The sequence below is a fragment of the Lepidochelys olivacea genome (assembly GCF_965140295.1).
Source record: "Lepidochelys olivacea isolate rLepOli2 genome assembly, chromosome: 2".
Classification (NCBI taxonomy): Eukaryota; Metazoa; Chordata; order Testudines; family Cheloniidae; genus Lepidochelys; species Lepidochelys olivacea.
Window position 1 is genome coordinate 263,623,024 of NC_140412.1, and position 144,179 is coordinate 263,767,202.

Consider the following 144,179-nt stretch of genomic DNA (forward strand, 5'->3'; position numbering starts at 1 on the left):
GCTCCTTCTAGAAGTGCATTAAGCGACAGGCCTAGCATCTGCCCATGTGTTTGCTGTCCCTGGATCATGAGCTTTTTTTTTTTTCCTTACCAAATCTTTTCCAGTTTGTTTGTTTTAAGGATTCCTTCCACTTAGACAAGATTCTCTAAAATGTCCAGCTGTTTCCCTTCCTTTTAAAGCTGGCGCACAAATATCCCTATCCTGGGCCATTTCCTTCTGCAATGGCTATGAGCCAGGATGGGCAGGGATGCAAAACCATGCCTAATTCTCTATTTATATGTTCTCTCCTTTTTCTAAAGCCCAGATGAAGACACTCTGGCATCAGTCAGCCTTTACACACAGAGTAGACAAAATTGACCCCGTCAATTCAGAGGGCTAGCTTGTGCCTCTGGGCGCAGCTCAATTTAGAAATAGTCCGGGAGGCGCTGGGACTCAGAGACATGCCTCTGGGGCACAACTCCCTCCCCGTGGAGATTAAGCTCTGTTCATTCCTTGTCTCGGCTGCATTCTCCCCACTCACCTGCTCGGGTTGCAGAGAGCAAGCCAGCATCTGGGGATCGAGGGGGTGCTTGTATTTCCCCACTCAGGTGTGCAGTCCCAACCTAGCCCAGAGGCGTGATCCAGCTCCCATGGCAGTCAGTCCTCATTTCCATTTCTGCAATGCTTGATGGCAAAAAAAAAAATAAAAAAATCAGTCCATTTCCCATTTCTCTAGATGGGACCCCCAGCGGGTGGGGAAAAGAGGGTGAGACATGAAGGAGGCAAAGGCTAAGTGTGCCATGACTCTGTGCTTCATTCACCTCTCACTTACCCCAGTATAAATCAGGAATAATGCAACCCAAGCCAATAGGGTTATACTGCTGTAAAAGCCAGTGTGAGGGAGTGGAGAGTCAGGCCTGAGAACCCACAACCGCAGGTGGAGCCCGGATTATCATGCAGCAAGTTACATTTGTTACTGTAAATTGGCAAGCCCAATCTAGGTCTCAGAGGTACGACAGCTTGCAACACAGGCAAAGGGATGGAGTCAAAGAGGCGAAACGGTTTAACAGCAGAGATAGGGCCGTGCTGCAGAGATGGGATTTGGATCTGGATCCAAACTTTCCCCAAGTCGAGGGTGGTTCAGACACCAGGGTTTTGATTTGGCCTGTTATAGAGACACTAGTTGCAGAGGTTGGATCTGGTTCCAAACTTGGCCAGAGTCCAAGGCTGTTCCAGTTCAGGGTTTGTCTAGCAACACATACCGTGCAGTCCTTCAGAACCGCTGTTCCCAACAGAGTTCGGTTCTGAGGGTTCTGCTGAGCCCCCCGAATTAGCCTGCATGAGCTGTACGGAGAGGATGAAATGAACTAAGTGCACTTTCCAATGTTACTTTGTTTCTTAACCAGAGGTGGGGAAACACCTTTCCTGCTCTCCTTTCCTTGCTGGCTTCTGGTGCAAAGAAACGATGTCCTCATCACCTTAATCACAGGTGGTTTGTGCCCTACCCCACTGCACGTCTCAACGGGCATCCTCCTTCTAATCGGCTGAGTCACACCCCTGCCTCCAGAGGTCACAGTTGGGTCAATGTCTGCTGGTGTGGCCATGCGTTTGCTGGGTCCCCTTCTGGGCACTGAGTTTTTACATAAGGCATGCACCATGTGTCTAGAGATCACAGCATCTACCACACCTTTTGCACTGGTGTCAGTGGGACCTTGGTAGTAATTCGTCAGCAGTCTCTTCCTCTGCAGAAGTGACTAAATGGGTTCCTGCATCCTATGTCAAATCTGGCAGAAACCACTATGTTAAAAAGTTCATGCTAAGAGCTCATCCATTCTACAGCACTAAGGAATGTTTGCAGAATTCCCCTGTTCCCGGAAGACATGGAAGAAGGGTTTGTTTGTTTGTTTTTTTAGTGAATTGAATATTTTACTTTATTTTAATTTTTTGCCATTCACGTTGCACACAGACTCTGGTTGCTGGGGCTTGGAAAGGATCTCAATACGTTGAGAGCTGTTGTCTGACATCACCTCTTCCGATTGGGTTGGGAACAGGAGGTGTTTAGGAAGTTGCAAGTCTTTCAAAGGACACTTAATAGCATGAGTCTCTTCAGGTTAGTAGAGAGAAGAGGAAAGAATCATGCTCCCGCTAACAATCATCTCTGCAGTTCTGTGCTGTTGGGTAGTTAAAGGAATCACAGTCTCCTAACCGGTGCATAATCATTTTGCATGGCATTCCATATTTGTAATGTTAGCCTCCAGATGCATCTTGGGACGACCAAGAAGTCATTAGATCTATTCTATCCAGCCAGTTTTAGCCTTTTTTATTTTTTCTTTTACTATAAAAAAAAGTAGATCTTTCCCATCTACACAACCTCAGAAGAAGCAGGCTCAAATCCGTTTCTCCACACGGAGCCTGTCCAGGGAATCCCTGCTTTACTTGCACGTGTGAACATCGTAGACTCGTATGCATTCTTGGCAGCTGACGTAGCAGCACCAGTGGAAGATACAGTGGCACTTCTCTTTCCGTTTCTCAGTCCTTGTGTTGTGCCCGCGGCCGCAGCACAGAAGGTCGCATCCGTCTATCCCGTGGGAGGTGACATTGCAGATCCGGTCGCGGGTCCCAAAGGAGCCCGTCTCGGGGTTTGGCTCACAAAAGTTTGGTGAGTTCTCGTAGTAAACCAGGTCTCTCTCAGTTGGGGCCTTGAAGAAGTTGTACTTGGGCCTGAGCGTCTCGACCCAGCCACGGGACTCCCGATGCTTCTCCACCACCATTTCAGAAGCGCTGTCGTACTTGTCCTTGAGATAGTCACCGATGACCCTGAAGTCTGGCTGGGACCACCAGCACGTCTTCACCTCACAGCTGCCTGACAGACCATGACATTTGCACTTCAGATGCATGTGATCAATAATGGACTAGAAAAGAGAGAAAAATGGAAAAGGGAAACTATTAGCCCATAATATGGATCAATAATACATTCTGTTATTTACCTAACACTTCTCATCCCAAAGAATCCTAGGCAGAGGTCTAGTTCCTCAGCTGGTGTAAACCAATTTAGTTTCATTAACTACACTGGTATACACCAGTCAGGGATTGGACGTGGTCTCCATAAAGTACTTTCAATGACAGGTGAAGTCATTCCTGTACCCATGTGTGTAAATATTTCTATAGCTATATTCACACTCAAGGATCACTTTGCTCAGGAGGGAAATGCAGACACCTCTGAGGTGGAATACAGCAGCTTCTGAATGGCACTTAGCCAAGCCAAATAATACTTTAGGACAGGGAGTGAAGAAGGATTCATAAGCCGATTTAAACTGCAGGGAGAATTCATGGGCGAAATGTGCTATGATTATCCAAACGACAATTTAGCCCGGTCATCAGAGCTCCCTTTTCTTGCAAAAGAGACTCAAGTCAAGGAGGAGAATGTCACCTGCTGAATCACCAGTGCCACTTCCTGCTGAACCCTAAGATTTTCTTCACAGGCCTCTCAACAGTGTGTTGAGCAGGTCACACCTTGACAGCTGAAAGCACAGCTCGCAGTGTTGCCAATTCTTGCAATTTTATCACGAGCCTCATGGTAGTTGGTGTTTTCCTTAAGGCCCCAGCTCCTGGAGGCATGTGAATAGGTGAGAATCTCAGCTTTCATTTGAAAAAACAAAAAGTAAGTTTCTAGCCTCCCCTGCCCCCCCAAGTTGCTAAAGGTATAGAAACCAGCAGGTAAATGAAAAGAACACAAAATGTATGATTATTTTTTAAGCCAGTCTCATGATTTGAGAAGCCTGACTCTTGAGTTTTTTGAATGCTTGGTGTTGGCAATGCTGCATCTATGGGTGGCATGGTTACCAGATGGAGCGGGTGAACGTCAGTCCTGGTCTAAATGGAAGAAATCACCATTGGCTTCAATGAGACTTATGTTTGCCTCACCCATGGCTGAAATTGATCCACATTTCCAAGGCACTGTTCACCACCATTTCTGAGGTGGAAGATAGCCTGATACAATTTACTCAATAAGCTGTGTTATTCAGAGATGATCAGCAAATTTATGAATGCATGAACAGACTAGTACCAAGCTAAATCCAAAAGATTTGCCATGAATCAGCAACTACAATGTGTGATCAACATTTTCTGGGTGGTTTTTTTTGTGCCAGTTAGGCAGCTTCATTCACTGCCAAGGAGATTGTAATTAGCAATGGGAGAACTGCAAAATGTTTGGTTCATATAATCATCCAAATCTCAGTCAAAGCTTTTGGTCTGGAGATTGGATTTGAATTCTTATGAAAACTGGTTCCGACTTCCCCTACTGCTTAGTTTTATTAGCTGGAAATACTTGAATCCAGAGGATTGGAACTTGTGCACCTAATGAGTGTTAACATGGTGTGAATGGAAAACATATGCTATTTCTGAAGCAACAGGATTTCAGTGTTAATGTTGTGCCATTTTCTATCTGATCTATGATATCTGTAAGGGGCCTAAAATGGGATCGGAGTCTTGAGGATGGACTGAAGATGAAGATAGCCCGAACAAGAGCCTAAATTGTCACTGTTGAACTTACAGCTAATATTGTATCTTTTTATTGATTCGCATTGTGAGACAAATCCCTCATTTCCATCCTACCCAACTGTGTGGTGGTACTCTTTATCCCTGTCTTTTACTGCCATCAGAAATGCTGAGTAACCCATGGTACCCAGGACCCGATGGACAACTTTATGTCAAATGACCACAGGGACATGTCTTGCTTCCTTCTTCTGCTATTTAGTTGCTGCATCCCTCATTTTGTGGTGGGACTTCATCTTGAATTTTAAAGGTCTGTGCTCCCCATCTTGGGCCAGATTCTCAGCTGGTGTAGACTGGAATAACTCCATTGGCTTCAATGGAGCTTCACCCATCTCCATCAGTTGATGATCTCGCTCTGAGGTTTTGGCCTGTTCCGGACTGTGGTTACATACGGTAGTGGAACTCCATATTGGAGGAGTGACTACTTTGTAGTCATATGTTTCTATGGAAGTGGATAGACCCCACTCCTTCCCCCATTGTCAATAACAACTTAATAAGGGAGTAGGATCAGGTTAGCTATTTTGATTTTATGATTTAATTAAGTTTGGTCCCTATATAGGATGAACCATGAGGTCTCTCTGTAGGAGGGAAAGAACACAAAGCAACTTTTGTGAGGCATATAGTGGGGTGAGGGTTGGAGAAGTTAGCTCCAAGCCAAGAAAGTTTCCTGGTGGTGCTAGGAAGCAGGTGCGCAGGATGGACAGACTGAAGCCTTGTCCTGAAATTGCCCAGTTGCCAGCAAGCCCTTTCCCCCATGGCAGGTTGGTGCTAACCCCAGGCACTGAGAGTAAATATGGGGCTATTTTAGGCACCTGCTAGGTGTGAAGAGGCACAGAAACCAGGCTCTGAGCACAGGGAAGTCTGTATGTGATGACCATCCTCTTAGTTTTCATTTGGACTGAACCTAAGATCTTCAGAACTGAGCACATGAGCTTCCGTGGCTTGAACTAACAGGCTAAGGCCCAGATCCTCAAAGGCATGCCCTCAATGGGAGTTAGGCACCTAAAAGCCTTTGAGGATCTAGGCCTAAGACCCATAGCTGGCAGCTATAGCAGACTCATATCCTCTGCAGATCAGGCACAGAGGAGAATCTATAACACGCACTGGGCAGTAGGGGGCTACAGTGTTGAACCCAGTTCACCTGAGCTTCTTTTCGCCGTTCACCTAGGATTTTCGGGGGTGGGGGTGGAAGGAAATGTTTTTAGGGACTCAATAAAATGAAACCGGACGGCCTTACTGTCCTCCCAGCTTCGTTGTTATGCCTGTTCATGGCTGACCGAGCATCCGGCCTGTTCTCCCGGGCGTCTGCGAACTCTCGAGACACCATGGTCCCAAACTCCACGTCCTCACTGCAGCCTCCCCATTTCCAGCCTTCCCCGGGGGGCCCCTTGTGGCGGGTATCGCAGCCGCAGATGGTGGCCGAGCCCTCGGCACAGGATCTGGTCACCGCAAAAGCAACGCCCGCAGAGGCGATGGCGTGGACGAAGGCCGACTCCCGGGTAGCTGTGGAAGAGGGAAGGATGCAGGGATCTGTTACTGAGTGGCGAACATGAGTGACCCTTCCCAACGGACTGACATGAGCGCCTCCTCTGAAGAACACAGCAGCAGGCTAGGAAACCTGCCTCCTGGCTTAAGAATCCCATTTCCAGGCCGGGCCATTCCCAGCACTGGAAGACACAATGAGTCAGGGCTGGCCCTGACTCAACACCCACTGAAGTCAGTGGAAAGTCTCCACACAATGGACTTTGGGTCAGGCTCTAGTAAGCAAATGGCCAAATGGGGCTCTCTGCGTTCCAGCATCCAGCACTGGTTCAGGTACATATAGACTGGACCCCAGTCACCCCCGTGGAAGGGGAGACATCTCTTTGCTGCCAGACTCCACTCTCTGGCAGTGGGGCCAAGGCCAGCTAAACCACACACTTTTCAGAGCCCTGTGACTAGCCCAGCCAGCCTTTTCAGGGCTCTGCAAATGGCATGGCTGGTTCCATATCATGTTGGGGACTGCTGATGGTTGGCAGTTGGGAAAACACCAGGACGGCCTGCTATTCCAGCAGTCTGCTTCCCGCACCATGCACACCAAGTGTCAGCCTCCTCATCTTTCCTCGAAACATGCTCTTTCCGCTACCTGACCAGCTCACCCGGATGCTGCATCCAATACACTGCATCTTATAGAATCATAGAAATGCTGGGCTGGAAGGGATCTCAAGAAGTCATCCAGTCCAGCCCCTGCTGCTGAGGCCAGGCCGAGTATTTCTAGACCATCCCTGACAGATGTTTGTCCAGCCTGTTCTTAAAAACCTCCCATGACGGGGATTCCACAACCTCCCTTAGAAGCCTATTTCAGAGCTTAACTACCCTTATAGTTAGAAAGTTTTTCCTAGTATCTAACCTAAATGTTCCTTGTTGCAGATTAAGCCCATCACTTCTTGTCCCACCTTCAGTGGACACGGAGAACAATTGATCAGAGTCCTCTTTATAACAGCTCTTACTATAGCTGAAGACTGTTATCAGGTTCCCCCTGTCTTCTTTTCTCAAGACTAAACATGTCCAATTTTTTAAACTTCTCTAAACCTTTGATCATTTTGATTGCTCTCCTCTGGACTCTCACCAATTTCACTGCATCTTCCCTAAAGTGTGGCACCCAGAACTGGACACAGTGCTCCAGCTGAAGCCTCACCAGTGCTGAGTACAACTGGACAATTACCTCCCCTGTCTTATGTACAACACTCTTGTTAATACACCCCTGAATGATATTAGCCTTTTTTTTTTTGCAGATGCATCACATTCTTCACTCTCATTCAATCTGTGATCCACTATAACCCCCAGATCTTTTTTCAGCGGTACTACCAACTACCCATTTATTCCTCAATCTGTAGTTGTGCATTTGAGTTTTCCTTCCTAAGTGAAGGACTTTTCATTTGTCTTTATTGAATTTCATCTGTTGAATTCAGACCAATTCTCTGCATTGTCAAGGTCATTTTAAATTCTAATCCTGTCCTTCAACTTGAATCTATCTAACTTATCTAAATATTCTTTAACCTGTTCTTTCCCTGGTTTGGCTTGCATTCCTTCCCCTTTGCTGTTAATTCTAATTGTGTTGCATATCTGAACATCATGAACATTTTTCATGAAAATTGTAGCAAAATAGGCATTCAACTCATTAGCCTTCTTAATGTCATCCATAATAACTCTTCTTCTCTGCTAAGTAGAGGACCTACATTTTCTTAGTTTTTCTCTTGCTCCTAATATATTTAAATAACCTCTTCTTTTTGCCTTTTATGTCCCTTGCTAGGTGTAACTCATTTTGTGTCACTGCATGGTTGTCCCATTCTTTTGTACTCATCCTTAGCAATTCATCCATATTTCCACTTTCTGTAGTATTCCTTTTTGATTTTGAGGTCATTAAAGAGTTCCAGGTGGAGCCATATTGCCCTCTTACTGTGCTTCCTATCTTACTATAGCATCAGAATCGTTTGCAGTTGTACCTTCAAAATTGCCTCCTTGAGAAACTGACAGCTTTCCTGAACTCCTTTCTCCCTTAGATTTTCCTACCATGGGACCTTACCTACCAGTTCTCTGCATTTGTTGAGATCTGCTTTTTTGAAGTCCATTGTCCTTATTCTGCTGCTCTTACTCCCGCCTCTCCTTAGCATCATGAAATCTATCATTTAATGGTCACTTTCACCCAAATTGCCTTCCACCTTCAGATTTGCTACCAATTCCTCCCTATTGATCAGAATCAAGTCTAAAATGACTGTCGCTCTTGTTACATCCTCCCTTTTCTGAAACATACGTTTTTCCTTAATACATTCTAAGAATATACTGGACATTTTGTGTTTTGCCATATTACTTTTCTAACAGATGACTGGGTAGCTCAAGTCATCCATTATTACCAGGTCTTGTGTTTTGGATATTTCTGTGATGTGTTCTAGAAATGCCTCATCCACCTCCTCTTCCTGATTGGTGGTTGCTAGTAGATCCCTACCATGACATCACCCCTATTCTTTATCCCTTTTATCTTTACCCAGAGAATTTCAACTGGTCTGCCCCTCACCTCCTTCTGGACCTCAGCACAAGTGTACATATTCTTGATATACAATGCAACACCTCATCACTTTTTATCCTGCTTGTCCTTCCTGAACAAGCGATACTCCTGTATACCAAAATCCAGTCATGAGACTTATCCCACCATGTCTGTGATGCCAAGTAAACCATAATTGAGCATATGTATTAATACTTCCAGTACTTCCTGTTTATTCCTCATACTTATGTGTGCTTGAAGGTTTGTCTATTTGCCCAATTCGGTGCCAGGTCCCTGAGCTACCTAAAAGGATTGTTGTCATGTCTGGCTCTTCACCTGGGAATGTTGGCGACAATCTTTTTAGCCTTTGGCTGGGTCAACTGAAAGGGGTTCTCATCATGAGGTTGAGTAGCTAAGTCTCTGGGAAGACCTTCCTTTATGCACTTCAGTGGTAGCAGATGACAGAACAAGGAGTAATGGTCTCAAGTTGCAGTGGGGGAGGTTTAGGTTGGATATTAGGGAAAACTTTTTCACTAGGAGGGTGATGAAGCACTGGAATGTGTTACCTAGGGAGGTAGTGGAATCTCCTTCCTTAGAGGTTTTTAAGGTCAGGCTTGACAAAGCCTTGGCTGGGATGATTTAGTTGGGGATTGGTCCTGCTTTGAGCAGGAGGTTGGACTATATGACCTCCTGAGGTTCCTTCCAACCCTGATATTCTATGATTCTATGATTCACTTGAGCCATAACTAGAGTGGCCGGAGAACAATTCCATTACATGACAGCTTTCACATTTTGCTTTCATTCCACAGTGGAAGGATACAAAATTTTTCAAATGTCTTTGTGAAAATGGAATAGTGTTGAAATATCTAGCTTTGGATCTGTAAGTTCAGCTTTCCAATTTGGGTCTTTCTCTCTCTTTGGAAGTGACCAGAGAGCCCGCCCTAGACCTCAGAAACCTTCCCGTCAAAATCGATACGTCTCCATGAAACCCAATGGAGCAGCATTTTTTGACAAAAAACATTTAATCTAAAAGGTTCCAACTGGCTCTGGTGTAGGGAAAACATGATGATCAATCATGATAATCCAGCCTCTTGGAGACCCTTTACAAATCTCCCTAACAAGCTAACTCCTTGTCTATGCAATTCCAGTTATCCAAACAAATTTGGTGTCACCCACGTTGTTTGGATAATCAGGATTGTTCTGTAATACAAATATAGCCATAGAGGCAGATTTTCAGCTAGTTTAAATTGGTGTAGATCCGTTGACTTCAACGGCTCTATGCCATATTTACACCAGTTGATGATCTGGCTCAATAACTTTACTCGTCGGGTTTTTTTTGTGGTTTTTTTTTTACCAGGTTTCGTGGACCTTAGTCCATTCTAATTGCTATGAATGGGAACATATGGCTTTAACTTCTGGCTGCTCAATCAGTTATTTGCACTTAGTAATATGGAGAGTATTTAACAAGCCAAGTCAAAACCCTAACGTGTTCTCAGGATTGAAACCAATATTGCGTGTTAACAGAGAGGTCCTGACTAGCTTGAATACTTGAGCCAGAACCCGTGCATTGGCTCTTCCCTCTGGGATACTACCAAATTCAACAATATGCAAATAAAATAGCATGCAGGAAATTACAAGCAAAAGGCATGAGCAATGTCCTGGAACACAGCTTCAGCATGCTTATAAAGGTTAGAAAGTCACTGAGTGCATACAAGTAAGGGAGAAGATACTTTTAGTCAAGCATGTGTAACACCGACAGACCCCGGTTGCTGGCGGGCAGGATCGAACCTGGGACCCCTGGAGCTAAGTGCATGAGCTAAAAGCCACATGGCCCTTAGCTAAAGCTGTAGAGCAGACTCATTAATCTGTAAGTGGTCTTGGTGGCACAGCACCATTCCCACATGTGTGTAGGTTACACATGTACAGAAACTCTTCAGCTCTGGAGGTATTTTTTATTCTTTTCCTTAACAATAACTTCAGGTTTTATATAGCACTTCTCATGTGGAAAGATCCCAGAGCACTTTACAGACTATACATGTAGGGGTTGCTCAACGGCCAGTGAAATGCAGCTGCCTCTAGGGTGGAACACAGCAGCTGTTTAACAGCATGCAACAGGAAGTGAACAGCACTGTAACCAATTGTAACTACATGAGGAATTGAGTCAGGCAGAGTGTAGCTGAAATCTGGCCCAGAGCACTGAGGTTAACAATCCTACCCTTGAGATAATGCGAGGGGATCTTTTAATGACCACGTGGGACTGAGACATTGGATTTGCATCTCATCTCTCACCTCTAACTTTAGGCTGGGACAGTGGGCTCAGTATTGATGCACATAGAAGAGTGCCATCTAGTGAATCACTTCCTGCAACATATTCGGTCTGAGGACCTTCATCCAATTACTAAGCAGACTTGACCCTGTTAAGCTTTGGAGAGCTCACCAGGTCATAGCCCCAGGCGGTGTGGCTGCAGGAATGGAGAAGGAGTGCATAGAGATACAGATAAGCAGAAGGAAAGCATGCACTTGTAATGGAAATGAGGGGTTATTAAGGTGCCATATAAAAATGCAAGAAACTTAGTAAAGATAAGAGGAGAGTGCAATGCATTTGTCAGCGAGCCTCATTCCTCTCTGGGTGGTTCTGGTAGCAGGAGACAGGCAGCTCGTTACAACTTGAAGAGGGCTTCTGGAAAGTCAGCTGGTAGGAGAAGGTTAATGGGGATGTAGGCTTAAGAGCATTTTAACTACTGTTTACCCCTGCAGCAGAAGGTCACTGAGTCTCTGGCTTCGGCACATTAAAATCTCATATTGCTCACAATGGTGGCTGAGATTTTCAAAAGTGACTTAGTAATTTTGTCTGCTGCAATCTTTTAAGTGCCTAATTTTAGACAATTTAAAGGGGGCTGAGTCTCAGAAGGTGGGCTCTTGGCACTTTCTGAAAGTCAGGGCCCTCGAAGATGTCTGAAACTGGGCCCCTAAGATATAGGCACTCAAAATCACTAGCCACTTTTCAGAGGGGTAGTTGTGTTAGTCTGTATCCACAAAAATAATGAGGAGTCTGGTGGCACTTTAAAGACTAACATTTATTTGGGCATAAGCTTTCATGGGTAAAAACCCACTTCTTTAGATGCATGGCATCTCCATGCATCTGAAGAAGTGGGTTTTTACCCATGAAAGCTTATGCCCAAATAAATCTGCTAGTCTTTAAGGTGCTACCAGACTCGTTTTTCTAGCCATTTTTGAAATTCTTGCCCATAGTATCTTGAGGTTCTATCCCCCAGAACTTCCCAACTGCATGCTCCATGCAGGACATTCCTGATCCAGCCAGAGACATGTGGGCAGAGGGGGAAAGTGATATTATCAGCAAGGAGAAGTAAGGAAGACCAGGAGTCAGGAGACCTGAGGTTTTATTTCCAGTTCTTATGCAGGCTTCCTCTGTGACCTTGAGCAAAAGTCACCTAATCTCTCTCTGTCCCTCAGCTTCCTTATCAGGAACACAGCGGACAATCAAACTTATCTCCCAGGGAGTTTGCAAGGCTAAATTTGTTGATGTTTATAGAGTGTCTTGGATGGAAGATGCAAAGTATCATTACAGCTCAGTGTTGACTGGTGCGATGGTAAAAACGGAGGAATGTCTCTTTCAAAAGAAAGAGATGAGGGGTAACCTGATGTGAACATGAGATCTGAATAACCCTTGAAAAAGGGAAGGTAAGAGAAACTGACAGAAGGATAGGATACCTCTGGGCTAAGGTTGGTGATCTTCCTGAGAGTAAGTTAATGAGAACTATATTGTAGTGGCCGACTAGGAATTTCAAATGGTCACTGTGCTTTGTGCTGTAGATGCTCTGAACATCACAGCAGTGGTGAGGACAGAAAGCAGATTATCCTGCCTTAAACTCTTTCAGCTTTCACAGTAAAAGGCCTATGACACACAGTAGGATTCCACTCAGCAGAGGGCAGTGGAATAGTGTCTCTCTTACATATACGTGTAAGTAGCCAGTTGGCTACAGCCCATATTATATTCCATTGAAAAGCGACCTATGGAGAGGTCAAGGGTCTCATTAAAAGGAGATTTATAATATTTAATATCCTTCATATATTTTTAATAGCCTAAGTGACTTGGGCACCTTACTCTCCTTGACTTCCAATGGCTGTGAATTCGACTGGTGGCAGGGCACCTAGGAGTTAGCTGTTGCAGCACCTAAGCACCCTTTGTGATTCTAGTCCTTGGTAGCTTAGCTTGAGTGATAGAGGTCACTGCTGGAGGTTGGAGGCTCAAATCCTGCTGTTTAGTGCATCTCAAATGCTGCACATGCTTAGGGGATTTTAGGCGGGAAAAGTCACTGAGAAATGGACAGACACAAAATGAAACAGAATTCTTGGTGCACCATGCACCAGTCCCTCCTGTTCTCTGGCTGTGGCATACCATCGGTGAGTCTCCGGAGGGCTGTAATACGTTGGTATAATTCTGGCTGTTGGGCTTGGGACGGGGGTGGCTGGGTAGTACTCAATGGCCTGTGATATAGACGAGGTTAGACTAGATAGTTTGGCCTTCATCTCTATGACTCTAAATGGTAGGCCTCAGAGGGTGAAAAAATCTCAACTATGTCCTCCAGTCCATTGTTTCCTGCCCATGAAATGTATTTAGACACAACAAATCCTGCATCTTGGCAGGGGGTTAGACTAGATGACCCTTGAGGTCTCTTCTGACGCCATGGTTCCATGGTTCTATGACTACCCTACAACATAGTGCCTGAATTTAGTTTAAAATGACCCAAGTGATGGGGCTTTCAACTCCTCCTTTGGAAAACTATTTCACTGTATAAAAGGAAGCCCTCTTCTTTTAAAAAAAACATAGTCCCCTGCCATCAAAATAACTCCGTGCACCAGTTCAAATCAATAGGCTCCATGAATGCTGTTTCAAATGAAGGGTCCTTTGAATGTATTCACATTGTTGTTATTTATCTGTAACATCAAACAAGATTGGTCCTTCATTGTGCTAGGCATGGGTGGCGGGTGAATGCGCCGTTGGGGGAGGTTAGTCCCTGGCCCTTTCCCCTCTGCCCAAGGCCCCGCCCCATCTCTTCCAGTCCCCCTCCCGCGCCAGAGCTTGGAGCACACCGCCCCCTCCCCTCCATGGCCACTGGCTCCCCTGTGTGCCCTCAGCCTCAGTGTGCTGGGGTGGGTGGCATGGCCGGAGCGCCCCCGGCCCCAGAGCACTGGGTGGGCAGCGTGGTCCCAGTGTCCCCAGCATTGGACGGATGGGTGGTGCTGGGCCTTGTGCTCACCAGCCCTAGCCTGCCTACCTCAGACTCTTGGCTGGACACCGAAGAGTGGGAAGGGAACTGGAAGCAGGCAGGAGAGGTCCTGGGAGTGGAGCATGGGCAGGGTCACGCCAAACTATTTGGGGAGGCACAGCCTTCCCATGCCTATGCTATCCGCCTAGGGCTGCCAACCCTCCAGGATTGGCCTGGAGTCTCCAGGAATTAAAGATTAATCTTGAATTAAAGATTATGTCATGTGATTAAATCTCCACTAATACGTCCAACCAAAACTGGCAACCCTATACGCGCCGTCTATTGTGCTAGGCACTGTACAAACACATAGCGAGAGACAGTCCCTGACCCAGAGCTTGCAGTTAAAAAAGATGAGAAAAACAGGGCCGGGGGGCGGGGGAGAGAAGAGGGAGAAGCAGAGGCCCATGGAGTTGAGGTGATTTGCCAAAAGTCTCACAGTTGACGAGAGACAGAGATGAGTATAGAATCCTGAGTCCTAGCCCTTAAATAACAGAATTGCCAACAAATGATTGAAACCACTCTATCTGCAGTAAAAACAGCGAGGAGTCCTAGTGGCACTTTAGAGACTAACAAATTTAGTTGGGCATAAGCTTTCCTGGGCTAAAACCCACTTCCACTCCATGCATCTGATGAAGTGGGTTTTAGCCCACGAAAGCTTATTCCCAAATTAATTTGTTAGTCTCTAAAGTGCCACAAGGACTCCTTGTTGTTTTTGCTGATACAGACTAACACAGCTACCACTCTGAAATCTGTCTGCAGTGGGGTTCTTGATTTCCCGCTGGCAGGTTAACGCTCCTTGTGCCACTTTTCCTCTCACCCCAGCTCTACACATACTCTGAAAACCTTGCCAAGTTTGAGACTGACGTGAGGTTTTTTGGTTCAAGTGTCAGAAAAACTAGGGAACGTCAAACACAAATGCTGAGAGCTCATTTGGTTCCACTAATGGCCAATCAATTTGGAATTGATACAGGGAAACACAGGACTCCTTTAGGCAGGGTATAGACATGCTATGGAACTCTGCTGCAGGGAGTTACCAAGTGACTCATAGCAGCTAGATTTTTAGAAGGGCTTTGACTAGATGATTTCTTATGCACCAACAACATTCGTAGCCAGATGGACTTGTCCCATGATATGTGTAATGCTCAAGCATCCTGAAAATAGTAAATATTTTTGCTAGGAAATAGCCTGTAATTTGTAATTGTGCTGAACACAAATACAGACCATCTACCAGGGATGTAGAGGAGAATGTTTGGGTGGAAGGATCTACACAAGGGAGCAGGCTAAGGGATGCATGTGTGAGAATCTCTGCTAAGCAAAAGGCATAGCTGCTGTGGTCTATGAGCATAGCATAGTGTCCTGACCTGTGACATGGCCAGTTCGTCGCTGTTTGTAGTTATGCAAGCTGATAAGGATAATCAAAGCTCAAGCTCCGGGGTGTAAACTGATCGCTCTAGGGCTCTTAGAATGGAAATTCCCTCCTTCTTTCCCAAGTACAGGGTGGTATGACTAGCTAGGAACCCTGTGTGCTTCTTTTCTTCCTTTGAAGCATCTGGTGTTAGCCAGTGGTGACTTAGCTGCCGCGGCCGCGCTGTAACGTGGGCAGTGTACACATGCCCTTAGATGGACCAATGGTTTGGTGTGGTTATAGGGAGCATTGGTTGGGAATTTTCCAAGACAGCATTTTTGGTAGAAAAAGGCCAGTTCATCAAAAGTGAAACTGTCCACAGGAAACTGGCACATTCAGTGAAGTTCTTGACTTGAAAAACATGTGGTTAAAAATGTTTGTAACTAGTCAAAACATCCCAACATTTTAACCCTGTCTAAACCAACAGTTTCAGTTTTCCAGTTCCAAAGACTTTTGGTTTTGAATTTAAGTTAATTCTACTCCAAAATGTTCTTTTTTTTTTAAAGCTTCAAATTCAAAACAAACTGTTTCAATTGCCCTGAACCAAATTCTTTTTCTGGCTTTTCAGTTCATAACATCTTTTGAAATTTTGACTTCTCAGCTTGATGCAGGATGGCAAAAAATACTGAAATCTCAACGTTTTTCACAGGATGAGAAAAACATTTTCCTCCCAGCTCTCGTTATAGCAAACGTTATTCTACTAGATCTGTGGGGAATTTTTAAAATGTGCCATTATGTGCAAGGTCTGTGCAGTTTTATGAATGGAGAAACTGAGGCAGGGGAGGTAAGTGACTCGCCTGGGTTTCTCTTCTGTAGTTGCAGGCAACAGGATATTGCAGTTGTTGGGCTCTTATCCTTCTGTCACCCTCCAAATACATAGACTACAGGAGAATGTGTCGACTTGATTTTCTACTCACATTATTTTTTACACTAGTGCAACATTATTCGCTTCATGAATCATAGAAAGGTAGGACTGGAAGGGACCTCGAGAAATCAGCAAGTTCATACCCCAAGGATCAAGGAAACCTAGACCATCCCTGACAGGTGGTTGTCCAACCTGTTCTTAAAAACCTCCAATGACGGGGATGGCTACAACCTCCGTTGGAAGCCTATTTCAGAGCTTAAGTAACCTTACCGTTAGAAAGTTTTTCTTATATCTAACCTACATCTCCCATGCTGCAGATTAAGCCCATCACTTCATATCCCACCTTCAGTGGATATGGAGAACAGTTGATCACAGTCCTCTTTATAACAGCCCTTAAAATATTTGAAGACTGTTATCAGGTCTTCGCTCAGTCTTCTTTTCCCAAGACTAAACATGCCCAGGTTTTTCAGCCCTTCCTCATAGGTCAGGTTTTCTAAACCTTTGATCATTTTGTTATTCTCTTCTGAACTCTCTCCAACGTGTCCACATCCTTCCTAAAGTGTGGTGCCCAGTATTGGACATGGTACTCCAGCTGAGGCCTCACCAGTGCTGAGTAGAGCCAGACAATTACCGCCCAGATCTTATGTAAGACACTCTTGTTAACACACCTTGAAGATCAGCCTCTTTTTTAGCTGCATCATATTGTTGACTCATATTCGATTTGTGAGCCACTATAACCCCCAGATCCTCTTCAGCAATCTTACCCCCTAGACAGGGGTCCCCATTTTGTAGTTATTCACTTGATTTTTCCTTCCTAAATCAAGTACTTTGCACTTGTCTCTACTGAATTTCATCTTGTTGATTTCGGACCAATTGTCCAATTTGTCAAGGTCACTTTGAATTCTAATCCTGTCCTCTAAAGTGCTCGCAACCCCTCCCAGCCTGGTGACATGTGCAGATTGTATAAACATACTCTCCACTCCATTATCCAAGTCATTAATGAAAATATTGAATAGTACTGAACCCAGGACTGATCCCTGTGGGACCCCACTAGATATGCCCTCTCTTTTTCACAGTGAAACATTGATATCAACTCTTGAAGTACTCTCGTTCAACCAGTTTTGCACCTGCCACGTCGTGATTTCATCTAGACCACAATTCCCTGATTTGCTTGTGAGCATGCTATGTGGGATTGTGTCAAAGTCTTACTACAATCAATAGCTTCAGTGGTTTAATCCTGATTTACACCAGTGTGAGTGAGTAAGGAATTGGGGCCAGTGGATTCACTTACATTTTTTTAGTCTGAACGGGATCACAGGCAAACTATCTCAAGAGCTCTTCCCGGAGCAACCCCTTCCACAGCTTGGGAGAGCAATCAAAAGCTTGTTTTCTAAATACCAATGAATCATGTTCTTTTGATTTCAGGCACTTGAGCTAATCAGACTCAGCCAGGAACCCACAGACTTCATTGCCTTTATGGTAGCCCTTGGACCAAACACATCCCTGATGCAACTCTATTGACTTCAATTCCTCCTCCCAAACCGCAGGGAGGATGGAGGGAGGGGGGAAGTACTGTCCCTCTAAAAGTCAGCAGTGGAAAGTAAGTAGGAAGCGAAATAAGGAGTCTAATGCCTGGACTAGAGACAATGTCTGAATTACTTGCTCAGTCTTCTGCTATCTCTAGGTCTATGTTCAAAAAGGATGGTTGAAGTAATCTCTGCTGTAACTATGTGCCAGACAAAGCTCATACATATTATGGCGACGGGTGACCTATAATTACCCTAATAGATTGCTGGTCAGATAGATTTGGGAATGGGATGGATTGAGAGGGGGAGAAATGAACTGAGTGGAGTTACACCCAGCTCAGGGAAAATACTTTAGGTTGGTTTACCTGGAGGTGGACTCCTTTGTTGCTACAGTTAAATGGGACATGATGAAACAGACACTCATCTCAGAGGCTGCTAAAAGCCAATATTTGGTTTCCAACGTTTCCAATATTTTCCCCATCAGCAAAGTCAGGCTTACCACAGCTGTGACACCTTCTGGATCTTCCATCTTTAGGGTGGGAACAGCTTTTTACTACCCTTCAGCCTGTGGGCACACCTCCCGCACATGTGGAGCTGTCAGTAGATGCATGCCAAGGGCTTCCCTGTCTCTTTCAGCTTTCTGGGATGTTATCTCTCTGAGTTTGGTGCCTTGCCAATATTTAATCGCTCTGATTGCCAAGCTATCTGGTTTTGTATAATCATAATTCCTTTTAACATTTCTTCTCCCATCCTCCCTTCCCCCAGGGAAAATGTGTCCTAGTCTCTGAGATACATCCTTCAATTTGATCATTGTCAGACAAAGGGAGGTGTCTGGGCAAATGGTCAGAGCCTCTAACTTGGAGTCAAGGCTCCTGACTTCCATCAAGGGCTCTGCATTCCCTCCCCACTAAGCATCCATGGGCAGACTCAGCAGAGAGGCCCGTGACTGAACAGCCCATGGAGAGTGAGCTCTTTTCTCATGCCTAGAGGTCAGGGTGGAGGTGAGGAAGGCTGTACGCTGCAGTCTGAGCTTGGGTGGTTTGTGGATAAATGGAAAGACTGGAGCCTCTAGGGATATCAATGCCGATCTTCAAAAAAACCTACGTACAAAGCATGGGACACATCGGTTGCTCTCAGACAAGGCTCTGGCTCGATTATGTTTTCAGATCACTTAGTGCTCTCCATTTACCTCTGAAAGTCGAGATGTTCCTTACTCACCCGGATTTCCATTTCCTAACAGGAAATGATTTCCTATTAAACCTTTTTGCACCATCAAAACTTTTGCTCCTGTGTCAAGCTGTGACAGCATTTGCAGGCCTGAGTCACGTTTACACTAAGGCCACTTTACACCACTCTGCTCTTCCCTTTACCCTTCCCGAGTGATTGAAAAGTGGCCTTAGTGTAAATCAGAAGCAAGCCGTTACATGCCTAGCTCTTAGCATTGGGGCTATTACTAGCATATACACGGTGATAGACACAGCTATGCTCATACACAAGATGGGGAGGTGCCCCTTTTTTTAGATTCAATAAGAAAGCCAGCGGGTGCTAGTGAACAACCAAATCCTGTTGCCACCAAAATCAACTGGCAAACTCCAATTAGCTTCAGTTGGAGCAAAACTTGGCCTCAGATTCCCCAAAACCTCATTGACAACTTGCTGTATTTTAAAGCTGCGTCCTGATACCTTTACTCAAATTGCAGAGCACTGTCCTCCTGGAGTAGTCCCACTCGTTTCAATAGCAGCAGTACTGGAGTAAGCTACTACTGACCATAAGGGATGAGTATCTAGCCCTTAGTTACTAAGGGCCAGATCTGCAGAGATATTTAGGTGCCTATGTCCCACTGATGTCCCTAAATATCTAAAAAACCCACACTCTAAATTCTCAATCCTGAAAGTTCGAGCAGACACGTACACCCATCTGAAGTCCCATCAAAGCTAATGGGTCTCCATATGGGTGCAGGGATCCCTCCACAGAAATTGCACATTATGTTTCATGCCTACCCACTGGAATGCTCATTTGAGCCCCAGTGTTTGGCTTGTCTGGTGACTGCGTCTCTGAGGCACTAAATACTGCCTGGGATATGGATCAGCGGACTCACAAGTGTATTCATTGTGGGAGCTAAGGAAGGGGCTTGCCAGTCTGCAGGAAAGAGAAACAGCCCGAATGTCAAAAGGGCTGCACGTACTTGCACAGTTAAGCCCTGGTCTTGCAATCGTATGCTTGCATGGGGCTATGCATGGGTGAGATAGGTGCCCTGATTTGCAAACACAGAAGTGTCCACGGTGGGCCCAAATTCAGTAGCTCATTCCACACTATACATTTCCAGCACCCAGTTTAAGGATTTTTACCCTTTTAAAAACCAGGCCCCAAAGTGCAAAGGCTCATGGGAATAATAACAACAAGCGAACCAGGCTTTTTCATCTTTTAACAGAAAAGTTGGGTTTGGGTGCCACCTGAGAGTTGGATGAGGTTCTGCAAGAGTTCTTGTTCTTTCTGAACCAGCGTGCTAGTCCCAACACACCCCAGTGAAGGTGAAAGGGCATAAAAAGACATCTGAGCCGATAAACAGGTGATTGGAGCACACCTATGCAGTAAGCAATTCCCGCCAGGGAAGGCGAAGGCGATCCAGATAAGAGGGAGTATTGGATTGACAGCGGTTGGATTAAGGTGGCTTTATGAGACCCTTGTAGGCCAAGTTCTTCTAAAAGGTCGGTGGGTTGGTTTGTTTTATTGCATGCAGGAAATGTATTGTAAATTCTAGTCTGGCATTAGGGATTCAGAATGTTTGCTGCATTAAAGCAAGTACAACTTCATTTTTAGACACTCTGAGCGCTCACAAGTCTGGCTGCAATTGACAGGAGCAGTGGCTGATCAGCACCTCCAAAAAATCAAAACAATTTGCTCTCATGCGAAAATGATGGGTCAAGACCTGGAATGCTCTAGCTAATTACCTACTGTCAAAATAACCTGCGATAAACATAGGTAACCTGACCCACTGGATGGGGGCAGACCAGTAGAAGGGGGCTGGGTATATGTTACTATATTGTTCCAACAAAGGAAAAAAATCTATCTATCTACCTATCTGTCCCCACATACCCCTCCCCCATTTTGTATGAAAACTTTTTAATCTAACCCCTTAAATCTATTATTCCAAACTTCTTGAATCTTGTTTATATCGCCATGCACAATTTGCTTACCCCCAAACTCCACCAGTTATTTAACTCCTGCTTTACCCAATGATTCAGTGTCCCTGGAATGTTTTAGAGAAATTAGCAGAGATACAGTATGTCCATTGTGAGAAGACAAGAATCTTTAATTAAAGAGGGCTTGGAAGGCAAAAAAGGGCAGCAGGAATCATTGGGTGAAACTCTCTCTGGACCTGTGGGATGCAGGAGGTCAGACTAGATGATCATAATGGTCCCTTTTGCCCTTAAAAGCACTATGAACACAGGTTCTGCTGGTCAGTGGGATAGCTGGGGGAAAAAATTGTATTCTGTGATCAGGAGCAACCTCCTCTAACAAAAGGATCGCCCTAGCCCACCTGAGAATGGAATGTGAGGCTCCATCCAACTGGCCTGATCGCTTTTGACAGCCCCCCTCGACACTGCCTGGTTGGTATGGCAAATCGTCCTTATTACCTGCTGGGGTGAATGAATCCCCTTTTGTGCTGGCATTGTCACGCCGCATTAGACTGACAATGGCCCAAGATATTTTATATGAAATTCGCCCTCACTAGTGATTAGCTAGGACCAACTAAGTCATAGCAACCTAGAACTATGCATTGGCCGGGCCCCGTTGTCGGCCGAAAGGGAAATCCCTATTCAAATGGTTTAATAAAACAATCTAAAGGGCGTGTGAATCGTGAAAAGCATTTTCACTTTTCTCTTTAGCTTAATCTCATGGTCGCTGGGATATTGTGCTCAGAGCAGACCCCAGCAGGGTGCGGGCTAAGGTCCCCCATCAGCCCTTTTTACAGTCTCCTTTTCTGCGAGTTAATGATATACCGGTGTGATTGCCTCCCGCAGCAAGAAGCAACACGCATTTGATGAAAAGGATGGCCCTCCTAACACATCCTAAATGGTAACAATTTCTCATCCAGAGGTCGCAGGTCATAACCTGGATTTTGTGACACCGCCCAGCTCCTTTTCAAAGCCTGGTTAAAGCTGCAGGCTGCTCCGAGATCCTGATGCACGCACACAAAGTTAGCTGAAGGCTCCCCGCTCCACTTGAAGCACAATTTTAAGGTTCAGAAGAAATTGGATTGCTGTTTTTGGGACCCAACCTAGAGTTTGCTCCTCTTATTCTCCCCTGATTGGACCCACCCAGGTTGCAAGGCAGAGAAAGGGAAAGAGACCTTTGGCTGCTCGGAGGATAATCCCATGCTCCTTGTATATTTAGAGGGCTAGCTGCTACACCCCCTGCACCAGGCTGAGTAGCCCAGCTTGGCATGCAGTGTTCATTGGGAGCTCGGGTGGAAGGCAGACACTGTTCCAAGCTGTGGGCTGGCAACAGAGCTGGTGCTGTTACCACAGCTGAGGATTTTAGTCCCTGCTACTCCTGTGCCCGCATTCCATGGGGCAGCATAACCAACTCCCATTAGGAGCGCATCCAGCCAGCCCTGTCTCTGTTCCTTCCTATTACAGCTCCAAACGTCTGCTTTTGGCAGGGGACGGACTGGCCTTCACAACGTGCAGATGATGCAGGCCTCTGGCACAGGCTCCCCAGATCCTGACCCCCATGCAGAGTGGAGCTGCTGCATGCAGAGTGGACTTTCCATGGCTGTACCTGAGTGCAATTCATTTAAATGGCTGCAGATTTCCCCCCACCCCTTTTATTTAGGTCCTTTCTGTCATTCCCTAACCCCAGCCTCGGGAGTGGGGAAAGGGAGGTGCTGTGGGAGCATCAGAAGGTTTAGCTCAGGCTGGGTGCTTGTCCATCCTTTATCTAAACAGCTGAACCCTTTGTGTCTGCAAATTGAGACTGGAAATCCCCAGGGAACAAGCCCTCTCATGAAATCTCCCGCAGCCTGGCTCCCCCTCTTTCCCCCCCGGCCAGAGCTCAGAGGCACAGGAAAATGAATCAGAAGGGGAATGTAATAAATGAACTTTTTCCAACACCAGAAAAGTTTGGGCACCATGTCGAAGCGGGGAGGTTCCCATGGTGTTTAGTAGTTCAATATTCTTAGTGGATGCTCTTCTCATAGAGATGCTGTAGCTCCACCTGAAGTTAGGAGGAATGCAGGAACCACTGGGAGAAACTGGGGGACTTGTCATGGGGGAGCCCAGAGTAGATGAACATAATGACCCACCTTCTGGCCTTAAAAATCTATGAATCTGGGTTATCCAGTCTGGTTTATGTCTCCTTGAGGATGCTTTTGAAAAGCAGTTTCAACTAGCTTTTGTTCTGGACATGAGCAATGTCTTTCCATAAGTGTTCCAGTAGGAATTGTAAGCAATCTGGGGCCGAGACTGTTTATTTTATTATGTGAGTGTACAGAACCAAGCACAACAGGGCCGTGATCTGTGCTGGGAGCCTCTGGTGCTACTGTGGTACAAATAAAATAACAACGGTAGAGCTGGGCAAATATTGAAAGAAAGGTTGCATGACCATTCCTTTGAATAAAACAGAGAAATCACTTTTATGGTGTTCGTGGCCCATTTAAATTACTTTCTGCAAAATTAATGCTGGCAAAACCACTTTGGGAAAGAGTCACAAATGCTTGTGCAAATAGGCATTTGATGACTAGTCATGCTGGGACTGTTCCCAATCTTTGAAAGGTCTTTCGCATTCTTGAGTGTGCTTTGGTGGCCTTCAGAGTCATGGAGTCAGGGAGGGGAAAAGATACCATGTGACTTAGGTAACAAATCACAGCATGTAACAGCCAATGAGAGGAAGGATGGTTTTGTGGTTTAGGCACTGGAGAGGAACTTGAGAGATCTGGATTCAGTTCCAGGCATGACCACAGACTTTGTGCCAGTCACTTAAATCTATCTGTGCCTCAGGTCCCCACATCTGTGAAATGAATAATGCTGATATTTCTCTACCTCCTGGCCGTGGGGTGAGGACAAGTTCCTTGTTAGTGGGGTTCTCAGATACGAAAAAGATGGAGGCCACAGCGCCAGCCATCCCGAGACCCTGCAGCAGACCAGCCAATCCCAGCCCCAGCTCCAGCCCCAGCCAGCCTGGGCCAGGGCAGAGCACCTGGAACTGCAGGAAGGGATCTGGGGGTGGAGTGTGGGTGGGGCCATGCCAGGCTGTTTGGGGATGCACAGCCTCCCCCAGCCTATGATAAACGCCGCCCATTATCTGTGTTCTCATTGGTACATCCTGAAGTAAATTAACTACCATATTTTATATAACAAATTCCCACACAGTTTTAAAGCTTTGTCTGAATAGTCTATTAGGAAAATGCAATAAATACAATAATTAATAAATAAAATCCACCATTACGCAATTTCTCCCATGTACCCCCAGGAGTATGCACACCACGGTTTGGGAACCTCTGTTAGGTTGAATATGTTCTTTGAATGATGAACATATTAATAACAATCAAAGCATGTGCATAATTTGCAAACAGAGAAGGGGGCTAAATTAATTGAATAAGTTGCCAACAGTTTGCTCAGCTCTATTCTTAACCATCAGAGAGCAAATGCCAATGGGAGAGTACACTAAGAACTACATCTTCTGAATGCACCCAAGCCACCGAACCAATCAACTGAGCAATTGGTCTGAACCCAACCAAATCACCAATGAAAAGAAGTCAAATGGCTCCATCCTCTGCTGGAGAACATGACATGCATATGTCTATGCATATGGCTGCTGCTGGGGCTTTTCACAGATCCATAGCTTGGTCACACAGGCCCAGATCCCCAAAGGCATTTAGGTGTCTAATTCTCATTGAAATTAATGGGAGTTGGCCACAAATACCAGAGTTTCCAGAAAGCCTTCAACATACATTGTGACCCCAAAAACCAGCCTGTGATGTTCTGAGAGACATTCCCCCTAAAGCTACCAAACCTAGGGAGGCTTTTGCTCAGCATATTAACCACAGCAGCCGGGAAACCCATGGTGAGGTAGCTCACAAGTGGAAAGCCTGTGTTTACCCTAAGCCAAACAGGTGAAATACTAGATATGGAGCAGGCCACGGCTTGGAGTTAGACAGCCCCATACACAGGATGAGGAGAATTGGGCCTTAGCCATTGAGGTACTTGTAACACCTCAGAAAGAGCATCAGCCAACAATGGCGTTAAACCAGAACTGCCCTGCGTTGGGACAACACCTGCGTATCCAAGCGTAAGATTCATGCTAACTCCCCTTGTGTATAAAACCTCTAAACCAACTAATTGTGAAGCCCAATGTGTAACAAAAAGACACAAAATATTTAGGCATATAATTGTGTGGGACAATAAAGTACCAAACATCTGTTTCCTTCTCATCTATATACAACAACTATAGCACGCACAAAGCCAGTACATTCACCCGCAAACATTCTTAGGAATGGCCTCTGTTGAATCACAGAACAAATACTGCTGAGATAAAGGGTGGTGCAAGTTGGATTTTCCCTTCCCCATATGCTTCCTCTCAGCTCTGTTGCGAAAGGGCTACTTCTGTTTGGCATGACGGTAGTGCAATCTGCATGCCAAGCCAATCCTGGTCCTTTCTGCTTAGACTGCTAACATGGGTGCCATTTAATGCTGGTTCTATGATGCTGGCAAGTGCTCACAGGCATGTACTTCAGGACTGGCTTGCCTTGGGGCCTGCAACCTAGACTGAGGGGCCAGTTTGTGCCTGTTTAGGTCACCAAGGAGCTGCCTGATGTAACAACTTCTAATCGTTATTGAACAAGGCAGGATTTGAACCAGCAATCTAGAAACAAAGCCCTCAACAGACCATGATGGTCTCAGCCATCCACTCTTCCTTAGTAGGAAATTGCTGTACAAGCAAAGGATACCAAAAACAAAAGTATAAGATCTCCAGACAATCCTTCATCACTTTAAGGCCTTGTCTACACTATGCAGGGGAGATCAATCTAAGTTACGCAACTTCAGCTACATCAGCTGAACCCCCGGTAAGTGTAGACAAGGCCTTAGTCATAGTGAGCAGGTTTTACCAATCTTACTCGCAATCTGCCTTTACTTGAACTCTAAGTGGGAGCATCACCCATTCTACTTAACTACAGATGCAGAACTATCTTTCCAAGTCCCATAATGCATTTGGTTTCTCCCAGCCCTTGTGGTGGCCAATAGTGTGGTTGAAACTATGCTGCAGATGCTAAATGACTAACATGGAGAACACCCAGGAGTGGTTCCCAGTTCCAACCCTAGCTGATGACAGGTTTTGTTGTTTAATGCAGGAACAAAGCCATGCACCCAGATCTCCTTCAACAGACAGCTGGCGATTAAAGGCATTCTGAAGGGAGCTGCTCAGTTCGGGCCTTTTCCTAGGTGTGGGGCACTTGACACCAGGGTGCTGGTGGGATGGGAAGACAGAGAACAGGATGCTGTGGGTATTTATTTCGAAGAGGAAATTTAGGGTCTGGCAGCTGTGTCCTGATTTTCACAGCTTTCTTGCGTCCTGCCAGATTAACGTACCGGATGCCAAATAATAATAAAACATTGCTGTTATGCAGCCCCCTCCCCAGCAATCCGTGGATCCAAATGATATTAATTATTTAGCCTTGCACCATCCCTCCGAGGAAGGTATTATTATACTACTGGGTACGCTGAGAAACAGAAGGCTTGCCCTAGCTCACCCAACAGGTCGGCAAAGATAAGACAGTGAATTCCTGACTCCCAGTCCCTTTGTTTTTGGGGTCACTTTATTTTTGATCCCAAAGGACAAAATAGGAAAGGTCATAATAATAATACATAGTTCTTATGTAGCACTTTTCATGAGTAGATCTCAAAGCACTTTACAAAGCAGCTCAGTAGCATTAGCCCCCATCATAAAGGTGGTGAAACTCAGAAAGGAAGTGACTTGACCAAGGTCACTTAGGAGGCCAGTAGCCAAGCCAAGAATAGACCCCAGGTTGCCTGAGTCACAGTCCAGTGCTCTATCCACTAGTTCACACTGCGTCCCTCTTTGCTGCCCCTTGGAGAACAGCTGCCCAGACACCATATTTCAGCACCCAAACTTGTGTCTCCCATACTGCCTTGCCAGGTCACAGCTGACGAGGTCTTATGCCACAGAAGTGGGTGGCGCTAGGGGTTGTAGTGTTGAAGTGGGGAGGAATGATAGATACCAGACGACTGCTAACTACTATCACCACCAGCAATGCCACCCCAAGAATCCCCTTCTAAACGGGTTCCCTTCACCCCTGAGTATTCCTCCAGAAGTGCGATGGTTTATCACATATGCAGAGAGGTACCAGACACTTTTAAAAAACTCAGACTGTAACTCATTAGACTGAAACTGCTTCAGTCTATCCTATAAATCCAAGCGTACCCATTTAGGGAGTGATCTAATGCCCACTGAAATCGATGGAAAGACCCCCACTGACTGTAATGAGAACTGGCTCAGACCCTTTGTTCTCCATCGCTGTCACTGGACAGGGCATTATTCTTCCCTTCCTGTCCGAAATCCTTGTTTAGTGCTGTTGTGGGCTGTTAAACAGCTGCCACAACTCCCTACCAGAGGTGGTTGCATTTCAGTGGTGGCTGAAGTGATGCCTTGATTCCATATGCAACATGTACACATGTGTAATTTATCCAGGGCCAGATCCTGCAGGGAGCTGAGCGCCGTCAATTTTCACTGATTTCAACTCTCCTGCTGGTAATAGCTCATCTTAAGTGATCACTCTCCTTACAGTGTGCATGATAAACACCCATTTTTTCATGTTCTGTGTGTGTATATAAATCTCCTCACTGTATTTTCCACTGAATGCATCTGATGAAGTGAGCTGTAGCTCACAAAAGCTTATGCTCAAATAAATTGGTTAGTCTCTAAGGTGCCACAAGTCCTCCTTTTCTTTTAGTGGGAGGTGAAGGCACTTGCCAGCTTACAGGAAGTGTGCAGCACCGTGAGGCTTTATAATTGGTGTGCCTCACCTTGGCTGCCATACAGCAACAAAACCAAAGCAATGCATTCTGGGATTGCTTGGGACGAAAGTCGCTAGCAAAGCCGCCATTGATATTAAATGTGAGGAACCTTGGTGGTGATGCTGCTGTGATGTGTCTACTAATGAGCAGGGATCTATAACACGGACGTTTAAAAAAAAAAAAAACCCAGCGAAATTTCTTGGCAAATTCGTTACTGAGTAAATCCAGTAGAGCAACACTGGGCCTGGTTCACCTCTGTCTGGTGTAAATCAGGTGGAACTCTGTTCAGGTCAATAGAGTTAAGCCAGTGTAAATCAAAAAAGAACCAGGCACTAGTTGAGTCCATCATTATGGATACCACATCTTAGCTATACTTTATACAAACACTTTTGTTTATTTCAAGCATTGTTATTATTATTTTGTATTACACTGCTGCCCCACCCCACAGAGGTCAGGGCCCCAGTGTGCTAAGTGCTGTACAAACATAGAGTGAGAGACAGAGGCACAGCACAGAGACACACCCAAGGTCACACAGCAGCTCAGTGGCAGGCCTGGGGGTAGACTCCAGGCCTCATGACTCCCAGGTTAGTATCTTAGCCACTACAGCAGAGTTCTCATTTCAGTAATCCCCTTTAGGGTCTCTTCTCTCTCCATGGCTTTCCCTTCTTTTTCTATGCTCCCTCCTTTCATTTGTTTCCATCTCCCATGTTAATTCCCTTAATCCGTCAGGCATTCTGCATGTGCCCTCCGAGGGAATGAGTGTCACAACATATGCAGTCTTAACCCAACTTCTTTGCTTGCACAATCAGTGCTCATGCTACTATGTCTAACTATTTCTAATGCTGAATATTTAATATGAAAACTGTAATTAAAGTTTTATTCATTAAAGAATACCTGAGCCCATTTTTTTTAATACCCAAAGAAAATATCCCACTTAGGGGCTGAGTGCCAGAGAACTGTGGTGGGTTCCCCTCCCCTCGCCCCCAAATCAACGCAGCTGGGTTTGATATTATGAAGAACACGGGAAAGCCACCAAAATCACAATAATATTTACAGGTATTTGCTCTGCAGGTCAGAGACCAGCCCTGCAAGGTCACTGAAGTCAATGAGAGCTGAAGGCACTCTGCGCCTTGCTCGGTAACTCATAGGGTATACACCTAGAGCTCACCAGCTTATACACTTGGACCCAGATCCTCAGTCGGTGTAAGTTGACATAGCGGGTTTGATTTAAGTGGAGCTGTGTCAGGTGATGCCAGCTGAGGATCTGGCCTCTTCTTGGCTTGGTGGGACTGTTCACACAATCCTTCTAAACAGCTCAGTTCTGCGCCCCTTACTCATGCAAACAGCCCAGACCAATATGAGCAGTGCCAGGCTTTCAGGAGTCAGAGTTGCAGGAGTGAGGCTGGAGCCCCGGAGATAGGGATTTGGAATTGTCGGGGGAGAACCGCTAAGGTTCATAAAATCATGACTGGTGTAGAGAAAGTCGATAAGCAAGTGTTGTTTACTACTTCTCATAACACAAGAACTAGGGGTCACCAAATGAAATTAATAGGCAGCAAGTTTAAAACAAGTTCTTCACACAATGCACCGTTAACCTGTGGAACTCCTTGCCAGAGGATGTTGTGAAGGCCAAGGCCATAACAGGGTTCAAAAAAGAACTAGATAAATTCATGGAGGATAGGTCCTTCAATGGCTATTAGCCAGGATGGGCAGGGAAGGTGTCCCTAGCCTCTGTTGCCAGAAGCTGGGAATGAGCATCAGGGGATGGATCACTTTATGATTACCTGTTCTGTTCATTCCCTCTGGGGCACCTGGCACTGGCCACTGTCCGAAGAGAGGATACTGGGCTAGATGGACCTTTGGTCTGACCCAGTAGGGCCATTCTTATGTTCTTATGTTAAAAGTTTGTGGGGGTAGGGGGGAGCGGGCTGGAAAAACACCCAAAATTTGGATGCTTATCCAAGGTATATCTGAACTATCCAAAGCTCTTGGGCCTCCAAGTCTCATATGACCAGCTCACTTGTCAGATGTTTCAATATTCCAGTCTTCCAGCTGACTGGGAAGTATCGCAAGAAGAGCTTTTCTTGGGGCCTTTGCAGTTCAGGTCCAAGATGGAACAAAGAAGGGCAGAGGCAAGCGAAGTTATGAACAAGAAGAACAGTAGAAGGTTAGGTGGGCATTGTATTAATTTCTTAAAGCATTCAGCGGTGGCATGGTTTGAGACTTGGGAAAAGATTGAGATCAGTTCCCCCAGTCTCTCTAGTTCAGTGTGGGGTATGCATTCAGAGATGTCCAGCAGCAGCTGTTCTGGGTGCTGTAGCAAGTCCAGGCCAGAGGAGGAAGGATGGGCTTCCAGTTAAAGCTGTGTGGCCAGGGAATTTGGAAAGCTGGGATCATTTCTGAGCTCTACCATGAACATCTTTATGTTCAACACTTAGAGTCGCCAACCTTTAGAACAGAAATGATCACACTCCCCTATCTCATAGTGAAGCTAAATCCATCCATATGTGGGAGGGGTTCAGGTATTAGGAGGATGGGGGGGTATATAAATAGGTGGAGCGAAGAAGTGCAAAGATCTGAAAGCAGCTCTTATGGGGAATCTGGTTGGTACCAGAGGTTCATGCTTTTCCCCTTTCATGTGTGTTCAAACCCCACTCGGGTTGGACTAGATATTCTCCATTTAAGATTAATTTAAGACTAGAATAAGGATAGGGGATATCCCTTCACTCCCATGAGCACCACATTTACTCACAGTATATAGAAGACATAATAAAGGTTGTAAACCAGAAAAGACTTGGGAAGTCCGAGGGCAGTTGTATGGGCCAGGAGATTTAAGGAGCGGGCCAAACTGTCTGGGTAATGGAATAACCATGGTACTTCCATGCCTAGGGAGAGCTCATGTCTTATTTTATCTCACTTACCAGCATGGTCACAGAGTCTTGTTCATTGATGTCTTCAGGGAAAGAGACTAGGGTGACTGAGGTCTTGTGCTGGTCTGTGAAATACATCTGTGTGGCAACAGCACAGCTCTTCACACCCGGGGGCTGTTAGATATGCAAACACTGGTATGTTTCCAAAGCTCTGAGTGGGGGGGGGTTCAGCAGATCAGCCACCATTTGCTTTTTAAATGAGTGCAATAGAGATAAAGCCCACTGGCCCTTTGCGTCGGGCTGCAGGGTTGCATCGCCTAGTGTCTGTCACACTTGAGTATTCCTCGGGGAGGTGTTATTTATGAGGTGGGAGGGGCTAAGCTTCTGGCAGTGGGATACTGAGACTTTTCACTGGTTCACATCGGGCTCAAGCTGGTAACAACTGAAAGTTGCTCCCATGGGCTGAATGGTTAGTAGCCTATGTGAAATGAGGGGTCCAGTTCCTTGCGGGGGGGGCACCCGCATTGCAAACACACAGTTCCCACTAATTGTCAGCCGTAGTAGAAGCCAAGGATTGAGTGGAGCAGAAGGTAGGAGCCTGAACTTCCCTTTCACCCTGAGAGGTGCTCCCTCCAGGGCAGGGCTGAGGAATGTTGGTAGGGCTCTGTAAGGGAACCTTGAACTGCCAGGGCCTGCATTTCCCCTGTTCGGACGATAAACAGAGGACGCCAGTCTCTGCGGCACCATGCACCAGCACTCAATACACTTGACAGCAGAAAAACAAAATACCAGTTGATTGTAGATTCTTAAAGTCAAAATTGGAGGAGGTGGGGGCTGTCTAAGGGGTCAAGCAAGTAGGTCAGGATTTCCTGGCCCTTTAAACCTAAAACACAAAGTTTCCTATATCAATAGGCACAACCCTGATGAGAGAAGCCAAATATATTTACAGCCATTGGTTAGAACAAGTTAGTGGTCAACCCCATAAAAAGGGAATAACGCTCATTTAATAGCCCTGGAGTGCCTGACGCAGTGACCTCATGGAGTTGCAATGACGATGATTGCAGCCTCCTTGCAGAGAGCTGTAATGCTGATTATTTCAGTGGGATTTTTTTTTTATTATTGTATCCCTCCTTTTTAATAATTTTAATAAGACCCACGCTTGTTAAATTTTATACTGTTCCGCAGCAACAGAACAGCCATTTACATCAATGCAACTGTGACGTGTCGAGTTGTTACAGCAGAATATCACTGTTTTTTTTTTTTTAAAAATCAGGTTAAAGTTGGAGAATTATATGGCCTCTCTTATTAAAATTAATTTTCCACCGTAGAGGCTCTGGGTGGCTGATGGCCCTGATGCCAAGTGGGTCTGAAGATTTCAGGGGAGTCCTGGCAGCATAAAACTGGAGTGATACGGTAATGAATTGGGCCCAATAATGATTGACGGGAAAGTAATTTTCTGGCAGTTAATGACTGGTTTGGTTTGAAGGCCTGGGGCCTTGAGGAGAGGCCTTGACTCTTTCAGTTGGTTATTTGTTGCCAGGAAAGGTCCAGCCTACTTGCTGCTCCTTATTATTGTTGGAAATACCAAGCTGAAAACCAAGATGGGGCCAAGATTTGCTGAGCTATTTGAAAGCTTGTCTGGCATAGAGATGGGGTACAGCAACCCCATGAGAACAGGACTCCATTTTGTCTCCCACTCGATTTGGTAGACAGATTATGGTGAGATAACATGACGAAACATTTGTCCCCCTACAACTCTTGCCGGTGCAAAGTAATCCCTGGTGTAACTCCATTGAGATCAACGACATCACATCAGGAGTGCATTTGCTCCACGATTATTATTAATAGAGCACGGTAAATGTACAGAACTCTTTGCAACCCCCTTAAATACCAGCACCTCACTTGCAGGAGCTAATCTAGACAGTTATGACACAGTAAGTCCAGTTCAGACACAAAAGGATGTTCCCTTCTGATAGAGAAGATACAGGACTTGGGTGTACTAAACACAAATGGGGTTCTCTATTTGGGAGGCTGGGTTCAAACAGACTCTTTGTTGTTACTTGTATTAAAGTAGCTCTTAAAAACCAACGCCCTGTTGTGCTAGGCAATGACCCACACCTACAACAAAAAGTAGTCCATATCCCAAAGCACTTACACTCTAAATAGCTGTCTAGCTCACCAGCTGAGGAACATCTACATATTCATATTAGGTACTGGGAGATTCCATGCTTGAAAATGTAGCGAGTAGAGATGGTTGGAAAAAGCTGTACATGGTCCACAAAAAATGTGGAACAAATGTAAAAATTTCCATGTTTGAAATTTTTCATGGAATGTTTTGTTTTTCCGACGAAACACAAAGCAAAACCAAACAAAAAATGTGGGTTTTCAAAAATTAAAAAAGTTGGGGGGTTGGTTTTTGTTGTTGTTCTTTCCCGTCCTTTTTAATTCCTTTTCCTCCCTGAAAGTCAAAGGGAGTTGAGTGCCTAACTGCCCTTTGGGTTTCTGGAACTATCCCCAAAAATCCCAAGCAATACAACTTCTAATACTTCCTGACAGAGACACTCTCACAATCTAACCCTATCATGAGGCCTTGATACAATGCTCTGGCATGGACTTATTCATGCTGTTTGTCATATCCTTTAGTGTCATCTGCTATCATGTCTCTCTTGCTTCGACCATTTATCAGATCCGCATTGAAACATTTCTAAGCTATACTGTTGTCAATGACCCTGGATTTGGCAAACTTGTCCCTGTGATTAGAACAAGGTGTTTCTTTTGGGAGCAAGCTATGCCTCTTGTCTCTGAGAGCTGCTCAGAAAATGGAACTTCTGTTTTGACATTTTGAAAACAGAAAACAAAAAAATGTCCTGAATCAAAATGAAAAAGCTGACATTTCAAAATTTCCTGTGAAGCAAAAAATGCAGATTCAGGGATACTGAAACATTTTGTTTTGAAAATGTTGGCTCGTTTCATTTGGATCAGGTAAAATGTTTCATTTTGATTATTTCAAAAGATCACATAATATAAAATATGAAATATCATATATATTATGTAAATACATCATGTTAATATGATTTTTGTAGGCGGTGTTGTTACAGCTGTGTTGGTCCCAGGATATTAAGCGACAAGGTGGGTAGGGTAATATCTTTTATTGAACCAACTTCTGTTAGAGATTCAAGCTTTCAAGCCCCACAGAGCTCTTCTTCAAGTCTGGGAAAGGTACTCTGAGTGTCCCAGCTAAATGCCTAGCATTTCCCAGACCTAAAGAAGAGCTCTGTAGGGCTTGAAAACTTGTCTCTCTCACCAACAGAAGTTGGTCTAATAAAAGATATTACCCTACCCACCTTGTCTCGCTAAAATTTATTTTGTAATATACAAGTCAAAATGAAACATTTTTTCTTTAGTGATCTGAAATGCAACATTATCAAAACAAAACCAGAAAGTTGAAACAATTCATTTGAAAGTGAAACAATTCATTTAGACTTTTTTTCTGTAAAACATTTTGATGAAATTGACACATTCCCCCCCTAACATTTTGATTTGGATGAAACTGCATCTTCTGACAGAAAACTCTTCAGTCAGAAAAGTTTCAACCAGCTCTCATGCCTACTAAGTGGATCATCAAGTGTTGTAGATTAGGGTTCTCACCCCTCCTCTCCCATTCACAATGGATCGTACAACATCCTTGTGGCAATTATAGCAATGGACTTCCATGGAGAAGTACTATTATTAAGAAAAGATGTAGTATATTTTTCACTGTCTTTTAATGTGATTTAGTAGCTGGAAACAAGGAAGAGGATCCTGTGACATGTGCCCAGCCAGCAATCTGTGGCCCATCAGCAAATGTTTCATGAACCATTTGTGGACTGTGGACTATAGTTCGAGAAAGAATGTCCGAGGTAGACCAAAAAAACTGCTTAAATGAAGGTATCTCTGCTGCAGGACCCAACTCATGTTCTTTGACAGCCCCAAACCTCTGAGCTGTGTGAGGCCCACTGGATTTGCACTAGGAAGGCTTTCTTTTGCTCTATTTTTCTGAAGGATCAAGTTTACTTCTAACTAGAGTGAGTCAGAACATTTTCAGTGGAATGTATTTTTGGCGCACAATGGTGTTTGGTCAAAGCTGAAACATTTTGTGGAGACGTATTGAGTTTGAGGAAGTTTTCAAAGGCAAGGTTTCTGAGGTCCCAGAGAGAGAGATGAATTGAAAACCTGACCTTTCTGATCTGAAAATCTGTGCTGTTTCAACACAATTCCAGTTAGTGAAAATCTTCTAATTTTTTCCCCTGTAGTGGAATGGAAACAAATTTAGAAACCTCAGCAGTTGTTGTGAAACAGAATTGTCCTCCGGCTATCTCTTCTTCTGATGCCATGCAATACAGGTGTGACACACAGGAATGCTGGGAAGAGGCTGAGCTTCCGTCCCTGGCCCCCGTCACATGAACTGGACCAGGGTTCGAAATGTGAATTACCCCTGGGGCATGAGAGAGGTCGGTAGCCACTAACCCCCGTGGTTCCTGATCTAGAGATGACTGGTGGGCTGTGGGGGAAGGGAAAAAAAACTGACGCACAGCAGGGGAGATAAATGAAGGTGAGTTAGAGGGAGGGAGGAACAGACATATCCTAGAGCAGCATGTACCCCCCAACCCACGCTCTCCAGTGCCCTGTATCCCCAACCCTCCTGCTTCTCCAGTGCAAGATACACAGCTGCCACCCTTGCCCAGTGACATGGTCTCTGGTATCAACCCATCCAGGTTTTGGTATTAGCCCCGACCTGCCTTCCTCTGCTCACCCCAGGTGCCTCCACACCCCCCCTCCCCACACACACATGTCCTGAGCATTCTCTCACCATGCCTGTCTTAGGAGGATCCCCCTCACCTGCCCATCTGCCCCACCCCTCCCGGGAGCCCCACTCCTTCTCCAGTGGCAATCTTAAGAAAGGTGTTTATTGGTTTGAAAACATCTGGTTGCCAGGACTCCTTGATCTACAGCACGGCCAGCGCAATGCCCTGAGCAACTGCCTTTCGAAGCTCAGAGCAAAATTTCAGCTGACACAAGGCTGGTAAAGCTCGCGGGCTGATCAGCCGTTGTTCATGCCAAGTATTCTGTACTGCAAGGGGGTAGGTAGATGGATAAGCTGCTCATTTGGGGGGTTCTCAGGAATCCAAATACACCTACATAGCTCTTTATTAGGGTTTTTTCAAGTGTAGTTGGTTTTTTTTGGTGCACGATGCTATCTAAGGGACTGAAACAACCTGGGATTTGGTCTTTCCCCAACATTTCTAGTGTAATAATAGCACTTTTCATCTTCAAATCATGTGACCAGCATTACGACCCAAATTCCGCTCTCCTGCGCAACACCGGCTGAGTCAATGACATCATGCCATTGTCACTCTCAGTGGAATTTGCCCTTCCCAGATATGCATCCTCCAAGTACAGAAATACCATTCAAAGACTAGGTGCTGGGTCCTTTTCGCCTGCTAGATGGCTTGGAAATCTTGTGAGAAAGAGACACTAAAGCCAAGATGTTCCTGATGGAGATGATGTGCCCTCATTATTCCTGCCAGCAGTCTGTTCCAGAACCTCCCTCCTCTCCTGCTGGGAAACCACCTAATTTCCAGACTCAGTTGAGGCGATGGGACTGGAATCTGCTGGGCTGTGTCCCCTGTTTGTTCCACTCAATCCTCAGTGACTCGCTGTCACCTTGTCCTCCCCCATCAGTGTGTTGCAAACAGCTGCTTGTCTCTCAGCGTATACTTAGGTTGCCAGCTCTTTGGAACCAGGGCTGTCTCATCATTACTTACGTGTGCACAGCCCCTAGCACAAGAGGGCCCTGATCCTGACTCAGGCTTCCAGGTGCTACAGCCATACGGAGGAAGAAGAATACCGAGGGGATATGAACCCAGGCAGCATTAGAGCAGAAGCCAAGCCAGACAAAACAAGTCTCCGTGCCCCGAGATGGCTGGAGTGGAGGGGGACCAAATCGACAGCATTTCAGTCTCATGGACTCCGGGGTGACCAGGTGCAGCAAAACCGCTCCAGGACAGGCACAGTGCTGCAGGGGAGGACAGTGACATTAAGGGTGCGTCTACAGAGCCAAAAACAACAACAAAAAAATAACCCACGTCAGTGAGCCTTGGAGCACGAGACAACAGACGTGGGCTTGCGAGGCTCACGCCACTGGGCTACAAATAGCAGGGTAGATGTTTGAGCTCAGGCTGGAGTCCGGGCTCTGAGACCCTCTGCCCTCACCTGGTTTCAGAGCCCAGGTTCCAGCCCACGCCTGAACGTCTCCAATGCTCTTTTGAGCTCCAGGAGCCTGAATCAACTGACCCAGGCTCTGAGACTCGCTGCTGTGTCGGGTTTTTTTTTTTGGCCATGGAGACGTACCCTTGGAAGGAAAGGAGTGAATAATATAACTCCCTGTACATCCTCTCTGGTTGAGCTTCCTGTTGTCCCACTGCCCTCTGCTCCGCCTGTCTGACTAGACCTGTCTGAGTCATCCGCCATGTCTCCACGAGGCACCCCAGGCATGGCTTGGCCCGTCTGAAATCACCTAGGAGGCCCCTGCCCTCTCTGCCCTTGAAAACTCACTGCTGTGGTGCTGCTCACCGTGAAGCGTGTGGATCTGTGACCTTGGAAAGTCACGTCCCCTCTGAGCCTCTGCTTCCCTGCCTGCCCCTTGCCTGTCTTCTCTGCTTAGATTGTACAGTCTGTGGGGCAGGGGCTGTGTTTTTCCAGCACCTAGCACAATGGGGCCTCGATGCCTCACGGAAGCTCTTGGACACGACTACAGGACAAATAAATAATAACCATAGTTGCTTTGGTCATTCCCCTTTGTCTGTCCACCTGCTTATCTGTCTGACTGTCAGCTCCTGGGACTGGCCTGTACAATGAAATGCCACAGACGTCCCCCCAAGTGAAGGAGGTGCTGATCTCGGGAGCTGCGTATGGTAGGAGAGTTTCAGATGCTCCAGTTCTGCTCATGCTCTCCAGGACTCGCTGGCTGGAATTCTCTGGCCTGTGTTATACAGGAGGTCAGACGAATGGTCCCTTCTGGCCTGAAACTCTCTGAATGTATTCACAGTGGCCAGCGAGGAGCGCCTCTCGCGGGGAAGAAAAGCCACATTCAGGCATTTGCATCCCCTATGCACCTTCATCAAGGAGACTGTTGCTGTTTTTTGTGCGTTTTTTTTTCCAGACACAGGCAGAACCTCAGCTGGCGTAACTCAGCCTTGCCACACTGCGGATGCTAGGCCGATTTACACCCGCTGAGGATCTAGCCCTGGGTGGTTGGAGTTGGAGTGGTGCCTAACGACACACTCGTTACCCCCCCTTGGTTGTTGCTACAGATAAACATGACCGCAGAGCGTTGGGCTCTGGGATTCCTGCGTGCCCTTTTCTCTCGGGCTCCTTTCCATTTATGTGTGTGTGTGTGTGTTTGTGCGTGTCTGTTGTGTTTAGTGTGTCCATTTATAACTGTGATTCCCACAGGACAAAGGGATGCTAATTAGCTCCACCTACTGTTCCCTTTTGTTGAGGACTAGCTCCCACGCCAGCACTTGGCATTCCTGTATGCGGCAGAGGGAGCTCCTTGTTGCAGCGAGCGGTAGCCCAGTGGGGGAATGTAATGTACCCAGCAGAAAAAAAATTGGCAAGGGCTGCTCTCTGCCAGCCCCCGATGCTGCTGATGCACTGCGGCCAGCAGATGTTTCCAAAGCCTCTCATCGCCAGGAGAGACGCCACTGGTTCTCTACCCACCTCCATCCCACTCCCACCCCCTACCCCTTCTGGTCACTGAAAAATGGGGATGTCAGAAATGCCAGCTCAGGAAATCAGGGTGAAAAGAGAGGAACCAAGCTGAGCAACGGAGACGAAATGGATTCTGCAGCCACATCCTACCCTTGCTGCCTTTTTCTCTTTTGTGTCCATCACTTTGGGACGTTCATCCCACATCTGGGCTTTGGCAAGATCAAGAGCTATTTATAAAGGATGCCTGAAGTATCCCCTTGAAATACTGTTGTCATGCAGGGCCCTATTCAGCCCTGGGATAACTCCACTGGAGTTGCAAGAGATCTTATTGTACGTCCAAAACAAGTCGGCGTAGGATGCTAGGAATGTAGGATTTGCCACATCAGCTGATTTGTCTCCCCAGACTGGTGTCAGGCCTCTGGCACATAAGTACAGCCACTGGGGTAAAAGAGGGAGATTTGTCCGGCCTCAGCTTTTCGTTGTCTCATTGGCCTCCTCCTCATTTGCACTCCTGCACAACCCGCTTCCCTTTCATATCATTGCAACTGTGCTCCATGGGTGGCTCAAAGGAAGGTGCTAACAGCACACAGGGTAAGTTTACATGGCACTCTAAGCGCGGGCTCTGGCTCAGGTTTGAGCCCAAGCCTGCTTCTGTCCCCATACAAATCAGCCTAACTCAGATCAGCAAGCCCCTAGGACCCTGCTGGAGGAGAGAGATCAGAACTCATGGCCTGCTCTGACTTGGGTCCAAGCCCCATTATTTTTCAGGTTTAAAACAAACAAAAGAGAATGGTTTGGGAGAGTTATCAGAGGGAAGGGATCAGAAGGAGACCCCATCGACCAGAAGGTATGGGATGCATTGCCCAAGGTATGGGGGTTCCACGTCCACCAGTACCAAGAGGAGGAGACGGGTGGTGGTGGTCGGGGACTCCCTCCTAAGGGGGACGGAGTCATCCATCTGCTGTCCAGACCGGGAAATTCGAGAAGTTCAGAATGTGACAGAGTGCCTGCTGAGACTGATCAAGCCCTCGGACCACCGCCCCTTCCTACTTCTCCATGAGGGCACCAATGATACTGCCAAGAGTGACCTTGAGGAGGTCACTGCAGACTGTGGCTCTGGGAAGAAGGATAAAAGAGTTTGAGGTGCAAGTAATGTTCTTATCCATCCTCCCTGTTGAAGGAAAAGGCCCAGGTAAGGACCATTGAATTCGGTACGTAAATGCTTGGCTACACAGGTAGTGTCAGAGAGAGGGTTTTGGATTCTTTAACCACGGGATGTTGTTCCAGGAAGAAGGCTTGCTAGGAAGAGATGGGATCCACCTAACGAAGAGTGGGAAGAGCATCTTCGCAGGCAGGCTTGCTAACCTCGTGAGGAGGGCTTTAAACCAGGTTTGCTGGTGGACGGTGACCTAAGCCCTGAGGTAAGTGGGGAAGTGGGATACCAGGAGGGAACACAAGGAGGAGGGTGCAACAGGGGAGGCCTCCTGATTCATACTGAGAAAGTAGGGTAATCGGCTAGTTATCTTAGGTGCCTGTACATGAATGCAGGAAGCCTGGGAAACAAGCAGGAAGAATTGGAAGTCCTGGCACAGTCAAGGAACTATGGTGTGATTGGAATAACAGAGACCTGGTGGGGTAACTCACATGACTGGAGCTCTGTCGTGGATGGGTATAAACTGTTCAGGCATGGGAGAAAAGGTGGAGGAGTTGTCCTATATGTAAGGGAGCAGTATGATTGCTCAGCGCTCCGGTATGACACTGCAGAAAAGCCTGCTGAGAGTCTTTGGGTTAAGTTTAGAGGTGAGAGCAACAAGGGTGATGTCGTGGTGGGCATCTGCTATAGACCACCAGACCAGGAGGAGGAGGTAGACGAGACTTTCTTCGGACAACTAACTGAAGTTTCCAGATCACAGGCCCTGGTTTTAATGGGGGACTTCAATCACCCTGGCATCTGCTGGGAGAGCAATACAGCAGTGCACAGACAATCCAGGAAGTTTTTGGAGAGAGTTGGAGCCAACGTCCTGGTGCAAGTGCTGGAGGAACCAACTAGGGGCCGTGCTCCTCTTGATCTGCTGCTCACAAACAGATAGGGGAAGTAGAAGTGGGTGGCAACCCTGGCAGCAGTGACCATGAGATGGTTGAGTTCAGGATCCTGACAAAAGGAAGAAAGAAGAGTAGCAAAATCGGGACCCTGGATTTCAGAAAAGCAGACTTTGACTTTCTTAGGGAACTGATGGGCAGGATCACCTGGGAGCTAATATAAGGGGGAAAGGAGTCCAGGAGAGTGGGCTGTATTTTAAAGAAGCCTTGTTGAAGGCACAGGAACAAACCATCCCGATGTGCAGAAAGAATAGCAAATATGGCAGGCAACCAGCTTGGCTTAACAGAGAAATCTTTGGTGAACTTAAACACAAAAAGAAGCTTACAAGAAGTGGAAACTAGGGAGGAGTATAAAGATATTGCTTGAGCATGCAGGGGTGTAATCAGGAAAGCCAAAGCACAACAGGAGTTGCAGCTAGCAAGGCATGTGAAGGGCAACAAGAAGGGTTTCTACAGGTATGTTAGCAACAAAGAGAAGGTCAGGGAAAGTGTGGGACCCTTACTGAATAGGGGAGGCAACCTAGTGACAGATGATGTGGAGAAAGCTGAAGTACTCAATGTTTTTTTGCCTCGGTCTTCACAGACAAGGTCAGCTCCCAGACTGCTGCACTGGGCAGCACAGTATGGGGAGGAGGTGAGTAGCTCTCAGTGGTGAAAGAACAGGTTAAGGACTATTTAGAGAAGTTGGACATGCATAAGTCCATGGGTCCAGATCTAATGCATCCAAGGGTGCTGAGGGAGTTGGCTGATGTGATTGCAGAGCCATTGGCCATTATCTTTGAAAACTCATGGTGACTGGGGGAGGTCCAGGATGCTTGGAAAAAGGCAAAAATAGTGCCCATCTTTAAAAAAGGGAAGGAGAACCCAGGGAACTACAGACCGGTCAGCTTCACCTCAGTCCCTGGAAAAATCATGGAGCAGGTCCTCAAGGAATCCATTTTGAAGCACTTGGAGGAGAGGAAGGTGATCAGGAACAGTCAGCATGGATTTACCAAGGGCAAGTCATGCCTGACCAACCGGATTGCCTCCTATGATGAGATAACTGGCCCTGTGGATATGGGGAAAGTGGTGGATGTGATATACCTTGACTTTAGCAAAGCTTTTGATATGGTCTCCCATAGTATTCTTGCAAGCAAGTTAAAAAAGTATGGATTGGATGAATGGACTATAAGGTGGATAGAAAGCTGGCTAGATCGTCAGGCTCAACAGGTAGTGATCAATGCCTCGAGGTCTAGTTGGCAGCCGGTATCAAGCGGAGTGCCCCAGGGGTCAGTCCTGGGGCTGGGTTTGTTCAACATCTTCATTAATGATCTGGATGATGGGATGGATTGCACCTTCAGCAAGTTTGTGGATGACACTAAGCTGGGGGGAGAGGTAGATATGCTGGAGGTTAGGGATAGGGTCCAGAGTGACCTAGACAAATTGGAGGATTGGGCCAAAAAAAAAAATCTAATGAGGTTCTACAAGGACAAATGCAGAATGGATTTAGGATGGAAGAATCCCATGCATGGGGACCGGCTGGTTAAGCAGCAGCTCTGCAGAAAAGGACCTGGGGATTATAGTGGACAAGAAGCTGGACATGACTCAATAGTGTGCCCTTGTTGCCAAGAAGGCTAATGGCATATTGGGCTGCATTTGTAGGAGTACCATAGACAGATTGAGGGAAGTGATTATTCCCCTCTACTCGGCACTGGTGAGGCCACATCTGGAGTACTGCATCCAGTTTTGGGCCCCCCACTACGGAAAGGATGTGGACAAATTGCAGAAAGTCCAGTGGAGGGCAACAAAAATGATTAGGGGGCTGGAGTACATGACTTATGAGGAGAGGCTGAGGGAACTAGGCTTATTTAGTCTGCAGAAGAGAATAGTGAGGGGGGATATGATGGCAGTCTTTAACTACCTGAAGGGGTGTTCCAAAGAAGATGGAGCTAGGCTGTTCTCAGTGGTGGCAAATGACAGAACAAGGAGCAATGGTCTCAAGTTGCAGTGTGGGAGGTCTAGGTTGGATATTAGGAAACACTATTTCACTAGAAGGATGGTGAAGCACTGGAATGGGTTACACAGGGAGGTTGTGGAATCTCCATCCTTATTTGTTTTTAAGGCACAGCTTGACAAAATTGGGGTAGGTCCTTGACAAAGTTGGGGTTAGTTGGGGTTGGTCCTGCACTGAGCAGGGGGTTCGACTGCATGACCTCCTGAGGTCTCTTCCAACCCTAATCTTCTATGATTCTATGAAAAAGAAGTACATCTTCCCACAACGCACAGTCAACATGTGGAACTCATTGCCAGGGAATATTGTGAAGGCCAAAATTATAATTGGGTTAAAAAAAGAATTAGATAAGTTCACAGAGGTTAGGTCCATCAATGGCTATTAGCCAAAATGGTCAGGGATGCAAACCCCATGCTCTGGGTGTCCCTAAACTGCCAACGGCTAGAAGATGAGACTGGCCAACAAGGGATGGATCACTTGAAATTGCCCTGTTCTGTTCATTCCCTCTGAAGCATCTGGCACTGGCCATTGTCAGAGACAGGATACTGGGCTAGATGGACCATTGTATTGACCCAGTATTGCTGTTCTTATGTGAAGGCAGCTCAAGGCGCAGATCAAAGTCAGAAGGTCTGCACAGTGCAGAATGTACATGTTAGTGTGGCTGTGAAACCTAGGTCCAGCAACGATAAGTCCCAGTTTACCATGCAGTGTGGATGCTCAGGCATGGGCTTGGAAACATTGAGTCCACAAGTCCGGGTCCCACAGACCCGAGCTTAGTGTGCAGTGTAGACATACTCATAGTCACTTGTGCAATGCCTACACATGGAGATAGTCTTCCTTCCTTACCTCACCAGGATCAGCTTATCTCCTGAAACAGTTCCCCCAGCTCCTACCTCAACATACAATGCCGATTTGCTACTGTATAGAGCCGACACAGCTGCCCTGATTCCAAGAGCTGCCTCTGTCTGTTTTGTCTAGCATCAAGAAAGGAGACAGACAGATCAGGGGTAAGTGGCTGGTGGTCTGCATTTATTCACCTGCATGGCCAAGTGCAACTTGTACGGATAGATGTTCAATCCTGTTCCTTCCAGTTCTTTCCCCCATGGTTACCAGGTACAGTTTGTAGATCTTTGTTGTTGATACCTGGGCAGCTGCCCAAATTGCCATTAGCACAGAGGTGGAAGGGGTGTGGTGGGAAATCAGGTCCTCTGGGGAAAATTTGCATCAGAGAGAGACAGAGATTTTCATCCAACCTCCTACATGTAACATACCAACCTCCCGGAAAAATAAATGTCTCGTGGCTCTCTGCTGATGCCACACTTTATTGCAGAAGTGAAAAAGTCTGATCCAGGATGTGGGGGTAGAGGGTGGGGAGCGGGAGGGAAGGCGTTTGGCACAGAGACGAGCAAGATGTTGGCGCGCCATCAAGAAAATATTATTGAGATTGTCTAAATCCCTTAGTCTTAACACTGCAGCTTCTTGCAAGAGTGATCTCTTCAGTACGGGGCAGAGAGCAAGACTCTTCTGTCAGAGGTGAGAGACTTGGTCTCGCTGAGCAATATGTTACCTTACTGCAAGGGCTTGTGTCCCCTCTGATCTTTAGGGTGGGGAATTTGAGGCCCTGGTCTGTTGCTACTGAAGTCAAGGGCAACACTCCAACTGCTTTCAACAGTAGCAGGATGAAGCTCCTGGTAAGGAATGCCAGTTACTAAGGTATAGCCTGAGCCCGCAGAAACATCCACCCCTTCTGTCAACGTTCAGGAGCTTCTCTTGTAAGAGGAAGGATAGTTTTGTGGTTTAGATGCTAGACTAGACTACAAGAGAGCCTCCTGTCTTCCTGAGTAAACTTGGGCCAAATCATTTAATGTCTCCGTTCTCCCATCACATGGGCATAATGGTACTTCCTTTCTCCCACTCTCTGTCTGTGTCGAACGTAGCCCTTCAGGGTGTGTGTAGGTGTATCTAACCTGCTGATATAGATTTTATAGCTAAGGTGTCACGGATACTTTCTTTATTAAACAGAATTACCTGCCAATACTTAGTAACATAGCACCACCCCATATTCACTGTGAGAAGGCCTCTGTCATGCTACTGGCCCAGATCCGTGAGAACAGTGACCTGCCTTTGTACGCAGACCTCTTCAACCACCCACCAGCTCGCCTCTTTTCTAGATGCCCTTTATGGTCATTTATGCCACCACAGGACATGAGAGTGGAATCTGCTTGGCGCAACAAGTGGTCAGCAAGGACAATCATTAATCACTCTCTCGTCACAGACCCAACCGTCTGCCCACCAGGTTCTGAACTGCTAAGGCTCCTGTGTTCATCTCTGAACTGGTTTCGAACAGGACAGGGCAACTGCGTGACTAATCTCTTAAATGCGGTTTGTCTAATGACCCGCGAGGCAGCTGCAGTCAACTTCAGACTATGTCGCATATCCTTGCCCAGCGCCCACTGACGTATTTCGACAGCTGGCTACCGGCTCTCCACCTGGCTGATGATGATGCCATCAAATGGCTGGGTACATTTAGGATATGCTGAGACCTGGAGAGAAAACACCAGGTTCTAGAGAGCTCTTTGATCTAGCGGTGAAAGGCAGAACAAGATCCAATGGCTGGAAGTTAAAGGCAAACAAATTCAAATGAAAAATAAAGTACTTTTTTGTTAACCGAGGGTGATTAACCATTGAAACAAATAGCCAAGGGGCTTAGTGGATTCTTCATCGCTTGAAGTCTTCAGATCAAGACTGGAGGCCTTTTGGGAAAACTGGCTTTATTGGAGTCAATACGGGAATAACAAGATGAAATTCTATGGCCTGGGTAATACAGGAGGTCAGACTAGAGGATCTAATGGTTCCTTCTGGCCTTAAAATCTATGAACTGATTAAATGAAGAAATATAGGGTTTGGGATCCAGCGCTGTGATATCAGCATAAATGACATGACATTATTATCATTTATTATCACTGCCGGATGAAGCCCTCAAAAGATGGGTTGGCATAATTTCTCTGCCTGCTAAGAAATCTACTGTACCTGTCCAGCAATGCTTGCTGTGAAATCGAGGTCAAGCCAGGATCATCTTTTCACACTTGGGCTTTCAGAACAGGTTGGGGTCCCCAAGGCAGATCACAGTAACTCATTCATTCACATCCTTCCCCTTGCCTTGGCCACCCAAGCGCGGGTTCTTGCAACCTCTGGAAGTCCAAGTCCCTCCCCACTAATAAGGAGACCATCGTACGGCTTCGAAAGAGGCAAGTCTCATGCAGCATTAATCTTCTTGCTGGATATGGGTAATGTTTCCTGGGGTTAAAATCAGAGGAAACTGATCCAGAGGTCACACCATTGGCTTTGGGGCTTGGCTTCTGTCATTTGCACACTAGCAGGAGTGATGGCAAAGAATTCTTTCTGCAGCTCATGATGTTCCATTGGGGTACGGAATGAATTTATGTCTCCAAACCTCCAAGCCTGCCGTTAGGTTCCCATTTGTCCACTGTGAGTTTGATAAATGCTCCAAGAGGGCACATCTGGCCGGTGCAGATGCTTGCCGAGGCAACACACGCGCACACTCAGCAAACACGCACGCACCCAGGCAAACACACAGATGCACAAAAAGGGACACTGTGACTTTCAAAGGTTGCACGAGTGTTAAACTCTAATAAACAAGCTCCGTTCACGAAGGCTGAAAGAATCCAAGGCCTCCTCAACAAAGCATTTAATCCAGTTTGCCACGACCTTTGACATTATTAGGGGTCGCAGTGACCCTAATCCAATCAGATTGATTAACTAAAGCAGAGACCCCCATAAGCTGACCCCCCTCTGTCTTCTCCTATTTAGTCCTGACCAAACAGTGGGAGAGACGTGCCGTATTTACACCACAATGGGCCCGCATTGAGAACCTGTTTCATTACAGGGCGACTTAAACTCCCATTACTCCATCAATGTATCATTCTTCAATAGTTCATTAAAAGCTGCTCCTCCACAATAACTGTTAGCCATTTCTCAGTCCAGCTGGCAGGTTTAGAGCCCCGGCCAGTCTTTCGCAAGGAGGGGTAGGAGGGAGTGAAAGAAGTGGATGGACAAGGGCTCCCTTTTAAAATTTAAACGAACAGGGGGCTTAAATAGTTTGAGGTCATTTACTTTTATTGAAAGAGGGGGGAGGAAACTTTTATTCCGGCTTAATTATGTGCTGAGGTCTCTTAAAGAGACAGGGCCCTAATAAGATTTCTGGGTTTGCTTTTTTTTCTTTTGTCCTTTGTTTTTTTGTCTTTTGTTCATGTTGAATCATGTTTTTTTTGCCCCAAAGCATTTCAAATTGAATTCAAATTCACATTGCTTTGGGAGATTTAAATGAACAACATAGGCTAACACAATTCAGGGATAGTCACCTTATAAATGCATAGATAGACAGATACAATCCTTAATAGAACCATAGGAGTTAGAGATGGAAATTACCTATTAGATTAGTTAGTCCACCCTCTGTTGCCTAGGCAGAATTGTTACAATATATTATCCAGACTGTATCCAGTCTAGTGTTTGCTCCTTGTTAAATCAAAAGATACAACAGATTTCTGGTGGATGAGCCACGCTTCTTAGCTAAACCACTGGGTGTAACCTGTAAGAATAAAGCTGCTTTGATAACTTTAAAGCACATTTCTTGGGCAAATTCAACTTTCAGTTAAGCGATACCCATGTAACATCTAGAGCAATGAATGACCTAGAAACAAATGGATTTCCACAAGTGTCAGGAGTAGGATTTGGGCCCTAAAGATGGTTTTATGATGACAAACACTTTAATAAAGGATTCTCTTCCCACAAAAAATAGAATAAAAGGGTGTAGATGTTATAGTGATTGGTGTTGCACGAATAGGATCGATCTATAGGAGTGGATGGGTGAGTAATGGGGACCACATTAATTTTTCCCTTCCACGCACCAGGATTTGTTTCGCAGGGTAGCTCGCATGCCAAAGAGTTTGGGAGAATCTGGGATGCTTGTTTCCAGTGGTTTGCAGAGAAAGAACCATGCGTTCTACCCATGCTGTGATTCTTTCCCCTGAGCTGCCCATCCATTGGCACTAACAAAGAAAGCACAAGAGACATTAAGACCAGATGGAAGGGAAAACATAGTGTAACTAACAACTTTTTAGTAACACCAGATCTCCCTACCCCTGAGAAGCTTTCCCCAGCCCTGCAGCACGGTTCAGCTAGGCAAACACCACTGCAGGAGCCAGGGGAATGCCAAAAAGGTTCAGCATGAATAGGCATGTAACTGTTCTGATGCCAGGGATGGGCAAACTGAATAGTCCGTTTGTCCAATGGCATGAATGCTGGTGGCTCTTGGACTCTTGAACCCTGCCTGGTTATCACCTGGTGAAGTAGAGCAGAGCGAGAGGCTTCCTGGCCAGTAAATGAGACTCTGATATGTCCAAATGGGAGCAGAGCCCACATCTGAAATCGCCTAGACACCCGTGAACATCAGGCCTCGTTGAGGGTTAGACATGATCCTGAGTATCACTGATGATGTAACTTCCTATAGGCCTGTCTCTGCTACAGAAACAATCATGTTTAAATCATGTATGATTGTAGCTAAGCCATGTTATACCATAGAGGTGTCAAGGGGTGACTGGCCGTTTATGGGGAGATGGAGCCATCCACACCTGTGCCATAATTAATTAGCTGCTTCCCAGCCTGAGGGGGTGGGGCTAAGGAGGATCAGGTGGTAGCTTAATGGGCACCTTGGCCTTATAAAAGAGCTGCGAGAGATCAGTCTAGCACTCAGGCCCACAGGCAGTAAGGCTTGCTCCTGTGGAAGGCTCTGAGCCAGGCTCTGCAGGAGAAGGGTACTCCAGAGCTAGCCCAGAGCAGAGAAAGGTAGCCCAGAAAGGGGCTGGGAATAGGGCCCATAGGGTAGAGAGAAGCCCCACAGAGCAGAAGAAACTTTTTGTTTGTTTGGGACTTTTTATTTTGGAATTCTTGTTCTGTGACGTGGCCAGAGGGTTAAGACATCTCCAGAACAGACTGATGTGTGGCACGCCGAGGAGAGAAACTGAAGCAGGGAGTACCTGTAGTGCTACACTTAGCCAGTAGGGAGTGCTATGGGGCAGCCACACCCCATAACAAGGGTTTTTCCTTGCATGTGTGGACACAAGGAGCTTTTTACCTATCTAAAACGCAAAAGGAATACCTACAGGAAATGGAAGGAGGGGCATGTCACCAAGGAAGCGTACATGGGAATAGCACGAGCGTTTAGGGACAAAATCAGGAAAGCCAAGGCAAAGAATGAGTTACAGCTAGCAAGAAACATTAGAAACAACAGGAAGGGGTTCTTCAAATATGTCAGACAAAAAGGGAAAGATCAAGGAGGGTGTGGGTCCGCTGCTCAGTGGAGAAGGTGAGCTGGGAACGGAAGATAAGGAGGCAGAGCTGCTCAATGCCTACTTTGTTTCAGTCTTCTCACAAAAAATAAGATGTGACCGGATGATTACCGAAGTTACCATAGAGAATAAAGGGGGAGGGATGCAGATCGGGGTAAGTGAAGAACATGTCAGAGATCTTCTGACCAATCAGAATAAATTCAAATCAGCAGGGCTGGATGCTATTCACCTGTGGGAGCTGAAGGAATTAGCTGAAGAAATCTCAGAGCCCCCGGCAATAATATTTACAAACTCATGGATGACAGGAGAGGGGCTGCACAACTGGAGAAGGACTAAGGTGGTGCCCATCTTTAAAAAAGGGGAAAAGGAGGAGCCAGGAAACTAGAGACCAGTCAGCCTGGCTTTGATACCTGGGAAGCTGCTAAAGCAATGTATAAAACATTCAATTTGTGACTACCTGGAGATGAAGGGGTGATCACAGGGCCAGCCCTAGACCAAATGGTACCGCAAGCAAGGAGTGTCTTTGGTGCCCCCCGCCCCCTTTTGTTTCCCATCAGATTTGTTCCTTGCTGCAAACTAGATTGCAACTGAGCTTTTCGCTTCCTACAATGAGCTCCTGAAGGCTTCTTTTGGGGCATCTTTTATTGTCTATGGGGAAAACAAACAGTATGAGGGAGAACAAAAGTCTCTGTTCCGCGGTCTTAGAAAGTCATCCAACATTACATGTGAAGCATGGCAAAAGAAGAACCAGTATTTCTTTTATATTGTTGCACAGATAGAGGTTCAATAGATGTCTCTGGTGTCTCATTAAATATGTCCTTTATTCGTCGCTACTTACACTCTTCAAGTCTTAAAACACAAGTACGCTTTCATAATTACTCAATAAAACAAGGTTCACAATATCGCAGCTGGGCTCTCACTTCACTTCAGTTTGTTCTTATATCTCACTGACTGACTGGTGACACAACACCCCTTATATACCTGCGAGAGTACAGCGGACAACATTCTAGGAGGTTCAAGGAAAATGTAGTTCTCAGAAAGTCTGGAAGGTTCCACGAGATTCTACAAAGGTCCAGAACATTCTAGGAGGTTAGTGAAAAATGAATCCACATACGGAATACCTGAAACATGTTACTTCAAACATTCTATTTTCCCTTTTGTCGCCAACAACAAAAACAACCCCCCAAGCCCGGCACCCCCCAAGCCCGGCACGTCAGGCAGTCGCCTGGATCGCTTGCCCCTAAATCTGGCCCTGGGTAACCACTAACAGCCAGCATGGATTTACCAAGAACAAATCATGCCAAACCAGCTTGATTTCCTTCTTTGACGGGGTAACTGATTTGGCGGATGGGGGTATGTGGTGGACATAATTAAGGCTACGAGTCTGTCACGGAGGTCACGGATTCTGTGACTTTCCGGTGACTTCTGCAACGGCCACTCCGGCAGCTCCTGGGCCAACCACACCGGCGGCGGCTGCAGCAGACTCGGGCTACTGCCTGCCCCCCACCCCAACTCCAGCAGCAGCGGGAGTTTGGGTGCATGTGGGAGGGGGCTCAGAGCTGGGGGTTGGGGTGCAGGAGGAGGTGAGGGCTCTGGGCGGTGCTTACCTTGGAGGTCCCCCCAGAATGTCTCTCCATGGGCTCCTAGCTCTACATGTTGCCTCCAACCACAGGCACCACCCCCGCAGCTCCCATTGGCTGCAATTCCTGGCCAATGGGAGCTGGGGGAGGGACATGTCGCTGCTTCCAGGGAGACCCCCAAGGTAAGCGCCACCCAGAGCCCTCGAGGAGCCAGGTAGGGAGCCTGCCATTCCTGCCAACCTGCCCCCCGCAGCACCAGCGGGGGTCCCGGGCTGCTCCCTCTGAGCATCTGCAGCACCCCCTGGACCGTTCCCCCCGCCCCCCCGAGCACCCACAGCACCCCGGGCTGCCCTCCCCCCCTGCAGGATTTAGTTAGGGGTATATCCTGTCCATGACTTTTACTAAAAATACCCATGACTAAAACATAGCCTTCGACATAATACACCTGAACCTCAGCAAGGCTTTCAATTCAGTCCCACGTGACATTTTGATAAGTCAACTGGAGAAATGCAGGCTCCACAGAACTACCATTAAGGGGATACATACTTGGTTAAAGAACCACAAACAAAGAGTAACTATTAATGGAACGACGTTGGATTGGAGGGAGGTCTCAAGTGCTGTTCCACCAGGATCTGTTCTGGGTCCGGTGTGGTTTAACATCTGTATGAATGACCTGGATGTAGGACTAGAGAGCAGACTGATCACGTTTGCAGATGACACAAAGCAGGGGTGGGGCGGTTGCCAACACTTTCGAACATACAGCCAAAATTCAGCGGGGTCTTGATAGATTGGAGAACTGGGCTAGAGACGACCCAATGAAATTTAACAGACAAACTTAAGGGGCTACTCTCAGGGAAGACAAACCAAATGCACAAGTACAGAATGGGGGGGGAAGCTGGCTTGGCAGCAGCACTGCTGAGAAGGATCTGAGAGTTGTGGTGCATCACAGCCTCGACATGAGTCAGCAATGCGATGCAATGCTGTTGCAAAAAGAGCAAATGCAATTTGAGCTTGCATTACCAAAGGCATAGCCTGCAAGTCAAGGGAAGCGATAGTTCTACCCTACTCGGTGCTGGGTAGGCCTCAGCTGGAGGACTGTGTCCAGTTTTGGTCACCAATATATAGAAAGGTGGAGAGAAACTGGAAAGGAGCCGGAGATGAGTGACAAAGATGATGAAAGGGATGGAATGCAAGCCATACGAGCAAAGGCTGAAGGAACTGGGTCTGTTTAGTTTGGAAAAGAGGAGATTAAGGAGGGACAGGATACCAGTCTTCAGACACTTGAAAGGCTGCCATAAAAAAGATGGAGAAAAGTTCTCTTTTGCCACAGAGGGTAGGACAAGAGGCAGTAGGTTCAAACTACAGCGTAGCAACTTTAGATTAAATCTCAGGAAAAACCTCCTAACCATAAGAACAGCAGGACAATGGAACAGACGCCTCGTTAGGTCGTGGGAGCTCTTTCACTGGAGGCTTTCAAAGGGAGGCTGGAGCCATGTCTTGGGTGGTTTAGACACAACCAATCCTGCATGTTGGCAGCGGGTTAGATTAGATGACCCTTGTGGTCCATGATTCTAAAGCATCCCCCTCCTCACGTTCACCATGAGAGAGGCACCTGTTTTAGACTATGGTTCTATCAGTGTCAAAACATGGTGGCCTTACATGACCGCAGTCCAGCAAGATTTTGACATCACTGAGTCAGAGTCAGACCCTAGCCCTGAATTCGTAATGAGATACCAAAGTGGCAAGTGTGGCATGAATACTGAGCGAGTTTCAGTTAGATTCAGGCCTAGAAAGCGTTTCTTCAGGGAAAATCAAAACATAAAAACAACAACAAAATCCAACCAAAACAGCCCTTCTTCGTAAGAAAGACTGAGATCCAGACCCCCACTGGTGAAAGTGGGAATAGCTCCCATGACTTCAGTTTGGCTTCTGTGACTTCAGTGGAGCAGTGCTGATTTACACCATCCGAGGACCTGGCCCCACTGACCGCAATGGAGCAGTGCTCATTTACACCAGCCGAGGACCTGGCCCCACTGACCGCAATGGGACACTGAAGTTAGCTTCTCGGTTACTTGGCTTTTAAACTGTGAACTCCAGCACTTTTCTTTTCTTTTGGTAGTAGCTCAAGTATGTTCCTCCCCTCAGGGATCTGCACAAGAATGTGGCTGAGCTGTTCTCCTCCCCCCGCCCGCCCCCCCCCCCGCCTCCTGCAATAGGTGAAGCCAAACTGAAGGATGGTTAGATTCTCCCTCGAGGAACAACATTCTTCAGTTATGAAATCGTCCCAGCGTCCTTTTCCTAGCTGAGCCTGGCTACTGCACAACGGCAGGATCCGGGCCCCATCCTGGCACACACACGCCCAATGACTGCAGTGGGCGCTGCAGGTACAGGGCACGGGCTTCCTTCGCGCCAACATATAACCACAGGTATATCAGAAGGTGGCGTGGGGCAGTAGAGCAGCTATGCTGCCCTGTGTCTGGGGTATGTCTACACTGCAGTCAGAGGTGGGCCTGGATCTAGCTTGGATCTAGCTAGCTCCCATAACAATGGCAGCACATGCCTGCCTGGGACCCTGGGTGTTTACTCGGGTGGCTAGCCTATGCTGCCATGCAGGCCCTAGGAGGAAGTTTGGGGCCCTGGTATATCATGTTTCCTGGGGCCCCTCCAATTTCATCCCCATTTCACCCCTTTTTATTGATGTTTTGAGGAGGCCCCCCTGAGCTTGGGCCCTGGTACAATTGTTCCCCCTTTTCACCCTTCTCATGACCCCTGCTGCCATGGCTACGCTGGGATTTTTATTGGAGCTCGCTAGATGAAAGCTAGCTTGGGTTTGTCTACACAGGCTGCAATCACACACCTGACTGCAGTGTAGACATACCCTGAGAGCCGCAGGCATCCCATGTGCCGTTTATGACGGTATCAGGAATTAGGGCGGTCTGGTGTGATGAAGGTACTGGACTAGGATTTAGTAAACCTGAGTTCAGTTCCCAGACTCCTTGAGGGACCTTGGGCAAGTCACTTGGGTCTTGTCCTCACTAGAAAGTTCAACCCCCCGCAGCGTGACTGAAATTAGATCACTATAAAGGTGCTCTCTACCAGCATAGCAATTCCTGTAGGGGAAGGGGCATTACTATTCTGAAACGAGTCATCTTTATAAGTTCATCCACTCTCGGGATTTTGCCAGTATAACTAGTATAAACTAGTATAACTAGTATAACCAGTTTGATAAAAATCATGCCTCCAACCAACATAACTTTACTGGTAAAAAACCATATAGACGAGACCTTAATACATATGTGCCCCAGTTCTCCATCTGTAACCTGGGGATAATAGCACTTCCTTTCACTTTCTTTTCCATGTGGGTGTACAATGCCTACCGCAAGAGTGCCCTGATTTTGGTTGGTGTCTCTAGATAGTAATATATTAATGTAATGTGAGAAGAGCTCTGTGTAAGCTCGAAATCTTGTCTCTTTCACCAACAGAAGATGGCTCAGTATAAGATACTACCTTGTCTCTCTCCAATCAATAATGATACAGGCATTCCTTTCAGTATACTGCTGTGATGTAGTCCGGGAATTTTATAAAGTTCACCACAACAGGATCCAAAGCTCTTCTGAATTACACAGTAGGATAAAAACAATATCCCGCCCCGACACCTGATCGCAAGTGACAGTGGATCCTGGCCTGAGGTGAATTTATGATCTCAACCATATAAACAGACTTTAGAATGGTCTTCCTGAAATGTATCCTAGAGGCTGCCTTGCACTGCTGACACGAGGTCAGCTGACGTTGCTCTGGCTTTCAGACAAGCTAATTTCAGCAGGAGGAGCGTCAGTCCTTTTGGGAACCTGTAACAGTGCCTTTAATTGCACACTGAAAGGATTACTTCCAGGTCTGTGTTGCTGCTATCCTGAAGGCGCAGCCGGCTGTGTCGGATATTCCTAAACAGCACTGGGCAGGGAGTCCAGCTTCATTATCTCCGGGGAGGTCAAATGCAAAGCAAGTTTGCCTTACAGCTGAACTTATTCGTGCTAATCTAAAACTAAGGGCCTGATCGTGTTCCCACTGAAGTCAGTGGGAGCTGGACTGGGCCCTAAAAGCCAGGATGCAAAAGCAGAATAAAACAGTTGCTTTTGCTCCCAAAGAGGCATCTAACATATGGGACAAGGCCCTGATCCAGCTCCCTTTTGAAGTCAATGGAAAGACTTCCAGTGGGAGTTGGATCAGAATCTATTTAGTCAGGCAGGCCCCAGTATTTATCTATCTATCTTTCTATCTAGTGCCCAACACCAAAATCTAGAAACTAAAAGCGCAATTAGCTCTGAAAGGGGAACCCATTAATCCTGATTGCAGTGTATCATTTCCCCTTTACATACAGCCCTTCGGGGGGAGGAGGGGGGGCGGGGGTGTGTGCGTTCAGCCTGCTTGACAGCATGCCAGGCCAAGCCAGTCAGCAATCACTGACAGACCATCTGATGTGGCGTGAAATGACGTTTGGTTGGAATGGAATCCAGAGGTCCAGCTCTACCAATGAAAACAGCTGCTGCATTAACAATCTAAATCTATGGGAGGAGACTAGATGATTCAGGGCCCTGGCAATGCTAGCTCTCTAGGTCACCTGTTCAACACCAGCCCCAGGTGGGCAGTGAGTGAACACTGTTACCACTTGAGGAGTGTTTGGTAGCCTGTCTGAAGGAGTTGGGAGATCTCAGTCCTCTTCCCAGTGAGCCCACTGCTGTTGGCCATCTCATTGGCGAGGCCCAGGGCTGAACGGGTGTTGGGACTGAATTGTCCTCTCTGCTCTAATGATGGCCTCTCTGCATCAGGCCAGAAGCGTACAGGTGGGAGGCTAGGTGGAGAAAGCTTGCACTTTATATGCATGGCACTTTATACCAGCCCAAAAGAAAAGGTCACGACAAATGATACCAACTACTGCTTTGAGCAGGGGGGTGGGACTAGATGACCTCCTGAGGTCTCTTCCAACCCTGACATTCTGTGATTCTATACAAGATGGGTTTCAATGTATATTTGCTGCTAATAGTCCACATGTATCACCCTCGCTTGCCTTATCACTCAGCACTCACCTTTATCTAGCACAGGCCCAAATATGGCCAGGCTGTCATTGACGGTGGTGCAGTTCCATCTCCTCCCACGGAACTGATGTTGGCACTCCTGGATCCCGACCTTGACCCCTTCCGCCACGCTGGGCATGATCTCCACATAGTTCCGACAGAAGCGCAGCTGCTTGGGGACCAGCCCTGGGATGCTGCCGCAGAGGATGGGCTGAGTCCCCAGGGAGGAATACTGGTGACCGATGGCCAAGGACCTGGAAGAGAAAACATAGCAGTTTTCAGGCTGACTCTGCTCCTTGCACGGCTTGTTACCAGTCACAGCTAAGGGGACAGCAACACTTTCAGTTCCTCAGCCCTCTCTGCCCAACAATAAATGTCCCAGCTCCTGATCCCTCCCCACAGAGAATGGAGTCATCTACCTCTTTAAACCTTCCACAATCCCCAACAAAGAACCCCACCATAGCTCCTTCCCTGAACTAGGTCTTGTCTGTATGGCGACACACAGGAAAACTAATCTGAATTATCTTTTAAAGTGGATTAGTTAAATTGTATTAAAGTCCTATGTGGACAAATGTATTCAGAATTAAAGTGATCCAAATTAAGGCCTGGACTACACTAGAAAATAAGGGATGGTTTGCAGAATATCCAGATGTCATAATGACAGGTGCAATCAAAATAGATGGGCAGATAGAAGGATAGATAGACATACAGCTAGTTAAATAGATTTCAATATGCTCTTATGAGTGCTCCTAACAACCACCTAGATTATTACAACCGAAAGGATTTTTAAAGTCAAATTTCCTTTGTACCTTTGATTTAGTTTCTTGGTTTACTTTTTTGCCCTGAACGTGAAACTACGCTGGTCAGTTTCTCTTTCTGTTTAAACACATCTTTGCTACCCGGGTTTTCATTTAGCAGTAGCTTGTTGTGTTTGGGCTGCCTCTGTGGCAGAACAAGTTTGTCTGTTTTTAAAAAAAGGTTATTCGCACTGAAATTGTAAAAAAAAAAAATGACAACAATTATATCGATGCCGAGTGCTGCAAGAAGGCTAGCGTAGAGAGGAAGGAGGGGCCAGAGCTTTGTGCCCTAGTCTAAGAATTGGGAGCCAGAGGCTTCCTATATCCTGTGAGGCAAGTCTCAGTTCTCCATCTGTACAGTGGGGATAATTGCACTGCTCTACCTCCCAGAGGTGTTGTGAGGATAAATGCATTACAGAGTGTGAGGTGTTCAGAGACTGTGGTGATGGGGCCATGTTTCACCTAAGATCAATTCTTTTTTTTAACTAGCATAAAAGGTGAGTTAGAAGGTGTCACAGGCGGGCTGGCCTTTTAAAGGGACGCTTGGCCCAGCCTCACCAATGCCTCCTAGCTGAGGCCTAAGGAGCCCTGGGTCCTTAGAAACGTCACAAGAGCTCAGCAGAGCTGGTGAAGTGCAGGGATCGGGGAGGATTCTGTAGTAGGCCCTGAGTCAGGGCAAGGACCCGGAGGGGCTGAGAGAGGTGAGGAAAAGCTTCTGGGAATTTCAGCCTATGATGGGCATGAGAACTACTTTATTTTGACATTTTTCCCCCAAATTGCCATTTAACCAATAAATTGTGCGCTGAGGCAAGGCCCTGGGACTGATCCTTCCTGCGCTGGGGAGCGAGCCCGGCAATTGACAGAAGGCATTAGCTAACATGTGCTAAACCTTCCATCTGGCTCCAACTCAATCAGCTAGCACATGTTAAAGCCTACATGGCCCTGTGTTAGACTAGAGCATGTGAGCTAACATGTCCCAACAACACATCCCTAAATCCTAGTCAGGACAAACCCTTGGGGACTGATTCATAGCTTCCAAGGCCAGAAGAGACCACTGTGATCACCTCCTCTGGCCTGCTATATAACCACAGGCCACAGACCTCCCCACAAATTACTCCTAGACGGATCCTTTTGAAAACCATCTGATTAGGCTTTAAAAATGTTCAGTGATGGAGGCTCCACCATGACCAGGGATCCTCAGATGTATTTAGGCACCTAACTCCCACTGAAGTGGGCATCAAGTGCTTCAAGACCTTTGAGGTCCTGAAAACCCCCATCCATTATCCACTGAAGTCAATGCGAGCCCTTCCTTTGACTGCAAGGGGCACTGGCTTAGAGGCACTGACTTTCTATTTCCTCGTGGGTGCTTGGCCCCTGCTCCACCCCAGGCTCTGCCCCAGGTTCTGTCCCACCTCTTCCTGCCCCTGCTCCACCCCCACCCCGACTCTTCCCATCCCGTTCTGCCCACTCCCCCAAGCGAGTTCCACCCTCATTGCGCCTCTTCCTGCCCCCACTCCTCCCCCTTCCTCCCAGCACCTCCTGCACGCCACTGAAAAGCTGATCACTGGCCGGTGGGAAGGGCTGGGAGCAGGTGGGGGGGAGCTGATCATCAGGGCCCACTGGCGGGTGGGGGGAGCTGGGGGGTAGGGGGAGGAGCTGATCAGCGTGGCTGCCAGTAGGTGCTGAGCACTCACTATATAAGTCGGAGCTTATGGCTGAAGCCCTAAGGGTCTCATCCAGCTATTACTGAAATCAGTGGCAAAGTTCCCATTGACTTCAATGGTTCAGGGCCAACCCCCGAGGGGCTTTGTCTCATTCCTGTTGAAGTCTTTGGGAGGCTTTCCATGTATTTGAACAGGAGCTACATTAGGTCTGAAGAGCCCAATCCTATCTAGTTAGACTCATGATAATAATAATCCTAGCTAGCTCTTGCCAGCCCCCACATTTTGAACCCACTGGGACTAGTGAGAGTAAGGGACTCGCCATAGGAATAAGAGTTTGCCAGGTCATGCCTTTGATACTGCTGCTGGAAAATCACCTTAGGTACAAATCCTGGTAGAAATAATTCTAAATGAAAATATATTTGCGTTTCACACAGCTCCTTCCTTAATATGTAAAGAAACAGCCATGCCTTTCTCTGGCTATGAGACAGCCACAGAAGGCAGCTTTCTGCAGCTGTGAGCAGCATAACCATGTCCTCCCGGTGTCATTGGCTGCTAAGATGGTGTAATGTAAACTTGGCATTTCATTGGTGAACTGGGTGGTCACTTGACCTCCAGCTGGAGAATTGTGGGGTAGATTCTCTTAACTTTCTGTCCATCATGCACATTTCAGGAACGCTCTGTTAAACTCAGTTATCTTCCTAAATCACTTCAAGACTCCGAAGCACAATTGCTCCAATCACGGCACTTTCCATCGGCCTCTCTCTAGTGTGTCTAATATTTAAACAAAACCACTTGATCTCTGTCTACAAAGTTCACCGGCTTCTGCCATGGAGAAGCCCCAGATTCTTTGTTGTCTTTGGCCATCTGGAGTTAATGATGTGCCGAGCTCAGAAACAAACAAACCAACAAAAAAGTTGGGAAAAGTTTGGATAAACCCCTGAAGTTCAGAAACTTGCTTCAAGGTTACCCAAAGCTTTTGAGGTCTGCTAGCTCCCAACACCCATCCTTCTCATTTTTCCCAGCAACCAGCTCCCTTCTTCTTCCTCCTCAACTCCTTCTTCTTGTCCTGATCCCAAGCAGATCTTCTACATTTTGGCAATGTTGAGAATACAGTGGGTAGGGGAGACATTTTTCAAGTTTGGTGTTTTCTCTTGGTTAGGATGTGTGGCGTTCAGTAAATCCTTCGCTGCCCTCTGGGATCTAGCCAGCCATTTGTCTCCAAATCTCATGCATTTCAGGGCTTCCCAGAACATGTTGCCAACTCCCCTCTTCCCTCTTGTCACTAGAAAAGCACTAAAACTTGAGAGATTTGTAAATGTTGAGCCTCAGAACAGGTTCTGCTCAAATTTGGGGTGGGGAGAAGGGTCAGGTGATTTTTCTTCAAGCTAGTTTGCCCGTCCCCACCCTTAATTTAAGAGAAACCTGGAAAATCCATTCCTGTGAGCAGTCTAAACAAAGACAATACAATGCTATTCTGCATATTCACAACCAACGTTCTTGGTTTAATCTTTAACCTTTACCTACCCTAAAGTGTATAATTCAATCCATAGTTACCATTTTTCTTTGCAATGCACTACCCTCCTTACCCAAATCAACTGAACCTGCTCCTCCAATCAGTCAGTAGTTGACCTAAGTGCCTAATCCCCTTCTCTATCCACCACACCAGACACCATTTTCAGAGCTCTGCTTCTAGGATCAAATTGCTCCAGAAAAAGAGAGTTCTGTCTACGCTACAGAGCTTCTGAGCTGGTCGACACTATAAAGTTAAGTCAACATAGCTACGTTGCTCAGGGGTGTGAAAAAGTCACTCCCCTGAGAGATGTAAGGGCAATCTAAGCCTTGGTGTAGATACTGCTAGATCAATGGAAGAATTCTTCCGTCGACCTAGTTTCCGCCTCTCGGAGAAGTAGATTTACTTCTGCCCCTGGAGTTAGTGTCTACACGACAGCACTGAAGCTGTGCCACTGTAGCATTTCTAATGTAGACGTGCCCTACGCTGGTATAGCTCAACTCATCAGCGGGTCAATGCAGCAACTTTCACCAACTTCCTGCTAGAGCTTTCCAAAGTTCTTGCTACACCAATAACAGCTGGTAGAGGGGAATACATTCTATCACGGCCCGCTTAGCCCATATCGCTATGAACTCTTTGGCTTTTTGCATTGTCTATTTGCCATTCATGACCAAGAGCACCTTCACTGGCTCCAACCATTACTAAGACACCCTCACTGGAAGTCCTTGGAAGCCACCAGCCATTAGCAAAATAGCTGCCTTTATAAAACATTATACAGCCAGGATGAAATTCTCCCCTGTGCAGAAGGCCTATCACAAGGCCAATGCACAACTTACATCCAGCGTAAGCTTTGTTTTGAGAACTGAGCAACACAAGTGACACTAATAATTCTGATTCCTAGACTTAAGTCAATCCCAGTGTAAAGCAAGCACCTAAACTTGCTGGAGCGGCACCTGCTTACATCGGGTGTGAATTTAGCCAACTGTATCTTAATTTGCACTGTATCCTTCTCTTACAGGTACCTCTGTGCTTCTTCCCATGCTGCCATCTTTGCATGGGATCCCTGAAAGAGGTAACCTGCCTCTCCTCCTTCAGATCTCTCCTCATGACCCACTTACCTTCCCAAATGCAGACCCCCCTACTCCTCTCTCTTCCTAATGTTCTCTCTCCTTCTGCCATGTCTATCTTAGGGCCCAATCATATTCCCTTGATTCACACAAATACGGGATCCTCTTTGCTTGGGTCTGACCCCTCCTGTCTGGCAGAGGGCAGCTTAGGGGAGGAGTGGCCAGACTAAGAAGTTGCACATCATTCCTCTACCCCCAAAAGAGCCCTGTGAAAATCACGGCACAAAGGTAACACAAGGAGCATTTGGGGAGGAGGAGGGCCAGCTGTGAAAGTCCTGGTAGCGAGGATCCCAGCCTGAGAGGGAAAAGGGGAATGAGGAGCTGATGTGGAAGCTCACATGACCTCCTCTCAGATAGCCATAGCCTCCTATAGATGCCTCAGGACCTGTGGAGATCTCAGGGAAGCCATAGGGTTTGTGGGCCAGACCCAAGGTGAGAGAACCATTCAGGATGCACTTTGAGAGAAGAACTCTATGGAGATTTCCTCCTTTTCAGTTCTCTCCCCATTTCCCATGGAAAAGGGGACAACCAGGTCCTTATGTTGTAAGATCATCCAGGGCAAGGACTTTTCATGTCGCCTTAGTCAGTAAAGCACCATACACCGTGACAACTGTCAACACCTTTCCCTGGTACCAAAGCAGCAAACTACCAGTAGTTAACAGGGACACCTAATTCCATTATGCAGCATTTAAACAGCACCGTTTCCAGTGCCATACTCCTAGCAAAGGGGAGCCTCTAAAGGTTGGGAGGGTCAGCTGAGGCAAGCATCTCAGCACGCAGACATTCGAAGACTGAAACGGATATTTACCAGCATAAGGATGCTCTTGGGAAAAACAGAGCCATGGGAAAAGAACAGCCCTGTGAAGTCTCCATGGATGGAACCTCCATGAATGGAAGACAACAATGGCCGGTCTGTGTGCAGTGGACTCATGGGACTGAAGCCAGAGTTTGTCTCTTTCCTTGCCCCATTCCCTCCAATAAAAAAGTGTTGATTCCTAGTCTCCATGAAAGAATGTACCCACTGTTCTGGCTTCAGGAAACTCAAATGCCATGGTGATGGATCCCCCCACCCCCCTACAAAAACACACACAGGCAGATAGCTAGACAGACGGATGGAGCCATTTGGAAAATGCCAATTATTTTTACAGGAATTTTTGAATTTAAAAATATATATATACTTTCTGTGAATTTTTTTTCTCTTTTCTGACAAAAAATAAAAACCGATAAATGCTTGAAAACTGGTTTTGGGCAAAAAATAATTATCCCCCCATTTTTTTAAAATGGAAAATGCAGGTTGCTGAGGGGACGGGACAGATTTCTTTGCTATTTTTCCATTTTAAAAAAAGACAAATTGGGTCAAAATGAACATTTTCCATAGAAATTTTGGTTAAAAAGCGTTATTTTGGCCACCAAAAAAAAAAAAAAAGTTTTGATAAAAAAATAACAGCTCTTGGAGATCGTGTGGCTGCCAGATACATGTGAAATATTGAATATTCCATTAAGATCAATTTGGGTTTTTCAGTTCTACATCCTGTGCCCAATAAATCAAAATAAAATACAATCCTTGTTTTTCAAATCATCATAGAATCATGGAATCATAAAAATGCAGGCCTGGAAGGGACCTCAAGAGGTCACCGAGTGCATCTCCCCATGCTGAGGTAGGATTAATTAGACCTAGACCATCCTTGACAGGTGTTTGTCTGACATGTTTTTAAAAAACCTCCATTAATGGGGATTCCACAACCTCCCCAGGTAACCGGTTCCAGTGCTTAAATAGCCTTACAGTTAGAATTTTTTCCCTAATATCTAAGCTAAATCTCCCTTGCTGCAAAGTAAGCCAATTACGTCTTGTCCTATTCTGAGTGGACACAGAGAACAATTGATCGCTGTCCTCTTTATAGCAACCTTTTACATATTTGAAGTCAGTCATTATGTCCCCCCTCAGCCTTCTCCTCTCTAGACTAAATCTGCCCGATCCTTTCATCCTTACTTCATAGCTCAGGTTTTCTGAACCTCTTTTCATTTTTGCTGCGCACCTCTGGACCCATTTGAGTTTGTCCACACCTTTCTTAAGTTGTGGTGCCCAAAACAGGACACAGCACTGCAGCTTAGGCCTCCTCAGTGCCAAGCAGAGCAGGACAGTTACTTCCCAAGTCTTACATACGACTCTCCTGTTAATATGTCCCAGAATTGCATTTGCCTTTTGTGCAACTGCATCACTTTGCTGATACACCTCCTTCCACTCGAAGGGCGAGGTGTATTTCTTTGACTTGTACCTTTTTAAATAATTCAGACAAATGCAGGTCCTAGTTCTAATGCTCTCAGAAGTTCTGAGGAAATTCACAATAGACTAAGGCGATTTCCGATACCTGATCTTTACTCTCATAAAATAGCCCTGAGCATGGATGGCTGGTGAACTGGCCATTGGGGAAGGCTAGTCCCCAGCCCCTCCCCTTCTGCCCAAGACCCAATCCCTCCCCATCCTTCTGCCCCCCTCCCCTGCAGGCACCCAGGGAACCCCTACCGCAGCCACCGGCCCCCCAGCCCCAGAGCACCGGGTAGCTGGGCGTGTAGCTTGGCCCCAGTGCCCCCAGCCCCAGAGCACAGGTCGGCTGGGCGGTGTGGTCCCAGATCCCCCGGCACCAGGCAGGCAGTGGCGTTGCCCCGACCCCAGCCCTGGGCCTTGCAAGCACCAGTGCCAGAGGCCCCAGCCATCCCGAGTCCCGGCAGCAGGCTGGCCCACCCCAGCCCCAGCCACCTTGGGCCACAGAAGAGCGGGAACTGCAGGAAGTGGTCTGGGGACAGAGCATGGGCGAGGCCACACCAGGCTGTTTGGGGAGGCTCAGCCTCCCCCAGCCTATGATACCCACCACCCATGGGCCTGAAGTGATATGATTAAGTTACTGACTTATATATAGATAGGGCCCTACCAAATTCACCGCCATGAAAAACGCGTCGCAGGTTGTGAAATCTGGTCTCCCACTGTGAAATCTGGTCTTTTGTGTGCTTTTACCCTATACTATACAGGTTTCCCGGGGGAGACCGGCATTTCTCAAATTGGGGGTCCTGACCCAAAGGGTCGCAAGGTTATTTTAGAGGGGTCGCAGTATTGCCATCCTTACTTCTGCACTGCCTTCAGAGCTGGGCAGCCGAAGAACAGTGGCTGTTGGCCGGGCACCCAGCTCTGAAGGCAGCACCCCTTCAGCAGCGGCATAGAAATAGGGGTGGCAATACCAGACCATGGTGGTGGCGGCTGGCGGTGGCTCTGCCGTCAGAGCTGGGCTCCCGGCCACCAGCTGCTGCTCTCCAGCTTCCCAGCTCTGAAGGCAGCGCTGCTGCCAGCAGCATCGCAGAAGGAAGTGTAGCAGGGCCACGACCCCACCCTCCCCGCACACAATAGCCTTGTGACACCCGCACGTCTCCTTTTAGGGTCAGGACCCGCTACAATTACAACACCATAACATTTCAGGTTTAAATAGCTGAAATCATTAAATTTACGATTTTTAAACTCCTATGACCATGCAATTGACCAAAATGGACCCTGAGTTTGGTAGGGCCCTATATATAGACACATACAAGTACGTACCATGGGCGCTTTAACAGGTGGGGCCAGGGGGCCATCGCTCCATCACTTTCTACTGGCCATCAGGACGAGTGACAGGGGGAGGGGGCAGAGAGGAGTGAGCAAGGGGCAGAGTCGTGGGGCAAGAGGCGGTGTGGGGGCCCAGGGAAAGGGGCAGTGCATGGGCGGGGACTTGGGGAGAAGAGGCGGTGCAGGGGCAGAGGCGCGGGGGGGAAAGGGTGGTGAGGGGGCAGGGCACCGGTGGCCCCTCCACTTTTAGGAAGCTGCCACTGCTCCTGGTGTGTACATAGTACCATGTACGGGTCTGATTGTACAAAGACTTATACATGCAGGTAACTTCAGTTCCACAAGTACTTTCGTCACCCCTTCCCTGCTCCAACAACAACATGTATGTAGTGCCTTTCAACAGAGGATCCCTGCGTGCTTTCAGCAAAGGAGACATAGGAAACACTTCACTGACCACAGAAATACAGCTACCTCTGGTGTGGAATGCGGCAGCTATTTAACAGTGCACAACAACAGAACCCAACAGTTTGGATCCGGAAGTGGAGAATACCATACTCCGCAGAAAGTTCAGGTGGACTGGAAGGAGGTAGAATGAATGATCTAAACTGAGATTTGGCCAGGAGAATTCATTCCAACAGGAACTAAAGACCATCACAAAGCTCACCACCTCCCACTCCAAGTGCAAGGTGCATTGGACTGCACCTTCTCTAGTATAAACATATAGCAAATGTGTGTGTGTGCATTCTAAAAGAAATGTCCAAAACAAAACAATCCACTGCTCACAGTTTTCCCACGGGGAGAGGATGAGAAAACAAACGTGAGGAAAGTTAGTCGCATTGCTTAATGAATGACTGGAAGATGCTCAGATCCTATGGTGTTGAGCACAATGTAAGACCACAATAGAATAGGACACTAGAATTAACAGCCCAGCTTCTTGCAAAAAGTGCCCGGAGCTCTTTAATTACCATAGGCAATTAGGTCTTCTCTTTTACATATGAACTGAAAGACAGCCGCTTAGTGACCCCTCAAGCCACACCAAGGACAATTACAATGGCATCACCTGTACAACATTCTACCTTGTCCTGGTCTTCCCCCTCACTTCTGAGGCTGGGAACTTCTGCTTGTCTTGCGAGAGCTGCTAACCCCACAGCACAAGGCATTATAGCTGCATTCTCCTTAATGTTTCAATCTGCCACCTACCCCGCAGTTTATGAGAGCTGTAAATCTCATGGTTATAATGAACTCACATAATGACAGGTTTCAGAGTAGCAGCCGTGTTAGTCTGTATTGGCAAAAAGATCAGGAGGACTTGTGGCACCTTAGAGACGAACAAATTTCTTTGAGCATAAGCTTTCGTGAGCTACAGCTCACCTGCATCTGATGAAGTGGGTTTTAGCCCAGGAAAGCTTATGCTCAAATCAACTGGTTAGTCTCTAAGGTGCCACAAGTCCTCCTGTTCTTTTCACACAATGATATTGCTGATGAATACAGTTACCTGGGATGAATAAACTATGGGCACAACTGTTATCTGCAGCTGAAAGCAGTGTTCATGTGAACATTTTTGCTGCTGTGCTTCATGCCATTTCGTGACCGACAAATATCTTTTATTCGCGGTGTGTAGAAAATATGTCTTTCTGGGGGCTTGCAGTGAAAAGGCCACACCTGGCTCATTGGACAACACCCCCATCTATGCTCAGAAAATTCCCACGCCCTGGCACCATTTTGTATGTAAATGAGGCAGATTTTCTGATTCATTCGTGACAAAATGTGGGAACCCCCCCTCCCCAAAACAAACACATATTGGGTACAATTGAAAAACACTTAAGTGATTTAGGCACTTAGGGCCAGACCTTTAAAGGTATTTAGATGCCTATCACTGAAATCAATGGGAGTTAGGCATCTAAATGTCATTAAAAATTTGGCCTTTAGGAGCCTAAATCTCCTGGAAAGTCAGTGAGATTTAGACTCCTCAGAGCCAGATCCTCAAAGGTATTTAGGTGTCTAATTCTCATTGATTTAAACAAGAGTTAGGCATGTCAGACCTTTGAGGATTTGGGCCTTGCATTCCTGAGACACTTGAAAAATGTGTCTCCTAAATCAGCAAAATTTGGCTCCTAAATCACTTAGACAGTTTTACCCCTAAGGCAACTAAGTGGCTAAGTCACTGTTGAAATGAGATCTATAGATGAAACACACTATGTAAGACCTAGGCATTACAGTGATGATGATGACGATGAAAATTGTATCCAATTTCCTCATAGTTCTGCACTAAGCCATGTATATTTCACACTCACTCCATCGCAGATGGCTTTTTAAAGCTACGTTTTGCACACCCAGAACGCACACTCGCTAATGTCAGAAAGCTAATTCTTTGGAATTAACTGAGTCATCAGGCTTAGGAAATGTGTGAACTCACGCTACAGTGTTCTCCCAGAAAAATAACAAATTGATTTCATTCTTACAGGCTACGGCATGCTATATAATTGAAGACATTGCCTTGTCAACTCAGACCGGTCTGACCGACTTGAGACATTGCTTACAGCCATTTACAAAGCCATAAAATTTCCTCCTCTTTGTTTTCCCCCCATTTTGCGCTCTCTCTTTCCCGGATGAATCCCTACGAAAGACTTAAGTCATAAAATACTGCTATGGAAAACTAAGGGAGAGGCCTTGATTAAGGAAAGCATCCCAATTCTAGAGAGCAGTCAAGCACTTGCTTAATTTTAATATTTGAAAGGACTTAAGGACCCTCTTAAAACTGAGCCCATGTTTAATTGCTTTGCTGAATCAGGGCCTATATGAGGAACATAGTGTGTGTTAAGGGGTTGTGTGTTTTTCTAATTATTGATATTGAGCTAAAGAGTATAAATTGAAGCCCTGGAGGCTGGCTTCCTCTTTATATCTACAGAAGAGTATTGATGATTTCGCCCACCCCTGCACTGCTCCTGAACCATGACTTAGAAGGACCGCCACCACAGCTGGCATGAGAATGGGCTCTCCAGGGTCATTTAACCCTTGGCCTCTCTGCTGAGGCTGCCAGTCTACAAGTCAATTTGACTACTTTGCCCCAAACCATCTCTGTGCTTTTTTCCACACTACCCCTATATTTGGGCTCAGAGATGACCCGTGCCTGCCAATAGTGTGGGGGGCAGAGTGAGGGCAGCTGGCTTCAGCAGCTTTAGTGAGCATGCACAGTACAAGCCAAGCAGCAGATCTTGCGGGGGACGTGACCCCGTGTCGCCTCTACATGGACTTTGATAAGTTTATAGGCAACAATGCACCTGTCACTAATAACAGGTTCTTTACTCAGGAGGCTACATGTGAAATTTTTTACTGAATCTGAGACTGGTGGAGCACACATAGAGACTTTATAGGGTTATTTCCTACAGACACGCGTAATTAAAATAATAGACAAATGTAACAAAACAAGGAAAATACAACAATACGTCCCCTCTACATTGTGCATACGCACGACTCGACCCTTAGAAGTGAAGATGGAAAGAAAAGTAAGTGGAGACCATCATGAATGGAGATGACATTTGAGCTGCCAACCACTTGTGATCCCAGCTGAAGGTTGGCCATACACCCTTTTTTATACCTTCTTTTCCCCAACACCCACACATAGAATCATAGAATATCAGAGTTGGAAGGGACCTCTGGAGGTCATCTAGTCCAACCCCCTGCCCAGAGCAGGACCAATCACCAACTAAATCATCCCAGCCAGGGCTTTGTCAAGCCTGACCTTAAAAACTTCTAAGGAAGGGGATTCTACCACCTCCCTAGGTAACGCATTTGGTGACCATATTTACACCGGTTTCTAGCCACCAGTCCAGGCATAGCTGTCTGGGAAACCATGACTGGAGTTCCGATTGTTGCATCAATGCATGGGTCAATATTTGCAACAGGCTCACGTGGCTACCTCGTGATTTCACATACTAAAAATTCCCTCCCGCCCCCCCACAAAAATCCATTCTTTCGTGGTTCTACACTATATTTGTTTATCACAAGCTACATATGGACAGGTTTCAGTCTTATAACCCTAGGTCACTTACTTATGCTAACTTATGTGTTACTTCGTGCTAATTAACATATAACTACTAGGCTTCAGCTCATTGCCAAGCCCACCTTAACGTTACTGTGTATACTGGACATTGCATTGCAGCTCTGTTGGCTTCCCTCACAACTATTACAAGCAGTTTATCAAATAATATGTAAATTAAACTCATAGCGTCTCCAGAATCAGGACGTGAGTCATAGGTCAACAGGATCCTTTCCTAGCCCTGCTCTAACGAGTCATCACCCCTCTTTCCATTCAACCCACTGCTAAAGTCTCAGGCCCTGATTCTTGTTTACACAATATTGACACTGCAGTCCTGGGGGCAGAGGAGGGGGAAATGTTGCAACACAGACAGATGGACCTGAGCTAGCTTTAATCTAGCCAGCTCAGGCAGCAGTAGAAGTGAAGCTGTGGCAGCATGAGCTAGAGAAACCTACCTGGCACCTTGGGTAGTTATTCAAGCTGCCACAGCTTCACTGCTGTTGACACCCATGTTCGCGAGATGAAAGCTAGCTCAGGTGTGTCTACAGTAGCTGCAATCACACCTCCGATGGCAGCGTAGATGTATCCTAAGCCTACTTTACACAGCTCTGGCAGGATAAAGGGTCTATACGCATAAGTTAGATCGACATCCCTGAGCGGCAGAGCTGTACCAGCCAACCTCCCAGGGTCAATGCAGCTAGGACAGATGAATGCTTCTGTCACCCACAGCTACTGTTATTTGGGGAGGTGGTGTTCCTACAGCTATGAAAAACCCCCTTCTGCTGGTGTTGGCGGTGCCTACGCTACGGGGTTATGCAGCACAGCTGCAATGGTATAGCCATGCTGATAGAGTCACTCTACTATAGATGTACTCTGGATTCAAAGGGGGCAGATCAGAGGGCTTTGATTTGGGGGTTGCTCTGCTCTGGAGATTCTGGAGGCCAGCCAGCTAGGTGCTGCACAAACATAGTCAATGCCAGTTCTTGCCCCCCAAAACATCCAGTTCATGCGTTTGTCCCATATTCTTTTTGTCCTCCCTGCAAAGTAGGATGAGAGTGTTTTGGGTCTGCCTTTTGCCCACAGCCTGGGTTTGCTCTGGGGAAGAGCTGTGTTGGCTGTGATTTCACAGCTGCTCTGGCCAAGGAGAAGATGGGTCCTCTCATTTGTGTCACGGTGATGGCATATATCTCACAGACAAGGGTTCTTAAACTTTTCCACAGGGTGGGCTATGTCTTAATGGAGATATTTTCTGTGGACACTTCCCTTCCTACTCACAATAGCCCGGGCCACCTCTCTTACCCTTTGTGATCATATAACAGTCCTATGGCAATGGAATCACTTGCTAATGTGGGAAAGTTACATTACAGCTGGTCGGGGAATTGGGGATTTTCCTTGCAACCCCCCGCAAACCTGCCCAAAACAAATACAAAAATTAGTTTTCTGGGAGGTTTTATGATACTCAAAAATGTCTTTCACAAAAATGAAAATTTGAGGGGTAAAATTTCCATTATCCCAAGCAACTAGTTTCTGCTAGGAAAAAACCCTCAGTCATAGAATCATAGAAATATAGGCCTGGAAGGGACCTTCATAGGTCATCTAGTCCAGTTCCCGGCCTCATGGCAAGACTAAGTATTATCTAGACCACCCTTGACAGGTGTTTGTCTAACCTGCTCTTAAAAACCTCCAAAGATGAAGATTCCACAACCTCCCTAGATCATTTGGTCCAGTGCTTAACTACCCTGACAGTCAGGACATTTTTCCAAATGTCCAACCTAAACCTCTCCTGCTGCAATTTAAGCCCATTGCTTCTTGTCCTGTCCTCAGTGGATAAAGAGAAAAATGTATCACCCTTCCTCTTTATAATAACCTTAGGTACCTGAAGGCTGTTATGTCCCCCCTCAATCTTCTTTTCTCCATCTTAAACTATCCCAATTTTTCTAATCTTTCCTCAGAGGTCATGTTTTTTAGACCTTTCATCACTTTTGTCACTCTCCTCTGGACTTTCTCCAATTTGTCCTCATCTTTCTCAAAATGTGGTGTCCAGAACTGGACACAGTACTCCAGTTGAGGCCTGGGTGATTTGACAATGTTCAGCCAGCTTTGAGTAACATTAGGAAAGTATTGAATGTGTTTGCAGGCTGTCTATGAATGCAATTTAGTAGCTGGAAATAAGGAGGCAGTGCCATGTGACAAGCCAACTCTCCACAGGCCACTAGCAAATACTCTGCATATAACCAGGGCATCTATGGACCACAGGATGGATTAGTGGGCAGAGTGCAGAAAAAGTGGTCAAAACTGCATGATAAATACTATTTGTCACGTGGCTCTGCTGTGGTTATATAGCTATAGATAGGTGTAAAGCTACTTTGCGAGGGGTCCTTTGAGATGAAAGTTTTTATTCAATGGCATGTAGGAAGAAGAGGGGAAATTAAATTCACTTCCCAGAATGAGGCCACCGCTGTTGAGGGAAGCACGATAAATCTTAGTGGAACTGGCAACTCAGATGGAACATTGAGGCACCCAATGGCCTCTGATCAGGCAAGGAAATTTCAGGCACGGTCAGCTAACTGGCTACCTCCATTTAGGTTAAACGTCCCAACGTCCTATGTCCATTTAGTTGCAAACCCCTTCTCATGTTGCGGAATATACCAGCTACTGTTCCAACTGATCTCAGTGGAACATTGCTGGATGGTGTGAAGCGTGGCAGGGGACGAGCCGGCGAAGGGCTAAAGGGGGCTTTCATCAGTGTGTATACTGCAGGCTGATGTCTCTGGAGTGGTTGGAGATTGTCTCTTGCCCACCCGTAGCCCTGGCACAAATGACTTCACACCCAGTGACTCAGAAGCGCAGTTGCTTGGCATTCCTCAGCACGGCCTCACCCGATAGTTTTATGGGGATCTGGTAAACCCTAATCCCAATGACAATGACAGCCAGTGAGTCAGTCCTCACGCAGTCATTGGGTGCTGGTGAGACGGGGGAAGACGGCTGGCATAGAATCATAGAATATCAGGGTTGGAAGGGACCTCCAGAGGTCATCTAGTCCAACCCCCTGCTCAAAGCAGGACCAATCCCCAATTTCTGCCCCAGATCCCTAAATGGTCCCCTCAAGGATTGAGCTCACAACCCTGGGTTTAGCAGGCCAATGCTCAAACCACTGAGCTATCCCTCCTCCCCCCAAGGCATGAGAGAGGAAGAGTGTGGGAGGGAGCTGAGGAAGGCAAGAATTAGGAGAAAACAGGGGAGGGGATCGGGCACTGTGTGCAGGGACTGGGAGAACCAATCCAAATGTCTGAACTGGAAACAGGAGGGTGAACATGGAGACGGGGAGGGCAAAGGAAGTCATGTCTAATGGGGACAGGAAGCCGTTCGGAACAAGAAGCAGCCAGCAGAGGGGACTTGTATGGGGCTGCATCAAATCGGAGCCGCGCCCACAGAGCTTTTCCTACAGCATCTTAGAGTTAATGATTTCTTTCCTCAAGCAGCTGTGGGAAGGCAGGCAGCCTGCCAGATAGCAATCGATTAGCAGATGGCTGTTCACTATCAGGCAGCGATACCAGCTTGGACACGCAGAGGGGAAGCAGCCAAGAGATCTGTAAAGCAATCCCAGCCTTCTGCTGGGAGCTCCTGTGCCAAGGTATCTCTTGTGTTTACTTTAAAACCCTCCTCCTGCTAATACTAATAATAACAACAAAGCTCCAGGGTCAACGGGTTTGACAGATGGATTTTTCCTAGCGTGGGTTTCTTCTTGTCACCTGCAGAACTGATGTGCTTGCGGGATTATGCAAGGTTAATAATCATTCAGCTTCTCAGGAGGCCTGACCCATGACAACGGCCTATGGGAGGGCAGCGTCCCTGGGGGGAACTGAAGCATACTCCAGATCTCAGGTGGGGACACTGCTTGGCTGTGCATGCTAGCCCCACCCACTTCTGCTTGGGGCACGCCCCCCCACCCTGCCCCTGACGTGGAGGATTCCGCCTTGATGATGAAATCCACAGGTGCCCCTTTAAGGGGGAGTTAAGGATCAGGCTCCTAAACTTTGGGCTTGTTTACACGGTGGGATAATGCACTATGGGGTGTGATGTGGGACTCATTAATTAGTCCGTGTAGATGCTGTTGGTGCGCAGTGCTGTTTGAAACAGTACTCCACTAGGGAGTTTTTAGTGTGCACCATGAGTCCACATGAACCAGTTAGAAATCACACCCCTGTTGTCCCCCTTGCCACACTGTCTAGATGAGCTCTTTGAAAACACTCAAGCATTTGTAAAATAGCTTTTCCGGTAATGTACATGTGATACACAGAATACCTCGTGGTGGGGGGTGTAAAGCTATTCTTAGTGCTGGCTTGACTTGCCTTCCACAATTCACGGCTTTGTTACCCGTGAGTAACCTTTTCACACAAGGTGCAATTGGCCTGTGGAACTCATTGCCACAAGGTATTGTTGAGGCCAAGAGCTCAGCTGACCACATATTGCTACAGAGAACAAGAATGTCCAGAGTTATCACAGTAAATACTCAACAAACAAACATGAGATTTGGAAGGGCTATAAACTCTCCAGCTTCAGGCCTTAAGCCAACCTCCAACTATGAGAGTCAGGAGGAAACATTCCCTGTGGGCAGGTTATCTTGCAGCTGCCTACTGCAGAGTTTCTTGCACCTTCCTCTGAAGCAGCTCTGGTGCTGGCCACTGTCACTGATAAGATATGGGACCTGATGGACCACAGATTGGTTCTATGAGTAATGGCACCAACCCAAATACATGCTGATTAAACCTTTATAGTAGATCGCACCAGCATGCCTTCTCCTTCTACCTCTTGCATCCCCTCACCCTTGCTTTGTGCACACACACCCACCCCCACCCTACACACACCTTTATTCTAGACCACACCTGCATGCATTCTCCTTCTCCCTCTTCTGATCCCTCCCTTTTTCTCTCTGAGCACACATATACACCACACTATTGTCCCCTGTAAATTTCAGGTTAAGATGTTCCATTCTAGTGGAAGTGAAGCATCAGGCAGAGCCAGTGGCTTCTCTCTGGACAGTCCCTTAGGTCTCTTATCAGTATGACTGAGTAAACCTAGGAAAGTCTGGAGTTCGGAATTGGTTTGGCCAACTTTCCCAAAGCCTGGGTGAGTATCTGAAGACACGCAGCCCCTGAGTGCTCCTCAGAAGGTGGAAGGATAATTCAGAGCCTCGTACTTCTCTGCAGGCAACTCTTTGGCCAGGCAAAGGACCTGTTTTTTATGGGTGTCCAAGGGGAACTGCAAGCAACCCTGTTGCGTCAACAAAGGTCATTGCAATGCAAAGGGATAGAAGCCCTTTCCTGAGGAAACGCAACAAACCAACACAGAGATTCTTATTTTAACCAGAAACAGAGACAAATACTCAGGGAAATGTCACAGTGAGGCCAAATATTGAGGAGAGGACAGCGTCACGGGGACCCTGTGCCTGTTTGCTTCACTTAGCTACTTGCTAGCATGCCAAAAACCCTCCTCTCCCCTCAAACAGGAAATAACCAGGCAGGTGAAGGATCATCATGGAAGTTTGGGAACTCCTCTGAACTGTGGGAACACTAGGTTTGAAATCTTATGAAAAGAGTGAAATTCTGTTGGAAAGCTACACCATTTCAACCCCTCAGATTCCCAGAGTATGCGAAAGCCCGGGATTTGAACTCAGGCTCAGGCCTAAGTCCCCTCCTATCCACACACAAATCCCACTAACCCAGGGTCCCAGGGCCCCCTGGGGGTGGAGGGTCCAAGCCAGAGTCAACCTGGGACCCAGGATTCAAGCCCTATTGCTTTGCAGTGTAGACGCAGCCCTGCTGGATTTGTGCTCTGGGCAGCTGCCGAAAGTATCCCAGAATCCTACAGGTTGACTTTCTTTGTCCTCCGACAATCAAGTTTGCTGGAGAGTCAGTTTTTCTCACACTGCACCAGGAACAAAAGGCTAGAGCAGCCATATTTTGGGAGGGCGCTAGGAAGTTGGCATATGGGTGGCTGGACTCGGTCCCACATAATGCAATGTGGGCACTGGTGCCCCAGGCTGGGACTCAACAGTTCCTAACCGGGGGTTACAAATGAGTGTAGACGCTCGAGCCCTAGGTTAAGAAACCCAGGGTCGGCGAACTCAAGGTTTACTAACCTCCTGTATAACACAGGCCATTACATTTCACTCAGTTATCCCTGTCCTGAGTCCAATATCTCCCAGAAAGGCAGCCATCCTTGAGCTGAAGACATCAAGAGATAAAGAATCCACCACTTTCCTTGTTAATTTGTTCCAGTGATTAGACACCCCCACTGTTAAACATGTGTGCCTAATTTCCCATTTGAATTTGGCTGGCTTATGGATCCAGCCCTTCTGAAGCCATTCTGCTTCCGACCCGAGCCAGAATCATGAAGTGCAGTGCAGAGACATGTGGCAATCGAATGCAATGGGCCGGATATGTCTCCTTCCTGGGCCAGTGTAACCCCATGGAACAAATGGTGTCACTCCGGTGTTCTGGCACTGCGAACAAGATCAGAATACGGTCCAGCGTGAGAGGCAGGGAGGGGCATTTAATACAGTTTTGTTCAAGTCCTAACAAAGGTCCAATTTGGCTTTGACTGGAACCATTAAAAAAAAAAATCAGAGCCACTTCACTCACACCCTAAAAAGGCTCCGGGGTCATTTACTCCTGCTGTAGAAAATGACTGTGGAAAAGATCACACCAGCTTCCTATAGGAAGTGCTGTCTGTTGTGTGTTCCCTTCAATGAGCGCGATCCCACCAAGCAAAGAGGGAGTCGGTGCTTGGGAGGAGGAGAAGTGTAATGCTGTTTAAGGTGGCCCTTGGAAAAGGGATGGGGCAGCGATTTCCTCCCCTCCCCTGATTTGGCTTTCCCCCGAGCTGCTCCCCTAAGCTCTAACCTACTTTTACTTTCCAAGCAGAAAGCTGCTGCTGGTGGTGGGGTTGCTGATGCATATTTCAAACAAGCCCGTGCATGGGATCCGAGACACAGTACTTTGCACTGCCGCCCCGGGCCATAGATTCGCCTGCTTCCATCGACAGCACGTTTTGCTTCATAAAGAATGTGCAGGCCCTCACCTCGAGCTATTTATCTGGAGTGCTCGGGAGAAACGAGAGAGAGGGAGAAAGCACGACATGCCGTGCTGGCAGCGAGCCCCGTCCTGCATACCTGTAAGCGGCCAAACGCTGACCTCTGCAAAAGAGCCAGTCCGTCCCCGGCTGATGATCCAGGATTGCTCCCTACAGTCTGTTCCCATCCTGTGCAACCTGGGTATAAGTGATGCACTCATCTGGTGCTTCTACCCCTGCTCCTGGGAGGCTGTCTTACTGGGCCTCATCCTGAGAGGTGCTGGTGGTTGTCACGAACAGGAGCTGCAGAGGCTCGCCTCTTCTCAGGATCAGGCCCCTCTGAGTTCACAGCGAGCACCATTTTTCTGTAGAGTCAAACTTTCTTTGCTCCAGTTTCATAGATTCATACATATTAAGGTCAGAAGGAACCATGATGATCATCTAGTCTGACCTCCTGCACAACGCAGGCCACAGAATCGCACCCACCCACTCCTGCGAAAAACCTCTCACCTATGTCTGAGCTACTGAAGTCCTCAGATCATGGTTTAAAGACTTCCAGGAGCAGAGAATCCTCCAGCAAGTGACCCATGCCCCATGCTACAGAGGAAGGCAAAAAACCTCCAGGGCCTCTTCCAATCTGCCCTGGAGGAAAATTCCTTCCCGATCCCAAATATGGTGATCAGATAAATCCTGAGCATATGGGCAAGATTCACCAGCCAGATACCCAGGAAAAAATTCTCTGTAGTAACTCAGATCCCACCCCATCTAGCATCCCATCACAGGCCATTGGGCCTATTTATCATGAATATTTAAAGATCAATTAATTACCAAAATCATGTTATCCCATCATACCATCTCCTCCATAAACTTATCGAGTGTAATCTTAAAGCCAGAAAGGTCTTTTGCCCCCACTGCTTCCCTTGGAAGGCTATTCCAAAACTTCTGATGGTTAGAAACCTTCATCTAATTTCAAGTCTAAACTTCCCAATGACCAGTTTATATCCATTTGTTCTTGTGTCCACATTGGCATTAAACTTAAATAATTCTTCTCCCTCTCCGGTATTTATCCCTCTGATATATTTATAGAGAGCAATCCTATCTCCCCTCAGCCTTCTTTTGGTTAGGCTAAACAAGCCAAGCTCCTTGAGTCTCCTTTCATAAGGCAGGTTTTCCATTCCTCGGATCATCCTAGTAGCCCTTCTCTGTACCTGTTCCAGTTTGAATTCATCCTTCTTAAACATGGGAGACCAGAACTGCACACAGTATTCCAGGTGAGGTCTCACCAGTGCCTTGTATAACAGTACTAACACCTCCTTATCTCTACTGGAAATACCTCGCCTGATGCATCCCAAGACCACATTAGCTTTTTTCACAGCCATCGCTCTTACATGTGCCCTGCTGGTTCACTAATTATTACTATTATTTATGTTACAGCAGTGCCTAGGAGCCGCAGTTAAGGATCAGGTTCGCTTGTGCCAGGTGCCTTACGGAGAATTAACAACAAGACAATCCCAGCCCCGGAGAGCTCTATATGCCAGATAGGACACAGAGGGGTGAATGAAACAGACAAATAGGGAAGGGGTGGGCTGGGAGGACAAGGAACAGAGGTTAGCAGAAGAGCAGAAGTCACAGCTGGCCACTTGACTAACTCAAATTTCTCCCTCCTTTGTTTTAACGCTTCTCAAACAATGGTGAATAGAAGGGAAATCTCCCTGAATTTTCAAGCTGTACAAATGTGGATCCTTTAAAACAGGAGGGGAGGAATCTTTAACTAAGTCCATATTCATTGCAGCTGGTAGGAACATTAACCACAAAAGGCTTTTTCATGGAAAAACACTGTTTCACCGAAGCTGAAACATTTCACAAAGACGTATCAGTTTTGACGGGAATGTTTCTGAGGCCCACGGTGGACTCAGTTCCAGAGAGAGAGCCCTGAATCAAAACCCGGCACTTTTGGGTGCAATTCTGTTTCACAAAACTATTTTAAAGGTTTTGTTTTTACTCCAAATTCAAACTCCCAAAGCTGTGATGAAATGTCATTGTGTCTGGCCTGTTCTAATATTCATCCCGACAAGCACAAGCATCATCCCATTCTCCTGGTTCCTTTTCTCCAACATACCCTGGCTTTAAGGGACAAGTGAAACACACTCAGTAGAGTCCCATTCCAGTAATGGAGGACACATTCCAACCCAAGCCATATGGCCCCTGATTATTACTGCCGTATGTATGGCCTTGAATAGAGCCACCTATGGTCAAGTCCCTTTGGAGGATGGAATATTGCAGTGATTTGGAGTAAGCAGTTGCTTACATGGTGCCATAATAATAATAATGTGTCCTTTTTCCCAACCTTTGTCTAGCCTATTTAGATTAGACTGTAAACTCCTCATGGCAGAGACTCTCTCATACTAGGTGTATGTACAGTGCCTAGCACAGTGGGGCCCTGATGCTCAGCTGGTCCCACTAGGGTCTAAAGCAATACAATTAATAAATAATAACAGAAGTGTCACCTGATGGAAGGTTAGGCATGGAGTGACCCTGGGCTGATGGCAGAGGATTCTGGGGGAACCAAGAATAAACAGAATGAGAATGTCTACATAAAGCGACAGTGAATGTAAACATGGTTTTTGAAGTAAGAAGATACAAGAGCATTAAAAAGAAAAAGTATATCATATATGATTTGTGCAACCAATTCTGTTCTCACTGATAGTGGAGTAAATCCATTGGTTTCAATGGTGCAGCTCCAGATTTACACTGAAGTAAGAAACAGTAGATCTTGCCTATATACAGTAGACAAATGCAAACATATACATATGAAAGAGGAATTAATTTGTCCAGCTCTGGGGTGGCACAAAGCAGCACAAGTAAACAGATGTTTAGGACAGGAAGTGTAGAAGAAAACTGTACTGAATGGAAATAAGGCGAATTTAGGTAGGCATAATGTAATTATGCAAAGTGAGCTTGGAGGCTAACGTTTCTGCTCTTGGGAAAAGTGCCATGACAGCTGTAATCAGCTGGAGTAGTCAGGGTCTTGGTTTTATGGTTTATCCATCAGATCCATGGAACAGTGACCATGTTTCCCTTGCTGAGTCAGTTGTTAAGCAGATTCAAAGGGAAGATTGCCATATATATATATAACAAAAGGGAAAAGGGGGACATTGATAGTAATGAATGTAAATTAAATGTTAAAGAATGCAGACAAATGATGAGGGAAGCTAAAGGTAACAATGAAAAATTCATGGCTGCTAGGGTAAAGAACAATAAGAAGGATTTTTTAAAAGTATATCAGGAAGAAAAGGAATCCTAACAATGAATTAGGTCCATTACTAAAGTGGAGATGGTAAAATTGTCAATCATGGTCCAGACGTGGAAGAAGTGTTCCATAAATATTTCTGTTCTGCATTTTGGAATAAAGCTGGATGAAGGATTCATATCATATAACAATGGTGAAATACTTTCCATTCCAACAATAATGAAAGAGGATAGTAAAGAGTAATTGCTGAAGTTAATGATTTTTAAAAAATAGACAACTTCCACTTAAGTGTTTTTAAAGAGTTGGCCAAGGAACTCTCTGGATCACGGATATTAATTTTTAATAAACCTTGGCATGCTGACAGAATATCAGAGGACTGGAAAAAGTATCAATAATTTTAAAGAGTAAATGGAATGACCTGGGATAATTGTAGACCTGTTAGTTTGTCACTGATCCTGGTCAAAATAATGGAGAGGATGGTATAGGACTCAATCAATAAAGAGCTAAAGTATTATAATGTAATAAATGCCAGTCAACCTGGTTTGATGGAAAATAGTTCATGTCAAACAAACCTGATATATTTTTTAATGAGATTAAAAGTTTGGCTGATAATGGTAATTCTGTTGACATAATACTTTTGGTTATCTATAAGGCATTTGACTTAGTAGTGCACGATATTTTGACTGAAAAGTGGTAACATACTAAATCAATATAGCACATAGGAAATGGATTAAAAGCTGCCTGACTGATAGATCTTCAAAAGCAACTGTTACTGGGGAATCATCATTGAATAGGGGTGTTTCTTGGAGGGTCCCACAGAAACAGTTTTCTGCCCAATGCTCTTTAATACTTTTATCAATGATCTGAAGAAAATATAAAACCTTGATTGATAAAGTTTGCAGATGACACAAACTGGTGATGTGACTGATAAATAATGATAAGCACAAGGCTGTCATACACAGTGATTTGGATCGGTTGGTAAACAGGATCAGGTCAAACAACATGCGTTTTAATAGGGGCAAATGCAAGGTCATACATCTAGGAACAAAGAACACAGGTCACACTTACAGGATAAGGAAACTGTATCCTGGAAAGCAGCAACTCTGAAGAGGACTTTGGGTATGTTTACACAGCAACTGGACACCCATGGCTGACCCGTGCTAGCTGACTCGGTGGGAGGGTCCCAGAGCTTGGGCTCCAGCAATCTACACAGCAAAGGAACAGCCCCACAGCCTGAGCCCCGTAAGCCAAAGTCAGCAAGCATGGGCCAGCTGTGGGTTTTTCTTTGCTGTGTAGACATACCTTTAGAGGTCATGATGGATAACCAGCAGAACAGGAACTCCCAGTGCGATGCTGTGGCTAAGAGGGCTAATGCAATTCTTGGATGTATAAGCAGGTGACAATCAAGGGTATATCAAACAAACGTATGTACAACAAGATCCACTGATGAGAAGCTGAAGCTTGACAGATCCAAACTGGAAATAAAATGCAAATTTTTGACAGTGAAGATGATTATAATCTTTAGAACAATTTAGGATCGTAGGTCTCAAACCCATGTCTGCAGGCAGTCCTCAGACTGCAGCCACTAACCTGCAGCTTGCTAGTACTAGCAAGAAATGTGGGGTGGGGGACCCTACCTCACCAGAGACACCACTTGTGAAGCTCCTGTCTTGGAGGGGATGTCTGACCTCTCTGAAAGGCTCCGGTTTGCTATTTAAGTTGGAAGGAGGCACAGGAAGCTGTATGAGCAACTAGGTGAATCCCTGTGTGGCTCCTGAGCTCTGCCTTGCTTCTGCTTCTACACCCCACCCCTGGCTACTGCTCTTCTCTAACCCTTGGCTTGATTCTGGACTCTGTCTCTGATCCTGGGCTCTGGTTTCTAACTCCTTGTCTAACCCTACTAGGCCTGATTGCCTATGTCCTGGTCCACAACAGGGATCTAGTGGATTCTTACATTACTTGAAGTATTTTAAATCAAGATGGGGGGGGGGAGGGATTTTTAAAAGTTCCTAGGATTTAGGACTTTTAAAAATTCAGTGACTTTTTCCCAAGGCTTCTTGAAACGCGATATAATTTAGGCTCCTAAGTCACATAGGCACTGTGGAAAATTCCATTTATAAAACAGATACTCTAGTTCAACCACCACAAGTTACTGGGTTTGGTGCAGGAATCGCTGGGTGTAACTTTCAGGCTAGTGGAGGTCAGACTAAATGATGGTAACAGTCCCTCCAGTTCTTACAATCTAGGACTCAGACTAAATTACCAGCACTTCGTCATGCAGCACTTCGATTTCCTTGGAGGTCTCCCACCCAAGTGCTGACCCATCCCTAAACCTGCTTTGGTTAGTGGATCTGACAAGATCAAGCCTGAGATGGCATATGGGTGCAAGTCAGAAAGTCCCCTATCACTGGGCTCCTAAACCTCTCTAATCAGCAGACCTTTCATTCCTATCATCCCAAAGGGTTGAACGCTAAGATCTGCCTCAGACATTGGGATGCAGTACTATCCACTACCCTATAAATAGCTGTGCAGGTGAGAACTGGATAAGCTTAGAAGCCCCTTCCTGGCCAGCAAACTCTTTCCTGACATTCTGATTCATAAACAACACAGCTGATGCATTATTACTTCACCATTCTGCAGCTCCTGCTTTAAGAGGAATCCATCCCAATGTGGATTGGAACCAGGGGCATGGCAAGTCTTAAAGTCTTAAAGGCACATGCCTAAAAACCAGTGCTTTTCTGTTCCCCTCCTCCTAGCTGTTGATTCACACCACTTCCTTGTTCCCACTCAGCGATGAGTTTATATTTTCATATACATTCCAGTAGCATTAGCTTTACACTCAGGATCCCTTTGTGAGTGGTGTTAGACCCGGGCAGGCCCCAAACAAATAGCATTGCATTAGGACATACACTTATTGCTTCTTTGTGCCACCAACATCATGCCATGAAGATGCAACATTATCAGCCCAAGAGGTAGCTTCTATGTCACCATGGCTAGCCCCATAGGTGAGATGGGGAAGTCTACATGGCTTGAGTCTCCATTATAAGAGAAACCCTCTTTTAGTGGAAGGAAATATGAGTGTTTACAGCTACTGCCCAACTCCAGTTCATCTGCTGGTTGCTGCGGCCGAAGGGAACCTAAGAAGTCTGACAGGTTTCAGAGTAGCAGCCGTGTTAGTCTGTATCCGCAAAAAGAAAAGGCCACAAGTTCTCCTTTTCTTTTTAGGAATTCTGAAGCACAGCAGAAGGTTTGCTGAGTTGCTCTGCATCTCATACCCAGAACGCTGTTTCAATTCATGCCTGTGTCCTAAATGCACGATAGTGCCTAGGAGCCCCAGTCACAGACCAGCATGTCATTGTGCTAGGTGCTGTACAAACACAGCCTAAACATTACAGCCTTGCCGGGATCAAAATGATTTTCCCCCCCCAACCATTAAAAAAAATAAAATCACTAGCTCAGAAAAAACAAAAGCCTGTCTTAGAGCCAATAAATATACCGTTCCGTTTTACTCTCGTCCAGCAACATTACCAGATTTCATTCCTGTCTTGTTTGTTTGTTTATTATGAGCACATGCCAACAAAAAGCCGTGTGGGTGCTTTACATCAAACATCATAATAATCGTAAAACAAACCCAATGGCCCAGCCACAATTCCCACAGCATTGTCAACCTATATTAAAGAGCAGCAGCCTGAGCCAAAGCCTATTGAAGTCAATGGAAAAACTCCCACTGAGGTCAGTAGGTTTTTTTTTTTAATCAGAGCCTAGGTGAGCTGCTAACTGCTAACAGCTAGTGCAGCTTCCAAGCAGGGGTGCTGGAACAATTTTTATAGTGGGGGTGACAGGATGGAAACCATGGAAACCATGAATTTGGGGTTTGTTATTACTACTTCTGCCATGCTCCGAGTTCCAGCAACACTGCTTCCAATCCAAGCCAGCTTCAAGGGCAGCCCAAATAGGAGCCAGTTACAGTAATCAGTTCTGGAAGCTGTTAGAGCCCTGGTTGAGTGTGTGTGTCTGTGTCTAGCTGTATTTCCACCAATGTATCTTCACCCGTTTATTATGCCACACACACACACACACCCTACTTGAACAGAACGTTAGTAAGGCTGCAAAGTCAAGTAGTCAAAAGCTTGCAAGTGCTAGAATCAAGGTTGCTTGTGGGACCTCAATTTGACACCCTTGTGCGTATGCATTATGGTACATTCTTTAAGGACGCTCAAATAAATTGGTGAGTCTCTGAGGTGCCACAAGTCCTCCTTTTCTTTTTGCGAATACAGGCTGACACGGCTGCTCCTCTGAAACCTGTCTTTAAGGATATGATCATGTGTTTCACACCCACTCCCAGTCTCCTTCTCACCCCTGCCCTCCAGTCCCAGTCTCACCAGACTCCTTGCCCCAATCCAGCTTTTGTCCCCTCTGCATTTCAATCACGTGGTTTCCTCCTCCCCGGTGCCTGGGCACTCCTGGGGGGGGGGGCTAGGGGTGGTGGGAGTGATCACTGAGAGCATAGGAGCTCCCTGTGCTCAGTCCCAGCTCCCTCTCTGCTGGGAGCAGCAATTACAGGGACATTCCCACTCTGCTCTGGTAAGCCTGGACTGGAGAAAGCTTAGTTGCTCTGTGGGGTTGGTACACGCTCAGGCTGGCCAGCACTTGGAGCTGTGAGGGGATGGAGCATGCTCAGTGAGGATGGAATTGTCAAAGACTTTAGCTGCTAAAAACAAAGTCTCTACTGAGCGTGTGCAAATTATGATTTTTTCCCCAAAGGCTTCTAACTTGCCCGCAGTTGAGCTGATTGTCATAGGGATGGCAAAAGGCACATACCTCCCTGACGCAAAGGCCACCCGCTGCCAGATTTCAAGTCCTTGCTCCAAAGCATGAGGATGCTAGAGCTTTGCAGAGACAAGGTCTCCAAAACTTTAACATGGGCAAAACAGTATCATTGTCCCTAGTTTCATTCTCAGAAATGGCTGATCTGTTTTGGGCTGAAATTTTAAAAAAGGAAAAAAAAAAATCAGCTTGAGGCAGTCACCTGGCTTGGAAAATTTCATCCCAAATTATTAAAATTTTGTGAAGTTATAAGCAAGTGAAAACCGGGTCTTATAGTAGGAAATGTCAGACAACCTTAACAGGCGGGGCTACCGGGTCCTGCCTATAATAAACAGTAGCCCTTAAGGAATAATTTACCTATTTAATTGAGCCTCTTTTTCTGCCTTTGGAACATCCAAGCCCAGACCACGATTCCCTCAAATGTATTTGTTACTTAAAAGTATCTCAGGAGTTTCTTTGTGGTTTAACTCTGTGGTCTGACAGTAAATAGTTCTCTGTGAAAAGAAAAGGAGTACTAGTGGCACCTTAGTATCCAATTCCTGGTCTTCCTGCTGTGCTAATAAGTTACTTTTCACTGGACTTTTCGGCACTGGTGAGGCCACACCTGGAGTACTGCGTCCAGTTTTGGTCCCCCAGCTACAGAAGGGATGTGGACAAATTGGAGAGAGTCCAGTGGAGGACAACGAAAATGATTAGAGGACAGGGGCACGTGACTTACGAGGAGAGGCTGAGGGAACTGGGGTTATTTAATCTGCAGAAGAGAAGAGTGAGGGGGGATTTGATAGCAGCCTTCAACTACCTGAAGGGGGGCTCCAAAGAGGATGGAGCCCGGCTGTTCTCAGTGGTGGCAGATGACAGAACAAGGAGCCATGGTCTCAAGTTGCAGTGGGGGAGGTCTAGGTTGGATATTAGGAAACACTATTTCACCAGGAGGGTGGGGAAGCACTGGAATGGGTCACTTAGGGAGGTGGTGGAATCACCATCCTTAGAGGTTTTTAAGGCCCAGCTTGACAAAGCCCTGGCTGGGATGATTTAATTGGGGATTGGTCCTGCTTTGAGCAGGGGGTTGGACTAGATGACCTCCTGAGGTCTCTTCCAACCCTGATATTCTATGATTCCATGGACAAATAAGTCATGTGATATCGGACAAATGAGTCATGGGGGGTTGATTCCATTGCGTGCGTGGATCAGTCTGCAAGCCCTTTTCACCTATTTGTACAAATATAAAATCCGGCACTGCGGGTTTGTCTTTGAAATTCTCTTGTCACAAACATTCAGAACTGGTCATATTAATATTGGTGGAAATTGAATACAAAAGGGTCACAACTGTTATTTATTGTATGTGTTATGGTAGCACCTAGAGACTGCAGCTGAGATTGAGGCCCCACTGTGCTAGGTGCTGCACAGACAATGAGGTCTGTCTACACTGGACTTTTCTACCTCAAGTTAATTGATGGCCAGTTAACTCTATTTAATACAATTGTAACTGGCATGGGAAGTTTCCACACTAGATTTTACTAACATGCTAAGTACTACAAGTTAAAAATGCCTAGTGAAGATAACCCCACAGTAAGAGATAGTCCAAGCCCCCGAGAGGCAGACAAAGGGTGGGAGAGGACGTAGGGAGGCCATCAGGTTGGTACCACAGCCAGGAATAGAACGCAAGTCTCCTGAGTCCCAGTCCAGCGCACATTCTACTGGAGTACACTATGGCAAAACACAAATGCAGCTAAGAATTGAGAACATATGGCTGGCAATTGTTTTGCATTATGGTCCCAGCTGAAATAAATATACATACTGCAGTATGTATTTGTCTCAGAGGAGCTGGGTTGATTTACATTACGGTGTCTCACTAGGGATAGCCCAAAAGAAGGCCATTTCAAGTCACATGAATACTCCAGGGTCGAAAGTCCTGTTTATTATTTGTACAGTGCTTAGAGCTAATCAGAACAGTTCATCCACACTGTGTTAGGGATCTTGAGGGAGACTCATGTTTCATAGCCTGGTGGGTGGGGCACACAGGAGCAGCCCTAGACAAAATGATTTTAGCTCCCCACAGAGTAGCCAAAAAAAAAAAAAAAAGCTGGCCAATCAGAGAAGCAAAAATGTCTGGCGAGTCAGAACAGAGGAAAAACAAAAACACCCCAAAACAGCCAACTAGCACAGCATCCACAGGAAGGTGGCAAAAGCGCAGCCAACCTGCTCACTTGCCCTAGGATATAGGAAACTGAGGTTCTAAGTCCCTGCTCTGTGAGGAAAACTCTGCTTTAAATAAGCCAGAACAGGGACTTGAACTGGGGTTTCTCACATCACAGGCATAGCCTCTAATTACGAAACTTTGCTCACTCTCTGAGACAGCACATCACTGCCTCCTGAATCGAAACCCTCAGGTGTTCTATTACATTTCAGCATGGAAATGTTTGAAAAGTTTTGGCTTTGTTCCGACATGGAAAGAAAACAGATTTTGAAACTTCAAAAGTTGCCACAGAAGGGAATTGTCATCCTCCACCCAGCTCACACGGCAATAACACCTGTGAGCCCCAGTCCTGGATCAGCAAAAACAACGAGGATCCCTTGTGGCACCTTAGAGACGAACAAATTTATTTAGGCATAAGCTTTCGTGGGCTAAAACCCACTTCATCAGATGCATGGGGTGGAAAATACAATAGGCAGTTATAAATATACAGCACATGAAAAGATGAGAGTTCCCCTACCAAGTGGGGGATCCCATTGTGCTAGGCACTGTATAAACACAGATATATGCAAATCTAAGGCTAGATCAGAATCCCAGATGGCATATATTGGGGTAATTCCATTGAAACAACTGAAACTTTGCTGATTTATAGTAGCTAGGGCTTTAGCCCATTGTTTCAGTCATTATCTCTTTTGCAAATGTTAGAGAGGTGATGAAACCCCATAGGACCACAGCAAGGTCCTTGCTTGAGAGGAAGGGGCCATAGAATGTTAGAATCATAGAATCATAGAATATCAGGGTTGGAAGGGACCTCAGGAGGTCATCTAGTCCAACCCCCTGCTCAAAAGCAGGACCAATCCCCAATTAAATCATCCCAGCCAGGGCTTTGTCAAGCCTGACCTTAAAAACTTCTAAGGAAGGAGATTCCACCACCTCCCTAAGCAACACATTCCAGTGTTTCACCACCCTCCTAGTGAAAAAGTTTTTCCTAATATCCAACCTAAACCTCCCCCACTGCAACTTGAGACCATTACTCCTTGTCCTGTCATCTTCTACCACTGAGAATAGTCTAGAACCATCCTCTCTGGAACCACCTCTCAGGTAGTTGAAAGCAGCTATCAAATCCCCCCTCATTCTTCTCTTCTGCAGACTAAACAATCCCAGTTCCCTCAGCCTCTCCTCATAAGTCATGTGTTCCAGACCCCTAATCATTTTTGTTGCTCTTCGCTGGACTCTCTCCAATTTATCCACATCCTTCTTGTAGTGTGGGGCCCAAAACTGGACACAGTACTCCAGATGAGGCCTCACCAATGTCGAATAGAGGGGGACGATCACGTCCCTCGATCTGCTCGCTATGCCCCTACTTATACATCCCAAAATGCCATTGGCCTTCTTGGCAACAAGGGCACACTGCTGACTCATATCCAGCTTCTCGTCCACTGTCACCCCTAGGTCCTTTTCTGCAGAAAAACGTTCTCTCTCTAGGAGAGAGCAGCCCAGAGTGAGCCCTCGGTCCCATGCTGGCTCCAAACACAGTATCCTTGACCCTTGAAAAAATGTTTCCCCCGTTTCATGAGCATCACCTTGGTCTTATTCAAGCTTGGTGGGAGCAAACAACTTAATTAGTTTTAAAAGAGAGAGCTGGATAAATTTATGAGTGCAGTGGTATGACGGGATTGTTTGTGATGGTGGGAGGCAGGGCTCAACAGCCCTGGAGCTCACTTCTGGTATGTTTCTGAAGTTCATGCTTCAGGGTTTCAGACGGCCACTGGCAGAGGACAGGAAGGGATTCCTCCCTCCATCCCCCACCAATGTATTCTGAGAAGATTTTTTTTATCTCCATCCTCTGAAGCATCAGGAATGACTACGGTGGAGATGGGACATTGGATGGGGTGGGCTGGGCCAGGGCTCTGAGGTGGCACTGTGCTTTCTGACTCTTAAGTGCTTGACTGGCTGGTTCTTGCTCACATCCTGAGGGTCTAACTGACCTGAGATCGGAAAGGAATTTTCCCCCAGGTCAGATTGGCAGTGACCTTGGGGGAGTTTCATCTTTCTCTGTGGCGTGTGGGTGCAGGTGACTTGCCAGGATTATGTGGGCATCTCTCAATCATCTCCCTGCAACTGCGGAGACCTCAGGCCCTGGTACACCTCGGTCCCTCCTATTCTCTGGATGTGGCACATGACGGTCTCCTTTGGGCTGTAACACTTTGGTTTCATTCCGGTTGTTGGGGTTAGTGTAGGGGTGCTGGGTGTCATTGGTGGCCTGTGATCTACAGGAGGCCAGGCTAGACATTCCATTGGTCCCTTCTGGCCTTAAACTCGACAATACTCAGGTGCTTGTAAGGTGGTGTCCTGGACAGATACCACTCCAGATACTAGATCAGGACTTTGGAACAACCAAAGAACAGACTGGATCCATTCCAGATTTAAACACTGAGCCCAGGGCTCTGGGAGTTTGGTAAGTGCTGTGTGAATGCTCATTCAGTGCAGCTAGGATTTATATAGCTCATAGTTCTGTACTGTTATATTCGAAGTCAAGCCAACCTTGACTTTGTGCAGGTTTTGAAGCCACAGAGGAGCAAAAACAGCTCTCACCAACCTTTTATGTCTTTCTTCCCCAATGCAGGGGCTGGCTGAGGACTGGTCTGGACCCCAGCAGAATTTAGAGCAGCCTGATAACTGCTCTAAATTGCACATGGCTGCTGATAACCCTGGCAGCTGGGGATTGCTAGAACACAACAGAATCCAGCCACACTCCTTCCCTCCAGACTTGTCTTCAACATAATCCCAAATCGGGGGCTATGAAGGGATGGCACAGGGCCAGCTATGATTCAGTGGGGATTCTCCGCTAGTAAGTTTGTCTGGCTTAATGGCCCAGGGTTATGCAAAGGAGTTGCTTCGGACCCCAAAACTGGGCCCTCGGTGTCTTGGTTTTATGAGCTCCTGGTAACCTGAGATGCAACATCACTGAGATGAAAAACTATCTGCCCGACCATCAAAGAGCCAGGAGACAGTCCAAAATTCCCAAAGCAAATTGGCCATGTGGGCTAAGAATCTTCGTGTCATGCCTCAGTCTGGCATCAGCTGTATTTCAGTAGCTATGGTAAGCTATGCAAACAGTGCCTTCTAGCCGAGACAAGGTTAGCAGGGCTCCAACTAGCTTGGCCATGGGGGTGGAGGCTCCATTTTGACTCACCTAATACAGCTACGGCTTAAGGACCAGCTGAAGACCTAGCTGAGACACCATGCAGGATGCATGTTTGTGCTGGAGTCCCACCAATGGATGAGTGGGAAGGATTCTGTTTATGTGTTGGCTGCCAGCTGGCCAGAAAGTTTGAAAGCCACCTCCCGCACTTGTCTCGGTTGGGAGTAACTCTCTGCACGTATTATTCAGCAGAATTCAGTCCTCTGCACCGTCTTCCCCACCTGCACTGCATCCCAAAGCATTTTGGAGCATGACACAATGTAAGAGATGCAACAGGGCTGCTGGGAACCTGCAACCTCCCTAATGCATGTGGAGCCAGATTGCCCATAGCTGTAAATCGGGATCGCTGGGCGAGTTTCCAAGGAGCTACATCCAGGTACACCCGGAGCCCTTAGCGAGTCAGACAGGGGAGGTCAGAAAATGAAGGGGCTGATAGACCGTTTGTTAATTAGCGTCACGCCGTCCAGTGCCTCTCAAGAGCTGTTCTTAGTGTGGAATATTGTTACATGTTTTGGTAAAAGATATGTTGTCTGAGGAATGATGTTAGAAGACCCAGAGCCTTCGATTCACGTCTTTATTGTTTTCAATCTCAATAAATAAATAGGCCAGATCCACATCTGGTATAAATTAGAATAGCCTTATTGAAATTAATAGGGCCAGATTCTCCGCAGGTGTAAATAGGCACGTCTCTCTTGGAGTTGTTGGGGGCTGAATCCTCAGCTGATGTAAATGGGTGTAGCTCCACAGAAGTCAGGGGCGCTATGCTGATTTGCATCAGCTGAGGTTCTGGCTCCCAAACTAGTTTGACAAGACATTAGAGATGGAAAAGCCCAGTTACATCTCATCTAAGCCAGCCCTTGCTATTACTGTTCAATGTCAGTGCTCCAGGGTTTTGTCCCGAGTAGCTTTAATTTAGTCACATGATGGGACTTTCACAATCCTCGTTGACATTCCCAGGAGATAGGACTGGCAGGATGTTTTTTCCTGACATTTCACCTAAATCTCCCTTTCTCCAGTGCTCCCACATTACGCCTGGTTACATCACTTTGTGCAAGGTGCATGACTCCTCTCCTCCCTGGCTATTTAGAGCTGATAAATGTTTGTGAGATGTTAAGTTATTTGGCCAAGTTAAACCTATTTAGCTGCTTGAAATCTTTCCCCATAATCCTCAACCCCTTCTGGCTCTTTGAAAGCCCTCAAGTTTGTCCACAACTTTCTGACAACGACAAGGACGTGGAACTGAATCCAGCAGTTCAAGGGCAGGCTCATCAGAGTCATATAGACAGGGGTTATAATCTTGCTGTTCTGGGACCTGATGCATTCAGTCAGGTGGGTCATTTTTGCTGTCTCCTTGCACTGCAGAGTCAGGTCAAAGGCACACGCTAGTGCATAGGTCATGTGGGTTCTTTTTTCTCCTGCAGCAGTGGCTACTCACTTGTATCTCTTTAAAATTTAAAATAGTTGCCCCCTACTAGGCACTGTTTATGTGCCTGAGTTTTTCAAATACACATAGGAAAGGGGACGAGGGCTCCATTTCCCTTTATTTACACACCAAGTTAATAGTCATAATACTTAACTCTTACATAGCACTTTCCATCTGTTGAGCTAAACTTTACAAAGGAGGTAAGTATCATTCTCCCCATTTTACAGATGGGGAAACTGAGGGCATGGGCAGGCAAAGTGATTTGTCCAAAGTCACCGAGCAGGCCAAGACTAGAAGTCAGGTTTCCCAATCCAGTTCACTGTCTACTAGGCCGCACTGCCTCTGAATGAAAAGAAGATGCTGGTTGTACATGAAAGCTAGGAGCCTTGAAACCCCCCCGCCCCATCATGCGTTAGGGACCCCCCCCATCCACTAGAGCCAGCATGGCAGTGAATTCAAAGTCATCACATATAACACAGAATAAAACTTCTGGCACTAGATGAAAGCACTATGAGCTTCTTCTGCCTCTTTAATATTGATTGGATACAGTCCTACCAGGTGTTTTAAAAAAAAAAAAGAATTTAAGGTGAATTTTATGTTGGTGAATGGTGCTGGATTGATAGTTCTGGAGATTTATCCACCATACATGTACAACATAAGCTTCCCATACACTGTTTCCTAAACATGTCTCAACCCTGACCCAGATGGACCACATCTAGACACAAGAGAACAGTTCGCTTCTTATGGTCCAGTCAGTCTTTGGTTTCTTGGTGAGAATGTCAACAAGGTGGTCAACTTATGTTGTTTACGGTTGACCAAGGGTTCCACATCTCACTATGAAGCCCTAAGAGCTAACCTGTCCATTGCTGATAGAGCTGGGAGAATCATGGCTTTTTCGGGTTTCCTGGCAATGCCAAAAAATTGAGAAAAAAATATTTCGGATTGAACCAAATGCCAACTTTTTGGAAATTTTTGGTAGGTAGAAAAGTTTAAAAAAAATGTTATGGGGTGAATGCAGCATCTCGTTTTGATTTTGATCATGTTAAAACAGCTTTGATTTTTTTTAAAGAACATTAAAGGAAATTTTGCAATGAAAAGTCATTTTGAACCAAAAAAATAGAAACATTTCAATTTTTTTCAGAATTTTTGTTTCATGTTGATTGCAACAATTCAGCAAAACGGCCACAAATTCACAAAACATTTTGCTGTTGCCAAATCTGCATTTTTTGCCAAAAAACCCCAACAACTTTCCAATGTTGCCCAGCTCTAATCATCAGAGTATAACTGTTCTTTATTGCGTATGTTTTAGACCTTACAACGTGGAACTCTGTCATCACCCCTGTTTGGGGGAACCAGAAGTTCTAAAGCCCGTTCTGTTTGCAGCTGCTGTATTAGAAATTTTATTCGCCTACTTCAAAGTGTTTAGAATGATGATTTCCCCCAGTTTTGCGATACATTTAATCTTCCCATCTTTTTCATTCACATGCTAATTCTTGGTCTCCCAGGAGAGGTGTAACCCTCAAATGGCCCTCATTTCAAAGGAACTTTTTCACTTTACTTCCAAAGTTACCTAAGTTCTGCACAAATTTGGAGTCCCCTTTGCTTTCAGTGTTGAAGATTATTTACACCAAAAACAAAAGAATCATGAAGTTGAGGATACAGGAAGAGCTATTTGCACTAAAGGAAGAAACCCCAAAACATTGTAAGTTTCCTGCATGAATGATTTTTTGGTGTATTCCTTATTCTGTGCTTTTGTCATACACTGCATCCCACATTTGGGCCTTGGCAGGTTAAGAGGTAAAGTATTAGGCAACCAGGTATAGCAAGAGATGGATGGATGAACTAGTTCAGATGACCTTTCCAACCTTGCGATTTGAAAAAGTTTGGTTAATTTATTATTTCTGCATCTCTCTGTGCTTCTGTGGTGGCATCAGAAACACCAACATATTTTAAGAAATGCCATTCTGCTGGTATTTCTGGTCTGAATGAAGCCAGAAGTTTTATAGGCCATATCTATGCTACAAAATTAAGTTGACCTAACTTATGTCGGCATACAGCCGCCGCAGTAATTACATCACTTGAGCGTGTCTACACTTTGCTCCTTGCATTGGTGGTGTGCGTCCTCACCAGGAGTGCTTGTTTTGATTGTACTGTCCATGTGGGGCACTGTGGGACGGCTCCCGAAAACGAGGAACAGTCCACGTAAACAACACAGTGTCTACACTGACACTGCGTCAGCCTAACTACATCAACCTTTACTCTACACCGCTCGTGGAGATGGAGCTAGTAAGTCAGTATAGCTGGGCAGTTATGCTGGCAGGAGTGAAATTTAAGTGTAGAGACTTCCATAGTTAGGTCGACGTAAGCTGCCTTGAGTTGACCTCTCTAGTATAGACCAGACCATAGATTCCAGGGGTCTCATTCTCAGTGTTGTCATTTACATCTGTATAAGTGGATGTAAAACACAAGGGGACATATTCTCATTTTTAAAAATGCCCCCCCTACAGTGGTTGCAGTGTAAAGTAGCCTTAAAGTAGGGTAATCAAATATACTATTTCAAGGACTTTTTGCACTGCCAGAGTGATGAAAAGGGGCCGTAGGTTCTGTCTACACTGCAATCCTGTAGACATCCCCTAGGCAGCTTTGATCTAGTTAGCTTGGGTCCTGGAGTAATGAAGACAGGGCAGGACAGATTTCCATGTGAGCTAGCTGCCCGACTAATTACCCAGAGTCCTATTGTTCCAGTACCGGAGCTAATGAGATTAAAGCTAGCTCAGGTATGTCTACATGAGCTGCAATCACACACAATGATTACAGTGTAAACATACCCTTAGCGTCAATGACACTCAGGCCTCTTAGTTTGGATTTGGTAGCATATCACATCCACTTTACACTGATATAAATGACTAACCAAGGCACAAAGCAACAGAGAATCAGACCCAATCTGAACTTTTGCATGCTTTTGCAAGCTCAAACCACTGACGTTCTCCCATTGTTGATGGCTATTATGCAAATTATGCATCTAAGTGTTAGGGTCTAGAAAACCTAGTTTATTCTAGATGATCATAAGAACAATTTAGGTCTTCCACTGCATGAAGGATACCAAAGCAAGGGGAATGGAAATTTCACAAGAGCACTTGCTGTTGGGGAAATTTCCAGCAGATTTTTGCAAAAGCAAGATTAGGTTGTTCCGATAAGCATCTGAAATTTTTGGGTGCTTATCCAAATAGACCAAACCCTGCCAATCACTGAAGGAACCATGGAGAAAGCCAAGTTTCTCATGCGGGCAGAGACAGTATTCCGATTGAAAGAAAGATTTCCCTAGGGGCAGTCACTATCCCTTTATACATCTATATCTAACAGACAGCAATAAAATGCATTTATTTTTACAGGTACCAGTATGACTCACTTGATGGCAACCTGGTCTCTGGGACAAAAGGACATGAAATATACTCCGGCTACACTCCCCAACATGTGGTTTCAGGCTCATTCTGGCTAGATCTGGGTAAATCAGGCCCATAATGTCTCTACTATGTACTGCTAGAAATAATGTCATTCATGGGAAGCATTGTGCAATCTCACCCCCAGTCCCTGTATCCATGCGTGCTGCCCAAGCAGAGGCTGGATACCCCACATTAGCACTCATAGAAGAACAGAAAAGCCAAGTTCTGAACAGATTCACTCTTGCCAGGGAATACATTGCAGGGGCCAAATTCCAGACTCAGATGCACACTTCCCATTCACTTCAATGGGCGCTGTGGAATGTTTATATATTTATCATTGTTAGTATTAAATTCAACCATCAGTGACTTAAAGAGCTTGATCTGCTTAGCTCCTCACACAGACAACTGAGAGGTGACTTGATTATGGTGCAGCAGCATCAGTACCTTCACGGGGAGAAAACATCGGGTACTGCCAGGCTCTTGAATCAAGCAGAGAAAGGCATAGCAAGATTCGATGCCTTAAAGATAAAGCCAGACTAATTCAGATTAGAAATAAGGTGCAAATTTATAACAGTGAGGGTGATTGGAAAAGACTACCAAGGCAAGTGGTGGATTCTCCTCTCTTGATGTTGTCAGATCGAGGCTGGATGCCTTTTGGGAATACACGCTTTAGTTAGACACAAGTTAAATCAAGGTAGTTAAGTCCCAAGCAGACTGAAAAAGAGCTACAAAAGGGTCTCACAAAACTGGGTGACTGGGCAACAAAATGGTAAAAATGAAATTCAGTGTTGATAAATGCAAAGTAATGCACATTGTAAAACATAATCCCAGCTATACATATAAAATGATGGGGTTAACCACTCAGGAAAGAGATCTTGGCATCATTGTGGATAGTACTCTGGAAACAGCCATTCAATGTGCAGCAGCCGTCAAAAAAGCAAACAGAATGTTGGAAATCATTAAGAAACGGACAGATAGTAAGACAGAAAATATCATATTGCCTCTATATACATCTATGGTACGCCCACATCTTGAACACTGCATACAAATGTGGTTGCCCCATCTCAAAAAAGATACATTGGAATTGGAAGAGGTTCAGAATAGGGCAACAAAAAGGATTAGGGGTATGAAATGGCTGTCGTATGAGGAGAGATTAATAAAACGGGGACTTTTCAGCTTGGAAAAGAGAAAACTAAGGGGCGATATGATAGAGGTCTATAAAATCATGGCTGGTGTGGAGAAAGTAAATAAGGAAGTGTTATTTACTCCTTCTCATAACACAAGAACTAGGGGTCACCAAATGAAATTAATAGGCATCATTTGGCTGGCGATCAGCTGGAGTAAATCCCCAAAGCTCTGGTTTCAGTGGGGCTACATGGACTAGTGCCAGCTGAGATTCTGGAACCTGGACATGATGTCTGCATGTGACACAAAGAGAGGTCCTGGCTCATTGTCTGTTCAGCTCCAAACAACTTTCAAGTACTGTACATTCCACATCAACTGAGTGTGCACGGATTCATTTATTACTTTGCAAACATAGCAGGTGAAGAACTCAGCTCTGTGATGGCCTTTCAGTTTGAATTACTTCCTCCTTTACTCAGGAGACTCCACGAAATCTCTCAGCTACCAGACCTTGTGTTTTGAACACAGGTCCACAAAAGCCTAACGAATCGCCCGAGGTTTCTGCTGCTGAGGTCAGCAGTTAGGTTAATGAGCTGTTCCCACCCTATGGTTTTGAAGCAAAGCACGAAGAAAACTCCTAGAGACTCACAGCTCAATTATATCCTTCACTGCAGCTAAAGGTGAACAGGATGTTAACACAGTTCAACAGGCACTGGAAACACGTGTAGACAGTATTAAAAACACAATTCATAGCATAGGACTAGGTGTATTCGTAGCTTCCTCAGCTATGGTGCTCTCATTCATCATCTATCTTTTTTAATATCAATGGTGGCAGGCATCAAGCATGAAATGAAAGAACTTCATTCAGCTATGATCTGTGTACTGCTGTAACACTTCTGGATCAGATCCATTGTCTCCAGCTTTAAGCAACTTCCCTAGAAATTCACAAGACTCCAGTCTTCTAAGATCATCGTCAAGAGGTTCACTACTGCCCAGATCTCATTCACTGTATCTAGGGCAGAGCCCCAAAGGCCAGTGGGCAAACCCCTAACTCTCTTACTATGCACAGAACCCCTGCTCTCCAAACGCCAGCACAAAGGGGACACAGAATCACATCTCAACAATCCCTGAGGGTCCATTGCTATCCAAACCGGCAAGCAGGTCACCTCTGAGAACACCACCACCACGGTTGTACAGTCCAGCACATCACTACCAAGGCTGTAAAGGGCCATCAGCATATTGTGAGCAGAGCTGGTTGGAAATTTTTTTGTCAAAACAGCTTTCTGTTGGAAAATACTATTCTGACGCAACCAACGGTTTTCACAAAATTGTGTTGATTTTATGAAATTTTTGTTTAGAAAAAAAATTGGAGAAAAAGTTTTTAAAATGTCCCGTTTTGATGGTTTTGGAACTAGAAAAGTTCAATTTCTCAATTTGAAGTGACTTTTCTTTTTGCAATGTACTTTCCTTTTGGTTTGAAAGAAATGGTTGACATTGAAAGGCAACTTTCCAAATTTATTCTAAGGAAACATTTCATTTGACCCGAAACACTTTTTTTTAATTGCATTTCGTGACAAATTGTATCTTTCTGTCCCAACTGGGGATGGGGAAAAAAAAAATTCAGAATCTCAATTATTTTCCTGTTTCAGAGTAACAGCCGTGTTAGTCTGTGTTCGCAAAAAGAAAAGGAGTACTTGTGGCACCTTAGAGACTAACCAATTTATTTGAGCATGAGCTTTCGTGAGCTACAGCTCACTTCATTGGATGCATACCGAATCCACGGTATGCATCCAATGAAGTGAGCTGTAGCTCACGAAAGCTCATGCTCAAATAAATTGGTTAGTCTCTAAGGTGCCACAAGTACTCCTTTTCTTTTTAATTATTTTCCTGGGACAGAAAAGCTGTTTTCCAGCTAGCTCAAACTGAGAGTGATGGTCTGCTCTGTAAAATGTGTGAAGATACATATTGCTTTTGTGTCCACTACAGTTATCTGTCTGCAAGGATGAGATTTAGCATACCACACTGGGGACAACGCTCTTCATTTCCATAGAATTGCCACACTGGACCAGACCTGTGGTCCATCAAGTCTCCTATCCTGTCTCTGAGAGCAGCCAGTACCAGATGCATCAGAGGGAGGTGTAAGAACCCTGCAGTAGGTAGGTAGATGTGGAATAACTTGCCCCCGACATCCGTCCCATTCTAATCTCTAAGAGTTAAAGATTGGCTTAAGACTTGAATCACAAGGTCTTATACCCCATCCACGATGTTTATTGTCATTAGTTATGATCACTCTGGATATTCCTGATATCCATGTAACTATCCAACCCCTTTTTGAATCTTCTTTAATTCTTGACTCTCATCGGCTTCCTGTGGCATCAACCCACAGCTAGATACTGGCAGACTCCGTTCTTCTACAAGGCACAGAGCAGACTGAGGCTATGTCTCCACTCCAAAAGCTACAGCTTTGTTGTGGTGGCACTTCAGTGTGTAGACGCTCACGACAGCAACCGGAGTCAAACTCCTGCTGCTGTATTTAATCTACCTCCCCGAGAGGCGGCAGTGAGGTTGGCAGAGGAATTCTTCTATCAACCCAGCGCTGTCTACACCGGGGTTAGGTTGGCCTAGCTACGTCCCTGAGTGGTATGGATTTTTCACAACCCCGGAGAGACGTAGTCATGCCAACATAAGTCCTCAGTGTAGTCCAGGCCTGCATTTCCATGGGAAGAAGCCACTTTCACTGCTGTTTGATGCCTGGTGGCATTTGCAATGCATGCCCCCCAGTTTTCATTGTTTAATGGAAGTGGCACGGAAAAGAATCCACAGGACAGCCCTAGGTGAGTGACCGGGGCACTGGGTCCTTTGCCTGGTAGATCCAGACGGTTTCACTGTGTATGGTCAAGGATTTGACAAACACTCATGGCATCTGAAAGAAGTTATCAGCCACTGTCAGGAAGCTGGACTTCACCTTCCCAAGTGCCAGCTGGCCCCCACCTCAGTGGCATTCCTTGGGCACTGCGTGTCCAGCGCAGGTAGTGAACGGGACCCTGCCAACACACACAGGTAAAAATGCAACCGTGGAAAGAGCTTTTCCTTGATTATTGTTCTTTGGGTGGCCAAAGTTACTTGTTTCAGGCCTCTGAGGGTTGATTCAAAGCTTCCCAATTTAAATCCGCCACTAGGCGCCTAAAATGGGCAACCGGAGGCCACGCATGTGTGAAATCTGGGCCCATTACGAGCAAAGCCTTTGAGAAACCTGCTGCTGTCATTTTCACCCAGGAAAGTGCCTTTTCACTGGAAAGTGGAACACAGCTCAGGTAACTTTTTCAAGCAGTGCTCTGTGTGCAGCCAGTATTGGCCAGTTCCCAGCTATGCTGACCCGGTTCCCCCCTTATGCTGATGGCTCTTGGTTTGCTCTTGGAGCTGGCTCACAAGAACCTCAGGCTGGCCCCGGGGGTCTGGAAAATCATAGCGATGGCTCCACTGACTTTGAGAACTACTCCAGAAGCAACCGAAGATATTGCAAGCTCCTTCCCCTCAGGGATCCAACTCTTCTGCTGAGCTGCCAGCATGATCTGTTTATCTGTCCTAGATACTTATCTGGCCCCCCACTGCTGTAGCATCTGAGCACTTCATAACCCTGCCCTGGGTCTAGTTTCACAGCACCCCTGCGAGGTAAGAAAGTGCTATTCTCCCCAGTTTACAGCTGAGGGACCGAGCAGAGGCTTAGAGAGATTAAATAACTTGCCCAAGGTGACACAGAAAGCCATTGTCAAAGCAGAAAATTCAACCAGGGTCTTGCGTGCAGATGTGGTTGCCCCATCTCACAAAAGATATATTGGAATTGGAAGAGGTTCAGAAAAGGGCAACAAAAAGGATTAGGGGTATGGAACGGCTGCCATCTGAGGAGAGATTAAGAAGACTGGGACTTTTCAGCTTGGAAAAGAGATGACTAAGGGGGGATATGACAGAGGTCTATAAAATCATGACTGATATGGAGAAAGTAAATAAGGAAGTGTTATTTACTCCTTCTCATAACACAAGAGCTAGGGGTCACCAAATGAAATTAATAGGTAGCAGGTTTAAAACAAAAAAAGGAAGTATTTCTTCACACAACGCACAGTCAACCTGTGGAACTCCTTGCCAGAGGATGTTCTGAAGGCCAATACTATAACAAGGTTCAAGAAAGAACTAGATAAACTCATGGAGGATAGGTCCATCAATGGCTATTAGCCAGGATGGGCAGGGAGGGTATCTCTAGCCTCTGTTTGCCAGAAGCTGGGAATGGGTGACAGGGGATGGATCACTTGATGATTACCTGTTCTGTTCATTCCCTCTGGGGCACCTGGCATTGGCCACTGTCGGTAGACAGGATACTGGGCTAGCTGGACCTTTGGTCTGACCCAGTATGACCATTCTTATGTAAATCCCAGACAAGCATGCTAACCACTGGACCATCCTTTGAGCTCTGGCTATAAGAAAGAGCAGCTCTGTTGCATGGGAATTGGAATGAGCTTGTGTCATGGCTCTCAACTTTTGGTACATTGTGATCTAGAGCTGAAGGGGAAATGGTTTTCCCATCCCGTGAACATTTTCAAGGTCTTGAAAAATTTTCCTATCCTTAATTGGGACAAAAAGTCAAACCCTTTAAAACTTTTGTGAAAATCTGAAAAAAAATAAAAATAAAAAAGGAGGTCCAGGACAATCCAAATATTTCATGTGGATCATTTTGAAATGTTTCGTTTCAATCTGAATGACCCTTTTTTTTCTTGACTTCAATAAGCTTCAATTTAAAAACGAAAAGTCATTGTGAACTGGAAAAGCTGGAACTGTTCGTTCCCAAAATACCAAAACAAAACATTTCTCCAACATTTTTTCAAGTCGAGAACTTTGTCAGAACTGACTCTACCCCATGAAAAGTTGCAATTTTGACAAATTGGGGATTTCCGACTCAAAAATAGTTAATCCAAAATTTCCTGACAAGCCCTACTGTGACCTGCTTTTCCCTGCAATCCCCTTCCTGTCTATCCAGGACGTAATCAAGACCTCCTCTCATTTAGCAGTATGGCTAAGGTATGGACACCTATTCATGACCCCCAGGTCCCTAATCCAATGGAGATGGCAATGGGACTGGCTTCAGCTCTGACGCCGGCTCTGTGACCCTTTGCAAATCACACAGACCAACCTTTTGAAACTTGGGTGCATAAAGTTAAACATCTGGATGGAAAGGTGCTGAGCACCCATAGCTTCCATTGACTTCAAGGAGAGCTGCACGTGGGTCACTTTTATTGCAATGCGTAAATATTAATTTAAGTGCCTACCTTTACCCACCCATGTTTTTTAAACCTCTCCAGCCTGCGCTTTCCACTTCTGTGAAATATTCCGCTGCTTCTCAGAGGGGCTGTGATCGTTAAGCCGGCTACGTTCAGGAAGAGTCATTGTGACAGCTGTCACTTTGGCCCACATCAGGGACTGAGCCGGGGACCTCCACAGCTAAAAGCAGAAGCATTCCCAGCTAACAACTGTAAGAAGCCCATATCATCTCAACTGGACACAGAGGAAGAAGGGTAACTTGCTTACTGGTGTGCTGCAGGAGGCATGAACCGAAGCCCACTAGGATGCACACAAAATCCTGCAGTGGCTGGAGATCTCAGAGCCCTGGGATTCCCAGCTTATTTGGAAAACTGCCCCTCGCCAAACTTTGCACCATGCTGGCAGATTCACAAACCCCAGCTCATGCAGTCGGGCTCCTTGTGCTCTTCTGAGTTGGGATGGTAGGGGACCTAGAGATCCACGCACATACTGCTAATATCCATGATTATGATACGTGTTCTGGTAGCACCCACAATAATGTGCTAGGTGTTGGCCAAGCATATGGTAAGCCATAGTCCCTTCTCCTGGGGCTCCATCCTGAGCTCCTTGGGGCTGATGGAGCAAAACACTTAAGCATAATTGAAGCCAATGGCACTGCTCACATGCTTAAATTAAATACATGCTTATGTGATTTACTGGATCCAGGCCAAAGTGCTCAGCAATTTGATCCTCAAGAGCTCAAAATCTAGGACAATAGACAAAGAGCCTGATCCAAAGTCTATTGAAGTCAATGGAAAGAAACCCATTGAGTTCTGTAGGCTTTGGATTAGGACCAAAGGGTGGAGGGAGAGGAATGAAAAATATAATCAGCATTTCCCCCCTTGTAATAAATAGCAACTATCCTCAACTAGCCACTGAGCTAGTCAGGAAGCAGGCTGGACTAGTGACTGGAGTACTGAACTGGCCCTCAGGAGACCTGTCTTCTGTTCCTGGCTCTACTGCTGGCTGATCTTGGGCAAGTCACTTCCTTTTTCCATGCCTCAGCTTCCCCATCTGTAAAATGGGGATAATGTTTGTGAAGGGCTTTAGAGATGACGATAAGAACTGGGTATTATCATCAGTCGTTAGTTGGCTAATTTCTGGTGGGCATCATGTGAAGCAGCTACTACTGTTATGTCAGAGAGTGGCAGAGACTAAAGGTTTTCTGTCTTGGAAGACGGAGTTCAGGGCTGCAGAGATCTACAGGCTGCAGCCAACACCAGGCCATGGCTACAGCCATATTAGAGTTAGCTCATGTTTCAATAGCAGTATAAATACAAACTTTGTGTGCCTTAAGAAGGAGACCAACACAGGCATCATGGGAGAGGCAGATTTGGAGTAAGGATTTGATGAAGAGGTGAGTGACCCCAGAGATCAATTCAGAGGAGGGTAAAGTGGTGGTTGGAGAAGGAGCCAAATGGAGAGTTGAAGTTGGCATAAATGGTGGGAGGAAAGTGGGGCTAAGAGACAATAGCAGGTAATTAGGGAGAAGATTATGTAGACAGTAAAGTTTGAGGTATACGACAAAGTATCATCCCCAAAATACTCAGGCCAGCCCTGGGCATAGTGATGTGATCATGCTGGACAAGAGTCCTTTACAATTATGAGGAATGGGGGAAAAAACTCTTTTGCAGGCCTCCCTGAGAATGCCAAGGCTGTCTCCGGCGTGGAGCTCTCAGAGAAATACTAACAGACAACAGAAGGAATTGGTCAGATTTTGGTGTTTAGGAACTGACAGTGGCTCCAGCTGAAATGATACAAACTCTACCTTCACTGCTGAGCAAAAGTTTGAAATTTATCAGTGTTGCCAACTCTCACCATTTTATCACGAGTCGAGGTATTTGGTGTTTTTCTTAAAGCTCCAGTGTCTGGAATCCTGTGATTGGGTGAAATTCTCTACTTTCAGTGTTTTAAAAAATAAGTTTCTAGCTCTGATGGTTGCAGAGAAAAGCTTGACAATGTCAACCCTAAAGGTTCAGAACCCAGAAGGCAAATAAAAGAAACATAACTTTAACTGTTCTTAAAAAAAATCTCATGATATTAAGCCAATCTCATGATTTTAGGAGGCCTGACTCATGAACTTTGAATGCTTGGGGTTGGCAATTCTGTTGTGAAGAACAGAGGGCACAAGATTCACTGACACACACGTGTTATCCAGCAAAATCTCTTAACCATGCCCGTTCCTTTAGCTTCTGCAGCATGCAGCTTTTGTAGACGTATGCTGATCAAAAACTGCTTGAGGTCTTTGACAAGTAAAGAAAGACACCAAGTGTTTGCTGTGATATCAGCAGAATGTGAACTCTCCAAAACAAAACAAAAACTAAAACCTCTCAATAGGACAGTCTGACAGACGGATTAACACTCAAAGAAATAAGCGAGCTAGCTATGAGTTGCCAGAACCTGAGCTGGATGCAAATGTTTACACTAGTTAAACAGGTCAGGAGAGTGGCCGCAATTTTCCAAAGTGATGAGGGATCATGGGGCCCTGACTTTAGGCACCAGGGGATTGGTCCTGCTTTGAGCAGGGGATTGGATTAGATGACCTCCTGAGGTCCCTTCCAACCCTGATATTCTATGATTCTATGACTCTGAAGGAGCCAGAGTATCAGAAAGCGATGAGCACCTGCCCTCGGAAAATCAGGTCTGTCAAGAGTGTTTACAATTAAAAACAGTTTATGGTGTGAACAGATTTTCAAGGGGAAAAGACTTGTCCTAAGAGGGTGATGGTTTTTAGAGTGTGGTTTTAGTGACAATCAGGGAGATATGCTGAAGATAGCTAGGGAAAGTGACAGAAGGACGTTCATACATTCCTTCGATATAGTCTACTGTCTTTTCTTCTCTTTTTTCTTTTCCTCCCTTGTTCTTCCAATCCTCTCTCCTTCCCTTTCCTTCAGTCACCTCCTCCTTCCCTCTTTCCTCCCTAGCTTTCGTCTTTGTATCTCTCCTTCACCCTCTTTCTGCCACACTCACTCGTTCACTCTCAGGTCCTTTATCTCTCCACACCCAGCCCCAGCCTCAATACTCTGCTGTGATCTGGTGTTCATCTGTGGCACGTGGCTTCTGAACAGAGACGTGGATCGTGGGCTGGTTCAACAGGCATGTGTCTCTGGGTGATGGTGCGTCTGAGCTTCAGCAGACTTATTGCTCATAGCAGTGGCCAGTTTCAGACAGAAAGATCCAGAGCCAGCTTTAGACTCACTGCGGGCCAGGGAAGAACCTAAGGAGTAGGCCCTCACCTCGCCTCCTGCCGCCTGGGGCTGAAGCCAAAGCCCCGGACTGAAGGCCAAGCCTCCTGGCAATGCCACTCGCCCCCGCGAATGTTCCTCTGTGCCCCCCTAGGTGGGCGTGCCCCACAGTTTGGAAACTGCTGCTTTAGTGTGATTTATTTTCACTTTTAGAGATTAAATTACTGTACTACTCACATTACATTTACTCACTGTGATTCTGTAGATAGGAAGTAATTTAGCTTCGCGGGCTGTCCTGTGGCGTGCCCTGCTTGCTACCCCCTAACGCTGGCCCCGCATGAATCAGATTTGGGGGAGGGGGGTTGAGGGAAAACGCTCTCTAGAAAGGAGGGTCTATTGGATAGGCCACTGGCCTGGAATTTGGGTGACTTGGGTTGGGTTCGATCAGATTTCCTGTGTGATCTTCTCTCTGACCCTTTATTTCAACAGAGTCAGGTGTCATGTTCTAACATCATTTTACCTTTCGCTAGAGCCATCTGCTACATAACTGCATGCTCTGGGTTCATATGTTCCCAGTATCCTTCACCATTAAATAGGCATGGACTGTACCAACACAGGCCTCCCGACATTTTCAGAAGTGCGAAACCAGCCCCAGATCTGCAGTGACTACCACAGCTTCTCCAAGGGCTATGCTTCAGTCAAGCACAGTGTCCCCGGGACTCCATCACACGATGGACGCGACACTGTATGGCAGACACGCAGGCTTCTGAAGGCATGTGCAATCGGTTGATTTAACGGGTCTTCTGGGACTGGCCTGATGTCGTGTTTGGTGCTCTGCAATCAAATGCGCAATGTCTGCTCTCGCTAAGTAGGAGAGGGCCAGGAGATGACAATTCATAAGTAGCTCCTTTGACAACAATTGGTCTGTTCATATCTATCTAGGTACTTATGGAGCCCTCATCACCATAGAATCTGAGCAGGGGATTTATCCTGGTAACACCCCTGTGAGGTAGGGATACTCCTCATTAACAGGTGAGGAACTGAACACCAAAAGACTAAGGCCAGGACCCTCAAGGTATTTAGGCACCCAACTCCCATTTATTTTCACCTAAAAACCTTTAAGATCTGTGCTTAAATGACTTGCCCAAGATCACACATGGAGTCTGTGGAAGAGCCAGGAATCTGATCTCCTGGTTCAGTGCCTTAACCACAAGACTATCCTCCCTCTAAGAGAATGCTTGATCTCCAGATAAGCTGACCTCAGTGGGACCCTTTCCATTGACTTCAATGGGCGTTGGATCGGGCCCTATCTGCTGGCCAAGAGCACTTCCTAACTTGTTTCTTCACATTCAAAGACAGCATCGTAAAGCAATGAGAAATTTCAACATGAATGTCTCCTGAGCCCGAAATGATTTGGAGCACTCTTATATCATGCCATAGAACATCGTCTGTCACATTATGATTGTTGGGACAGAAGAGGAAGGAAAACTGTAAATTAAGACACTCTCCACATAATTGTATATATTTCCCTCCCTTCTGAAGGTTCACGTTCTTGGAATTAGAAGAAGGCCTCATTGGGTGTTCAGCTAATGGAAAGGTTTGTTTCACAGTCCTACACTATAGCATGGGTGGTCTTGGCCCTTTCATTTTATTTATTTTTTGTCCTATAAAGTGAACTCCATTGAAAAAAAATAAGTCCCTTTAAAAAAGACAATCTGTGCAGCACCCGTCATTCAAACTGCATCCCAAACTGGAGGAAACTAATAATTAATGACCTGGGAAAGAGAAGTTATGAGATATTGACTATAACAGGATTCAGAAAAGAAGTAGATAAGTTCATGGAGGACAGGTCCATCAATGGCTATTCACCAGGATGGTCAGGGAGGGTGTCTCTAGCCTCTGTTTGCCAGAAGCTGGGAATGGGCGACAGGGGATGGATCACCTGTTCTGTTCATTCCCTCTGGGGCACCTGACACTGGCCCCTGTCGGAAGACGGAATACTGGGCTAGATGGACCTTTGGTCTGACCCAGTATGGCCATTCTTATGCTCTTATGGGCAAAGAAGGGAGAAAGGATCCATTTCCAGTCGGCTGAAATACATATATAAATAAATAAAACACAGAGCTAGGGTGAGGCCGTTCCAGACTGTAGGAAATGCAGAGAAGGAGACGACATCGTCAGAGGTAGGGTTGTTCCTTTGCACTGAGATGAGGCTGAGGTTAAAGGGGAGGCAAGGAAGTGAAGCAGCAAAGAAAAAGCCAATTATTTTTATAAGGCAGTTTTGAGCTGGGTCCTTGCTATATAAACGGGAGCTGGTGGCCCTGGAGCAGGATGGGAGAGGATGGTGGTCGTGGTTGGCAGCATTTTGCTCACGCTGAAGTCTGGAGACACTTTGGGAAGGCTGAGACAGATATAGCCACTAAACAGAGAAGATGTTTGTGTGGGTGAGGATCTCAGCAGAGTTGCACTTGAGGCAGGAGTGGCACCCATGGGCAATGGAGGTGTGCCGTCTCCCACCGATGTGCCTCAAGACACAATGAAAGAAAGAAGAACTCGTTCCATTCAAAGGCTAGGTGGCTGCCGCCCACAGCTGCAGACAGCATACCTGTGCTGAAAATGAAACTGACCTCTCCAAAGAGAAGCCAAGTAGCATAACTGAAAGAAAGGCTGAGCTTTTGCTTTAAGCAGGGGGCAACGCTTCATGAGATATGGAACCTATGTCTTCCTTTACAATAGGGGTTCAAACCCCTTTTTCCATAACAGGACCACTCCAAGCCCCGACTGAGATGACCCACTGACAATTGTTGGAGAATGTTGAGGCTGAGAACTCTGCAAATCACATAAGAACATAAGAACGGCCATACTGGGTCAGACCAAAGGTCCGTCTAGCCCAGTATCCTGTCTTCTGACAGTGGCCAAGGCCAGGTGCTTCAGAAGGAATGAACAGAACAGGTCATCATCAAGTGATACATCTCATGTCCATCACCTTTCTGTGCCTCAGTTTCCCCGTCTGTGGAAAGGGGATTACAATGATATATGTACAAGTAGTTTATGTGGAGAAAGGACTAGAACTGGTGGGTGGATGTTGAAGCCAGACAAATTCAAATTAGAATTAAGGAGCAAATTTGGTAACAGAGAGGGTCATTCATCATTGGAACAAACTACCAAGGGCAGTGGTGGATTTTCCATCTCTTGAGTCTCCAGATCAAGACTGGATGTCTTTCTGGGAGATGTTTATTAGGCTTAATACAGGGTTAGCTGGATGAAACGTAATGGCCTGTGATATGCAGGAGGTCAGACTGGGCCTTAAACTCTGTGTATTGATGAATCTATGATTGTAACATTTAGAGCTCGTTGAGACACAGAAAAACAATTTCATAAACATTTATGAAATTCCGAAGTTTTTTCTATTTCCCAGGGTTTGAAACAGGTGAAATTTTCCACAATTTTTTTTCCAATTAAAATTTGCACTGCAATCATTTCCAAAACATTTTGTTGACAGGAATCCTGGCTTTCCAGTAATAAAACAGGTTTCAGTAAATACCAAAAATCACACTAAACAATTTGGAAAATTCTCCCCTTCCCCCATGGGAAATATAGATAATGTCAACAATTTGGGGGCAAAAAGTTTTGGTTTTGACAAAAGACCATTTTCTTCTATGTAAAGAATTAGCATGTGAAAAATGTATACCGGCTCTGGAAAGATTTACCTCTCTCACAGGGTGCTGTGATACATACTTATAAGGGCTCGTCTACGCACAAACCAAAACTCGTTAGCTACCCTGCTATGGTTCATAGATTATAAAGCCAGGAAGAACTGCTGTGATCATCTAGTCTGACCTCTTGCATAACACAGTCCATAGGACTTGGCTGAATTAATTCCTCTTTGAACAAGGGCATATATTTTAGAAAAACTGCCAATCATTGAGTAGTTAAAGCGGTACCATCACATTAGTATAGGTGCAGTTATACATCACTAGGAAAGTGCTTTATACTGTAGCTTTTCCTGTGTGCAAATACGCTATGCTGGTACAAGGCGCTGTAATAGGGTGCTTGGAGGGCTAGGCTGCCTAATGGTTGGAGCGCCTGACTTCTGGCCCCTTGCTTCCCTGAATGAGGTGCCTCAGTCCTTAAGGTGATGTGGTAGAGGGACCCGGGCCCTCCCTCTCCACCAGGGCCCTGTCTGAAGCAACGCTGGCGGGATCTTCCCAGCAGAGTCCAAGTCCACTGCCCCGGGCTACTTCCTACCTCTGTCTCTTCAGTTTGGAGCATGGTCCAAACAGCCTATAATGGCGCAACTCAAGTAGCGCCCCCTCGTGGACCTTTTGCAGCCTCCGGTCCCTCTGGGCGGGACAGAGGTAAGATTGGAGATTGAACGTAAGATAGCTCGGAAACACAGGTCACTCATTGCTGGGTGGTCCCCAATTTCCTCAGCTGTCTCCCTTGGTCAGGGACTCAGGGCTTCTTTCCCGGTGGCTATCCCAGCTCTCAAGCTCCTAATGACTCTCCCCACATCTAAGGAGGCAGCTAGCTCCTGCCTCTTCACCAGTCAGCTCTCAACTGAGCCAGACTCTCTCCTAGTCTTCTCCCTCCAGGCCTGGCCATGGCTGCAGGGCTAGCTGGGCCTGTGGCCTTGTCTTCTCTTTAACCCCTTTTCGTGCTGGCATGAGGTTTCTCAGCTTTAGCAAAGCCACCTTTCTACCAGTGTAACTGTGTCCAGCCTAGGGATTGTATTGCTTGAACTATATCAGTAAAAAAATCATCCCCTTAGACAATGAAGAGTATGTCTACCCTGCAAAAAAATCTCCCGGCAGCAAGTCTCAGAGCCCGGGTCTACAGAAAGAAAAGGAGTACTTGTGGCACCTTAGAGACTAACCAATTTATTTGAGCATTTAAACTTGGACTCTCCTGAGTCAAATTTATTTAAGTCTCTCAACTTTATTTGAGTCTCTAAGGTGCCACAAGTCCTCCTTTTCTTTTTGCGAATACCGACTAACACGGCTGCTACTCTGAAACGGGTCTACAGACTCATGCTCGCGGGGCTTCTGCTACAGCACTAAAAATACCAGTGTAGACATTCCCACTCGGGCTCTGGAGCCCGGCGAGGGGCGTGGGTCTCAGAGCCTGAGCAGGAATATTTACACTACTATTTTGAAGAGCTGTAGCCTGAGCCCTGGGAGTCCGTAGTCTGTAGACCTGGGCTCCGAGACTTGCTGCCGCGGGAAGGAGGAGAGGGGTTGCAGTGTAGACGTACCCATAAAGCTATACCAGTACAAAAAGTGGGGAGAGCAGGGCTAAGAGGCGTTGAGAGCCTTTGATAGAAAGTGCTATAGAAATGTAAAGTGCTATTTCATTGTCGGTGTCACTGAGAAGAGAAGGGGAGCTTAAATATTCAGCTGACAAACAAGTACAGTAAGGAGCAATGCCTTTGTGATGCTTAGGATTTCCTTCGGCTCAGAGGCTATCTCTAAAGGGAGCCCCCTATGGTAGGGAGTTAAGAAAATGTGAGTTTGTGTTCAAATGTCAGTGAAAAAAGTGGTAACGTTTGGAAAAACATCTAGGATGCATTTGATCATTTTTTGTAAAGGTCGTGCCGGGCAAGACTTCCAAAAATAAAGGAAGAGAGGAAAGTTGGTGGGTAAATGGCATCAGGAGAGTCCAAGTTTAAAGGTCGGATAAGGAGATGCGTGGAATGGGAGGTGTGTAGTCACATTGCTTAAGGCACTACTAGAAGGCACTATCGGTATGTCTATACTGCACACTAAACCTGGGCTCTGACTCTGGTTTGAGCCCAGCCCTCTTTCCGTCCACACTCAAATCAGTCTGACTCGGGACAGCAAACACTCAGGATCTGAGTCCTAGGATGCTACTAAGGGGGCAGGAGGTCAGAGCCCAAGTAATGCTGCAACTCGGGTCAAAGCCCTGTCATTTTGTAGTGTGGACGCAGGTCAAGCCACAGACCCGAGGCACAAGCTCTATGTAGTATAGTGTGGATACATCAGCATGACTGTGAGCCCCGGGTCCAGCAAGTGGAAACCCATGTCGACAATGTAGTGTGGACGCTCAGGCAAGGGCTAGAAGACACCAAGTCCACAAATCGGGGTGTCGCATGCAGTGTAGACATACCCTAGATACTGCAGAGAGGCGCACAGCACAAGAACCTGGCTCTGAAGCATGTTAAGAACATGAGCACTCGCACCAGATGCATTCGGCCCATAAGGCTTTTGCTACGTGTTGGAACCCCATGCCGATACAGTATGGAACTGTACGGAACCCCAAGCTGATCACCGCAATGCTGAAGGGAGGCCTAGACCGTGCTCAGGGGTGAACTGCGAGAGTCTGGAGAAAAAGGTCAAGGATTCCTCCCCGTTCCCCCAGGCTGGGGAATGGCAAGGGAACCACTACACAGCTGTGAGCACATCCTCCGGGCTGTGGTAACCCCAGCTTACACCCCAGGTATGTATGTGTAGATGGTTTATGTAGGTTTATGTAGTCGTGGATCCACCGGCCCCATCTCTATCCCTCATTACCTGCCCCTATTCTGTCCTATTCAGGTTCTTACACTGTGCTGCCCATCACTGTAGTATCTGAGCTCCTTCAAGAGTGTAGTAAGCACTAAGGCCCCACTCCTCAAAGGTATTTTAGGCACTGAAATCAATGGCATAAAGCCAAGCATGTCTATCAGTCTTTGCAGGATTAGGGCCCCAAAGCCCATTGAAATCAATGGGAGTCTTTGGATTAGGCCCACAAAGGAGATCCTCCAAGTTAGGGCAGAGGGAGCCCCCAGGATGACACAGTTCTGCTGTCAGCAGGGGTCAGACCCACAGCTAAGCCTCGCTTTATCCTGGCCCCATGCAGCAGAACCCCTGTGTTCAGAACCTGCATTGCTCGGGCTGGAGGACTAGTTCTAATTTTGCACTTGGAGACACTGACTGTGGGCCCGATCCCGTTCCAACGGAGGGGAGCGGGGGTTATTATTGGCTTCAATGATAATAGGCTCGGCTTCTCTCTGCCTACTGGAAAACACAGCGTAGAACTGCAAGTTTATATCACACATGCCAGTAGCCACATCACAGTGCTGTATAACTCTCAGCTGTCCAAACGCAGCTCACTGTGACTCAGAGCCAGGAGGATTTCCTTCTGTGACACACTTGTGTAATGTTTGTTAAGCGCTGTCATTACACCCATAAAGTCCTTTGAAAGTCAGTCTGGCTATTTGAATCACGCACTCTAGGAATACGAAAGTACCTGAGTCAGCCACAAAAGAAAAACAGGGAGAAGAACAACAGCATATTGGCAGAAGTCACTTTTTATCCCCCTCCCCCCATGAGCAAAACTCACATACTTCATTTTCTTACAGGAACTTTTATAGGGGGAAAAAAGGATAATTCTGGGACACAGCACAAACTTGCATGCACTCCTACATGTAATAATAGTTATTGTTTGTAATACAATAGTGCCAAGTAAGATCAAGAATTGTGCTCAGGGCTGTACAAACACTCTGCCTTAAAAGCTTACAATCTAACTAGACAAAGGGTGGAAAATGAAAGCACAGAGAGGTGAAGTATTTATATGTAGCTCCTCTTATATGGCATTTTTTATTGGTAGATCTCAGAAGCCTTGACCAAGGAGGTCAGTATCATAATCCCTGGGTGATGGGATTTCTCCCATCACCTGCTAGACAGATTGCCTTCCGGCCAGAGGGGTCAAGCTAGGTAAGGATCATTAGACACCTGAGCATTATAAGAAGCCAAGGAGAGGAGAAACTGTAGAGAAGTAATGGTCTCAAGGAGTAATGGTCTCAAGTTGCAGTGCGGGGAGGTTTAGGTTGGATATTAGGAAAAACTTTTTCACCAGGGGCATGGTGAAGCACTGGAATGGGTTACCTAGGGAGGTGGTGGAATCTCCTTCCTTAGAGGTTTTTAAGGCCCAACTTGACAAAGCCCTGGCTGGGATGATTTAATTGGGGATTGGTCCTGCTTTGAGAAGGGAGTTGGACTAGATGACCTCCTGAGGTCCTTTCCAACCTTGATCTTCTATGATTCTATGAACTAAGAGAACGCAGGACAGTCCTGCAAGGAAAGTGTCACCATGAACAAGGCAGGCTCTTGGGAGAAATGTCCTGAGTAGAGCGACCCTATGTCCCGTGTTGGCCAGGACAGTCCCAATTTTAAACCCTGTCCCGGGCGTCCTGACTTTATTTTTGGGCGAAAGTGGGTCTTTGTCCCAACTTGATCAGCAAGAGCAAACAGGACAAATGACCACTTTTGTAAAAAAAGTGGGGTGTAGGGGAAAATGCTGGGGGGAGGGGCGATAATACCAGCCCCACGCAGCGGGGAGGCAGGGCTCGGGTGACCCGAAACACCAGCCCCAGTCTAGCACAGGGGGAAGACAGGGCTCAGGCAAGCCGTGACACCAGACCCATGCAGGGATGGGGCCAGGGCTCAGGTGAGTGGCTCAAGCCAGCTTTGCACTGGAGGGTTCAGGCTAGCCCCATGTGGTGTCCTTTTTCCCTTTGGGAAATATCATCACCTTAGTCCTGAGGCAGACCTGAGGGTGGAATTGGCAATTTTGACGTAGTCCTGCAGAGGACCTTCTTGTTGACCATTGATTGGAGCATATTATGTTGGACTAGAGAAACATTTTGGCCCGTGGACTAAGACCCAGAACATGCACACAAGAATAAACCAATGCAATACAGGGGATACAGCCAAAGGGAGGGCGGGTTGCTAGACAGGCAGATGAGTGTAATGCTGCTTCTAGAAACAAGGAGGCACTAGACTGTGAGGAGAGATGGTTCCATCCCCTTTTACAGATGGGGAAACTGAGACACAGGTCAGGGAAGTGACTTGCTCAGGGCCACCCAGCAGCATCTCCGATGAACAACCCACTAGACAACACTGATTCTCCAGAATCAAAACTGTCAGGACTGGATCTGAAGATGTAACGCTTTGTAAGGCAGACAGGGGACAATTGCTTTCTAGTGGTGAGAGTGGGAGTTAGGACTCCTGGGTTCTATTCCTAGCTCTGCCATGGACTTGTCGTTTGACCCTAGGCAAGGGCTCTAACATCTCGGTCTCTGCTTCCTCATCTGTAAAATGGGGATAAAATGCTATTTAACCTTCTTTGCAGGGGGATTAATGCATGTTAATGACGTTCTTTGAGCCACTCAGAAGAGACGCACCATATAGGTATAAATGACCACCGGTAGAAGTGCTTTGTGGGGGAGGCTTTTTAAGGCAAAAAGTCTCAAAAAGAGAAATGGTTCACTTTTTCTGAGGGGGCGGAGGAGAAAGAAAACACTTTTCCTTGCTTTGACATACTGTTTCAACTTCCACAAGGCTTTTGTGGCCAATTCATCTGCGCACCTAAAAAGTTATCTTGAAACTGAAAAGAACAAATATGAGGGTGCACACGATCTATGATGAGCAAACCAAATCCTAAATGAGTACATAACAGCTTCTTTTGAAAATGCACTCGGCAGCCTGGAAGAGTCCCAGATAAAACACTAACTCAGATTCTAGAAAAACTTGATTTTCCTGTCCCCGTCACAAGCTTCTGGTGTGACTTTAATCATCTCAATTGCTCTGTGCCTCAGTTTCCCCTGTGTAAAATGGGCATAATAGTTGTGATTTCTGTTGCCCTTTGTCAGTTTAGACTGCAAGCATTCCCAAGGCAGGGATGGCCTCTGACTATGGTTTTGTACAACATCTGGCAAAATGGAGTCCTGATCTCCATTGGGCGCACCGGCCATTGCTATGATCCGATAATCATAACTTGTGAGATTTTTAATGTGCATGAATGATTTCACCCATTACTGAAGTGCATCCACCTCTGGGGTGGAGCACACCAGCTGTTCAGCAGCCCACAGCAACACTAGCCAATAGCACAGGAAGTGAAGAGAGAGAACATCCCCTCTGAATAACCTCAGCTGCAACAATGGATAATAGAGCAGAGCAGAAGCGGGTGAACAAAATACGTATTTCAGAGTTCCAGAGATTGCTTAGGTGCTCTTATGCCAACAGCCACTGCTGATGCTGCCCCTTGGGTGACCTGCCTGTAGGTCTCCCTCCTCACTCACCAAAGAATGATCATCTCTCACTTCACATGCTCAGTTGCTGCCAAATCTCAACCCAGGTCTTCAAAGGCTTCAGCGTGCCAGGTCTAAACTTGGATCTACTGGGTTTGCATTTAAAAAAAAAAAAATCTGTGCTTCTTTCTAGATAGAGGGGGTGATTCTGCTCTCACCCACTCCAGTGTAAATCTGGAGTGGCTCCACTGATCTCAGCGGTGTCACATCAGAGCAAGAGTTGAATCAGGCCCACAGACCTTGAGCGAACACCTGGTCCTGTCATCACTGTTCTTAAAGTGATGCTGTCAGAGTAGACATCCTGGAGCTATATTCTGCCATCGGTTAAACCATTGCAAATTTGGAGTAATGCCATTGAATTACTCTGATTTCTGCTGACAGGACTGAGATCACAACCCAGCTCCCTGGGCTTACATTTCCTTACCTGGATCCTAGAAACAGACGCCGAACAACCTATTAGCTCATCTGTTCCATTCCCGAGGGGCTGTTGCAGGGTTGTTTCCTACTGCATAGTTTCAAGGGCTTTGTCCAATCTAGTTTTAAATAAATGACTCAATAGATGGGGCTTCGACTACTTTTCTTGATAACTGTTCCACAATCTAACACAGCTCCTGCAAGGGACTCTTTCCTGATATCCAACCTATGTTTTCCCTTTCAGAATCTCCTCCCGTTATCCTTAGTTTTGTACCCCTTTCCTATCACTCTGCACAATTAGGGCTCCCCCCTGCCTTCAACCCTTTGTAGATCCTACTGCCATTTCTCCATTGATCATCCATTTGCCCGCACAGGACGTGGAGTGTTTCATCAGCAGTAGCTGATATGGCAAGAAAGAGTTGAAGGAGAGAGATCTTTCCTGAGCAGCACAAGAGGCCAGTGTTCCCTGCTGAGGTCCTGTCTGGTTGTGGCCGGAGCCCTGCTAGCACTCCTGATCTCCTGATATCACATCAAGCATGTCCGTCCTTGGTGCTTTTTCTCCAGTTCCACTTACTGTATTACATGGAGGGGCTCTGCGTAGCAACTTAGGCAGACAAAGAGCCACCACAGGGGTGGAGCAGGCAGTCCGCATCCCACACAAATCTCTGCACAGCTTGGACTTTCCCTCGCTGCCTGTTATGCACTCTCAGTTTATGCACTGGAGCAATTGGGGGCAGAATGGGGATGATGATGGCTTCCTAACACCTGATCCAGGCTCTTCCGAAGCAGGTACACCAATCCTGCAATGTTCAATGGGACTACACTGGCTCAGGGATCGATTCACACAGAGATCATTGCAGAATGAGGGCCCTAACCAGTTACTCTGGTTGCATTGCAGAAGTAAATACATTATCGTACCCAAGGCTGACAGCAGCAGCAGACAGGCTGTGGAGTGGAGCAACCAGCTGCTCACATGTAGAGATCTCCCTCTGTCATACTTAAATACATAATCATTATGCCTTTGTTTTCTGTGCACTGCACCTTTACCTCACCAGCTACTCTGCTTTCTCCAGAAAAGTGCTCAGTTTAGTTAGTGCTCAGTTCAGTGCAGATTGTTGGAGATAAACACTCAGCTATCTCAGGTGGTGGGTGGAGGGGGGACTTTACCTTTGTTCTTTCTTGTTTTGTTTTGCTGTCTTTATTTTAAATTAAGACCTGTCCAACTTAAAGTGCCTGTTTGCTCTTGATATTGCACAGCTCTTCCCTTCCCACACCTTCCTTGCTTTAGCTGATGCAGGATTGGCCCTGTATTCTTTTATATATAAAAGTCCACTATATAAGAGCTAAGTATTAACCAGTGTTATTAGTTTTCCTTCTAAATTAATCCCTCCAGCATCTTTAATAATTCCTGATCCCTTTTTCTATATGCAGTCCTAGTAACACTTTAGATCATTGATGGAACTGTAAAAAATCTAAATTTACTTTTCATCATGTATGCTGTTTGTTTACTATGTGCAATTCACACATATGGGGCAGTGAATCCAGACTTATCGTGAGTTTTGCTGATGTTTATAGTCACTCACATGGTGTTATTGTGCATGGATCTCACAGCCAGGCAGGGAAATAGCTAAATCTAAACATGCTTTATTCATGAAATGGTCTTCTATTCACATTACATTTTCTCTTCTTGTCTTATATTTAGTTTATAAGCACATTTAGATTATAAGCACCTTGGGACAGAGACCAATCTTTTTTGCTTTGTGTTTGTACAGCGCCTAGCACAATGGAGTCCTGATCCATGACTGGGGACCTCCGGCGCTACAGTAATACAAATACATAACAATAATTATTACTTATAATGTTAGTAGAAATGCTCACTGCCTCTTCCATCTCCCTACACGGCCCCTTGAAAAAAGGGCAGGGAGCTTCTGTAGCATCCTGGCAAAGTATTTGTTTGATGGCTAGGCCACTAGAGGACAAAAGCCTCCTCCTCCTGCTAGCTAACGGAGTGTCTCTTTTAGCTCAAGTAGTAGAGTTCTGTGCTGTGTTGTGAAACACAAGGGAAAGCTCCCAGGGATCTTAGTGGGAACAGGATCAGGCCCTCAGTAAGGATCAGATCTCAGTTACACCCGTGTAAATCCAGAGTAACATCACCAAAATCAATGTACGCTAGGAAACTGACCTATCTCTAGCAACCGTGGTCAGCATCTAGTCTGCCAGGGCTAAAAACAGTTGAGCTGGTCCTATAGACAGAATGAACTGTATTTACCTGCCTCCATCTCAGGGTCTCAGGACATCACTAATAAAAGACATCTGAGACACCCATTGGTGTAAAGAAAAAGGTCACTTCATTTCTTTCTAGGATGTATTTTAGGAACTTGCCATCACTTTAAAATCCCAACATTAGCCCCAGGGAAAATAGTTGCATCTTATTTAAAAAAAAAAAGAATAAAGAAAAAAGATATAAGATATTTCAGGATCTAATCTGCCCTCACTAGGAAAATCTTTGGAGGAAAAATAAGAAAGAAACTCACCTTTACCATCATTCTTGGTCAGTTACGTGCATTTGTTAGAAATATATTTGGGCTGTTTTTTTGTTTGTTTGTTTGTTTCCATCTAACTTCTCTACGCTTGAGCAGAAGTTACACACACCTCAACTTGCATTAATGTTTCATTTCCATACAGGGCTAAAATAGGACGGTGATCCATTTAAGAGAATAGATAGATAGATTATGCTTTCTTGGTGTATTGAAACCACCGCCCCCAACACAGACACAATACACAACACACACACACAGAGTATGGGTCCGGCTAGCTTACCCCACAGACGAGACTAAGCAACCAAAGCTGATAAAGAGAATGTCCTTCCCGAGTCCCTGCCTGCCTTTTCTGGTTGAGAAGTTTGCCTAGAAGCCCAATGCAATGGAAATGTCCTGGAGCTAAATGCATTAGGGCCGTTTATGTGTTAGACAGAGGCCGGCATTATGCCAGTTGTTTGATGGTGGGGACAGAAGGGGAATATGCATGACACATTGCTCATCTCGGCTGCAAGTTTCTAACTAGCTACAGGCTGCTTTAGGGGGTGATATACAAATGAGGGGGGAGGAACAGAGGCAACGAGCTGTTTGTTTCCTTCTTACTCGGACTAAGCAAGTTTGGACCTCCCAAAATAAGAGTGTTTGGAATTGCCAGATCACAATACGGGTTTGGTTTTGGGGTTTTTTTTGTTTTGTTTTTTTTCTTTTTTTGGGGGGTGGGTGGGGGGGACTTGAATAAAGAGCGGATTTCGAGTCTCCTTCTGAAGTGCAATCTTCAATCCCCCTGCAGATTTGGTGGTTCGTATACGAATCCTTATCAGGAAAACCAAAGAACGACACACCCACACCTCCCCGCACACCAGACTCCGGGTTTTTTCTCCCCTACCCCCTCTAATGTGACTTGGGCTTGTGCTTTCCCACTGAAAGGACCCGGGGCACCCAATGCCTGCGCCTTCCTCTTCAGCCAAACGAGGGGCGTCTAATCTCGCCTGGGAATAGACCCGGGGAGGATTTAGGCCGCTAAAATCACAACAACAAAAAGACCCCCCCCCCAATCAACATGGCCTTTGCAATTCCATGCCCCGGGGGTGTCTCGCCCTGTTTGGAAAGGAGATGCCAAAAATGCTGCTTTGCATCAGCTCTCACGCCGCTTCCTGGTGCGTGTTTTAAAACACACCCACCCCCGCCCCCACACCAGGGAACAACACCTGATGCCCTAACAGCCTTGCACGGGTGCTGCTCCGACCCCTTCTGCCCTAACTCCCGGCCGACACAGGAGAGAGAAGAGCCTCCTTCCCCTGTATTTTCGCAAAGCGGGGGGGGGGGGGGGTGTCCCATCGCCTTCTCCTGCGTGTTGCATCGCATGGAAATAAACTCAACAGTGGTCGGGTCACGATTCTCACTCTAACTTTGGCTGCAACTGATTTGATCTTCCCGGACTTTCATGGGGGGGAAAGGTAGATACCCCCCCTCCTCCTCTTTTCCCTGGGACAGGTGACAAGGGAATATTTATGTTGGTATCGGTGGAATGCATTTCTTTCTCCAATCAGGAATGTAGCAGAGAGTTTCTAATTATAAGTTCTATGGAGGCTGTGAATAAAAGATCGCTTTTTAATGATTCCAGTCCAGGTGTTCAGTTTGCTTGTCTTATCAGGAACACATTTGCATTTTATTACCCTTCTCCCATTCAAGCGAATTCCCTGCTTCAGACATACCTGAAATAGTTGGGGTTTCTGCCTTCAACACCCCTTCCTCTCCACATATCTACACAGAGCGAGAACAGATCCAGGTATGCTACCAATATCGATTCCCGCAGTTCCCTGCGCCCTCCTTTCTTCTCCTAAACCTCGATCGCCTATCAAATAAAGACCTCGATTGCCGCATGCAAATTTTACATCAGCATGTTCGAGTGGATGGGCAGAAATGTACCCGGGAAGCATATTTTGTTCGGGAATTGATCAGATCAGACGTCATGATAACATCGTTGGGCTAGACTGGAGCATGTTACTGAAAATTCTCTCTGCGCGCGCGCATCCACAGGGTGTGCGATTTTGATCACCCCCGCCCCCCAGGTGTAGCTGTACACTGCCTGCCTTCCCTACACACGCAGGCAAACATTGACACAGCCCGGAGATTGCACCACATTCCTGCTGGGGGAACTTCACTGGGGCACTTAGGGGTCCAGTGAAATCAGCTGGTATTTGCAGCACCTCACTAGGGTTCCTCAGCATTTCTGCAGACCCGTGCCTTGCTAAAGGCTCCCTTGTATTTGTTTCCTGCGCCTTGCTCAGGAACCGCTTCCACAGCAGGACCTTTCTCTGTGAGGGTTTCCCTCATTCCAGTTACCTAAACTTAGTAATTACAGTAGCTCTGCAGCTACATGCCTTCCTCAGCACCCCTTACTTTCATGTGCTTTTGTGGTCGAAGCGCTAAAATGATCTCTTAAAGGGATAGGGTGCAACATTCAACCGGCCTCTCAGGACAACACTCTGTGTGTTTCATCAGGTCTCAGTGAATTAATGCCCTGAATCGATCTGAGCGGGGGGGGGGGGGGCGGGAAATAAAGAACTGCAACGGTATTTACAAGTTACACAAGGAAAACCCTATCCCAGGCATCTTGCTTTTGGAGGGGAAAAATCTGTCCTTCCTTTCTCACACCTGCTCTCCCTTGGCCGCGGTGTGTTTTCCTCGCCGCAGCGGGGCTGTGAGAAGCAGTGAAGTTGCCGGGGGGGAGGGCATTAATACGGTTAGATGAGACACCACCCCCATCCCCTTGGATTACAAGGCTGGTCACTGGAGACGAATGTATCTTTCGTGCATCTTGTCTATTTCGCCTCCCTCTCGACAGCAATTGTGAGTTCCAGAGCAACAGAGAGGAAAAAAGCCGAATTCAGGCGAAGATCTGTTCCCAACAACTTTATTAGGAATGCGCCTCTTCGGCTTTGTCTCCCCCCCCCATGTTATCAATCATATGTTTTGACGTGAAAAGGGGAGCCGATAGGTATAAACTCGCCCCAGATTCAGAGGGAAACGGAGTGGTTATTTCCACATTGCAGAATGGAAGCCACTGGTACTGAGTGGGGGGGGGGGGGAGCTTTGCTTTTTCCCGAATGGTGTTATTTGGGTTTCAAGGAGCAGAGCACCACAACAAACGTCTATCTGGGTGTTCTCACCCCCGGTTTACTGTCTGCTCTTCCAGTGGAGCCAAGGTGGCATCCCCCAGCCTCGCTGCCCTAGAGAGTATATAACCCGTAGGGCCCGATTCTGCTCTGATTTCCTCTGGACCCATTAAGATTTAGCCCCTAAGTTAAGTTCCGAATCTGGCCCATCACTTCCAAGTTTCCAGAAGCTTTGGGAACAGCATCTTACCCCTCCACCACCAAATCCCATAATACACAATATAATCTATATAATATAAAAGTCTATATTGAGAAATCTGCCCCAGTCCTTGCTTTAACCAATTCTCTATCTTTTCTTTACATAACTAGTCCAGGTTGTTCAATCCTGTCTCACCTACTTCTTGTTTGTTTGATTTTTTTTTTAAATATTCCTTAAAGCAAGGGGGAAATGTTTTCATCCTCCACCCCCCTTTCCTTCCACCTGACTAGCTCAAAATCACCTTGAAATACTCATGTCAACTTGTATCATTATCTCTTTAATTCAGCCAGTGCCTTTTGTTCTTCGCAGGAGAGGATCAAAGCCCTTTTAAAAAAATAACTTTCGATCTCTCTCCTTCTCCCTCTCTTTTACAGCAGCATGACGCGAGACCAGGTATAACCCAGTCATAATAAACAAAGCGAATGTCTAAATAAACGAGGTGAAATGCGGATTCTAAAAAAAACTTTCCTGGGTTGGAACAATTCCACTTCTTTAGCTAAGGGGCAACGAATGGAGAATTTCAAGGCATCATAAAAAGCAGGAGTTGCAGAAAAGCGGGGGGGGGGGGGAATCCTTTTAAATTAAAAAAGAACAAGAAGAATCAAACTTACCACCAGATTGGGTAACTTGACATAGCTCGACTCAGCCCACAAAGAAACAGGAAATATCCAAAACAGCCCATCGCCAAAAGTTGATGAAAAGTTTGGGGGTATTTTTTTTTTTAATTCAACCAGAGTTGCCAACGCTTGCCTTTCTTCTGCTTTACGATGATTGTTTGAATAAAAAGAAAAAACAAATCAAATCGAATGAACTCAGCCCAACCAGGTAAATAATCCTCTCTCTTCCTTCCCCAACTCCTCTCGAGAAAAAAAAAAAAAATCCCAGAGAGGTAAAAAACTCTTCTCTCAGCCAAGACACTGAAGGCAAATATTAAAAAAAAAAAAAGAAAAAGAAAAAGAAAAAAAGTTTGAAGTCGCTCTCTGTAGAAGGACCCAATCAGCACTTATTGCCAAAGGGAGAATTCTGGGTGCTTCTGCTTGCTCTGTCAATCAGGAGCGGGAAGGCAGGAATGAGCTAATTGCAAGGAGATAGTGTTTTAATACTCATTAGGGGCATGTTGGCCCACAAGCCAGAGATAAAATGTAGTTTTTAAAAGGGGGAAGGAAGATTTAGGGGGTTTAAATAGACGTGGGGGGGGACCCCTGTGGATTAGGGTAGCTATAACAACCTGCCCGGATTTCACTCCCTGGGTAGAAGCTACTAAAATGCAAAAACACATACATCTGTGAGGTTATTTTTGGGGGCGTGTGTTTGTTTGTTTGTTTTTACTTGCTCTGTCTGTCTTTTTTTTTTTTTACCCTCTTATCTTCATCATCAATCTGCTTTTCCTCGCCTGAGACGTTTGAACGAACTTTTGAGAAACTTTCCTTTTGCATGAAAAGAGAGAGACAGGATTTCCACACGCACGCACTCCCCTTTCCCACCACCCCAGAGCTCCACTGCAGACCTCGACTCAAACATCAACCCCCTCTTGAAACCCTTCATATGGATCCCCACAATGATTTAAAAGATTCGCAAGTCAATTTCGCCAGCACGTGGCTTCAGACGACTTCATCCATCAGATCAACCCCAAACGAGGATTAATAAACGATCTAGTTTGTTTAATTGTAGCTTGCGACACTTTCTGATATGGGGGCGGGGGACAGGGTGTATGGAAACGGAATGAAACCAACTCTTTTTGCTGCAGCAGGAATTTAACAAATGAATTCTGGAGCTGCCAGACATGGGAAAAGGTGGCCAGATTTCTTTGCTGTTTTGGAACATATTGTTGAAAAACAACTGTATCTGAGACAACGTGTCAGATATCCGGCTACCCCGGGCTGGTTTGGGATCTTGCAGTGGGGGACGTGGGTGGGACCGGAGTGGAGAAATGCAACCAGATGGTTTTTTTTTTTTTAATGCGGAATAATAACCATTACTTAGATATTACATGGGCATTTCCTGTTTGCTAGCAAAGAGAGAGGTAAAGATAACATTGAAAGAGAGGCTTGACTCGCAGAGTTTCTCAGTCGCTGAGGAAAGATACAATCAAGCTCAGATTTTTATTTCACGATTGTATTGGAGGAGGGCGTGGACCTTGTGTCGGTTTAAACCAAACTTTAATTTTCCTTTTTATCCAGGATTGCAGATCCATTCCCCCCGCTACAGACACCCAGTCTAAGGGGGAAATAGCAATTTAATTTTTGAAAATATATCGAAGCAATCCGGATGAAACTAAACCTGAAACGTACCGCTTTCTGGGGTGTCTGTAATGAGCCTGATCCTGGCCCCTGGAAATGGGCAAGGATCGGGTTTTTATTGGGGGTGGGGGGAAAGAGAAGGATCTTTGTTCCCACCCTGCCAAGAAATGAGAAGAGGTGAGCGGAAATCGAGGCTATATGGCCAATTTTGCTGGCACTCATCACGCTCTTGCAGCCCAACGGGATTCGATGCTGTTTCCTTCCAGAGCAGGAACCGATGCTCGGTCGGCCTGATGCTGCAGTGGTGTTGTATTGTATTGTGTTGTATTGTATTAATAACCCCCCCCCACACCCAATCTCGCCTCCTCGGAGGGCTCCGGAGCCAAAGAGGCTGCGGGAGAAAAGGAATAGCATTGCACAAGGTGGGACTAGAAAGAAAGGAGAGAGAGTTGGAGGGGAGGGCGTGAACCCCCCCCCCCCATCTTAAGGACTTTCCCTGCGTCTTAGCAAAAATCCCACCCAATGACAGCCTTGCGGGAAAGACCCGAGCGCTGAGGCGTTCAAAGGAGGGGATTTCTCTGGCTTTTCCAGGGGAATTGCTCACCGTGCAGACTCGGAGGGACACACGCCTCCCCCTCGTGCCCCAAACGCCTGGAGAGCTCTCCAAGCGACAGCCGCTTTCTGCCTCCCAGCGCTGGAAGGGGATGGCTGGGCGGGGGGGGTCTCTTAGCAAATCGCTCCCGAGGCCCATTCGTTTGTTTCTTAGAGGGCTTTAAACGTGAGCCCCACCGCCTTGGAGCTATGACCAGGGAAGCACCAGAATCGACCTGAAGATACAAATTCAGCTTCTTTTTAGGGAGGATGGAGACAGCCCAGCCCAGTCCCGGGCCCAATAAATACGTACAATAGCCAAGAAGTGGATCCTGTTTCTTTACCAGGCAGCTGCGGCTTATTTTTACAGCCCTGCTATTCATTCCTACGCCAGGTCTTTTTCATTGCACCCGGGGTGGCGCGGCGCTGTCGTCTCCTTCAAATAATCATATCAGGCCAGGAAGTTTGGGAAGGAATTTGGCCACTCTTAGAGTGTCCTTTGCAAGGGCTTGATCCAAGGAGCGAAGCTTTCCTGACCTAGTTACAGACAAACGCTTGGGCAGGTGCTAACGGCCACACCCCAACCTGCAGAGGGGCAATGACTTCCCCCACCTGGAGTGATTTGCATTCCCGCAAGATGCCTTGTCCCAGGCCCACCAGAACGGGTATTATTTTCCAAGATGCTTTGATGATCATTAGCTATGCATAAACCAGCTAATGGAAAATACTATCCATACCTACCCTTGGCAATAGTGGTTAGGGTTATTAATAATGCGGCTGGGGATTGGTTATAGCTAATTAACATTAGCCTGGCTGACACAGCAGTCTTTCTAGGACCTGATTCTGTGGCCGATTGCATAGTTTCCACTGGCTTCGCTGACTTAGGATCATTTGTATCAAGGTAAATTGCTGCATTTTCTGCCCATCTTTGGTCCTCTCTTAGGGCCCAGTCCTGCTAATCTTTACTCAGGTTGTGTTTAGCCCCACTGATTTCCAGGGAACTACGTCCTGCAATGGGGCCACCACAAGGAGTAAATGTAGGTAGGATCGGGCCCCTAGTTGCTGTAATTTGCAGTGTCGGGGAGAATGTGGGCTGTGGTTAAAATACAGGAGGCAGGAACCAGATTCCCAGCTGGTGTAAATCAGGCATTGAAGTCAATGGAGCGACACCGATTTGCACCAGTTGAGGATCTGGCCCGACAGCCTTCCTTTTGAGACCTTGAGGAAGTCATTTATGGGCCAGATCTTGCACCCCTGAAGGCACTGCCAGTTTTGCTACGGACTTCAGTGGGAGCAGGAGTAGGCCCTGAACGGCTCACTGCCTCAGTTTCTCCTCTCTGTAAAATGAGAACATAAATATTTACCTGCCTTCCAGGGCATGCTGCAAGAATTAGTTCCTTAGTGTTTGAAATCTTCTGATGAAAGATACAGTGGTCACTGGAGCCTTGGTCAGGAGGAGGTGGTGGTGGAAACGGAGGCCATGAACCAGCCTGGATAGCCAAGGGGTCAGGTAGTCAGTGTAACTACCAGATGCGAGCTCCAAGCCTGTTCATTCAGATATTAAAATCTGTGGGCACCACTCCCACTGGTAAGGGGAGAACAGAACTTAGGAGCTGGACCCCACTTTGAGTGACAGGGAATTTCCACCAGAGCCAAGATGGGCTGTACTGTAGCCGAAAAGGCTCCACTTTTGCTGCAAGGAACTAAAGAACCGTGGGCACAGGGGCAAGAGAAGAGCAATGTGGGGCTGCCAAGAAGACAGCCTGATAGGAAGGCAGGCAGCCTGACCCACTAACCGGCTGCCACATGGGTGAGAAACATCTTGCTGCAACACTTCTCTTGCCCTCCTTGGCCCCAAACCCAGCCCCTCCCTGGAGAGCATTTGTTACAACTGTGGCTAGGATGGCAGAAGCAAGAATGTCATTAAGAGCAGAGCCTGCGGCAGAGGAAAGGGACAGCTCTGGGTGGGTGTGTGTGTGTACACTATACTGAGGGGTCTAAACAGCATCTAAAAATGGCTTTTTCCCCAACACATGCTGTCCTTTATGAGAAGGACTCTGAGTAAATCAAGGGTACTTTGCCTTTCAACAGCACCCTCCAGCCAAGAGCTCAGAGCACATTGTGAGCATTAACTTTATCCTCACAACAACAGCATCATCCATGCTGGAGCTGGCTCCAAGAGACCTGGGTTCCATTCCTGAGTCAGCCATTGAGCTGCTGTGTGATGCCAGACAAGTGACTTCACCTCTGTTTGCCCTCCCACATTAGGTCTTGGTTGTTCTTTGGGGCAAGGGCTGACTCTTGTTTTGCATTTGTACAGTGCTTAGATCCCAGGCTTGGCTGGGGCCTCGGTGCTACAGCAACATAATGAATAGGTTAATAAGTAGCATTCTCCCCATTGTACAGATGGGAAAATGAAGGCAGGGAACAGTCAAGGGACTGGACCGCAATGCAAATCGATGGCAGATCTGCAAATCAAAGCCACAACTCTTGCTACCCATGCCAGCGCCTCCTCCACCAGCTTGCTATGATCAGCTGGATTTATGTATAAGCCTGTCCTGTAGTGAGGAAGTGGAGGCTGGGAAAGTTGCCATGGGTGCTGGAAAGGGTTTTTCAACACACACGCAATATAATCAGCCGGGTTCTTAAAGTATGTGCTATCAAATGTAAGATTCTGCTGGTAGAACTTAATAGCCCAATGCGCGCGCGCAGGGCTAGATCCTCGGCAGCATAAGCGCGCATAGCTCTGTTGACTTCAATTGGCACCAGCCAAGCGTCTGGCCAGGGAGTTCTTCGGGAGATGGCTTGGATTGTGTAAGATTATTCCACGTCACTGCCAGCTGGGATGTTGGAAAATTTCAGTGCTGCTGATCTCCCTCCACCGTATTTACAGCAAAATAACTGAAAGGCAACACCATGGCCTTCTAGGGGCAAGCACTGCTGAGGGGAAATTCAGGATGGTGAACTGCCCAGAGTTTCTGAGATGATGTCCCCTCAAGGCGGAAGAGTTTGGGACCACAGGGGACTGGTATGGGCCTGGCCTTTTGATCACATGGAACTATGGGCCCAGAAAGCCATCATTTTGAGACATGCACTCCCCCCCCATGCAAAGTGCCAGACCCTCTATTTCCCTGCAGATCATCTCACTCATAAGGCCAAGGGGACAGTTTGCATGGAGCTCCAGTTCTGCAGTTCTTGCATGGAAGGGCCACTGTTATCTTGCAGGGGTGGGGGAGTGGAAGAAGAAGAATTATAAACTTCTCTCTCACATCTTCCATGCTCACCAGCCATACTTGCCTGGCACTTGTATTTGGCGTCCCAAGGAGATGCTGTGGCCCAAATCAACAAAGTAAAAAGGCAGTGGAGAAAGGCAGGATATGCGAGTGGCTAGCACACCAGATTGTGAGTCTGGTGGGTTTTATTCCTGGCTCTGCCACTGACCTGTTGTGTGACCCTGGGCATGTCCCCTCTTTGCCAACTGGAATCAGCAACCCGCTTGCTCGCTGTTGTGTGTAGGAGAGGCAGGACTCTACCTGGTGTAACTTTGGCTCCCCTAGTGGTGCAGCAAGAAAACACAGTGGGAAGGAAACAAATGGTACAGAAAGTGAACGGTCCGTATAGTCCCACGTAGGGTTCCCTGTTTCATGGTCACACACCTGATAAGGACTAAGAAGAATCGGTGGCGCCAGAGATGGCAAGAGCCTTCACATTTGCGGCTGGGTCACAGGGGGTCCCGAGGATGTTTGCTTGCTAAGCGAGTTTACAAAGCTTTGCAGGATTGCACCCCCCAAATAGTTATTCCCCAGCACTGATCAAACAAAATACAATTAAAGGGCCTGCCCTGGGAAAGTCACTGGATGGCGATTTTCATTAACAAATGGAAAAGAAACCAATCTGGTTTCCCCTAAACCTGTTTTAAAGATGAATGATCCACGTTATTGCCACACAAAAATGCATGGTTCAGTGACACTGGTCCCAATTCTGCTCACATTTTCAGTGGTGTAAAGGGATATTCAATGATTCCATCCGTGAAAGTGTAGAAATCTGTTTTTTTTCGTACATGATGGTATCATCAAAAAGGGTTTTGCTCCTTCACAAATGGACTGAATAATTAAAGAAAATGAATTTCTCCCAGGCACCGAAGGACCAATCTTGCATTCTTTGCAAATTCAAAATTCTAGATTGCCTGGGGAGTTGAACCTGCAGAAAGGCTGAAGGATCTGACCAATAGGGGCTCAATCCTGAGCACTCTGGCTCCAGTCCAGCAAAACTCATGCTTAGGAGTCCGACACCTGGGAATGCAAATACCAACATGTTGTGTATTTGAACGGGTATAGATTCTTCAGGCCTGACTCAGGCAAATAGACGCCACAGGAAGTTTTGCCCAAGGAAAGAATGCAAGACCAAGCTCAAAGGTCATTGTCGAGGGCCTGATCCTGCTCTTACATACACGAGTAGCTACTCATGGGTCTAGTCCAGTTGATTTCAATGGGACTTTTCATGAGGCTGCAATTACTTTATGTGCACGAGTATGCACAGTCTCAGTCTCTAAGGATATGACCATACTGAGATATAAAAACCCCAGAGCACAGTCTCAAAGTCCAGGCCAGCTGACTGGGGCTTGCAGAGCCCGAGCGTCTACACTGCAATCTTACAGCGTTGCAGCCCAAGCTCTGTGAGTCAGCTGACCCAGGCCAGCGGCGGCCATCTTTTATCAGTGTGGACGTACCCTAAGAACTGAGCCTGTATGACATCTCTTTAAGCAGAGCTACAGTCACCTATTCTCTCCAATGCAAATGTTTCTGTGCCAAGGGTTTCCTCTCTTAGGCCCCGATCCTACAAACTCGTAGTGCTTATTACAGCGAGCATTGCGCAAGAAATCAATAGCACTGATGCCCAGTATATACGTAGTTTCAGGATTGGGGCATCAGGCAAGATTTTGCTGAAGTCAGTGAGTATTCCCCCTTAAATCCAGCCTGAGGACTACAGGCAGGGCTGCCAGCCCTCCAGGATAGTCCTGGAGTGTCCAGGAATTAAAAGGTTAATCTTTTAATTAAATTAAATTAATTAAAAATTATGTCATGTGATGAAACCTCCAGGAATATATCCAACCAAAACCGGCAACCCTAAATACAAGATCTGGCTCTTAATTTTTCCTTGTACTTTTAGTAAGCATAATTTTGGGTGACACTTTGGGAAAAAACAAAGACAAGACCAGGGTGTTTTATATGAAATGGAGACTTCCTTATGAAATCAACAAACCCAAGAAACTCTAGAGGTTCTAAACAATTCCTATTATATGCCACAAACTTTTCAAAAAGAAAAGCTTGCCATATTTGGTCTTAAACTGACAACAGTGGATTAAAAAAATAAAAACCCCTTTGGTTCAGAATTTTGTCCTTTTTATGAATTCAACTCAAAATATTATTTCCTTAGAACCAAAGTGACATTTAATCAACAGATTAAAATTTGATGCCCAATCCTGCCTTTGCAGCATGATATGTTTTTAAAATAGAAATTTTCATGCTGCTAAAAGGCTTTAGATTGAAAGCCGGAGACTGGAGTCTCTTCTATTTATCCATAGAGCATATCCCACTGTGATGAATTAATAAGACCAACCAGGAAAGATGGATAGAATTTGAAGACCGAGGGCCAGATTGCCTGCTAGTGTTACCACATTGGTTAACAGTCATGGAACAGGTGCTGTACAAACTTGGGACAAAAAGTCAGTAAGCAAAGTTATACATGAGATGAACATCTGGCCCTGGATTTCTTTAAGACAATTTATATTTAATATCAGCCTTGCAAAGTTGTCATGAAATTGACTAGCCTAGCTAAAATGATCCCAAGTCTCCACCAACTTGTAGAGAGGAGTGAAGAATCAGGCCCCAGAGCTATTTGCCTGAGCTTTGCCAAGTGGATGATGCTAAAAATAATAATAATAATAATTCATCAAGTGTTATTTAACACACTCATCAAAAATCACTCATCCCTGGCGTATGGTGAATAAAGTCTGAGGATGGAACAGGAGCCTGTCCAAGAGGAAGGGAAATGGAGAACAAAGCTTCCCATCTGTTTTGTATCTTGAGGAAGGGGGGGGGAATGCAGATTTGGAAGAGAGTAAAAAGGTGTTAAAAAAAACTTAGAAGCAGGTTGAGTGTTGACAAGGGATCTGAGTCAATAAATAAACAGAAAGGACCCAGAGCATGAATGACAAAAAGAGAAAACAGAAGCTGGAGGAATAACCATTGTTTTCCCCCATTTTCATCACAAAAGGGGGGAGAGTTTAACAAGGCAGCAGTCTGACTTTCTCTCTCTCTCTCTTTTTTTTTTATAAACGGAGAGGACAAGAGGTCATATCCTCAGGGTTTAAAGAGACAGCTCTCCCTTTTGGGGGGAGGGAGGATGTCCTTTCAGACTGTTTACAAATTAGTCAAAGTTATGATGTCTTAATGTAGTTGTGGGGTGGCCACCTGCCTGGCCTTTTGTTCAGGCAAGCTGACTTGGTGCAAGCCAGCGCCTCCTGCAGATTCTTTGCTGCACTGCACCTTGTGCCCTCAGGTACTCCCAAGCAAAATTAATGTAAAATGCGGCTAGATCCGAACAGCTGTGGTTTTACGACCCCTCGGCACTGGTGAACGTGATGCCACAAGGCGCCGGGCAATGGTGAATCAGACTCATTGTCTGCACACACCGGCACATGCAACTCACTGACCACGGCCACCTCTCATTTATTTGCATACTAGTGGTTGGAGGCCTCACCCAAAGGTCAGAACCCCACTGCGTAAGGTGCTGTGCAGACACATCAGGATGGATCTACGGTAAAAGTAAGGATGTGGAGCATAATGCTGTCATGGAACAGAAACACCTATGGCTGCATCACTTTGGGTGAGTAATAGCTTAAAATTTACAGGACAGAAGCAAATCCATTCAGGAGGATCAACCTGTTTGTTGTGCTGGTTTAAAAAGACTGTTTTTTAGAGTCCTGGGAACTTAGAAGCGACAGGAAGATCACTTAAAGCTCTTTTTAAAAAAAAGGATGGAGAAATAGGCAAGTTTCTGCTTTCTATTTCAGCGGCGTAAATCCAAAGCAAAATCCATTGGCTCCAAGTGTGTTAAGCCAGATGCTCTAGGGTGAAGAAAAGCGGAGTTCAGCCATGTATAATTTTTGTATGGGGGGGAGGGGAGGAGAGAATGTCAGTCAGATAGAAGAACTCTGCCCCATTACAGCTCTGCATGGATTTACTCGTAGGTTGGAAGCCATATTGTGCTGGATCCAGTAGTCCCCAGGCAGGCAAAACTCCCACGGCCTCTAGTGGGGGATGTGTGCTGCATAAGGACTGAGTAGGAATGGCAGGACTGGGTCCCACTGGATTTGTGAGGGTGGGGGGTGCCTGTGAATGGAACGCAAGATTAAACCCAAAGAGGTCGCAATCCTTCCCAGCAGCCACGTAAAATACAGCAATCGCTGAGCTGTATATTGGAGAGAGGTGTGCGTATATGGGGAGGGGGGAAAGGGGTAGCATCATTCTTATACAGACATAGGGCTCGACTCACCCGCATAGCTGAAGGGTCTGGACATGAGTCCCAGGGAAGGGCAGTGGTGGTAAAGGGACTGTCCTCTCCAGGAGTTTTCAATTAGGGGGGGGGGGCAGCTTTAATCTTTGGATAGTAGCCCTGGCAGCGAGATTCCTGACAGGTGCATCGAGTCGGCCGATCTCCTGGGTACCCAGCCCTTGAGTTGGGGTTGCAGGTCACTGCCTGCCTTCTCTCTGGGCACCACAGAAAGCCCACAAGGAATGAATGGGTCCAACAGCTGGGGAGATTATTTACATCTAATCTTCCCCCACCAAAAGAAGAAAGGAATTCCTAGCCCTGCCACCTCCCTGGCACTGCGCTTGACTGGCATTTGGGAAACCGCAGGGGGCTCGGGGACTTGCTGGGATGAGCATGGGCCCCCTTGTCATGGTGTGAGGAGCTGAGCATTTAAGTCATTGGTTGAGGGCCCAGATCAGGACTTAGGGGGTGTTGAGAACTGGGGTTCTGGTTCAGACCTAGTCACCACAGGCTTTGCTGGGTTCAGCTCTTCCAGCAACGTCCTCCCCAAAGCTGGGATCAGGATAAAGACAAGGCCTGGATGAGGTTCTGATTTGAAACCCCAGTCTTCCAGAGTGGCAGAGGTCCCAGTTCAGACTCCTCTGTTACCTGCAATAGTGCCTAGCAAAACCTATTGCCTGGATAATTGCTAAAATAATGCCCTGGAGCTCACCTGCTAGGAAAGCTCCATTGATGGTCCAATCCGAGCTGAACTCCCATTCCAAACTGCCCCCGCCTCTTCTGCAATGTACTGTGCCCCTTGGAGGCAGATTATCTCACCTGCACTCCAAAACAGTGCCATTCCAAGCCTGTCTGAGCAGAAGACATTGTGGAAATGAACCCATTTACATTGCTGCCAGTCCCCAGCATTCAGTCTTCATGGGGTTGGTCCCAAAAGTTCCTGAGATTTTAAGAAAACACGTAGATTTGGGTGTGCGGGGAAGTTGTTTGCCTTCAGAGTTTTGAACCCTTTGGATATGCTGGGAACGTTTCCAAGCATTTCTCTGAAACCATAAGGGCTAGAAACGTGCTTTTATAGAAAGCAAAGTCTCCAGAAGCTGGGGCTTTAAGAAAAACACCAAACATCAAGAGGCGTGTCAATATGGCCTTCAGAAACACACGGGGATAGTGTACAGGTAGGGAGAAACAGGTGTAGTCGGCAGTGTTAGGCAAACTTGCTCGGAGGAAAAACGAGCATTGGGTGGAGCCTCAATCTAAGGCAGAGAACATTTTCATTTTAGGTTGGTGTTATATTTGCACGTGTCCCCTTTGTACTAGGGACAATGCAAGCCATTCCACTATGTTCCTGGCTCCACCACTCGAGAGTCAGGGTGGGACCTGACCATATCCCCCTAAGCTCCTGTACAGAGCCAGCCCCGGAGGGGCGGGGGAAGAAGATGGGAGAGATTGAGCCCTAATGAAACATAACTGACTCCTCAGAAACACACCAGTTCTGGGTAAGGGGAAAGAAGATGGAGGAACCCGTGCTGCAGTCCTACCCCAGGGCAGTGACAAAAGAAGTCCCAAGTTCCCACCAGATGCAAGATATCACATATCCCTGCCAGCGCAATACGGCTTGTCCTCCTCAGTCTGTGGCATGGGGGCCAACTTTTATAGCAGTATTTCCACCTCTTCTTAGTGGGGTGGCATGTCCATAAGACAGGGGAAACTCCCCAGGGATATGAAGTTTTGGTAGCATCCTCTGGCCTGATTTTGCCCCATGTCACTGGCCCGCTACCATCATCAAAATGCAGCTCTGGCACTCTCTGCTGAGTCTTCGGACCTTACAAGCTTTGAAGCCTCCTCACATTTAGAGGGGGTTGCATTCTCGGATGTCTGACCCCAGGAAGCCCCAGAGCAAGAGACTTCAACTAAGCAGCTGGAGAGTCCCCCGAAGAGAAGGTACCAGCTGTCTCTCCATCCCGCCACAGAATGTGAAAGGTAGGCAAGGGGCACTGCAGTGTGGAGGGATCTGGGGAGGGCTGAAGCTCTGAGCCTTACTTGTATTCAGATAAAAGAGGGGGGCTCAGGAGGTCTCTTGGAGATGTGTGGGAGTCAGATTGGGAGGGGGAAGGAATTAGAAACTGGCTGGTTTGAGAGGAGAGATGGAAGGAATTGAAAAGCTCCAGGCCGGCTTTGAATTAGCATCCAAACATAACAGACCTTGTCTGAACCAACCCTAATCTGAGCCTTCCAGCAGGGTCCACCAACCACTACTGCCAAGCAGCATTTCACAGCTATGCTCTCCACTGAGTCTGTGTCAGACACCTAGAGAGTGAAGACAGCTTTATTCAGTTCCAGCGGTTAATCATTTACAGGACAACTGAGCCAAAGTGACACTAGGATCTACTCCCTCTGAGAAGGTCCTTGGAACCCTTCCATTTGTGGATGAAGGAGGCCACATGCCATTTCCCAGAGGGGGCTTTGTCCTCATGCCACTTACCGACCCTGAGGCTGAGGAGGAAGGATGTGTTTTCAAAGCTTGCTGGCAAATTCCTGTAGACGGGTAGGTGAGATCAGAGCTCATCTCTTGCTGTAGCTATAGCAAAGGCACCAGGGTGTATCCAGACTGCTAGGGCCCCAGGGCTGCCGCTCCATGGAGTAAAGAGCACTGGATGGTCTGTTCAGAAGTCAATGGATTCTTTAGAGGCCCACGAAGGCTGAGGAGGTGCCAGACAGTGCAGAAGCAGAGACTGAAGGGGAAACTGGGCAGAGATGACTGAGATACAACAGCTGCTCATTTTCTAAGAGAGTGAGGAGTAAAACGGAAGGGAATTCTAGTCTCTGCTGAGGGACCTGGCCATTCTGCAATGCAGAGGGAACAGAGAAGAAGTGAGAAGAGCATGGCGGTTGGAGAAGGTTCTCCTGTTGGAACTTCTACGTTGGGGGAAAAAAGGGTCAATTTTCATCACAAAAGAGGGTTAAGGAGTGGGGTGCCCCAAGGACAAGTGTTTAACGTTTATTAATAACCTAAAGGAGATGGCAAACAGCGAAGCGGTGAAAGTCAGAGATGACGAAGTTATTCAGGCTAGCCAAGACTTGAGGAGTTTCAGGGGGAGAGAGCTACGCTCGGCAGTTATCCAGTCGACAGGCGGAAGAAATTCAATGCAGGTAAGCACAAGGTGATGCACGTTGGAAGAATCTCAGCAGTTTGTACACATTGATTAACCACTCTATAAAAAAATGTTGGCATCTGTGGACAGCTGAATGTGCAGTAGGGGACCATAAAGCAAACAAGACCATAGAGTATGTTTAGAAAGGAATAAAAAATAACATTGAAAATTATCTCAATGTGACCTGATGTTACACCTTAAATACTGTGTTCAATTGAGGTCACCCCATCTCAAGAAAAGGGGGTGGGGGAAGGAAGAGATTAAAATATTAGGGCTTCATAACTTAGAGGTGACTAAGAGGTATACAACATAATGAATGGATTCAAAATAAGTCAGGAGCTATAATTTGCCCTGCCTTATAGTACTAGGACATGGGGACGCCCAATGAAATTAAAAGGCAACAAGACTAAGACAGATAAAAGGAAATGCTTTTTATACAATAAATAATTAACCTGTGGAACTCATTGCCACATGAAGTCCAAGAATTAGCAGAGGTCAAATGAAAAATGTTTACATGGATGTTTTATATACAGCACACAAGAAAGCAATGGTTCTTTCTGAATACTGAGTAAAGTGGTTTATAATCAGGGCTGGGCGGGACATTTGGAGCAAGACTCCAAGCCATGGACAAACTGATTGCTTTTGGGCTTTGTGGAGAGATGCACCAGAATCTGGGGCTGCCTTATGGTGGTGTGTTGTAACTAGGGATGGACCAGCGAGGTGGTGCTTGATCATGGAGACACTCAATTTAGGTGAGGGTGTGGAGTTCAATTTCTTTTCCCATTCTCAGCAGCTTGGTATCTGGGTGAGAGTTGAAGGCTAGGGTCTGAGCCTAGACAATTATTAATTTGAATTAGAGTAGCAGTTAGAAATCCCAGTCAAAGATCAAGACTACATTGTGTTAGACACTGTATAAGCACATAGCAAAGACGACTACTCTGACCCAGGGAGATTACAGTCTGTGTGTAATCTTGTCTGTGTGTCAGACTGGATACAAACAGGGGAAATGGTGAAGGGGCTAGACTAGGACTTAGATCTGGATTCAGTTCTCACTTCTGCCACAGACACATTGTGGGACCTTGGGCAAGTCACTTAATCTCTGAGCTTCAGTTCTCCACCTGTACAACAAGGAGAATCCTTCCTCTCTCCCACCCTTAGTCTTGTCTGTTTAAGTAGGCCATGGCAGGAACTGTATCTTACTGTTTGCATGTAAGGAGCCTAGCACCATGGGGCCCTGATCTTAGCTTGGGCTTCTAGCCACGACCATAATAGAAATGGACAGCTGTGGGTGTCGAGGGTATGCTCTTGGCCTACCTCCACCTCAGTACTGATGCTGCACTCTCCACCATGGTGTCTGAGAACTGATTCAGGGTTAGGATTTTGCCCAGATTCAATGGTGCCAAAGTCTTACCAGACTGTGGCCATGTTCAGTGCTTGTGTTTGGACGCCAGTGGATACCTATTCTGTGTAATACGATTCCAGGATTGTCCTGCTGAAGCCTAGAATGTCAGTTGAGTCTGTGATGGGATGGAAACAGCTCAAGCATGGCTGGGGGCTTTTTTTGCTTAGAATATCACCACGTTCAATCATCACCGGGATGCACAGTCTGTTACTGTTCAATTTTTAAATTCTCAGCCATTTTTGGCTAAAAAACAAACAAACAAAATGCCACATGACTTTACTAAATATATCCATGGGACAGTTACTAGTCTAAATAAGAGCCTCTCTCATGGTTAGAACAAGGGGGAGGATTCATTTCTGTCCATATAGTCGTGGAATCATAGGACCGGAAGGGACCTCAAGAGGTCATCTAGTCCAGTCCCCTGCACTCATGGCAGGACTATGTATTATCCAGACCGCCCCTGACAAGTGCACACCCTCCCCCACATGTACAATGGTATGGCTTTGGTTGTGTAGACCACTGGACTTGCTGCCTCCCATGGTGGGACCACAGAATCCCCAGTTGTCCAACAAGACCCAACTCATAGCACCATGGAGCAGCCATTAAAGTGAAGACAGCCTTAGAAGTAGATCCTCTACCACAGAGACACCTACCTGGGAGACTGCCTCATGGCCCTTCCAAGCAAACATTACCACACTTGAGGGCAGGCTGGGGAGGGGGGCGGCAAGTGCAGCCTCCTGAACCCATTGATTGGTGAGGAAAGGGTGTCCTAGCATGGTCCAGGTAAAACCATCTTCAGTGAGGGCCTGCTTCTCCATGTGTCTCCACTGGGCCATTCCCCACGGACCTGCTAGAGGGACTTCAGGAAGAAATAACTCCTGACTGGATTCACAGGGAGAGGTTCCCCTTTCTCTGCTGCTCCTCCCACCCCTCCAGCAGCACAGAGATCCAGCCAGGTGACTCCACAGGGTCCCAGGAAGGGAGAGGAGGAAACCAGGCACATGTGGGCTCATCCTTCCTCCACACCCCTCCCCCAAAGAGGTCTGCAAGGACTGCACTCCATCCGTACCAGCAGCTCAGAGCTTGCACAAATCAGCAGTGAAACCAGCCTGGGGATCATGGCTCAGCTCCAAACCACCCTTCGTCATTAACATTGCGGAATGACCTGCATGCACTCAGAGTCACAGAGACAATCAGCTTCATTTCGTCCTCTGGCTTCCTTACCAAGCACTCCCCTCCCCGTGTCCAGTCCTGGAATCTTCCACTGGATTCCACGCCTTCACGGTTTCATGAAGACATCCTTTTCCTTTTGCCAGCCTCACTGAGTCCTCCAGAGCAGCTTTGGCTGCATGTGTGCCCTGAAAGCGTTAGTGCCGGGGAGAACCTAATTGTTGCACAAGATAAGTGTAGTATATGAGAATATATTCGATCCTGCAAGTGCCTTTGGTGAACTAATGGAAGGCTGGTTTCTGGGAAGGACCATCTTGTGATTAAGAGGTTGAAAGTCAGGGGATCTGGGTCCAGTTCTTGGATCTGCCATCAGACTGACTAAGTGGTTCTTCCTCAAGGTCACAGTCTCAGTGGCTGCAAAACAGGGATATTGATACTTCCTCTGACTTGTCTATCTAGACTCTCAGTTCTTTCAGGGGAAAGGGGCTGTCTCTTACTATGTGTCCATACAGTGCCTAGCACAATGGGGCCCTGATCTCAGCTGAGACCTCTAGGCGCTCCCATAACAATGACCTCCCAGTAAGAATGTCCCATCATGCCTTGCAGGAGCCGCCCAAAGAACAGATATTTTCTCTCTTTAGCTAACCCCTCTCTTAACGTCACAAATACTTGGTTGTGACAGCTGAGGCTCCTGGAGGTGATAAATTATAGCAGAGCTCCAGTGAGCTACACTGATGAGAACTCTGGATAAGCAAACGGCCCTAGAACCGGAGCAGGTTCAGATATGTGTGTGTTTACACACACCGCATAATGTAATTGAACAAAAGAGGTGAAAAAAACAACAAAGCTTTGACTTCCCAAGTAAACATTGATATCCAAGGGTTTATCTACAGTACAGTTTTCAACTATGTATATCACATGTTAAACCTGATTGTCTGCACTACAGTCTGCATAGGAATTGCCATACTGGATTAGATCAATTCTCCACCAAGGGCAGTAGCTACTTCAGAGGAAGAAACCCTGCAGGAGGCAGTTATAGGATAACCTGTCCCCAAGGAAAATTTCTTTCCAGCTCTTTCCCCCGAATGATTAGAAGTTGCCTTAAGGCCGAAAAACAAGAGAGGAATTAGATCCCTGCCTGACTTCTTGGTTATTGTTAATACTGTTCTCTCTCTGGATATTCTTGCAATCCATAGAAAATAATATCTAATATTCTGGGATCACCATGGCTACACCACCACTCCATTCATAAAAAATGTCTAGGTCCTTTCTCAATCCAACTAAGCTATTGGCTTCAGTGATACGTTGTGGTCATGAGTTCCATAGCCTGTGGATTGCATGCAAGAGTTTGATTTTCCTCCTTTCAGATCTATTGAAGGAGTTAAATTGAGAAGGATCAAAGGTTTTTTGCTTGTCATGCCCAGCCGGAGGGTCTATTATGGGCTAAGATCAGCCCTGGTGAAAATGGGTACAACTCCATTTTACTTTGGCTCCTGGTGCTGAATTTGCTCCTATGTCTTTTTAGTGTATTTGCTTCTTTGACACTTTACATGTCTCCCCATCCATGCAGAGACATCTTGGTAATCCCAGTGGGGGCAAGGAGGGGTTCGGAGTCTTGCTGATGGCAGGGATGTTTCTCACCGCTAGCTGTTCAGTGTGACTCCCGTTCAGAGGCGATCAGAAGTTATTAGCATGTGAGGAGTGCCTAACAGCCCCTGAAATACGAAGTGGTGACTCAGTCCAATGCCTAGTGGACAGATGCTCATGCCACAGTTAGCTCTGATTGGAAAGTCAGAATTCCCCAACCCCTAGCCAAGGTGCTCCATGTGCATCGATCTAGGCATTATCCATTGCTGTGGCTAACCTGGAGGTCAGAAGCGAGTGGTGGAAGCGAGAGTTTGGCCTACCAGTTAGAGCTGGGTCCAGGGCAGACAGTGTCCAGGAAACAAGAGGAGGGGCAGTACCGGAGGGACGGAGACAAATGCCAGACCTGTGGGGTAAACCTGAATCATGAACCAGAAGAAGAGCCATGGATCGAAACCAGAAATCTGAAGCTAGAGGGGAGCAGAACTGGAACAAAGCAGGAGCAGGGATTGGAACAGGGGCCAGCGCCGCTGTGGGCTGGGTACCTGCTGAACAGCTGCTGCTCTGCTGTGGGGGCCCAGGTTATAAGCCGGGCTGCTCGACCAGGGCTGTGGCCATTCTGTCTGTTCTGAGGCGGTGAAGCTGGGGTCACTGGCTACCCACTAGCCCAGTTCATCAGGGAGCAGGCCTGCAGCTGGTCCTAGCTGGCCTGCCCCCTGACAGCTGCCAAGGTGGGCTGTATTGTTAGTTTCCAGCATCCCATGTAAAGGCCAAAGATGTAAAAAATGTATCCATCAGGTGGCCACGTGCTGGCTGGCTAGGAGCTCGACCCTAGAACCAGACACCGCCATGGAGGCTGGATTCAGGCTGTATACCTTGGCCTCGCTGCTGCTGCAGCAAGTACGTGCCTGCCTGGGATGACAGAACCAGACTATTAAAACCCCCGTAAACCCAGCACTGGGTTGGGGCTCAGGACAACTAAATTCTGTTCCCAGCTCAGCCCTTGCTGAAACAACTTGACCAACTCACGTTGCTTCTGCATCCCCTCCCTACTCCACCCCCCTTTGTCTTATCTATTTAGATTGTAGGCTCTTTGGGGTAGAGACTCTTACTATGGGTATGTTCAGTGCCTAGAATGCTGCTGTCATACAACTAATTACCAACAAGGGGTCTAATTAGTGCTAATTGCAATGTGGGAGATCACCCACCCATTTCAAAGAGGGGTGAGATAGGAATGAGCTTTACTAACTCTTGAGCTGGATTTGAACCCTGGGCTAGGGTTCACACTGGAGCCAATGCCCAGCTCTCCAAACCAGCCCCTGCTGTGGTGGTTAGTTTGAAGTGGCCTGAAGCCTTGGCTTATTTTGGATCTTGGTTGTATTGTGCTGTGTTTTCTGCTTCCCTTGTTCCACTAATCTCACCCTTGGTTCCAGCTTTGGGGGAGGAGAGGAAGAAGAGGTGGATCAGGGATCACCTTACTTTCTTTGGACCCAGAATTAACCGAGGACTAGAGCCAAGTAGATGATTGATGAGGGAAGTGACTCAGCCTGTGTCCTGTTCTACTTCTGTGGTCAAGCAGGGCTGGCACAGAAAAGTTGAGTGAACTCAGAAGTCCTAATTCCAAAGGTAGCAACCCATGTTAGATGCAAACCTTCCTGCAGATGTTGCCAAATGTGAACTTGTACTGCCACCTAGTGTTGATGTAGCAGTTAACAGTATTCTCAAAAAAACCCCAAGGAGTCCTTTTGGCACCTTAGAGACTAACCAATTTATTTGGGCATAAGCTTTCGTGGGCTAGAACCCACTTCATCAGATGTATGAAGTAAAAGATACAGGAGCAGGTATAAATACATGAAAGGATGTGGGTTGCTTTACCAAGTGTTAGGTCAGTCTAACGAGATAAATCAATTAACAGCAGGATACCAAGGGAGGAGAAATAACTTTTGAAGTGAAGCCTGGTTTCTCCTAACTTGCTTGGCCTTTTCTGAAATTGCTGCAGAGCTAGAATTCTCAGGAGGTGAAACCCACCGGAGCACAGAGGACTCATGCAAGGCCTCTCATGTAGCTTGAGCTACATGTTAGCCATCTAGCGAGGGCTCACTCCTACCTCAAAAGAGAGATTAAATTGGAGTGCAGCATTGCCCTACGATGTGCTCTGGGTGTCCCTAGCCTCTGACTGCCAGAAGCTAGAAGTAGATGACTGGGGATGAATCTCTTGATGGTTTCCTGTTCTGTTCGTTCCCTCTGAAGCCCCTGGCATTGGCCACTGTCAGAAAACAGGATACTGGACTAGATGGACCATTGGTCTTACCCAGTCTGGCCATTCTTATGTGCAAATTCATACTGGAGTCGCTGTAGTTCAAGTTATCAGCAAGTGACAGTCATTACTATTAGTTGTCCTAACAGGTCTCAGTGTACTCTTACTTTTCCCATCACATGAGCCACTGACACTAATTGGCACTGTTGTGCCAGTCTCAGCAGAAAGGATAAGGAGTGAATGGATATGTAGACAGAAGCCAGGTCTACACTAAAAAGTTAGGTCCATCCAGTTTCATTCCTCAGGGGTTTGAGAAATCCACGTTGCTCAGGCGTCTAGTTAAGCTAAACTAACTCCCGGCATGGTCAGCAGTAGGTCGACAGAAGAATTTTTCCGTTGGCCTAGCTGTCTCCTCTTATAGAGGTGGATTAACTCCAGTGACTGGAGATCCCCGCCAGTCACTGTAGTGAGTGTCTACACTGAAAGGGCTACAGTGGTGCAGATGCAGCACTGTAGCTATGCTGCTGTCGTGGTTTAAGTGTAGACAGAGCCTCATCTACATTCAGAAGTCCAATAGCAGCCCCTTCAGGTCAGGTTAGATCTTGTCAGCAGGACAGCATGCGGGACTCTTCTATTGCTATGTACCTACTGCAGATAGCCAGAGATTCACATTCCAGGGCTGCTAACATGGCAACTTTCACTCGCGCTAGATTTGTTTAAAAAAATGATTTCTTTTAAAGCCATCTATAGGGCAAAGGGATTCATAGATTCCAAGGCCAGAAGGGACCATTGTGATCATCATTTGGGGGGAGGGATAGCTCAGTGGTTTGAGCATTGGCCTGCTAAACCCAGGGTTGTGAGCTCAATCCTTGAGGGGGCCGTTTAGGGATCTGGGGCAAAAAATGGGGATTGGTCCTGCTTTGAGCAGGGGGTTGGACTAGATGACCTCCTGAGGTCCCTTCCAACCCTGATATTCTATGATTCTAGTCTGACCTCCTGTACTCACAGGCCAGAGAACTTCCCACAATAATTCCTAGAGCAGCTCTTCGAGAAAAACATCCATCCCGATTGAAAAAGATGGCTGGTGATGGAGAATCCACCATGATCCTTAGTAAACTGTTCCAATGGTTAATTACCCTCACTGTTAAAAATGTACACCTTATTTCCAGTCTGAATTTGTCTACCTTCAACTTCCAGCCATTGTATCCTGTTAGACCTCCTCTGCTAGACTGAAGAGCCCATTATTAAATATTTGTTCCTCATGTACGTACTTATAGACTGATTAAGTCACTCCTTATCCTGCTCTTTATTAAGCTAAACAGATTGAACTCCTTGAGTCTATCAGTGTAAGGCAGGTTTTCTAATCCTTTAATCATTCCCATAGGTCTTCTCTGAAACCTCTCCAATTCATCAGCCTCCTTCTTGAACTTTGGACACCAGAACTGGACACAGCATTCCAGCAGCAGGAGCACCAGTGCCAAAGACAGAGGTCAAATAACCTCTCTGCTCCTACTCGAGATTCCCATTTATACATCCAAGGATTGTATTCGCCTTTTTCGCCACAGTGCCACACTGGGAGCTCATGTTCAGCTGGTTCTCCATAACCACCACCAAATCTTTTCCAGAATCACTGCTTCCCAGGATAGAGTCCCCCATCCTGAAAGTACGGCTTGCATTCTTTGTTCCTAGATATATACATTTACACTTAGCAGTATTCAAACACATTGTTTGCTTGTGCCCAGTTTATCAAGCAATCCAGATTGCTCGCAGTCTGTGACCTGCCCTTTTCATCTTTCACCACGCCCTCAATGTTTGGGTTGTGATAAGAAGTGATTTAAACTGGAGACCTTGGCAATACAGCAGCATTTTCATCCTTAGAACGGCGTGATCCTGGAGGTGCTGTGCTGCCTTTGGAAGGGCTGAGCGCCATGCACCCAGCTTTTCTTCAGGCGTAAATCAGAGCACCCTCAGGGCTTCTTTAACTTACACTTCTGCTTTGCATAGGCCCTGGGAAACAGAGAATACTCACAGTGTAATGCCATATGGCCACATGCCTGCCCCACCTCTTATGGCAAGGGTTAAAAACAGTTGGCATCAAGCCCTTGAACTCAGTCCCCCCCACAGGGCACTGGCATAGAACTGACGTGTCCTCAGTGTAAGGCCTCCTTACGCTGCTAGAGAGGCATAAAGTGGCTGTAGTGTAAGAAATCAAGGAGAGCCCAGAGCACGTGTAGCCTGCGGTGGGTTATTGCTACATTCTCTCCCCCCAGAATGGACTTCAGAAAACAGAGCTCCAGTCCCCATACCATGCAAGTCAGCAGATTTAGGGGAAATGAATTTCCTGCCACTAGGTGGCATTGACTCTCCACGACAGCCCCATCCAGCCACAGGTGCATTGGCTCAGATCTAGTGGAGTTTCTCAGCAGAGCTGGTAGCTCGGGCCCCTGAGCCCAGGGAACACTATTCCTGGAGAACCTCCCAGGGCTTTTCAAGTTGCCGGATTATTCAGAACACACATGTAGCTTTATGCAGGGCTGGCCTGTGACCAGGGCTTTGGAAGGTCACATCGGATCCTGCAGAAGGAACAAGCCTGCACCTGGATCTCCCCGCTTGGGGACATCACGGTTAAGGCTGACTTGACGAACGCTTTACGGGGGTGAAAGGGGATGGATCAACAGCTCTGCCCTGGAGCCACCAGCTGGAGAGGTGGGAGAAACGGTTCCTTTCCAGTCCAATCCTTAGCCCGTCCGCCAACGCGGAAGCCAGCGTGTGCCAGCTGCTGTGGAGGCTTGCCGGGGTCAAGACGTGGAAGGACCGCCGGTGCTTCCACTCAGCTCTTGGGCCTCCGCTGGCTGCCGCTAGTTCCCATGGACTTCAGTGGAGCTGCAGGGACAGAAGCCGTCTCTCGGCTGCTGGGGTTTCCCCAGCGGGTTGCACCAACATCCTTTCAGAGCCAGTGTCCGGGCTGATGGGCAATGGGCTACCCTCAGGTGGGGCAGTACCACTCATTTCAGTCGCCTGAGGGATGGATTTGGCCCCAGGCCCTTACAGTCACTCCTCCGCAGTCCATGGTACCTGCGGAAGAGCTTTCAGACACAGCCACGGAGTCTCTAAAGCCGCCGACTGCTTTTCCAGCTCTGCTTTCCGGCCCTGGCCCCCCTCCTCCCTTCAGACGGCCCCGCTTTCTTAAAGGGGCAAGAGCGTGAAAACACCATTCGTGACGAGCTCGTGTCACTGGGCATGGATAAGACCTGCTGCAGAGGCGGCTCTCTTTGCAGGCTGCTGCTGCACTCACCACCCTGTGTCTGTATTTGAACAGCCACCAAACGAAGGAGTCAGATATGGACATGCTCGTGCTGGTGGACTTTTCCGGGCACGTCTAGCCATCAAGATAAGGGAGGGGACTGTTTAATAGTCACCTTCCCCTGCTTCAGTGGCCTCTAAAGGCAAACACGCTTAGAACAAATATTGAGCATGCTATACAGTGTATGAGTTATTTGACCAGTAGGTGGAGCCGTTTATTTCTTTCTTAACACAGCCCCTCTGCTAATGGCGGGGCCACAGAAATTGGTCCCTTTCGGCTCATGTGCCTGCAGACCCCTGGTGCCTCTCTTCAGCGGGTGGGCGAACCACTCCTAAGTATTCATGGTTCGCAGTCAGATCAAGGTCAGAGATCTCTCCTCGTGGGACCGACAGAGACACAGGACCAAATTTCAGGGGGTTGGACTAGATGACCTTCTGGGGTCCCTTCCAACCCTGATATTCTATGATTCTATGATTCTATGAACTTTCCTTCCACCTCCTGCCCTGTCAAAGAGCTCAACCATTTTTTTCATAGGCGTCTGGAAGGCCTTCCCCAGGAATGGTTCCAGGAAAGCAGCGCTATTCCTTCAGGGGAGGAAGCACGGCTTTCCTTGTCGGCAGACAGCCGCTGGGGAGGAGAGCTCTGTCGCGCTGGAGGATGCCAGGGCCGGTTTCCGAGCACCTCCCCATCCAGTAGCACCAAAGCATCCAACCAGCTGCCTTATTTGACTGTCAAACTCATCTTCTGCATCCATGCTTGGGTGGGGGAAGCAGTACCTCCAAGGCAGTGGGGTCAAACAGCTGGCTTGCCGGCCAGATCTCGCTTGCGGCGTGCACTCAGCTTGTGCAGAATGCAAGCTTTGTTTCGTGGTAAGTAGTGAGCATCTAATCCGTATAATCAATGAGACCTTCTGAACGTGAAGTGAGTGCCGACTGAGACAGCCTCATCTTCTGAGTCAGCGAGCAGCCTGGAAGAGCTCTAAGACAGAGTAAACTGCCCCCACTTCCATTCATCTGAATGGCAGTTAACCCCCAAGCGTAATTATGACACTTCTGAGCCAGAAGCTAAGTTTATAAGAGCAAGTAGTGGTTTTGGGGTGCCTCTGTTTTTGGCTGATTAAACACCAGGCCTCTTCAAGGCATTGTAAGTCAGAGAGCAGACACCCAACACTGGCTGAAAGCCAAAGAAGTTGCTCTCGGATGGGGCATTCAGGGTCAGCAGTGAATCCAGAGGACACCACTTTGAAATATTGACCTGTATTAGCCAGAGCTCAAATGAAGCAGAAGGAAAGGCAA

At 46.6% G+C, this 144,179-nt stretch overlaps 1 protein-coding gene across 1 annotated transcript; it reads right to left on the reverse strand.

Moving 5' to 3' along the window:
- Nucleotides 1–2,353: 2,353 nt before the first annotated feature.
- WNT3A (Wnt family member 3A) lies at nt 2,354–120,309 on the reverse strand (the record flags this gene model as incomplete). The annotated part of the gene is made up of 4 exons (XM_084621389.1): nt 2,354–2,891; nt 5,771–6,036; nt 55,423–55,664; nt 120,239–120,309. 4 exons carry the CDS (start codon nt 120,307–120,309, stop codon nt 2,412–2,414), a joined length of 1,059 nt encoding a protein of 352 aa, XP_084477515.1. The 3' UTR covers nt 2,354–2,411.
- Between the last annotated feature and the right edge of the window lie 23,870 nt (nt 120,310–144,179).